Source organism: Schistocerca nitens, chromosome 9 (assembly GCF_023898315.1).
Source record: "Schistocerca nitens isolate TAMUIC-IGC-003100 chromosome 9, iqSchNite1.1, whole genome shotgun sequence".
In the NCBI taxonomy this organism is placed as follows: Eukaryota; Metazoa; Arthropoda; class Insecta; order Orthoptera; family Acrididae; genus Schistocerca; species Schistocerca nitens.
This window is the reverse complement of record NC_064622.1, coordinates 340,194,453-340,338,631: the sequence shown is the minus strand read 5'-3', so window position 1 is coordinate 340,338,631 and position 144,179 is coordinate 340,194,453. Positions and strand designations below refer to the sequence as shown.

The following is a 144,179-nucleotide window of genomic DNA, read 5'->3' as shown; positions in this document are numbered from 1 at the left end:
CTTAAATGTGATTTGCAGAGTATCCATGTAGATGTAGAGATCGGCTGCACTGTGACCGCGCACGTAGTGGCGTACTGATTTGTTAAGATCAGCCATCTTCGGCCGATGTCGGTCGTCACTGAAATCCACCCGTGTCGGCCCGAATATAACGACAGCCTATTTCAAGTTTTAATGGCAGCTACCTGAAATGTTCGCCGGCCCCACAACTGACTGCTTGCCGGGGTTGCCGACTGGACAGGCGTACGCGGCACGCGTAGGAGACCCGAGCCCTGCGGACTGGACTCTCAGGTGAAATGTTGAAGCCATGTTAATTAAAATGGACAATTAAGATTAATTTTTTATTATGAAAATGAATTACTAAACTGCGGAGATCCCCAGAAGTATTTCAAATAAACACAAATGTCCCTTTAAAACACCAGCAGAAAATATCAACCCACCTGACATCCATGAAGTCTAGAAAGCTTAGAAAGAGCTCAGAGACTACAAAGGAGATGGATAAGATCAAATACTTGCGAAATTTTGGAAATATGGAGTAGAACCATGAAGATATCAGTCACCAATGCATAGTCAAAATCTACGAGGGTTACTCCAAAAGAAATGCACACTATTTTTTTTAAATCCATTTTTATTCTACATGTTTGAAAGTTTTACAGTGTGTAGATACATCCTTTAGGAAGAATATTTTCATTTCACCACATAATTTCCATCCCTCTCAACTGCCTTACGCCATCTTGGAACCAGCGCCTGTATACCCTCACGGTAAAATTCTGGACCAACCTGTTGGAGTCACTGTTTGGCAGCGTGCACAAGGGAGTCATCATCTTCAAACCTTGTTCTACGAAGAGAGTCTTTCAGTTTCCCAAAGAGATGATAGTCACATGGAGCCAGGTCAGGGCTGTAAGGCGGGTGTTTCACTGTTGTCCATCCGAGTTTTGTGATCGCTTCCACGGTTTTTTGGCTGACATGTGGCCGTGCAATGTCGTGCAACAGCAAACCTTCCTGCTTTTGCTGATGTGGTCGAACACGACTGAGTCGAGCTTGAAGTTTCTTCAGTGTCGTCACATATGCATCTGAAATTATGGTAGTTCCACCTGGCATGATGTCCACAAGCAAGAGTCCTTCGGAATCGAAAAATACCGTAGCCATAACTTTTCAAGCAGAAGGTGTGGTTTTGAATTTTTTTTCTTGGGTGAATTTACATGATGCCACTACATTAATTGCCTCTTCATCTCTGGCGAAAAACGATGGAGCCACGTTTCATACCTGTCACAATTCTTCCAAGAAATTCATCTCCACCATCCTTGTACTCTTCCAAAAGTTCGCTGCATACCGTTTTTGTTGTTTCTTTGTGAGCCTCTGTCAACATCCTGGGAACCCACCTGGCACAAACCTTTTTTAACGCCATCACTTTCAGTATTCTGCAAACACTTCCTTCCCCTATCCCAACGTAGCGTGACAATTCGTTCACTGTCATGCGTCTGTCAGCAGTCACCAATTCGTTAACTCTCTGCACATTGTCTGGAGTGTGTGCAGTACGAGGCCTGCCGCTTCGAGGACAATCCTCAACATTGCCGTGCCCGCTTTCATCACGTAACCTGCTTGCCCACCGACTAACTGTACTGCGATCGACAACAGCACCGCCATACACCTTTTTCAACCTCTTGTGGATGTTTCACACTGTCTCGTTTCCACAGCACAGGAATTCTATGACAGAACGTTGCTTCTGACGAACGTCGAGTGTAGCAGCCATCTTGAAGACATGCTGTGACGGCGCCACTCACGGAAACAGGTTGAACTAAGTTTGAAAACAAGCGGGAAGAATGTATCTACACACTGTAAAACTTTCACACATGTAGAATGAAAACTGTATTTTTACAAAAAAAGTGTGCATTTATTTTGGAGTGACCCTCGTAGAAAAAAGAAGAATACGTAGGAGAAATCATAACATACAATCTGGACGAGAAAGCTGCATGGCAACAAAGAACTAATGAAATAATAAAAGTTCAAAAATTAACGTGGTCTAGATATAATAAACAATGACTATCCATCAACACTAAATTAAAACATTGCAAACCGTGGTTCAACCAGAGTGAAATAGGGAAATTAAACTCTTTTCAGTGATCACAGAAAAGCAGAATCGAGAAAATCCTAAGAGCAAATAGCAGAATAGCTAGAACTTGTAGAAGTAAAATACAGGGTGAACATTAGTAGAATCGACTAACTGCAGGGATAGATTCCTGACTAGAAATAGAGAAGAAAATGTTCTATGAACATGTACCCGGAAATACATCATTACCACGATAGACATCTGATTACGTGCCCTGTGTTTCTTGTGTGTCGCAGGCTGTGTGATTGACGCAGAGTACTGCAAGCTGCAGAATAGTATTCCTGTCGGGAACAAGCCAATATGGGGTTAGTGTATGGCCAAGCAAATGGAAACGGTCGAGAGGCAGCACAGCTATACCAAAACGTACCCTCACAGATACCAACATCACACAACATTTCAAGCTATTTTCGGGATTGTGTGATCGTGGTCCTTTCAGACAGACGAATGTGCAGGGAGGCGCCGGACTGCGCGTAGACCAGATATGGAGGACCGAGTTCTACAGGATCTACATCTACATTTATACTCCGCAAGCCATCCAACGGTGTGTGGCGGAGGGCACTTTACGTGCCACTGTCATTACCTCCCTCTCCTGTTCCAGCCGCGTATGATTCGCGGGAAGAACGACTGCCGGAAAGCCTCTATGCGCGCTCGAATCTAATTTTACATTCGTGATCTCCTCGGTAGGTATAAGTAGGGGGAAGCAATATATTCGATACCTCATCCAGAAACGCACCCTCTCGAAACCTGGACAGCAAGCTACACCGCGATGCAGAGCGCCTCTCTTGCAGAGTCTGCCACTTGAGTTTGCTAAACATCTCCGTAACTTCTCTATCTCCTCTGTCAACCCGACCTGGTACGTATCCCACACTGATGAGCAATACTCAAGTATAGTGATCATTTATTCCAGGGAAACGCTGCACGGTCAACAACAGTAATCTGTTCTTTCGAGAACAGTTACTGTCTTCATATATACTCAAGTATAGGTCGAACGAGTGTTTTGTAAGCCACCTCCTTTCTTGGTGGACTACATTTTCTAAGGACTCTCCCAATGAATCTCAACCTGGCACCCGCCTTACCAACAATTAATTTTATATGATCATTCCACCTCAAATCGTTCCGCACGCATACTCCCAGATATTTTACAGAAGTAACTGCTACCAGTGTTTGTTCCGCTATCATATAATCATACAATAAAGGATCCTTCTTTCTGTGTATTCGCAATACATTACATTTGTCTATGTTAAGGGTCAGTTGCCACTCCCTGCACCAAGTGCCTATCTTCCTGCATTTCGCTACAATTTTCTAATGCTGCAACTTCTTTGTATACTACAGCATCATCCGCGAAAAGCCGCATGGAACTTCCGATGTTGAGGCGAACCCTAGTATAAGCTCCAGGTAAGTGGTCCACCAACATGGTGGAAGCCAAAGTAGATTATGTGTTTGCTGCATGACATTGCATCCCATGAAGGTCACTTTGGTCATCTGTTGTGATGTGGATATGATGCAGCTCTGTACTATGTTGCAGGACGATTTGTTGTCGTTGCACGCACGTACATCGTTCATTTCCGGACACATGGTAACAGGAAATTTTTTCCTCCATTTCCAGTCAGGAATCCGTCCCTACAGTTCAGTTTGTTAGTTTTATTAATGTTCACTCTGTATGTCAAAAGATGGACAATGGCGTATAGTACCAAATGAAGCAGTATATTGCGCACTGGAGCCCATTGCAGATACTGTATGGAAGAAAAAGATATCTTGTATTAGTCACATTATGAGGACACCAGAAACCAGGTCAACAAGAAAAATTATAGCGAAACTTTGGAACAAAAAGAAACAATTAACATGAATAAAACAATTCAGAGAGGATATGAAAGAGTTAGAATTAATCCTGGAAATCATGGAGGATACGAAAGAGCTAGAATTAACCCTGGCTGGAATTAATCCAAAAATAGACAGACGACATACAATAAAAAGGGCATTTACAGATGTGGGACAACAAAAAAGAAAAGATACTGGGCAATTCGGAAAGAAAACTTATTGAAGATGACCAGAAAATTACTGACTGAAGTGGTCCATTGATACAGTAAAAGCAGCAGAAAAAGAAAATAAATAAGTCTAAAACAAAAGTAATTGCATGAAATAAAAAAAAGAAAGCCAACATTCGAGTTTATGTAGATAACGAACTACATGAGAAAGTGGACACAATGAGGAACTTGACTCACTTACTTATTTAGGACTAACATTAGTAGGTATGTACAGACCAAAGCAGAAGTCAGATGTAGACCCGCTGACGCAAATTCAATTTATACAAAAAGAAGATGATCTTAACTTGAAAAAGTACTAGCTTTAAAGTCAGAAAATTAGCCGGCCGGTGTGGCCGAGCGGTTCTAGGCGCTTCAGTATGGAACCGCGCAACCGCTACGGACACAGGTTCAAATCATGCCTCGGCGTGGATGTGTGTGATGTCCTTAGGTTAGTTAGGTTTAATTAGTTCTAAGTTCTAGGCGACTGATGATCTCAGATATTAAGTCTCATAGTGCTCAGAGCCATGTGAACCATTCAGAAAATTATTTCCCTGAGCCCATTTCGGAGTGTGGCATATTATAGCTGTGAAAGTTGAGCTGTTGGTATTGAGGGACAGAAGAAATTAAGTTCCTTGGAGATGTGGTGTTAAGCGTGCTCAAAATAAAGTGGACTGCCACGGTTACAAACAAAGAGGTTCTTATAAGAGTGGGTGAGAAGAGAAACCCTTTGGAAGCGGGTACTTACTGTAAATTTTCATCTACATAGATACTCCACACTCAACTGTACAGCGCGTGGCGGAGGGTAACCTGTAACACTACTACTTGTTTTCCTTCTGACTCCACTCGCAGATAGAGCGAGGGTAAAACAACTGTCTATATGCCTCCATATGAGCCCTAATTGCTCGTATCTTCGTGGTCCTTGCGCGAAATGGTTTCTGGCGGTAGTAGGATCGTTCTCGAAAAGAACGTCAACTTCCCTCCAGGTTTTCCCATTTGAGTTCGCGAAGCATCTCCCTTATACTTTCGTGTTGTTTGAACCTACCAGTAATAAATTTTGCAGGAGGCTTATCAATTGCTTCGATGTCTTCCTTATTTACGATCTGGTCTAATGAGCCATAAGGGACTCCTGAAAACGACAGCAAAGGGGCATGTTAATGGAAGAGTAAATTATGAAAGATTTGGGATGTAAGATCTGCAGAAAAATGAAGAACAAATGGAAAAGGCGTGAAGAGTGGAGACTAGTTGTCAACTTAACTGCTACCAACCAGTTCTCGAATTTATCGCTACTGAGAATGAAACTATCCACAAGCCTTGTAGACTTCTACAGGGCGGCGACACAACTTGGGGAAGATGAAAGCCGAATTCCGGGAATAGTTTTTTGCTGCCATATTTACAAGTTAGGTACGAATCGGTTTTTTTTTTTCCTTTTCCCAATGAAATTCGGTTTCCCGAGCGTCGGTTGTTTCATACAGATGGTGTCTCTACAGGTCATTCACACTTCTCGGAACGGAAAGGGACTGATCTGAACGTCAAAACATCTCACACTGCATATCAAATAGTGGGTTTCACACAGGTTATCAAAGTCAAAGTTTCTCGAGAAGAATTCGAAGTTGACGTCGGTTAAGGGACAGTCTCGTTGTCTACTAACATCGGAAGTTAACTTATTTTCGCCATGCTCAGTCACATTATAGTAGTGGAGTTTATGCTTCTGTGTCTTCTTAGTCGATTTTATTATCTTTTGCTTTATTTTCGTGACATAAAGCAAATGTTGCTTGACAACTTGGATATTTCGTCAAGTGGGTATTCTTCCACAAGAGAGGCCAGCTCCGAGGAAGTGAAATATGATTTAGGTTTTAGAATATCTCGACAGAGAAGAAGCGTATACTGTGCATAAATAAGAACATAATCTGATGATGCAATTTTCATTACATAACATTTCACAATAGTGAAAAGTCAGCTCTATTGAAGGACAAAATACAGTTGTTTTCGATTTTATTTGGAACTTCTAAAGCAGGGCGGCCAAGGCATACCGAACATCACAAGTGCGGCGTGTGCGTGCGGACCGCGGGTAGGCCAATCCCCGATAGCCACTCGGCTTCGCTCTGTCCTTCTCGAAAGTGCTTGGGAGAGCACCACATTTCATTTAGCATTGCGGCGCGGCATTTTGTGGTCGGCACAACTCTCTGATTTCGGCAGAATCGTGGCTTACCCTTCAGTGTTTGTTCACGATATGAAGAACGTTCACAGGTCCAGCGGCAGACTGTACAAAAAGAGGCAATCTAGCGATATGTTGTCACAATCCTCTAAACTAAATGGGAATGACAGAAGAGAGGAACGATAATTCTCAGTTCACGTAAGCGACGGGTCCAGCTTACTTGGTAGGGAACGATATTATGCCGGCCGAAGTGGCCGTGCGGTTCTAGGCGCAGCAGTCTGGAACCGCGAGACCGCTACGGTCGCAGGTTCGAATCCTGCCTCTGGCATGGATGTGTGTGATGTCCTTAGGTTAGTTAGGTTTAAGTAATTCTAAGTTCTAGGGGACTAATGACCTCAGAAGTTGAGTCCCATAGTGCTCAGAGCCATTTGAACCATTTGAACGATATTATAGTACCATGCAGAAATAATTGAAACTTTTAGATGACAATGAAAGAGCAAAAAATTACAACGGTCGACAGACAGGATTCATTGTTCCGTACTTCAAGAAGCATTTTCTGCTAAATTTGCAGACGGAGTACACAAAGAAATTGGTGGTTCGAATAGCAAAATTTCTGACGTCACATCCATCATTCCATTTTCGGTTGCCACAGTTTTCAGTGGAAAAGAACGAAGAGTATGGAGGCTTCGTACACTCCTGGAAATGGAAAAAAGAACACATTGACACCGGTGTGTCAGACCCACCATACTTGCTCCGGACACTGCGAGAGGGCTGTACAAGCAATGATCACACGCACGGCACAGCGGACACACCAGGAACCGCGGTGTTGGCTGTCGAATGGCGCTAGCTGCGCAGCATTTGTGCACCGCCGCCGTCAGTGTCAGCCAGTTTGCCGTGGCATACGGAGCTCCATCGCAGTCTTTAACACTGGTAGCATGCCGCGACAGCGTGGACGTGAACCGTATGTGCAGTTGACGGACTTTGAGCGAGGGCGTATAGTGGGCATGCGGGAGGCCGGGTGGACGTACCGCCGAATTGCTCAACACGTGGGGCGTGAGGTCTCCACAGTACATCGATGTTGTCGCCAGTGGTCGGCGGAAGGTGCACGTGCCCGTCGACCTGGGACCGGACCGCAGCGACGCACGGATGCACGCCAAGACCGTAGGATCCTACGCAGTGCCGTAGGGGACCGCACCGCCACTTCCCAGCAAATTAGAGACACTGTTGCTCCTGGGGTATCGGCGAGGACCATTCGCAACCGTCTCCATGAAGCTGGGCTACGGTCCCGCACACCGTTAGGCCGTCTTCCGCTCACGCCCCAACATCGTGCAGCCCGCCTCCAGTGGTGTCGCGACAGGCGTGAATGGAGGGACGAATGGAGACGTGTCGTCTTCAGCGATGAGAGTCGCTTCTGCCTTGGTGCCAATGATGGTCGTATGCGTGTTTGGCGCCGTGCAGGTGAGCGCCACAATCAGGACTGCATACGACCGAGGCACACAGGGCCAACACCCGGCATCATGGTGTGGGGAGCGATCTCCTACACTGGCCGTACACCACTGGTGATCGTCGAGGGGACACTGAATAGTGCACGGTACATCCAAACCGTCATCGAACCCATCGTTCTACCATTCCTAGACCGGCAAGGGAACTTGCTGTTCCAACAGGACAATGCACCTCCGCATGTATCCCGTGCCACCCAACGTGCTCTAGAAGGTGTAAGTCAACTACCCTGGCCAGCAAGATCTCCGGATCTGTCCCCCATTGAGCATGTTTGGGACTGGATGAAGCGTCGTCTCACGCGGTCTGCACGTCCAGCACGAACGCTGGTCCAACTGAGGCGCCAGGTGGAAATGGCATGGCAAGCCGTTCCACAGGACTACATCCAGCATCTCTACGATCGTCTCCATGGGAGAATAGCAGCCTGCATTGCTGCGAAAGGTGGATGTACACTGTACTAGTGCCGACATTGTGCATGCTCTGTTGCCTGTGTCTATGTGCCTGTGGTTCTGTCAGTGTGATCATGTGATGTATCTGACCCCAGGAATGTGTCAATAAAGTTTCCCCTTCCTGGGACAATGAATTCACGGTGTTCTTATTTCAATTTCCAGGAGTGTATATTACTGCAAAGTGCGTTGGTTAAATCAAGAGGTATGTATGCCTGGAACGTTTTCTCGATTTAAATCTCGCTATTGTTGAATTTGTGAAGGAATAAGAAGTGTAGGAACGAAAATTAGAACATCCGTAATGGATTGCAGATTTCGCATTTTAAGTGGAACTGACTGAACACTGCCCACAGTGAGACATTGCAACGAAACTTCTTTCTGATTTGATCGGGATGGATTTAAAAAGAAAATTGCGCTGTGAGAGGGAGACATTCCGACAAAGACAATCCCCTAAGCTCACTGGCGTTAAAGAAAGCGCGAGGTTTGAAGAATTCGTTTTGGCCTTGCAGGAATTACACCGATAGTTTTGTAAAGGTTTTGAGGACACTGCCGATCTTACACCAGTTTTCGAGCTGTTTTAGAGACCGTTTGCTCTTTCAGTTGAAAGCGCCCCTGTGCATGTGCAGACGTAACTGATTGACATGTAAATTAATTCCAGTTTCAATTACAAATTTGTTCACGTTAAAACTGTCCGGAACATCTACATTGCTTTTCTCAGGTACATTTTCCAAGTCTCCATAATGGCGTTGCAAAAGTGCTACAATATTTCGATCGACATATAAATGTGAAAGACCTTTTTTCGATTCTGAAACTAAATCACGATTACGTGGCAATTTGATTGCGAAACGTTGTGAAATTGTCTGCGTTTGGCCTTACGCCGACAGTTTGCACCAGATAAAAATTATATTATGTTTTCAGCACGCCTGAAACTTATTTTGTTTGTAATCTGTGCTGTGGAGAAATGTGAAATGTAAAACCGAGTCATACGCAACACGACTGTATTGCCATTTAAATGCGGTGCGGTCGCTGTTTCCCCGTCTTACCGCTCCTGTCGCTCATACTGTGCGACGTGGCAGTCAGGGAAATGAGAAGTGAGTCTAGTAAGTGCTTTTGAACTCGCGCCTGGGCATGGTCCGCAAGACAAAATCTTGACCACTCCTCTTCTAAAGAAATGTAGCGAATAAAGCAAACAGGCTCTTTGTATCTTCCATACATATCACAAAACTGGATGTACAGACGTATGTATGGTCCACATCTCCTTCTAAATCACTGAATTGATTTCAACCAAATTTGGTACACATATCACACACTGTCTGCAAAGAATCGTTGTGGGAGTAAAAGCCACTTGTCAGCAGAGTAGGAAAAAAAAAAAAAAGAGTAGTTCGTGACGCGCGAATACCCAGACTTTATCCATCCAGTATAAGAGAATTAGAGGACTAAGTATCTTGCAACAAACTCTAAACATAATTTCAAACTTTTACGAAACTTATTTTCACTGACAACTCCCACAAAATACAAAATGATGAAAGGACAAAAAGTTCATCACTTACTACATTTTCACTGTTCGTGCAGTGAAACTGTCCACGAGGCTTGACATTTTAACTGCTTACAACTTACCACACCTACAATCGCGGCATATTGTGCAGACAGTATTAACATGTACAACTGAATGTACCTGTAAAATTATATATTATTGTGCGACACATAGTTCAGAAAATATGAGATCATAAAACATGGCGATGCGTGAGAAACTTCCGCATCATGCGTAACGTTTAAATTTATTACTCTATTCGCAAAACATTTTGAAGAAAGTATCCACACATGCCACTCAATGTACGAGGGTCACTCCAAAAGAAATGCACACTATTTTTTTTAAATCCATCTTTTATTCTACTTGTTTGATAGTTTTACAGTGTGTAGGTACATCCTTTAGGAAGAATATTTTCGTTTCTCCACATAATTTCCATCCCTCTCAACCGCCTTACGCCATCTTGGAACCAGCGCCTGTATACCCTCACGGTAAAATTCTGGACCAACCTGTTGGAGCCACTGTTTGGCAGCGTGCACAAGGGAGTCATCATCTTCAAACCTTGTTCCACGAAGAGAGTCTTTCAGTTTCCCAAAGAGACGATAGTCACATGGAGCCAGGTCAGGACTGTAAGGCGGGTGTTTCAGTGTTGCCAATCCGAGTTTTGTGATCGCTTCCACGGTTTTTTGACTGACATGTGGCCGTGCATTGTCGTGCAACAGCATAACATACTGCTTTTGCTGATGTGGTCGAACACGACTCAGTCGAGTTTTAAGTTTCTTCAGTGTCGTCACATATGCGTCAGAATTTATGGTGGTTCCACTTGGCATGATGTCCACAAGCAAGACTCCTTCGGAATCGAAAAATACCGTAGCCATAACTTTTCAAGCAGAAGGTGTGGTTTTGAATTTTTTTTTCTTGGGTGAATTTGCATGATGCCACTCCACTGATTGCCTCTTTATCACTGGTGAAAAATGATGGAGCCATGTTTCATCACCTGTCACAATTCTTCCAAGAAATTCATCTCCACCATCCTCGTACTCTTCCAAAAGTTCGCTGCCTACCGTTTTTGTTGTTTCTTTGTGAGCCACTGTCAACATCCTGGGAACCCACCTGGCACAAACCTTTTTTAACGCCATCACTTTCAGTATTCTGCAAACACTTCCTTCCCCTATCCCAACGTAGCGTGACAATTCGTTCACTGTCATGCGTCTGTCAGCAGTCACCAATTCGTTAACTCTCTGCACATTGTCTGGAGTGTGTGCAGTACGAGGCCTGCCGCTTCGAGGACAATCCTCAACATTGCCGTGCCCGCTTTCATCTCGTAACCTGCTTGACCACCGACTAACTGTACTGCGATCGACAACAGCACCTCCATATACCTTTTTCAACCTCTTGTGGATGTTTCACACTGTCTCGTTTTCACAGCACCGAATTCTATGACAGAACGTTGCTTCTGACGAACGTCGAGTGTAGCAGCCATCTTGAAGACATGCTGTGACGGCGCCACTCACGGGAACAGGTTGAACTAAGTTTGAAAACAAGCGGGAAGAATGTATCTACACACTGTAAAACTTTCACACATGCAGAATGAAAACTGTATTTTTACATAAATAGTGTGCATTTCTTTTGGAGTGACCCTCGTACCTACAAAATTATACCATTGCGCGACATATAGTTCAGGAGATATGGCGTCATAAACATTGAGATAGGTGAAAACGAAAATGACGGGCGAAATTCGCTAGAGATACAGGTGAACTGTGTGTACAAATATATATGAAATATGTTAAATATACGTGAAGTGTACACTACGTGATCAGAAGTATCCGAACATCTGACTGAAAATGATTTACAAGTTCGTCGCGCCCTCCATCGGTAATGCTGGAATTCAGTATGGTGTTGGCCAACCCTTACTCTTGATGACAGCTTCTACTCTCGCAGGCATACGTTCAATCAGGTGCTGGAAGGTTTCTTGGCGAATGGCAGCCCATTCTTTATGGAGTGCTGCATTGGGGAGAGGTATCGATGTCGGTCGTTGAGGCCTGACACGAAGTCGGCATTCCAAAAGATTCCAAAGGTGTTCTATAAGATTCAGTCAGGACTCTGTGCAGGCCAGTCCACTACAGGGACGCTATTGTCGTGTAACCACTCCACCTCGGGCCGCGCATTATGGACAGGTGCTCGATCGTACTGAAAGATGCAATCTCCATCCCCGAATTGCTCTTCCACAGTGGGAAGCAAGAAGGTGCTTAAAACATCAGTGTAGGCCTGTGCTGTGTTAGTGCCACGCAAAGCAACAAGGAATGCAAGCCCCCTCCATGAAAAACACGACCACACCATAACACCACCGCCTCCGAATTTTACTGTTGGCACTAAACACGCTGGCCAATGACGTTCACCGGGCATTCGCCATATCCACACTCTGCAATCGGATCGCCACATTGTGTCCCGTGATTCGTCACTCCATACAACGTTTTCCCACTGTTCAATCGTCCAATGTTTACGCTCCTTACACCAAGCGCGCCGTCGTTTGGCATTTACTGGCGTGATGTGTGGCGTATGAACAGCCGCTCGATCATGAAATCAAGTTTTCTCACGTCCCGCCTAACTGTCATAGTACTTGCAGTGGTCATGATGCAGTTTGGAATTCCTGTGTGATGGTCTGGGTAGATGTCTGCCTATTACACATTACGACCCTCGTCAACTGTCGGCGATCTCTGTCAGTCAACAGGGTCAGTCTGTACGCTTTTGTACTGTACGTGTCCCTTCACGTTTCCACTTCACTATCACACCAGAAACAGCGGACCTAGGGATGTTTAGACTTCACTGTCACACCAGAAACAGCGGACCTAGGGATGTTTAGGAGTGTGGAAATCTCACGTACAGACGTATGATATAAGTGACACCCAATCACCTGACCACGTTCGAAGTCCGTGAGTTCCACAAAGTGTCCCATTGTACTGTCTCACGATGTCTAATGACTACTGAGGTCGCTGTGTCCGGATACTTTTGATCACATAGTGTATGCAACACATGCATACGTGGACAAAGGTATAAAGCTCCTCCTAAACTGTTGCATCTATTTCAACCAAACTTAGTACTCGTTACTATCTGGAAATAACTACTGTGGGAGTAAGAACCAGTAACCTGCCAATGGAGTAGGGGTGATAACATGAAGGGAGCAGGGGGAGATGAACACACACAGAGGTGACACAGGTAGGGAGGAGCAGGAGATGGACAGAGAAAGGAAAGAGAGAGAGAGAGAGAAAGTAGGAGGAGATTGGCACAAGGAGGGAAGGGGAAATGGACAGAGAGAGAGAGAGGGATGGAGGAGACAGGCAAAAAACGGAAAGAAGAGAAACTGGACAGAGAGAGGAGGAGAAGCAAATGGAGAGGGGGGAGAAGGAGATGGACAGAGAGTAAGGAGAAGAGGAACAAAAAGAGGGGGGAGGAAAAGTGATGGGAAGAAGGAGAAGCTGGACTAATAGAAGAGTGGAATAAATGCATACTCGGGGAACGCCAGCCGCTCACCTGGTTGTCCTGTGAGTGTTGTTTGATGTGCTTGTATGTACGAGAAAATTCTTAAGGCTTTTTAAATAAAATAAGCGTTATTACCATTCTACATTTTTATTCTTCATGCCTATATATTTGCAGACGTCTGCCGCTAGAGGACTGCAAATTGTAGAGTATAATATGGTGGTGTGTAACGCAACTATGTCTGTGCCTGAGAAATATGTGCTGTAATCGAGTTTCGAGTTCGGGGAGTTTATACACACATGGAACAACCTCTACTTCAGCATGACAATGCCAAACCACACATAGGCGCTGTGACATTTGCAATAATCCTCCATACAGTCCCGACTTGGCCTCAACTGATTTTCACTTTTTTCCAAAACTTAAAGAACCATTTCGAGGACTTCACTTTGATAGTGATGAAGCGGTGGAAGAAGAGGTGAGGTTGTGGCCCCGTCGACAAAGTCATTCTACAGTGACGGTATCAACAAACTGATATGTTTCTTGTTGGGAGAAATGTGTTCGTCGCCAGGGTGACTACGCTCAGTCATGTAGACATGAAGAGTAAAGAAGTAGAATGTTAATAAAGTTTGTTTCATTTAAAAAGCTTTAAGAATTCGAAGGCATTGCTTCTCAGCCCGCTCTCGTATATATCCTAGGAAATAAATGTCGTTGTTTTGAATTATTTGGACGACACTTTCTCTGTTCCTTTTCTCTCAGCAGTTTACCACACAAACTTTATCAAGAATAACCGTTAAGAATTTTACTTTGTCCATGAACCGACGTTTTCGTTGCTAGTTTCTTAATTCCAGCACAATATTCCGACTTTTAATACCACGGATGGTATCTCATAAGCTCACTTTCACCATGCGGTGCTGAGCTAAGCGAAGTGACGTCGAGTTGACATTCCATCTAATGAGAACACACCATTTGACAATGACATTGTCTGTCATTCCGTTCCATTGATCTTAAATCAACTGTCCGAATTCGTCTGTACAATGAACTGATGTTATCAGCAATTTCCCAAGATTTATAACTGCTATATCTCCACCAGTCGCGGAGCACAGTGTTCTCTTCAACAGTGTTTTCACATATAGTATGGTCAATCACCTCCTACATGGCGCTCGTACCACGAACTACTTTATGCTTCTGCACAAGACACTGAAGCGGGCTACTCATTCGCCAACAGTTATGTGTGACGCCACACAGGAAATGAAACTCGAAACTGTTTGATGTGTCTGCCATACATTTCACAGGATGACATTCATACATTACGCGCATGATTTAAGCAACCACCAGCCGACACTCGGCCAGTTCTCACCATTTCCACTTCAACAAAAAAATGGTTCAAATGGTTCTGAGCACTATGGGACTTAACTGCTGTGGTCATCAGTCCCCTAGAACTTACAACTACTTAAACCTAACTAACCTAAGGACATCACACACATTCATGCCCGACGCAGGATTCGAATCTGCGACCGTAGTGATCGCGCGGTTCCAGACTGTAGCGCCTAGAACCGCTCGGCCACTTCGGCCGGCCCGCTTCAAAAGTTTTAGTTCTTAAGTTCTACAGTTGCCTACAAATTGCCTACAGTGCTGTCCAGTTCTGGTCGTCGGGAAGTTTATACCAGGTGTTTAACATTAATCAAAGTGATAATCAAGGCGTCTACCTATTGAGAGGTTTAACTTTAGGCCTACACACTTCAGTCCGTACTGAACTTCAGTTAGATTACTCAGTAATCATCTAATGTGTGAGTTACATTACACGCCTTTTTTGCAAGTAAAGCTGGTATATTTTAAAGTACATCATTTCAGCAATGACTGTTACTGTTTCTCTTGTGTTCTCTAGAGATTTTGCTTAGAGATACTGCCCTGCGAAGAGTTTGTAGCTAGTTTGCAAGCAAGCCACTTCCATTTAGCTACGAATATCTGTAGCTGGAGGACCTTCTTGCTGCCTTTATGTTAGACACCTGCCTTTCGTGAACAAGACAATAATAGGGAGAGCATACTCCTTCCACAACGTCAGCGAACTTGGAAAACTTGCACACGAAGAATGTTTAAAACTCTTACCCACTCCCATCAATACGTTAGAAATTAGTTTATCAACCTACATAAGCTACGTGTGTTGTGGAAAAGAAGTGTGTACTGATCACTGATGGAACATTATTGCATTCCAACTTTTGGAGACTTGGGGTGGGTAAAAAATTTTCGAATGATTTAAGAGACATTCATATAACCGTGCACAGTCTTAGGGAATGATTTATCACTAGCCATTGACTGTGTATGAGACATTACCACCAAGAGAAGTTTTTTTTTAATCATCTGTGCTTCTGGCTGGTTTGATGAAGCCCTCTCCTGCACTATCCTCTTCATCTCAGAGTACCATTTTCACGCTATCTGCCTGCTTAGTTGAGTCGGGTTCGTTTCCCGGCCGGGTTGGACATTTTTCTCCACTCGTCAACTGGGTGTTGTGCTGTCCTCACCATCACAGACGAGCAAGTTGCCGAATGTGGAGTCACCTGAAATCAGACTTGCAACCCGGCAGCCGAACTTCCCCGCATGGGGCCTCCTGGCCAACAATGTCACATGATCATTTCATTTTACTCGTACTTGCACCCTACATTCCCAGTGATTTACTGGACATATTCCACTCTCTGTATTCTAGTGTAGTTTTTGCGCTATAGGAGCTCCATTTAGTACCATGGAGGTTATTCCCTGATGTCTTAACACATGTGTCCTCATAACATCCCTTCTTCTTGCCAGCGTTTTTCATATGTTCTTTTTTTCACCGATGTGCAAAGAACCTCCTCATTCTTTATCTTATCAGTCCAATTAATTTTCAACGTGTTTCTGTAACACTACACCTCAGATGCTTCCATTCTCTTCTGTTCTGGATTTCCCAAAGTCCATGATTCACTGCCATACAATATTGTTCTCCAGATGTACATTCTAAGAAATTTCTTCCTCAAATTAAGGCCTATATTTGATGCAAGCAGACTTATCTTGTCCGGGAATGCCCTCTTTGCCTGTCCTAGTTTGTCTTCTGTTCTTTTGCTTCCAAGGTAGCAGAATTCCTTTACTTTGTCTACATCATGATCAATTTTCATATTAAGTTTCTCGCAATTCTCATTTCTACTGCTTTTCATCACCTTTGTCTTTTTCTTCTGTACTCTCAACCCATATGCTGAACTCATTACATCTTCATTTTCATTCCATTCAACAAATCCTGTAATTCACCTTCACTTTTACTGAGGATAGCAATGTCATCAGCGAAACTTATCATAGATACTGTACCTTTCACTATCAATTATAATACCACACTCGAACATTCCTTTTATTTCTGACATTGCTTGTTGGATATAAAGATTGAACAGCAGGGACAAAAGACTGGATCCCTGTCTCACACCCTTTTTAATCCGAGCACGTCGTTCTTGGTCTTTCAGTCTCATAGTTCCCTCTTGGTTCTTGTACATACGGTGTATTATCTGTCTTTCTCTATAGCTTACACAGCTTTTTCTCGGAATTTCGAACACCTTGCACCATTTCTAGGTCGACAAGTCGCCATCTAACAGATCCTCAATTTTCTTTTCCTCTCTTCCGTAAATTATTTTTATCAGCAGTGTGGGTGCATGAGCTGTTAAGGCCGGTTCCCACTAGAGCGCGGCAGCGCGTCGTGCGGCAACGGCAGCGGCAAGCGTTTTCCGCTTTGACGAGGTGGCTCGCGGAATTGGCGTTCCCATCTGGAAGCGGCAGGCGCTTGCGGTAGCCAATGACGGACAGCCACTGAGGTATGGGGCCGGACCCACTGAAACGCCCGGTGCGTTTGATTAACTGTATCTTACACCTACATGAAGTTGGGTGAAGACATACCAATTTTTCATTTTCTGTACAAAGTACTCTTTCACATATTTCATTATTAATGTTTTCTCATTTCACCATAAACAGATTTCATGACTACCGTTCATGATTGTTCACTATCTCCTAACACATTGCAACAATGTACGACAAAATAGATTATTTAGCTAGTTAAGCGAGACAAAAATTTAAAATGTGATACGGTAGCAGGTACAGGAAAACAGAACACAAAGGCTTGGGGGAAGCGATGAAAGTGGAAGCCACCTGATAGAATTTCGCACAGAGCATAATGTAATCATCGCCAGCACCTTGCTTAAGAATCACGAAAGAATAATACGTATTTGGAACAAAGTTTTCGAAACCATATTTTAAATTATAAGACATTTTCCAGTGCCGACGCAAACCTACAATAATTTATTGGTTACGAGCTGCAATTTACAACTAAAGAGACAGTAAACGGTAGAAAATTAAGGAAATGGAACTTGAATAAGTCAAGACCCACAGTTTTTCGATAATCTTAAAGTTGCCGTAATGCAACGACTGACTGAAACAGAGGAAGGAATCCGCTAGAATACGAATGGATATCTTTGAGAGAAGAAGTGGTGAATGCAGCAGAGTATGTAAACGGGAAGAAGGTACAGTAGAAATCGTTAGATGAAACGTGATATACTAAATTTTACATAAAAATGCAGCAAATAAAGTAGGCCATGGAAAATAGAAATGTCTAAACATGACGTAGACAGAAAGTCCAAAATTGCAATGTGATTTTGCACTTGGAAAACATCATCATCATCATCAGCAGCAGCAGCCAATTCAATCATTAGATGATGTGGCCTCTTCGAGTCGCGGATTCAGGTAGGCTTTCAGAAGTCTTCTCCAAGTGAGACGGTCTTGGGCAGTTCTCTGCCAGGTGTTACCAGCGATCTTCTTGATGTCTTTGTCCCATCTGTCTGGTGGTCTTCCTCTAGGCCTCCGGTGCTCTCTCGGACTCCACTCCAGTACTAGCTGTCTTTTCTTCTTGCGACGTGGCCAGCCCACTGCTATTTCAAGGAACCTACTCTCTCTAAGATGTCATTAACCTTCGTCACAGACCGGATGTCATCTGCCCTTTTCCTGTCCTTTCTTGTATAGCCCAGCATTGATCTCTCCATGGCTCTCTGTGCTGTCCTAAGTTTCCCTTTTGTGAATGAGTTCAGTGTCCATGTCTCGCAGCCATACGTCATCACAGGAAGAATGCATTGATCAAATACTGCTTTCTTCAGATTTACTGGCATTTTTTATCTGAATACTTTTGAATTCTTCCCAAATGCTTGCCAGCCAAGCTTGATGTGTCGATAGATTTCTGGCCTTATGTCTCCCTTCATATTTATAATCTGGCCAAGGTAGACATATTCACTGACCTCTTCTAGTAGACTGTCCTTGACTTTCACATCTCCAGCTGGGACCCATTTGTTGGATATTACTTTTGTTTTGGAAAGGTTCATGAGACTGACATTCCGATGCAAGATCTGTAACTAAGTTTTGGAGCTCTGTGAAGTCTTTGGCCAGATATTACTTGGAAAACATAGGGGAATGAAAATGAGAAAGAACAAAGAAAACTTTGCTCAAAGGAGAAGCAACTGTCAAGAACTCATTTGGCAAGCCAAAACTAAGCAAATAAGAGAAGGCTAGAAAGTGGAAGGAATATGTAGAGAGGAGAGGGGGAGGGGTTGTACAAAGTAACCTAAGCACAATGTTAGATTTCTGTGAGATGTCTGAACACACAAGGCAATACTGATCCTACCACTTAGCTAAGTAGACACACTGAAGAACTGCGAAACTGTGTTTATAGCATTTGCTTATTTAGAGAAAGGTTTTGACAATCTTAATTAAAACATTCTTTGAAGCTCTGGAGATGTCATCGATAAAACACAGGGCCATAAGATTATCTACAACTTGTACAGAACCCAAACTGCATTTCTAAGACTTCAATGGCTTGAAAGGGAAGCAGCAATTGAGAAGGCAGAAGTAGAGAGGCTATAAAATGAAGACTGTGAATAGCAAGAAAAGCGTTCTGAAAAAGAAAATTTGTTCACATCGAATATAGATTATAATGATTGGGTACTATTTTACAAAGGTATTCGTGTGGAGTGCGGTATTTGTGTGGAGAGCAGCCTTGTATGTAAGTGAAACGTGGGCGATGAACAGTTCTGTCAAGAAGACAATGAACGCTATAAAAACGTGGTGATCAATAAGAATGCTGAAGATTAGATATGAGGATCGTGTAACTAAAGAAGAGGTACGGAATTAAATAGAGGAGGAAGGGGAAATTACGGCACAACTTTGACTACAAGAGGGGTAAGTTGACAGGACGTATGAGGCGTCAAAGAGTGAGGACAAAGGGGTTGGGTGATAGTATTCTGATAATAATCATCTGTTGAAATGCTATTCTACTATTTTATCTATTAATGTAAGCAGTGAATTTACTCTTCCATGCACTCCTCCACAAAAAATTTAAATCAAAACTGAAATAAGCTGAACACCAAATCTTTCAACCACTGTCTGACAACTATTGCATTCACTTTCAACTTTTTATAACTATCACTGGCTAGCCACACACACATACAGATATAAGGAGAACAGAAATAAACAAACATAAGTTTTCAGCATATAATTCTTTAGGTTGGCAACATGTACATAAACAAACCAAACAGGAAGGGACATGAGGTGAACACACTGTAGTTACGACTTCAAATTAGTGTTTTCGGTAAAATGTGTACAACTAGTGACAGAAGAAAAAAGAGCAAACAAGAAAATGTGGTTATGTTCAATAATCTAAGTTTTAGCTCAACCTCCAGCATGTGACCAGGGGAGGGGAAACGCAGATGTCTGCCAAAAAATCGATTCACTGTAAGTAATCAGCTACTCAAATAAAAAAAGATGTCAATTGTTTTATAATTTGCAAGTATCATATATCAAAACAAAACTGAATCATTCTAGATTCCACCGAAGAGGCCTTAAAGTAAAAGGCGAAACGTGTCTCGAACCAATAAAGTACACTGCATAAAGAAAAAAACGTTTGTTACTTACCAAAGGAAATAATCAACAGCTGTAGATACTTAGCAAATTATATCTTATGACATACCAGCAAATTAGTTTCGGTTTAACTTCTCAGTCCACATGCTATTAAACACCGTTTAAAAACATTCATCTATCCCTTCTGAAAAACTGTAGTTACTTTCATATCTCGGTAGATAAACAGATTTTGGATATTTATCATGCAACGAAATACATGCAAGTTATCGTTTGCAAAAAAACAGGTTTCGATTTCTTGAACCGTTTGTGAAATTTGCGGTTGATAAAACCACATGGTTTACGACGAGTAGGACAAAGTATCGGTCGCGTCGCGAGCGACCCGCGCGCGGTCACCGCACAGCCTGTGCGCCGACATATCATTCAATATCTTGAGAACAGTGATAGCTATCGTTCTGCTCTCAGCTTTAAAAACAATTTCGATATGTTGAATAAATTTCATACGCAATAATATATTACCTAAAATGAACTGTACGCAAAGTCCACGCAATGCGTTTTTACCTCTGCACACTCATTAAAATTTCGTGTCAAGTTTTACGTAAATGCGATACAGCAAGTAACCATGACGAATAACGAAAAGAAATTCGGTCCTTTATCGAGAGAAGATATCAGGCTGTAACATGCCCAAGAATCAAATTTTTCTACCGGATAGTTTCCTTGGAATCGGATGATAAGTACACTCCTGGAAATGGGAAAAAGAACACATTGACACCGGTGTGTCAGACCCACCGTACTTGCTCCGGACACTGCGAGAGGGCTGTACAAGCAATGATCACACGCACGGCACAGCGGACACACCAGGAACCGCGGTGTTGGCCGTCGAATGGCGCTAGCTGCGCAGCATTTGTGCACCGCCGCCGTCAGTGTCAGCCAGTTTGCCGTGGCATACGGAGCTCCATCGCAGTCTTTAACACTGGTAGCATGCCGCGACAGCGTGGACGTGAACCGTATGTGCAGTTGACGGACTTTGAGCGAGGGCGTATAGTGGGCATGCGGGAGGCCGGGTGGACGTACCGCCGAATTGCTCAACACGTGGGGCGTGAGGTCTCCACAGTACATCGATGTTGTCGCCAGTGGTCGGCGGAAGGTGCACGTGCCCGTCGACCTGGGACCGGACCGCAGCGACACACGGATGCACGCCAAGACCGTAGGATCCTACGCAGTGCCGTAGGGGACCGCACCGCCACTTCCCAGCAAATTAGGGACACTGTTGCTCCTGGGGTATCGGCGAGGACCATTCGCAACCGTCTCCATGAAGCTGGGCTACGGTCCTGCACACCGTTAGGCCGTCTTCAGCTCACGCCCCAACATCGTGCAGACCGCCTCCAGTGGTGTCGCGACAGGCGTGAATGGAGGGACGAATGGAGACGTGTCGTCTTCAGCGTTGAGAGTCGCTTCTGCCTTGGTGCCAATGATGGTCGTATGCGTGTTTGGCGCCGTGCAGGTGAGCGCCACAATCAGGACTGCATACGACCAAGGCACACAGGGCCAACACCCGGCATCATGGTGTGGGGAGCGATCTCCTACACTGGCCGTACACCACTGGTGATCGTCGAGGGGACACTGAATAGTGCACGGTACATCCAAACCGTCATCGAACCCATCGTTCTACCATTTCTAGACCGGCAAGGGAACTTGCTGTTCCAACAGGACAATGCACGTCCGCATGTATCCCGTGCCACCCAACGTGCTCTAGAAGGTGTAAGTCAACTACCCTGGCCAGCAAGATCTCCGGATCTGTCCCCCATTCAGCATGTTTGGGACTGGATGAAGCGTCGTCTCACGCGGTCTGCACGTCCAGCACGAACGCTGGTCCAACTGAGGCGCCAGGTGGAAATGGCATGGCAAGCCGTTCCACAGGACTACATCCAGCATCTCTACGATCGTCTCCATGGGAGAATAGCAGCCTGCATTGCTGCGAAAGGTGGATATACACTGTACTAGTGCCGACATTGTGCATGCTCTGTTGCCTGTGTCTATGTGCCTGTGGTTCTGTCAGTGTGATCATGTGATGTATCTGACCCCAGGAATGTGTCAATTAAGTTTCCCCTTCCTGGGACAATGAATTCACGGTGTTCTTATTTCAATTTCCAGGAGTGTATTTCATAGCTGCCGCCGCGTCCGCGCCAGTGGTTCGGCGAAAGTTCATGTGGCCCGGGGTTCCGTACCTGACGTCACGCTCAGCGCGTTCTGTGATTGGCGGCGCGGACCTGGAGCGCGGCACGCGGCAGCGGAAGCGGTTCGACATGGTCATACCGCGACGCAGAGCCCGCCGCGCCGCGCCTCGGACGGCGTTTCCATGGCAACCACGCCTGACGTCACGCTCAGCACGTTCTGTGATTGGCGGCGCGGACCTGGAGTGCGGCACGCGGAAGCGGTTCGACATGGTCAAACCGCGACGCGCGGCAGCCCTAGTGGGAACCGGCCTTTAAGCTCATCGTGCGCTGCCCTTGCCATCTTCCGAATTGTGTGAATGTTATTCTTCTGAAAGTCTAATGGTACATTGCCAGTCTCATAGATTCAACACACCAACTCAAATAGTCGTTTGTTTGACACTTCCCCCAATGATTTTAGAAATTCCAGTGGAATGTTATCTATCCCTTCTGCCTTATTTTATCTCAAGTCTTCCAAAGCTCTTTTAAATTCTAACCCTTATACTGGTCTTCTATATCGACTCCAATTTCTTCTTCTATCTCGTCATCAGACAAGTTCTCGCCAACATAGAGACGTTTAATGTAGTCTATCCATCTTTCTATTCTCTCCTCTGTGTTTAGTAGCGGATCACCGAAGATTGTTTCGACTTTTCTATATGCTGAGTCAGTTCTCACAATTATCATTTCTTTTCCTGTTTCTTCACATCTTTCCTGCCGCCATTTATCCTTAGCTGCCCTACACTCCCTTTATTTATTTATTTCATGTTCCGTAGATCTCGTATTGTGAGCACGTCACATGAGATGTGGAACGAGTCAAGCATACAAAACAACAAACATACAAAAAGATACAAAACAGTCTTCATTAAATATATAAAAAATGTTCTACAAAACTGCATATAGTTAATACAAAGTTTAGAGGAAAAACAGATATTGTACATATAACAGCAGATTTCTTTGAGTGTTAATACAAAATTTTGTCTTTTAATTTGGAGAAAAATTGCAAGCACATTTTTTTTGTTAACAATATGGATAATTCTATCTAAATGCTATTTCCCTTTTTGCATCATAAAACTCTTCTAATGTATAAACAGACCTATTTAACAAATATTCCTTTAGTTTTGCTTTAAAAAGAGATTCATTTTCTCTTATACATTTTATCTGGTCAGGGAGATGGTTAAAAAGTTTTGTTCCTGACCATTTGACACCTCTTTGAACAACTGTCAGGTTCTTAAGTTCACAATGAGGATTTTTTTCCCTCTTGTATTATATTTGTGATGGTTCTTATTTGATGGAAATTGTGCAGGGTTCTTAGTAACAAAACACATCAGTAAATATATGTACTGGGATACAGTGGTCATTATTTGCAGCTTTTTGAAAAGGTTACAGCATGATGTCCTAGGGGGTACTCTGCACATAATTCTAATAGCCCTTTTCTGGGCCACAAAAATTTTCTTCGCCAAAGTTAAATTTCCCCACACATAACGGAGTGAAAATACCCATAGTATGCGGACTTCATAGTGGTTAAATCTCCAATGGAAGACATCATTCTGATCTACTTGTTTCATTCCTAAAGAGATTTTCATCGCTGTATTCCTGTCTTTCCTTGAACATTTTTGTGTACTTCCTTCTTTTGTCGATCAGTTGAAATTTTCTTCTTTTACCCAAGGTCTCTTCTGTGGAGGTGCAGAAGCTCACAGTTTTGGAACAGGTTTCGCAGTACAGATAAAAGTGCTTCACGCAATCAGAGATACAAGGTTCATTTTTGACCGACTATCCGTTACAGTGTTTTCCGGCAAGTGGAATAGACTAGTAGTAATTAATGTACACGCACCAACTGAGGACACTGAAGAGGTTGTTAAAGACGACTTTTATGAAGAACTAGATCAACTGTGGGATGAGTTCTCCTCATACGATACAAAATTAATCACAGGTAATTTTAATGCGAAGATTGGGAAAGAGGTAGCGTTCCGTCCTACAATTGGGAAAGAAAGTTTGCATAACATTTCGAATGACAATGGCACAAGGGTGGTTAATTTTGCTGTTTCAAAAGACATGATTGTTGAGAGCACATATTTCAAAAGGAAGGAAATTCATAAAGCAACTTGGTCTCTCCAGATGGACACACCCAAAACCAAATAGATCATGTTCTTGTAGATCGAATATGGCATACTAGTATAGAAAATGTTAGGACTTTCAGGGGGAGCAGACTGTGATTCTGATCATTTTCTTGTAGATGCCGAAGTTCACAAACGGCTATCTACAGCAACATCAAGGTGACACAACGCAGAACTTGTTCGGTTCGACACTGACAAGCTAAATGATGAAAACTTTAGAAGAAGGTAAATGATAGAAATTTCAAATAGGTTTGATGCTCTCAGGACACATGAAGATCAAGACGAGGATGTAAATAAACAGTGGATCACTGTGACAAATAATATAAAAGAGGCAACGAAGGTCACAATAGGTGCAATTAAGAAGAACAGGAGGAAACCATGGTTTGATGAGGAATGCAAGAAATTGGTAGAGGAAAGGGGAAAAGCGCGATTAGATTGGGATAGAATGGGAGACTGAAAACGAGAGGAGTTCTTGAACATGAGAAGGGAAGTTGGTCGTAGGCTACGGGCAAAGAATAGGGATTATTTGAACAATCAAATTAAAAAAATGTAAACAAACAGTAAAACAAAAAACATTAGGGAACTTTACCTAGACATAAATGGGTATAGGAAGGGGTTCAAGGCCAGGACAAATGCACTTCGAGGGGATGCCGGGGGAATACTGACAGACCCCAGTGCTATATTAAGTAAATGGACGGCGTATTTTGAGCATCTATTAAATGTACACCAGGAAGCAGGAAATGAGCAGGCATACGAAAAACATACAGCAGAACCCCAGATACCTGAGCCAACGTTAAAGGAAGTAAGAGATGGAATCAACAAATGGAAAAACCATAAAGCACCAGGATCAGATTGCATAATTGCAGAATTAGTTAAAAATGGGGGACAGAAATCGGTGAAAGTATTTCACAAAGTGATAACTAAAGTATGGAACTCAGAGACGATACCTGAAGTGTGGCAGGAGTCAATTCTGATCCCAATTTTTAAGAAGGGCGACAAAATGAATTGTAGTAATTATAGAGGGATATTGCTATTACCAGTATGTTCCAAAAATTTCTCGAATATTCTGATAAGCAGGCTTACACCATATGCAGATGAAATTGTGGGGGATTACCAAGCTGGCTTTCAGAGGAACAGATCAACTATAGACCAAATATTCACCCTGCGTCAAATTTTGGAAAAGAAATGGGAATACAATAAACCAGTTCATAATCTTTTCATAGATTTTACAAAAAGCATATGATTCAGTATTGCAGTCAAAATTGTACAGAATTCTTTTGGAACTTGGAATACCAAAGTAGTATGTTAGACTTATAGAAGCGAGTTTGAAAAACACAAAAGGTGGAGTACGCGTGTGGAAATTGGAGTCAGAAGAATTTGTAATAAAGAACGGACTTAAGCAGGGAGATGCCCTGTCTCCGCTACTTTAGTCCTAGAATATATTGTTCGAATGGCAGCAGATAATTCAGAGGGTCTGGAGTTAAATGGAAATATTAAGATATTAGGGTATGCACATGATCTAAACATCATTAGCGATAGGAAATAATTTGTGACAGCAAATGCGAATGCGTTAATCAAGGGTAGTGAAGATTTAGGTCTAAGGATAAGTGAAGACAAAACTAAATACCTGGTTACTACTAGAATGCCAACAGCAGTAGATCAGGAGTGTTAAGAGTTGGAGACATGCAGTTTGAAAAAGTGAACACATTTAAGTATCTAGGCATGGACATCACTTCGAGAAATGAGATTGAATCCGAACTGAAGAAGAGATTACGGGCGGGAAACGCGTGCTACTTCTCACTGAATAGATTACTTTCATCATGGATATTGTCTAAGAATTTAAAGATTAGAATATACAAAACTATTATTCTACCAGTTATGCTGTACGGGTGTGAGACTTGGTCTCTCACTCTATTCAAGCCCTGACATAATCAATATTATTAAATCATGTAGGCTGCAAATGCGGGTCATGTAGCTCAAATGGATGAGGGCAGGGAAGTGCGCAGAGTACTGGTAGGGGACCTAGAGGGAAAATGTCCTGTGGGGAGACTGAGGCATAGATGAGAGGACAATGTGAAGGCTGATTTGAGGAGCCTAGGTATTGAAGGTGAATGGAAGGAAATAGCCCAAGACAGGGACAGATGGCGAAAATACGTTGCTGCGGTAATGGACTCTCGAGTCCGGTATGCGGTATGACCAGTGAGAGAGAGAGAGAGAGAGAGAGAGAGAGAGAGTGTAGTTAAGCCTTTCCGGTTTAGATCTTTTTTAATATGTGACTTGTAAGTACTGCATCTTTTTCCAGTCAGTACAAACTTAAATTTTATTAATATATTACATACTTAATATGTTTTAGAATAGTTAGTCTAATTCTGAAGACGACGCTCATAGTAGTGTCAAAACCTGGTCAATTTTGACTTAATATTTGTGACCGAGGGCTTATTTGTTCTAATATTACTCTCTTGAGCCTATGTTCGACTGTCCAATATCTATGATTGATGTTTCCTTAGTGAACTTCAAACGCCTCTCATCATTCCTCAGTACTTCAGTATATTATTTCCTTCCTCACTGATTCTTCCAGACGATTCTCTCATCATCACTTCACTGTCACTAAATTGCAATGTTAGTCTACATCTGCACCTGAGTATGTCTTACAAGCCAATATGTCGTTGCAGAATCTCTGTTTGACTATAATGTAATCCAGCTGGAATCATACTGTGTCTCTGGATCTTTTCCAAGTATACCTCATCCTCTTAAGAGTCTTGAACAGATTATTCACTAGTAACATCTGAAATTCATTGCAGGACTCAGCCTTTCTCCCCTCCCATTCCCACTGCCAAGCCCATATTCTCCCAGAACCTTTCCTTCTGTTCCTCCCCCCAATGATAATTAGATTTACATCTCCCTTCACACACTGAATTCCCATTCAGTGTACGCATATTCTTTCTCTGTCTCTTCATCTACACCTTGCAGTGTCAGCATGTATGCCTGAACTATCGTTTGGTTTGTTGTTGAATCTGGTGCGAAGAACCCTATCACTGAACTGCTCAGTCTCTACTTTCCCATTCATAACAAATCCCACACTCATTGTACCATTTACTGCTGCTGTTGATATTACCCTATATTTGTCTGATCTTCTTTTAATTTCATTTCACTGAACCCACTATATCTAGACCGAGCCTTTGAATTTCCCTTCTCAGACTTCCTAGCTTTCCTGCTACATTCAGACTCCTGACATTCCATGCTCTGACTCACAGTGTGTTATCCCTTTGTAGGTTACTTCAGCCGTTTCTCATGGTCACCTCCCCTCTGGCAGTCCTCCCCAGGAGATCCAAACGGTGTCATTAATTTGAAGTCTTTTCCCAGTGGAGATATCATCATGATCCTTTATCAGTAACAGGCCACATGTCCTGTGACTGCCTTCTTCATCCTCATGACATTGATCATTGCTGAATTGTTAGCCTTTTAGGCCAGTTTCCCACTCCAAAGGCAAGACAGTGTCTTGAATATCTGTCCGCTCCTCCAGGCCTTTTGTCAAGGCCGTTGGCAGTATGAGAGTGACTTCATATGCCAGAAGCCTTTGGCCGCCAGTGCTGATGATTTTTATCCAGAATTTAAACAGTGGTTGGGTTCGAACCTGGGAGTGATCCAGAACGTTTTGATTACTAATCAAAGATGGTACCACTAGACCACAGCTGTCACTCAACAGGATGATAAGGGAGATCCTCTTCTAGCATTACTTGTCCTCAACAGTAGTAGTTGATACAGTAATATTTTTCGAATTTTGGACAGGCCATTATTATCTCAGCTGTTTTTATGAAAAATTTCATATAATTTTATACACAACATCTTATATTTCAAGCTAAAATTTATGAAAAAGGATTATTTTATTTTCGTTGTTACAATCTGAATGTACAGTAATTATTTTTTGTGTGTATAAGGAACATCTAAAATTACGAAATACACTCCTGGAAATGGAAAAAAGAACACATTGACACCGGTGTGTCAGACCCACCATACTTGCTCCGGATACTGCGAGAGGGCTGTACAAGCAATGATCACACGCACGGCACAGCGGACACACCAGGACCCACGGTGTTGGCCGTCGAATGGCGCTAGCTGCGCAGCATTTGTGCACCGCCGCCGTCAGTGTCAGCCAGTTTGCCGTGGCATACGGAGCTCCATCGCAGTCTTTAAAACTGGTAGCATGCCGCGACAGCGTGGACGTGAACCGTATGTGCAGTTGACGGACTTTGAGCGAGGGCGTATAGTGGGCATGCGGGAGGCCGGGTGGACGTACCGCCGAATTGCTCAACACGTGGGGCGTGAGGTCTCCACAGTACATCGATGTTGTTGCCAGTGGTCGGCGGAAGGTGCACGTGCCCGTCGACCTGGGACCGGACCGCAGCGACGCACGGATGCACGCCAAGACCGTAGGATCCTACGTAGTGCCGTAGGGGACCGCACCGCCACTTCCCAGCAAATTAGGGACACTGTTGCTCCTGGGGTATCGGCGAGGACCATTCGCAACCGTCTCCATGAAGCTGGGCTACGGTCCCGCACACCGTTAGGCCGTCTTCCGCTCACGCCCCAACATCGTGCAGCCCGCCTCCAGTGGTGTCGCGACAGGTGTGAATAGAGGGACGAATGGAGACGTGTCGTCTTCAGCGATGAGAGTCGCTTCTGCCTTGGTGCCAATGATGGTCGTATGCGTGTTTGGCGCCGTGCAGGTGAGCGCCACAATCAGGACTGCATACGACCGAGGCACACAGGGCCAACACCCGGCATCATGGTGTGGGGAGCGATCTCCTACACTGGCCGTACACCACTGGTGATCGTCGAGGGGACACTGAATAGTGCACGGTACATCCAAACCGTCATCGAACCCATCGTTCTACCATTCCTAGACCGGCAAGGGAACTTACTGTTCCAACAGGACAATGCACGTCCGCATGTATCCTGTGCCACCCAACGTGCTCTAGAAGGTGTAAGTCAACTACCCTGGCCAGCAAGATCTCCGGATCTGTCCTCCATTCAGCATGTTTGGGACTGGATGAAGCGTCGTCTCACGTGGTCTGCACGTCCAGCACGAACGCTGGTCCAACTGAGGCGCCAGGTGGAAATGGCATGGCAAGCCGTTCCACAGGACTACATCCAGCATCTCTACGATCATCTCCATGGGAGAATAGCAGCCTGCATTGCTGCGAAAGGTGGATATACACTGTACTAGTGCCGACATTGTGCATGCTCTGTTGCCTGTGTCTATGTGCCTGTGGTTCTGTCAGTGTGATCATGTGATGTATCTGACCCCAGGAATGTGTCAATAAAGTTTCCCCTTCCTGGGACAATGAATTCACGGTGTTCTTATTTCAATTTCCAGGAGTGTATTTGGTACACTTAAAATTTCTACTATTAATTGCGCAATCTAGTACTGTTTACTATGTTTACTTCTGGATTCATTTATGAAATAATAATTGAACTTAACAGTAATTCATTTGTCAAAAAAAATTGTAAGCACTTTGGAATATTGTTATTACTACAGAGTGAAGTAGTATATCTAGTAAGCATGCCATTGGATGTATTTTTCTATTTTGGGCGAACAATGTCATTTCGGCTTTGTTAATGCGAAAATTCAAAAGACTGTGTGATAAAGTAAAATGTGACACACTAAATTAAGGTAAAATTCTGCAACGACATTCTTCAAAATTATTTGGATCAATTGAATCATGAGAACCTAAAATGTCAGAATTTCAAGTTCAAGAATCAGGGTCCTAGACAGGAAGAACTGGAGCCAACAGTCCAAGGAAAAATAAGTAAACTAAAAGGTTTATTGTAAATCTTATTCCTCTCAAATCTTCAAAAAAAACTCTACCATAGCGGTCAGCAGCAGCAACAAAGGAGGGGGTAGATTACAAGTGTGGGCATCACCTATGATTAATTGACTAATAATTAAGTTTTGTCTGTTGCAGAAAATAAAGTGCTTTATTCCGTTTAAGGATCCAGTCAGGACGTATCTGAGCTTAGTGAAATCGTAGTCAGTAAAGAAACAGTAAAAACTGATGTTTTGCTGTTAATTTTGGGAAAACTAGAGGAAATGATGACAGATGATAGTAGCAAATTTAATGCACTTAATGATCAGTTAACTTAAATAAGAACTGAAAACAACAGCAAAGCAGACAGAGTACAAGACCAGATAGGTCAAATTAGTAATCAAGCTTCAGAGTTAAAAAAGGGTTGTCAGAGGGGTTAAAAAGTGTGAATGAAAAAGATGATGTTTTAGAAAATACATTTATTGTTTTGGAAAATGAGTTTGTAGCTGAGTCAGTGAAACAGTCAAAGAATGTTAATGACATCAGAGTTGAAGAGAAGGCCATAGTGGAAAAAAAAAACATAAAAATATCCACAATTTAAACCAAAACATTTTAAATGTAGAAAACAATATGCAAACTAATGTAACTTTTTAGATCAAGAAGTTTCAGCAGTTCAGGAAATTTATCTGAACCAAAATCTGTGTACAAACAATGGTATTGCATGGTCCAGCACTGCTGTCAAAAGTTTTCCATCAGATAATTTACATCCAGTGGATTTTCTGCACCACTGCAGAGATAGTTTTGTGCCAGGCATAATATAGGTAGGCAACACTTGTGCTGTGTGATGTGAGAGAAGTATTGAACAACATACTTAGTACACAAAACAATGTTTAAGGATTCGATATGAAAGCTAGACAGGAAGTTACCTATCTGTCGGAGTGTGTGATGAAAAATCTAGGGAGGAAACCGGAAGATGTGAGTGGATCCATTCCCAGGCTCCTGTATGGCTGCACCCTTGCTGGTCCAGTTGGCTTACAAGAGATCATAGGTGCTGGGTAATGTACTCAACCATCTGTCAACTACATCAGTGTTGTGACTAAAATTTGTAAATTGCTAGCCAAATAATTATGTTATATGAAGAGTTTGTAGAACTATTTGTTTAGAAAAGAAGTCACTGCTATGGACAGCCTTATTCCACATAAATTTATGTTTCTTCAAGTAGGGGGATTAACTTCCCAATACATTACGTAACTTTAAATAACGTTGTGGAAGGTTGATGTTCTATTACTGATGATTTGTTATGTGAAAACTTTAAAAGTTCAAGAGCACATTTTATGAACCAAATTGTAAATAATTATCAGAATCTGATAAATTTAGGCACTATTAGGTTAGTAGTCATACATTTCAAAGATTTTTCTTATCTCAACACTCAGTGTGTATTTTTTTATCAATTGTAAATGAATCTTCTAGGCTGTATGTAAGTTAGTTTGTATGAACAATTAGCAAATAGTGTGGAAGACATTTACAAGTGTAGACTGTATAACAACATGTATACATTTCTGATTTCAAGAATTGATTTTGGTCCTCAAGCTACTAGATTATGTCATCCTTCGAAACTATTTATGACTCTGGTTACCTGTATTTATCCTGAATAGTGCATTATTGTATTTCATCGGAACTTGAGTTGTGTGGAAACTTATGCTTAACTCTGGTTTGGATACCCCTGGTCATTGCGACTGTATGTGTGTACTCAAGGAGAGTGTGCAGCTACTGAGACTATGCACTTTCTATGATTATTCTTTACACGCGATTAACTTATTGATATATAAGATTATGAACTTTATTCATTCTGTTGTGTCGAAACATTTCTGCTGGTGTGTACCCAGTGTGGTTTGGATTCATCGGTTGGTCCTCACATCGTAAGCTTATGCCTTAATACTTTTTCCATTACATTTTCCTCTCAGGGGTCCACATATCTTTACATACTCTGGCTTATGTGGCTGACTTTGTGATGTACTCCTACTTATTATTGAGTATATTCTTCTGGTCTGTGCTCGTTGTTGTGAGTTTTTCAAGTCAGCTCACTCGTCGTAGACTCAGGCTCTGAATTTTTTTCTTCTCTTTCAATGATTTTAAGGTGTGACTTTATGTATAAACTTGCAATTTATAATTCTAGTAATTTACATTCTCTATAGTTTAGTGAGCAATGTTGTAGTTCTGACTGTATCATTTTTCTTGTGGCAGAATGTTCCACAGATATGAAAATCTGAATGCCATGTCCTCATATATGTATAAATTATGACTTGTATAGTAGATATTTTTCTTACATTTTCAGTAATATGTTAGGTATCATATACTTCTATATTGTATCTTTTGGCATCATTTTGTACAACATTTAGCAAACCTTACAGTAGGTCACAAAATATTGTAAACACATTGTTTCCATATTTGTAAGGGGGATATTGTAAAGGAACATCCTCCTCTAGCATTAATTTTCCTCAACAGTAGTAGTTGATACCAGTAATATTTTTCGTTTTGGACAGGCCAGTATTCTGAACTGTTTTTCTGAAACATTTCAGGTAATTTTATACACAATGTTACATTTAAAGCTAAAATTTATGAAAAGGAATTACTTTATTTTCGTTGTTACAATCGATATGTACTACTTCTGAAGGTAAAATTCATTTTTTTTAAAAATAGGAATCTCTGAAATTATGAAATATTTGGTACACTTAAAATTTCTACTATTAATTATGTGATCTAGTACTGTTTATTATGTTTACTTCTCGATTCATTTATGAAATAATAATCGAACTTAACAGGAATTCATTTGCCAAGAAAAATTGCAAGCATTTTTGGAATATTATTACTGCAGAGTGAAGTAGTAGTAAGCATGTCTCTTATGTGATCAGACATATTTTTGTATTTTCGGCGAAAAATTTAATTTTGGCTTTGTTAATGTGAAAATTTGAAAGACTATGATATAGTCAAATGTGACACAATAAATTAATGTAAAAACAAAAATTCTGCAACAACATTCTTCAAAATTATTTAGATCAATTGAACCAAATGAACCTAAAATGTCAGAATTTCAGCTTCAAGAATCAGAGTCCTAGACATGAAGAACTGGAGCCAGCCATGCAAGAAAACATAAGTAAACTATAAAGTTTATTGTAAATCTTACTCCTCTCAAATCTTCAGAAGAAACTTTACCATAATGGTCAGTTGGAGCAACAAAGGAAGAGGAGGTAGAATACAAGGATTTATATCAGTTTACAAATTACCTGTATCCAGAATATAAGGGGTGTTGTTAATCGGTCCAATTTTTCTAATGCGGTAAATATATCTTCCATATTCATCTAGTAAACATAAAGTATGTTCCTCTTCAATTAAAGGAAAATAAGTAGGAGAATGCCACAAGCTTCCACAAGGAGGGAGGGGGGGAGGGGGGGGGGGCAGACAGGGCACTTGCCCCTGACTTCTGTTGATTTTCAAATTTCTAGCAATCACTGTTTGCCAATACGATGAAAAATACTTCATTCGTGTTTTCTTAGCTGTCAAACTGCTCATGAGAAATTATGCCAATTCATCAGTGCGGCTGCTTTTTTATGCTAATCTGCAGTCAATATAGGTACAAACCTTTACAGAACAGTGCCAGGATAATATCTTCAATCCTTCTCTACTGCTTCCTCATTCAGCCCTTAACAAGTTGCACAAATGAGCCGATCTAGCATTGTAGAAAGCAGATTCCATCATCAACACACAACGACAGCATACATGTCACTCTTTCATCCCCATTCCCCATCATTACAGCTGCCTAGCATTTGTCTGTGGAAAAGGAAAACCTATTGTGGCTTGCTGATCCTGCATTCAGTCACACACCACAGCATTATTTCAGTACATTTGGAGGAACAGTCATGCTATACTATAGGTATGTATATGTACACTTAATCCCAAACACATCAGTTGAAACTGGAAAATACCGTTTTTTGCACAAGAAGTGAAAAAGTGTGAAGTTTCACACTGGAAGAAATGTGGTCACCAGGACTGGCTCCCTGTCACAGTCAATGGGTGCAACTCAGTGCCACACGCACTCACAAAGATATCAGTTCTGCATTCCAGTTGGCATGCTACAGTAATGAGACAAAATGGAGAGATGAATATTATCTTAGTGCAGTCTTAGGCTGCTAAAAGTTGATTCTACCAGCCAAATTTAGGATGGTTTCAGCAGATTTGCCACGTTGAATTCATCGAGTATTGGTTCTACTTAATGAGAACAGCTGTGAATTCTTATAAGTAAAGTGTTATAGATGGAATTAAAGTTGAATAACTCTTTGTAAAAATCTCTTCTCTGTTTCTCCACATCAAGAGATATTAATGTGGTGTTTTTGTTGATATCTACCAGGATTTTCTCAGACATTCTGACTTCTTTTCCAATTTTAGGTTTTTAACTGTCCATGTGACATTATGAGAGTTGACCAAATTATTTTTGTGAATATTTTGTAGCTTGATTTCAAAACTCATTGGATACCCTGAATTTAATTATGAGGATGTAATTTCTGATCAATGAATCCAAAATGTGACGTCTGTATTCGTATTAATATGAGGAAAATAAAAAGACATACTTTACTTAAATTGTTGAAATATGTTTAGTGTTTAGGTACCAAAGTGAGCTACTTTAAAACACTTAAGTAGGTAAGTATGAATCTTTTGGGAAACAATAAGTTTTCTGTAACACTTATGAAATTTAGTTCTTGGCACCCAATATGTTTTCAAAATCAACATAGCAGTTATGTCAAAACTGGGAAGTACAAATTTTGCTCACTTCTGGAAAAATTTCTACAGACAGTTATGGACAACGTAGAGAAATCCAGGAATGGTGTTGTTCAAATCTACAACTGATAATGCAGGCTTCATTTTTTGGGGGGGTTTTCACAAATCTGGTTACTCCTTCGAACAGGTCAAAGTCCTCTTTCCTATTCATTATAGTCCAACTGAGCTAGAGTGCATGCCAATATCCTCAATGTCAAAAGATGGTTACATGATGATGATGATGATGATGATGATGATGATGACGACGACGACAATTGTGTGTTTAAGGGACTAAACTATTGGGTCATCAGTCCCTTCTTATCATGAGAGAAACATGCAAAAAGGTAAAATGTGACAAAAATGGTGACTTCGCTACTCAAACTATAACAAGTCAAAGAATTTAAAAGTAGATGGCAATAGTTGTACTACAATAGGTAAAAGAAAGTAAATAACCCAGGCGTCATCTTTCACATGGGGGTCTAAAGGCACAACAAGATGGCAGAAAGTAATCTGCGGTCACATGGCGGGTACCCGCCACAGAGGCAGGCTCTCGCCCCCACAACCACCCATAACGCTGGAAGTGGAAGAGTATTGTAGGTTAGAGTAAAATCTGCTCTCCCCCAGGAAATGCAGCACTTTGGTAGTGGCTGTCATGTCATCTACAAGCATCTGAGGTAGAGGTGGGCAAGCTGACTGTGTGCCGTAGACTGGTCAGCAGGGCACACTCAACAAGTACATGCACTATCGTCAGTACTCTACCACAGTTCCAGTGAGGAGGATCCTCCCAACACAAAAGGAACTCATGGGTAAGTCTCATGTGACCAAGCATAGATGGCACAACACAAAGGCCTGTTTCCGAGAGACCTGGAAAAACATATGCCATACCTTAGTGGACCCTTTAATCCCTCTCAACTAGTTTTGGGCAGTAGGAGCCTGCCATTCCAGTTACCAGAGCCTCAAAATATTGTGTTGAAGTTGTAATTTTAAATCTGGGTCCAGTATCCTGACATCACGTTGATTCTCCTGTAGTTGCATCTTTAGCTACATGAGCGGCAAGTTCATTTCCTGGAATGCCTATCTGGCTCATTGTCCAGAAGAGGTCGCCGTCATTCCAGAGGTCTAGAGGTCAGCCAGTAGGTCCTGGATGTTTCCAATGGAAAGATTTTTGGGATAGCACAGAGTTATGACTCTTACACAACTCATTGAATCACTACAGATAAGAAAGTTCAACGTGGCCAGAGATTTGATGTACCACACGTGTATACACTGTTGGCACTCAGCAGGGTGTCCCCCGTTGCATGTACAAAAACATAACCAACCCTATCATGACTTCTGATCCATCTGTGTAGATGCAAATCCGAATTAGAATATTCATGGAGGATTGAAAGAAACAGGCGTCAGAGAAAGGTAGGATCAGTATCTTTTTTAGGGCCACAAAAGAGTTCCATTCATATCACAAGAGAGTGTACAGCTCACGGCAGATGTCGAGAGGGAGCTCTAGTAACACACACTAATGGAGGCTGTTGGAGGTACCTCAGCAGAATATCGAGTCGGATTCCAGGTGGTCTTCCCAGTTCATGGCGATGCACAAACAGTCTCGAACTGCTGGTTATGGAACAGAGTAGAGTGACATGGGTGGGTATGCATATGACAGATTGTGAGTGTGTAACTTGCCAGAAGCTGCTGTCATCTAACATGTAGTAGTGGGACACTGGCTTCCGCCACATGGCTGTCAACAGGGCTCATATGTAAGGCCTCCGTTGACAACTGCGCACCAGTGAGGTGAACAGGGTCCAGCAGACTCAGTATGGACAGTGCTGCTGACCCATAGGCAACACAGCCATAGCACAAGTGGAGTAAAATCAGCACTTTGCAAAATCTCAGAGGAACTGGAGAGCATTCAGCTTTTTCATGCAAGTTGCTTTGAGCCGGAGGATATGCGGCAGTCAAGTTAGCTTTCGGTCAAGTAAAATACCTAAAAATTGGAAAGTTTAATGACTTCAAGTAACTGGTCACCAATATAAATATCTGGGTGTGGTTGCAGAGTCTGGAGTTGACAAAAATGCATAAGTCATGATTTTGCAGGGGAAAATTGATAGGCATGGTTCAGGGTCCAGTCATGGTCTCTCCATACAGCCCCCTGAAGTTAGCACTCAGCAGTGCACAGTGGTACAGAGGCATAGTACAGGCAAAGATCATCCACGTACAGTGATGGAGAGACTGTGGGGCACACTGCATTTACGATACCATTTATGGTGATAGCAAACAGCATTGCACTCAGAACCAATCCTAGGGAACTCCAGTTTCCTGACATAATGGTTGCTGAGAGTCAAACCTATCTGGACCTGAAAAAAATTGGGGAGATAGGAAATTCTGGATAAAAATGGGTAAATTTCAATGGAAACCACACTCATGCAATGTAGAGAGGATGTGATGTCGTCACATGGTATGTATGCCTTCTGTAGGTCAAAAAACACAGCAATCAGATGTTGTTGGTGCACAAAAACATTGTGCACTGCAGATTCCAAATGAACAAGGAGATCTGTGGTGCACTGCAAAACCTGAAAGCTGCTTTGGAATCATGATATATGCCCTCCAGCTTCAATGCACAAAAAAAGATGATGGATGATCATTCATTCACTCGAATAGCTGACACTGTCCATTCGTTGGAGAGATTGGCCAGTAGTTAGTTTAAATATGTGGGTATTTTCCCAGTTTAAGAACAGGAATAATAATACCTCCCTAGCTTGAGAGGGAACTACTCCCTCCCACCAAATGTGATTAAAAAGCCTGAGGATATGTTTGAGGATTTGATTGTGGCTTTTGTCGGGTCCAGGGGTCGTATCCCGACACTCTTACAAAGTGCTGCAAAGCTCCCATTCATTAAAAGGGACACTGTATGATAGATAGCTGTGTGCATGGAAAGATAGTGGGCAGTGCTCAAGAAATGGTATGGTAATTACTGCAAGTGGGCATTTCAGTGAAGCATGCTGCAAAACATTCACAACTACCATGGGATCAGGGCACAAGTTACCATTGTCATGGATAGGGAATTGCCATAGGTGGTGGACGGGTGCTATTGGAGTGCACTGCAGCATTCCCTGATAGCTGTGCCATATCTTTAGACCAACATGGAACCGGAAGTCGTCAGGATGAGCTGGAGGAGTAGGGTATCATTGCTGCTGCAGCATGAACAATAGTATCAATTATATCCTGTACCAATTTGTTGATATCTATCACAACACTAGCTGCAAAAGTGGCTGCAGAGGAGAAAGCCTGCCATTCAGCTTTCCAAAGGGCTGGTAGTTTACCAGAGCAGGAAGGTGCGTTCCTGTAAATGGTGTTTCCTGAAGCACTACGCCAATTATAGAGTAAGTAGTCATTAAATGATCGAGTTTGGTCAAATGGCAATAGTAGCCATTACAGTTCCATTGAAGAAGCATTAGTGTCAGGTCAGAGAAAGTGGCAAATGGAAAATACGGGTGATTGTTTTGCTAACAGGTTGGTCCACCTGATTGCACCATACATCGTCCATGTGCATAGGCTCAACTGCTCCAGGGCTGGGGAGCAGAATATCCAAAGCCTCAGATACCAGCTCACCTTTCTGCTTATCCTTCTGAGGCTTCAATTTCTGTAAAGATTTCCCCATTCTATCTTCTAAGAGCGAAAAGGACCATGCTTTTCTTCAGCCACAGACTGGTTCTTGGTCCTTGTCTTGAGAGGGTGGCCCTTGACGTGTGTCCTCAACCCTGATGCCAGAGGATGACTAAGCACCTCTGGCCGCACCAATGGTGTGAACCACCGGTGCTGTAGGTGTAGGGATGAAGGAGCTGACTTCCCCCCCCCCTCCCCTCCTACCTGCAGGGTGGGCCCTGGACAATGACCAGGGCCTGGACGTGTCATGTGAGACATTGTTATTGCATGAGGTGCAGACTGTGACACGACAGTCACAAAATTAGAGACATATTAGTCAGGAGAAGTCTTTCAAACTGTTCCCTTGGATCTTGGTAACACAGGTGGTCAACCATTTTATACTCTTGAATTTCCTTCTCCCTCTTGAACACTGAGCATAGCGGGAAACAAGGAGGATGTGATTCCGGACAGTCGACACATTGAGGAGTTGGTCACGAGGACTGCCCTCATGGGATGCCCATCCAAAGGCCCTTCAGGTAGCCTCATTAGAACAGCGGAAGGACATGTGTCCGAAACTTTGACACTTAAAACATCTCATCAGAGAAGGTAAGTAAGGCGTGACTTCACACCCATAAACCATGACCTTATCCTTCTCAAGCAAAATGTTGCCGTCGAAGGCTAGGATAAAAGCTCCAGTGTCCCCTCTATTATCCTCGTCCCTACTGGATGCAGCAAACAAAATGAAATCCACGCCACATTGGTACACAGCTCTTCATCAGTTTGTAGTGACAGGTCCCAATGCAATATAACACCTTGAATTCTATTGAGCTTGTTATCAGGAGAAATAGTGACTGCTATATCTCCTAACGTGACACATGTCTGAAGTGCCCGTGATTGGTCGGTGTGTGATGTTTTGATCAACAAAGATCCATTTCTCATCTTCTCCATTGCCACAACCTCCCCAAACCGATCTTCAATATTTTCAATGAAAAACATTGGCTTTGTTGTGAAATAGCCACCGTCAATGTGGGAAGAAACCAAGAACTCGGCAGACTGTCCACTTCTATTTCTCCTTGCCTAGCTCTTGTCTTGAGGTACGGTCAGTGACAGAAATACCACAGGATTTTAAACTTCTTCATTAAAATCACTGTTCCTGACCAATGAGACAGCCATGTTGGCATGATCACCATTAAGTTTGATCTGTTTCATTGCAGATCATCCGCCCCGATGCCACTCAATGCAATCAGAAGCTCTCCCTATGGGTGCCACCCCGCCAAACCAAAGGCTGCCTGGCACAGTAACCGTTCCCCAGAGTCCCAGTACCCCAAAGTGGACAGGCGACTACTCCTTGGCTGACACAGGGAGCTCACAGTGCGATTCCTGCATTGTCAGGGGGCTACCACCGAGACGGTACATGACACTACACACTGGCTACTGCCCTGGATTTTGGGTGCAGAGGTAGTCCACTTGATTGGTAGGTGCAAAAGGTAATAGCACACAGTGCAGAGGCAGTGCATCACAGTAAGGTGTCCTTCTCCAAACAGCTCGCACTTCAGTAATATCTGGAATGTGGAGGTCAAGCCCAAAAAGGGGACCAGAATTTAAAAAGCCAAAAATTGGGGGGGGGGGGGGGGGGAGGAGAAAAAAAAAGTGAAAAGAGCAAAAATCTACAGAAGTCCAAAGAACAGTCACCTATAAAACTTGACCCAATACAAAAGAATCCGATTTGTTGCTCTTACGACAGGCAAGGAGGGGCCATGGATCTATTCTATCCCCCCGACACTGCAGTGGGAAGATGGTTACACACCAACTCCTTTTGTACATTGTCTATAAGGTAACACTTCTCTCCCACAAGCTTATAGCCTTCCTGCTCAGTGTAATTCTGTCATCAAATGTCACATTATAACATAGCCCTTAACTGATGTTCAACTATATAATGGACTTTTATTGCTGTTTTAATTTTGTGCTACTGACCATTAATTACAGCTGTAAATCACTGTTGTCTTTTCATCACTTAGATTTATTTCTTTTTCATTGGTATGGCTTAATAGGAACATGGCTCGTAAAAGGTTCTGTTTGGTGGTGATGAAATACAGTGAACTTAAAAAGGAATGTTATTTATTATTCCAAGATGGATTATGCTATACTCTTCACACACAATAGTCTACAGTGTGCCACCATTACTGTCCAAACTTTCAGGCTGAAACTTTAATCATGGTAAGCAAATTCAGTTCTTTCCATTATGCCTGTGTCATTAAGCTTTTACACATTTCTGTTTCCTCAATGAGCCTCAGAAAATAGTTAACTACATTATTTACAAATACTATACATAATAGTGCCCACGCACTTCTATCACTGACCAACAACCTTCACACACAGAATATAAAAGTGTTCACAAGTTAAATCCTGTAGTAGTACATCTACAGTCATGCCCCAGATAGGTTAACCTCTGCTTCACTGTCTTGGAGGTCGATACTGACTACCCAACATGTGAAAGATTAAATAAACAAATATATATGAAGTCATGTCCCGTATGTGCATGTGGTCTCCTCAAAACTGGTTTGCACCAATTAAGGAAAACAACAAAAATAACAATCTTGAAAACTTGTGTGCTAAAGGTGATGAAACTTACCTGAAATGCAAGCACGAGATAGAAAAGTACAGCTGCAGAAGGTAGCTATTTATGAATAATAAAGGAAGCTCCCATCTTGAATGCCTAAAACTGAACAAATTAATTTTAAAATACGAAGCTGTATCTGTTGTACCGCCCAAGAAGATTGCTTATCTTTACTACTCTGCATTTGTGTACAGTCCATGTTATAAGTTAACAAATGTGATGACTGCAGACGAACAAGTATTAGAAGAAATAACACCACGTAACAGACAATATGAGCAGCAGATTTGCAAGAACCATAAACAGAGTACCAAGCATGGATTACAGAAGTGCAAAAAACCTTTTATGACCTGCATGTGTGATGTTTCACTAATGTAATACATTTGTTTTTACATAAGATCAAATATCAATTATTATTTGACTGTATTACAATTATCTTGGTACATAAAAAATTCAACAGGCATCTTTAGTTGTTTATACAGAAAAATTTGACAGCCACCTTCAGGTTTATTGTAATCTGCGCACATAAAGTCTTTGAAAATTTTGTATTTCATGCTTTTTAATAACACTTCAAAAAAATGGCTCTGAGCACTATGGGACTCAACTGCTGAGATCATTAGTTCCCTAGAACTTAGAACTAGTTAAACCTAACTAACCTAAGGACATCACAAACATCCATGCCCGAGGCAGGATTCGAACCTGCAACCATAGCGGTCTTGCGGTTCCAGACTGCAGCGCCTTTAACCGCACGGCCACTTCGGCCAGCAATAACACTTCCTTCTAACGTAAGTAATGGTTTGAGAATCAATGAAAATGTTTACAACTAGTCATTAATAAAAAACATTAAATGAAACTGTGATGGAAACAAATGGATTGAGTCACCTGAAACCAACACAATAGTTGAATTACATTCATGAAGTATTAGTGGGCATATGTTTGAAACAGACTGCAGTACTTACAGAGTTATTTACTGAAATACAAGTAGATGTGTTATACACTCTTCCCTTATTTGTCATCAGAGTGCAAATGCGGAGTTTCAATGAAGTGATCAAAACACAAACAAGTAGAACAGTATGCACCTATGGACCATGGTTGAAGGACAGTGAAACAATGAATAGCGACAAGGTGTTTGATTTCCACGGTTCGTCACAGAACTGGCCCGCTCAGTAATGCATGACAGTCAACGATCTGTGGCATTTCTGGTGACAAGGTACACTGCTGATGCAGGCCCAAGTTTTCAAAGCACACTACTGAACACGTTGTTGATGAATGTAGTGAGCACAGGATTGTCAAGAATGGATCACGGATTAAAGGAAACTCATTGCCTGATTAGATGCATTTTCTGTCCTCATGTCTCCAGGATGGCCAGTGGGGAAGTATTACGCTATTGGAGACATTCACCTGGTCATCCATGGGACTTTTTGTAGTAATCTGAGGTACCATGACAGCTATGGAAGATAACTGTTGACTGCCCATGTCTCTTCATGCTCATTGTTTTCCTCTAAATTGGTAGTATCTTCCAGCAGGAGAATTGTTGATGTCACAAGAACAGAATTATGCTATGGTGATTTGAAGAGGGTGACAGTTAAGTCGTGTTTTGTCTTGGCCATTAAATATGCCTGACCTTGTCTGATGGAACACATCTCTGACACCACTGGGAACCAGCTCTGCACCCAGAAACCACTGACCCGTAATTTACGAGAATTGCGTGACGTGTGCGTAGAGGTGTGGTGTAGAATACCTCTGGAAACCTCCCAAGGACTTGCTGAAACCATGCCGCAAAGAATATCTGCTGTGTTGCTTTCCAAAGGTGAACCAACACAATAGTAAATGGGCATTCAATTTTTTGGCCCATCAAGTCTTAACATAAATCATGATCAGGTAACTGACTTAACATTAAGTGTAGAAAGGAAAATCATTACTGGAAAGGTACTTAACATCTCCAAGAAAAGGCAACAAATTAAGAAGAAAGATAACCAAATCCCACGGCATTTGTGGAATTATTATTACACATCAGCGTTTAGTATGTTTTTTCCTACATTACAATTTAACGACAGAAAATTATTGTGGTGAACATACCTCAGACATGGTGTTTCATAAAGAATGGTCAAAATGATGAAGTATGAGGAAAGTAACAGTAGTTCTTTGTTTGGGAATTATTTCAGGTTGATTTATTACTAATCTGTAAGTTATTTAATTTTTCAGGTCAGTTCTGGGAGCAAGTGGTGTGAGCACTGCCAACCATTAGTAGCAGACGTGATGGCTGCTGCTGCTGCTGCTGCTTGCTGCCCAAATAATAGGAAAAACAGGAAGAAAGGTTGCAAAGGAAGTTGTGTGCTTGCAAAATGTCATGGGAGAAAAAGCATTTCTCAATATATTAATATTGGTCTTTATTTTGTTAGTTAATGGTGGAAGTCTTGCATTGTATGTCAAATAGTGAAAATAACTTACCAAGAGTTGGTTACTCAGTTTTCCCCTAGCATATTTCAAAATGAAATGAAATGTCGTCTGGCTAGGGCCTCCTGTTGGGTAGACGGGTCACCTGGTGCACGTCTTTTGAGTTGATGCCACTTTGGCCACTTGTGTCGATGGGGATGATATGATGATGAAGACAACACAACACCCAGTCCCTGAGCGAAGACAATCTCCGACGCAGCCGGTAATCGAACCTGGGCCCCTTTGCATAGCATTCAGCTATGCTGACCACTCAGCTATCGAGGCAGACTATTTCAAAATAATCAATGGATATTCTGCATACAGTACATCTATGGATTATTTTGTCACTGCCTACTGAGACTCATCTTCAGGCTATCGCAGAAAATCGAGTGAAGATGAATTGTCTGAGGGAGTAAAAGTGAATTTATATGCAGTGAAGAGTCAAAGACCCAAAGGAAATGGAGATTGCTTTCACTGAATAAACTGACACTTTTGGAAAAGGTTAATTTGTTACTTGCAAAGGGAGCATGAAGCTAAAGTTTAATTAATTAAAAATGGATCTAAAGCTGGGTGACATTATCCATCAGAGCAACACCAGAAACAAGAAGACTCTTAATATTTGAGAGGAAGATGGAAGAGAGAGAAGGGGAAGGGGGGGGGGGAGCGAGAGAAGACATCAACAAGCACATCACAAAAACTGCTGCTTTTCAGGATGTAGATCTCAATATATTTATTATTATTATTATTATTATTATTATTATTATTATTATGAGGAAAAAGTGCAGTCTGTTTTCAATACTGTTAAGGCTAACCTACAGGCAGATATTTTCATAACCAGAGGTTGACTGGTGAAAATTCTAGTGAATTTTTATAAGTGCTGTGAGGTATGCTGCAACTGAATCACATAATTTTCTGATAGAAATACCACAAGGGAATTTTGAAAATATTTCGTATCATATCCAATGAAGGAAAATACAGGTCATATTTTAAATAAAAGGACAGATGGCACAGTCATCCATGCAATATACTCTTCAGAAAAGGCAGCAGATCGGTTATGTCTGCAAGTGTGGTGGCAGGAACCACTGAAAATTGTGTGGTACTGTTTCAAAGAAAGTCAACTGCCAATTATTATAAAGAACTGGATGGGAACATGTTCCAGAAATGGTTTGATTTGGCATGTCAAAAAATGTAATTAGACTTTTTCAGATTCTGGCAATTGTTAAAGTGAATGCTTCATTGTTCGATTATTTTGAAATGGTCATGTTGTTGGAGACCATGACTCTTTTGGAGACTGTGGCTGCCAATAAAACTTATTTGCCTGTATGTAATGGAGTACAAACACAGGCAAGGAAATACAGCCACTGTGCTCTTCAACACTATTTCAAAAATCCACACAAACTCAACCAAAGAACAACGAACCAAGTAAAAAAATAATTTACACTGACAGAAGTTAATTAAGATGAAAGGTTACAAAACAAACCGTAACAATATTGTGGCACAATCTGTTGAGAGAGATCGGGGAGCTTGAGGAAAGCGAATACAAATGAAAATATTGAAGACAGCAAGATGATGTTGCTCTACAGTACAAATATCAAGAAAATATTTTTGAGCCCCTTACACTCTGACACTGGTTACAGTTACAGGGAGCATAACAATTTTGGTATCCGCAGATGCTCTTGTATGAGAAGGGACCTAATAGTGCTTAAATTTCATAAGCATTGTGTTAGTTGAAGAACGTTAATTTGTTACTCCAACAAATTTACAGTGTGCTAGTGATTGGTCATCCTAAAGCTGCTCTTAACCTTTGAACACACAAATACAATACTGGATATCAACATTTGCATGACATGTACAGTAATGACCACCATCAGCACACACACGATGGTGGTAACACGAAGAATTATTTATCTAGCAACATTTTCCAGCAATGAGCACCACACAACTTCTAATCAATCCCATAAATACATCTTACGGGTACATTATTCACTAACATTGTCCCTGTACCTCTATTGTGATAATGCTATTTTAATCACACTGTAACATCTCTTGATTAGGGCTTCAAACTAGTTTCTGTTATATTTGTATTTTTTCCCTTACATTTATATATAGTACTGTTCTTCAGAAACATGAACTACTTTACTGTCACAGCAAGAATCTTGTTTATTTTTAGGAAGACCAGAGACACAAGAACCATAACGTAAATTGCTACACAATTCTGTTGTGTGTTAACCTAAATGAGAAGTCTTCAGTTTTAGGAATAAAATTTATTGTTCGAACACATGAAGTGTTTAGACAACTTATTTTCAATGATTGTTTCTTGCATCAAGGGTAATATAATATTATTCTTGACCTAGTTATTGTGATTTCCCCAATAAATATATTTGTTTTTCTTTTTTTTAATTTCCTGGTCTTTAGTAGCTAAAATGACACTACAGTGTTTTTTCGCGTGCAGTATACATATCAGAAATGTTCACGTGGCTGACAACTGAACACTGTACTGTCTCTACCTCACTGTAGTACTAATGGACACCTATTTATTATGCAACCCACAAATATTAACCTGCCACATGTCAAAGTTTATGTGTGGAGAAGCTTGTCTATATTTCATATAAAAAGTTCATTACATATTATTGTACTAAATGTAAAGCGAATTTTTCAATATATACAACATCACACTAGGTACATCCCTGGAGTGTAGTTAATTCTGCAGACCACCATACAGTGTATGGTAGAACACATGTATAGTATAATAAAATCATTTTCCTATCTCGACAGTCCATCTGTGAATGGTCATTCTTGAAATGAAATACATAATAATAATAATAATAATAATAATAATAAACAATGTCTGAGCAGATTTTCTGTTTTTACCACTGTGGCCAATATATCAGACATATATCTGAGGAAATACAGGACATAAAGCTTAAATAATAATTTAACTACAACACATTTACAGTTAGGTGTATAAAAACTCCTTTATTAGTAAAGATACCTGTGGCTAAGAAGCCAACAAGGTTTCTACAACTGTTCATACAAATAAAATAATTCATTTATTTATAGTCATGTACTAGACAAATTTCCTAGCCGTATGACATGGAATAGACAATTTTGTTCACAAAGTTTCTCAAAGAAAAATTCATAGAACACAACCCACGAAACTAAATGTATGAAGAAAATAATGGAAACTCCATAAATGATATTCTTGTACACAGAATTCTACACTATATTACATGGTATCATGTAACAGTTCTGGGTGACACTTCCCACAAAAATCCGTTAAATTTCTCTCTTTCAAAAATTGACTACAATATTCCTGTTAAAATTCACATTATCAGACGAGAGAGAGAGAGAGAGAGAGAGGAGGAGGAGGAGAGAAGAGAAGCTGTCAGAAGTTTATCTGTAGATTTGTTACAGACAAAACTCCTGTTCACATGTGGGAGCCTGTTACCTATTATGGAAGCAGATACCAGGAGGTTGACAGAACAACAACCTATATGAATGTGTTTTTCCTTGAAATCTCATTAAAAGCCATTTACATTAGCACTCTGTCACATATTTTGTTTATGAAAAATGAACCACTAGGAACACAGTAACAATGTGTAGCGGTCTATCATCAGTTCCTCAGCATTGATATGGAAATGCATTATTTATTTACAAACAAATAACTTTTACATTCAAGGGTGACTATGATGTCATTTACAATATTTTAGAGAACTATGAACCCCAACCATGAGAAGTTAATTAAAAATACATTATGTTAACCCGTCATAAGGACTTGCATACTGGGTCATCATTCTTTGATTAAAGCAATTCATGAATGACAAAGTACAGAGGAGAATCTCTAATGCTTCTTACACAACCAAATTTAGCAGATATAAATCAAGAAACACTGGTGAAAGCATATAAATGCATGTTCTCACCAACAACAAAAGATTATTGTTGTGGGGTGGGGGAGGGGGGGGGAGGGAGAGAGGAACTGACTTCAACCAACTTGGAAGACATTCCTAAGGAACAGAGGAAAGTGATTTGTATATGCTTGGCTCTAACATCTTGGATACCTGCAGTAAACATGATTATACCATCAAGAGTTAAAGTTTTCTGCTGTCCAAAATACCATGTGTTGCAAGCAGTACACTTGTGTATATATTAATCTGACATGAATGTAAAGAGTGAAATAAGTGAGTCAAAGAAGATAGAAAAATTATTCTGAGAATAAATGGGAGTGATTAGATTTGCAAATCTTGAAGCATTCAGCCTACCTTAACTGAAACAAGCTTTGTTTTACGCATAACAAAATACTGAGAATACTATAGAGCACTGTCATACTCCCACTTTGTCACTATCATTAACTAATCTCACTGCTCTACAAATAGTTTTAAAGTTCATAATTATTGAAGCATTACACAGAAATAAACCACTCATACCTACATATTATTAGCAGCAAATGCCGAACAAAATACACACTCATGAATTAGTCTCTGTGAGTACAGAATACAGGTGCTTCACCCAGAAAAATTATCTTAGATTAATTTCTATTCTACTTCTAAGTCATTTCACTCCATTGTTTTGAACCCCAAACACACACGTCATAACAATTAATGTATAACAGGTATTAATTAGTAATGCAAGAAACCTTTCATCAGTGTCAGAAACTTTCCCTCCATATCAACAATACTCATCCTCCATCAATACACAGGTAGTACACACATAAACAGTCTCCAACAGCAAGAGAGAAAGCACACAAATAAATAAATTTAACACAAAAGATTCTTAGACCAAAAGAACAGTCAATTATTACATGAAAGACAACAGTACACAAAATATGTTCACAGAGCTGCAAAGAAAGATTTCCCAATGTGATTTGAAAATTTTTGTATAACTCTTCTTAGCAAATTAAAAATGACTGCCTGGCAAGGAACTAACCTTAACTATGAACAACATAACCAATCATAAGCTTGAAGTTTCTTGCTAAAGAGCAATACTTTAATATTCCCCATTTTTCCCCATTTGCATCAGTTTCTTCAAAAGCATTCATGACATTTTAATGGATGATAATGGTAACAATAAAATACACCAGTAAACAAATAGCTGACAGTCACAGTTACAGAATCAGATTCAACCCCCCTGTACATTCTTTTATCAACAAATAGCATCTTGGGTTCAGTACAAACAGCTATACCAAAACTAAATAATTATCTTAAGTTTTGGAGGGACACTTTGCATGCAGTAAAGTGAGTTAAGTCTGAATGTTGGAGAATTATAAATTTATACAATGAAAAACCATACAGGATGTATTACAATTCCTAAAGTGTGATACAAACAATACTAAATATTCTGTATGAGTTACAGACTGTTCTATTACCTATTATTTTCATCAGTTTAACACAAAATAAAAGGCTACATATATGATACAAATATAAGTACTTAAGTTTGCCTTTTATTCCAGAAAATGTCATTTATTAAGGTGTTAAAACAAAGGAAAGCAATAAACAAGAAAGAAATTAATTCCAAACTTCCAAATGAAAACACCAAAAAGTGCAATACATTTTTAATGCTGCAGTACGATGCCCTATACATATATGTGCTTTCATACAGATTCAATCATTTAATTTCATAATGATATTGTCACACAATCAAACTTCACTCTTATGACTTAAGTTATGGACATATATTTCACACGTCACATTATGATAAGTGGATTTTGATCACATTATTTCTAAAAATGTATATAAAAACATTTAATGTTGTGCTTATGTCTTGATGGACTAATGACACACTTTAAATAACATCCACAAACACCCTCATTTTGCCAGTATCCTGACATACTTCATATCACCCATCAAAGTTCCATTTCAGAGTTATCATCAGGAATCAGTTCCCTGAAATAAGAATGATAGAAAAGAAGAAATCAAAGATTACTTTCTTGTACAGTAAATTTCTCTCTTTCTCATATATTTAATTAAATTAGTTACCAAATTATCAATAATACCACTAAAAACCAAAATTCTTAAATGGCAGTGAGAGTCTAGTCTGATAACTGGAACTCCTTCAGTCAGGTGTGTGTGGGGCGAGGAAGGGGGGCATGGGGTCACGCACGCACGAGCGCGCGTGCTCTGTACCAACTGTGTTGGGTTACGACACACACTCATTTATTTGATTTGGAGCCAACTTACGAAAATGGCATTCACTGCATATTGATATACAGGGTATGCTTGCTTTTTAAGTATCATTCTGAAATAAAAATAAAACATGAAGACTTCTCTTAGCAATTTTAGTTTTACATGAAAGTCTGTCCTTTATTCTACTTTTCTACATAATTCCCAAAAATACTAAGGCACTGATCAGACCATACAACCGGCTTTTGAATACTATCTTCTAAGAAACCTGCAGCCTGGTTAGTCAACCACTGCAGCAAGTACCGTAATAATTTCAAAAACCACACATCTTGACATTTCTCATTTTTTTGGAAAAAGATGGGCAATGTTTTTTTCCACACATTTCACTGATCTGCTGATGAATTTCTTCTGCTATCATGCCTTTAACACTAAGAAAGCAAACCACAGCACCTATTTGACAGTCGGTGTGATTCGCAATTGGAGGAGGTATTTCAAATACTCACAAATGTAAACACACTGAATGACTCTGTACCAGCATCTGTGGCTAGCCAATAGTGTGTGGTACACATTGCGCACATGCCAAATGCCAATGTGGTGCTGCAGCAATGGAATTTCAAAACAGTACTTACTTTAAAACAATGCCTCCTAACATTTACTGCCTCTTGTTGTATGTTTCATGCTATGAATCTTGTAAAGTACACCTAAATGCATGCTTAACATTAATTAATTAATATCCACTCAGCACACTAATCTATTATTACTAGAATTTTTCTGTTTTTAAACTGTGTGGGGTTAAATGTGGCCCTTATCAGTTCAGGCTGGAGTGCTATCTTCATAGTCTCAGGTGTTATTGAATTTAACACTGTTAAAAATCAGGACAAGGAAAAAAATTTTTTTTGTTTTATCACAAAACAATCCATCATGAGATAAAGCCTGCCAAAGATGGCACCTCATTTGATGTTCTTCATCTGCAATTTTTAGGAAAATTTTAGAATGCTCTGTCTTTGGATATGTTCCAGATTTTTGTTCCTTTTTAATTTATGTGAAACAGTTTACTGATTAAAATTTGGTGAAATGTCTGAATTTCTTTTGCTATACTTGCCGCTTTTTTGCAAGAAAATGACAGTCCTAACTTGTTACTGTTTATCAGTACCAAACAGTATTACTACATCATCTTAAAAGAAGAACTTCTAATTTTCAATGTATTACGTTTGAATAACAATGTTTACCTTAACTTTTTTGTCTAATGTCTTGCTGCAGTTGTTTCATAATTTTGTCACACCAATTCCATAAATTTTGAAAATTTTTAAAGAAGCTGCACTGCCTGAAAAGTAGAACAAGTCACACTGGCTCTGGGATTAAACTTCTTTTTAACTGGCTCTGGACCAATGTGAATGTAGACTTTTAAGGCACATATGATAGCCTTGGGAGAGCCAGCTATGACAAAAATCTTCCATCTGGTGAGCAAGATGTATGAGACAGGCGAAATACCATCAGACTTCAAGAAGAATATAATAATTCCAATCCCAAAGAAAGCAGGTGTTGACAGATGTGAAAATTACCGAACTATCAGTTTAATAAGCCACAGCTGCAAAATACTAACGTGAATTATTTACAGACGAATGGAAAAACTGGTAGAAGCCGACCTCAGGGAAGATCAGTTTGGATTCCGTAGAAATGTTGGAACACGTGAGGCAATACTGACCTTACGACTTATCTTAGGAGAAAGGTTAAGGAAAGGCAAACCTACGTTTCTAGCATTTGTAGACTTTGAGAAAGCTTTTGACAATGTTGACTGTAATACTCTCTTTCAAATTCTAAAGGTGGCAGGGGTAAAATACAGGGAGCCAAAGGCTATTTACAATTTGTACAGAAACCAGATGGCAGTTATAGGAGTTGAGGGGCATGAAAGGGAAGCAGTGGTTGGGAAGGGAGTGAGACAGGGTTGTTGCCTCTCCCCGATGTTATTCAATCTGTATATTGAGCAAACAGTAATGGAAACAAAAGAAAAATTTGGAGTAGGAATTAAAATCCATGGAGAAGAAATAAAAACTGAGGTTCACCAATGACATTGTAATTCTGTCAGAGACAGCAAAGGACCTAGAAGAGCAAATGAATGGAATGGACAGTGTCTTGAAAGGAGGATATAAGATGAACATCAACAAAAGCAAAATGAGAATGATGGAATGTAGTCGAATTAAACTGGGTGATGCTGAGGGAATTAGATTAGGAAATGAGACACTTAAAGAAGTAGATGAGTTTTGCTATTTAGGGAGCAAAATAACTGATGGTGGTCGAAGTAGAGAGGATATAAAATGTAGACTGGCAATGGCAAGGAAAGCGTTTCTGAAGAAGAGAAATTTGTTAACATCAAGTATTGATTTAAGTGTCAGGAAGTTGTTTCTGAAAGTATTTGTATGGAGTGTAGCCACGTATGGAAGTGAAACGTGGACGATAAACAGTTTAGACAAGAAGAGAATAGAAGCTTTCAAAATGTGATGTTACAGGAGAATGCTGAAGATTAGATGGGTAGATCACATAACTAATGAGGAGGTATTGAATAGAATTGGGGAGAAGAGGAATCTGTGGCACAATTTGACTGGAGGAAGGGATCGCTTGTTAGGACATATTCTGAGGCATCAAGGGATCACCAATTTAGTATTGCAGGGCAGCGTGGAGGGTAAAAATCGTAGAGGGTGACCAAGAGATGAATACACTAAACAGATTCAGAAGATGTAAGTTGCAGTAGGTACTGGGAGATGAAGAAGCTTGCACAGGATACAGTAGCATGGAGAGCTCCATCAAGCCAGTTTCTGGACTGAAGACCACAACAAAAACAACAACATTGCTGAGTAAATCTTTTTGCACTTCCATCCACATGATTGCACTGAAATTATGCAATATTTCTATGAGCATAACTCTCATTCTCTTCTAAGTTTAAAGATTATGCAGGCATTTCATATATACATACCTGAGCAGCGATCACCTGTCTCCACCACTCTCCTCTGGTGCAACGATTGGTGACCTCGCAGACTGCCATTAGACTCTTGGCACATTTGACTTTGCCCAGATTTGTAAATCATCAACTGCTGGACGCAGTCTCGGCAGTTGCAGAACAGACTTAACAAAAAACACGCGTCCAGCAGCTGACGCTTCATGAATCTGGACAAGACTGAATGCACCAAGAGTCAAATGGCAGTCTGCTTACCACCATGAGTCACCGACCCTCACACCAGGCAGAAGGCATGCAGAGGCGGCCGCAATTCAGGTGCACCTATGAGACACCCACATCATCTCGACACTTTGCCAGAAGGCAATGAGACTGATACTTATCACGACATAACAGAATTTCTAAGCCGCCGCCCTGACGGAAGCCCACAAAGATTTTGTAAAAGCTGAATCTAGATAACATGAGTGTTGTTATGAACTATCTTTACATAAAATTTTAGAAATTATGAAATATCTTTGGAATAATGTGGAAGCTTTCACATAACAGCAGAATGTAACAATACTCTACAATAATATGAAAAATTAGAAGAGGAAGAAATATGTTTTTAAACAGTTTAAGTAACTGAAGATTATAATGAATTTATTATTATTTCTCTTTCCTGTCTCAGACGTTATGTCTGGTTAAAAATGGAAAGTGACGCGGACTTTGATCAAGCGTGACTTCCTTTTAACTGTATGGTATATGTTACATTGCATTTAGGAAGTTTCGGGTAATTGAACATGTATCAATAATTACAGATTTCTGTAGTTGTATATACACGTTTGGATGTAGCTGTATTGCGTTGATGTACTTGTGGATATTGTGTGGCATGACTCCTGTAGTTGATAGTATAATTGGTATGATGTCAATTTTATCCTGATGCCACATGTCTTTGACTTCCTCAGCCAGTTAGGTGTATTTTTCAATTTTTTCTCCTGTTTTCTTCTGTATATTTGTTGTATAGATTATGAATATTTCGATTAGTTGTGTTAATTTCTTCTTTTTATTGGTGAGTATGATGTCAGGTTTGTTATGTGGTGTTGTTTTATCTGTTATAATGGTTCTGTTCCAGTATAATTTGTATTCATCATTCTCAAGTACATTTTGTGGTGCATACTTGTACGTGGGAACGTGTTGTTTTATTAGTTTATGTTGTATGGCAAGTTGTTGATGTATTATTTTTGCTACATTGTCATGTCTTCTGGGGTATTCTGTATTTGCTAGTATTGAACATCCGCTTGTGATGTGATCTACTGTTTCTATTTGTTGTTTGCAAAGTCTGCATTTATCTGTTGTGGTATTGGGATCTTTAATAATATGCTTGCTGTAATATCTGGTGTTTATTGTTTGATCCTGTATTGCAATCATGAATCCTTCCGCCTTTTCTTAGCCATGTGTTGGATGCGTCTTGATCGATGTGTGGCTGTGTTAGATGATATTAACTGCATTAATTATCGACCCTCCGCATGTCTTTAATCATTCTGATATAGTCCTCTGCTATTGTAAATTCACTATAGACAACAGCATCATTTGTGAACTGCCACACAATGCTTCTGACAGTCCAGTCAGGCAGTATGTCAGTCTTTTACAGTTACTAAAAATTTACACTTTTTCTTGCCTTGTTTTATTTGCACAAATATTTTTAAAGTTTTATTGTCATTGTAAAGAAATGCAAATTCATAACTCACATAAACTGCCAGAAATCTATAAAATCAAAAATGTCTGTTATGCAGTATTGTTTCTTCAATCACGATATGCTACATGGGAAGAGAATAAACTCGTTAAGAAACCTTTTACCACAGATATTTCAACTGGCATTTTATAAAATGGTCTATGAAAGTAGTAAAACACCAACATCAGGAGAAACTATACCACTGTATTGTGGAAGTGAAGAAACATGTAGAGGCTGAACGAAAATGTTTAGTACTTTACTGTGATTTTTCTGAGAACTGGCCTGTGATTCTGCCACAGGAAGCACAAGAGTATCACTGGAGTAATAATCAAGTGTCCATTTTTACAGTAGTAACATATTTTCAAAATAAGACCTCAAGTGTTTCAGCTATAAATGATTACAGAAGATGCAATTAAGCACATCTACTGTTACAATACATGTAAGTTTTCCAACAGCTGTATTCACAGAAAGAAACAATATGACTTTTTTCTGATGATGCAACTAATCACTTCACTTCAGAAATTGCTACCAGCGCATTGAATTCACAGCACACTTCATCGGAAATACCAATGTGTTAAAAAAGCTTATACGCAATATTACAAATGACTTTGTTGGTAACATTTTGGTAAGTTGAAATCCAAGGTCCAGCATTTTCAGTCAGTTCACATCATCCTTGGTGGTAATGTGTTCATCTCCTTCTGGACCTTCCATACCACATGGTGGGTAGTGTGTGTCATACTGTCAAAGCCGCAAAAAAAGGTTTTCAGATTTTTCCCTTCTTGTGAAGTCAGAATTTCCATTTTCCAAGACATGTCCTAATTTTTTTTAATACACCCTTTCCTTTCTTAGTATATTGAAACTAGGTAGAGGTCTGCATGGACTGTTGATATTAAGTGGTCAATATTTGATTAGGTCCATTCTACATAACAGGTCTGATCAACATCCAAACATGATTTTTAATGAGTTTTTTTGCCAAGCTTCCATGATAGGTTCTTAGATTTAAATCTTTCTGGTTCCTAGGGATTGTAGTCCTGATGTAATGGCAGTTACTGTTCTGCCATTCTCTTGGCAGAGCTGTTTGTCTTCATATGTGAGGGTGAAGGATGTCGGATAACACTGATAAGTGTTTTAGAGGTGCTGATTTGATGATGCCTGATGTTTTCCTAACTGTATCATTTAGGTGGGTCTTAACTTTTGCAGTATGTGTGCTGTAAAGCCACATAGGACAGCATCAGTCTGCAAGTGGATAGACCAGTGCAACAGCTGATATTCATAGAACTGCTGTGTTCACTCCCCAACCTGTACAGAGCTTGTACAAGATGTTGATCCTCATTTTTATCTTTGCTGCAGTATTACACACAGGTTTGTATGATGGTCCATTGTGACATTCAGATGTTGTAGGAAAGAACTGTATTTTGGTTACTGGCCACTAAACTCTACTTGAGGCACATATTTTGCCTACGAGTGAGGACACATAGCGAGCACTCATTGGATTTCATTTAGTTTGTAAAATTATGGAAAAAAATTGAGCAGCAATAATGTATCAAATTTTGCCAAAAGTTGGTGATACTCCAGTGACAACCATTCACAAGGTTCAGTAGGCTTTTGAGGACAATGCCATGAGCAACTCACGATAAAGAAGTGGTACAATCATTTCAGATGTGGCCGCACATTAAAGGAGCGCTAACCATGTTCAGACAGACCTTCAATAAGCCGAAATGACAGCATCATTGAACAAGTGGAGACTTTGGTCAAAGAAAGATCAACATATAACAATACGAGAGTTTTCAAATGAGATGAAGGTAAGCATTGCATTGGCATATTCAATTTTGATATCTTGGTCAGGAGAGGTGACCAAACAGCGAAGTCATTGGTCCCATCGGATTAGGAAAGGAAGTTGGTCATACCCTTTCAAGGGCACCATCCCAGCATTTACCCGAAGCGATTTAGGGAAATCGTAGAAAACCTAAATCAGGGTGGCCGGAGGTGGGTTTGAACCATCCTCCTGAATGCGAGTCCAGTGTGCTAACCACTGCATCACCTCATTCAGTTTCAATTCTGACAAACAACTTCTGCAAGAGCAGGGTGGGCACGAAATTTGTACCAAAACTGTTGACAACGGAGCAAAAGAAATGCCACTGGGGAAACTGCACAGGTCCTGCTGGACAATGCAAACAGTAACCCCAACTTTCTAAACACACTGTGTAACTTTTTACGACTTCCCAAGCTGGAAAGTCTCCAAAAAGAACATAATTTGAGTCAACAGAAGACACCATGTGGATATGATGGCCTGGCTGATCACCATTCCAAAAGACTCATTCCAGAGCGTTTCCAACAATGGCAGGAGTGCTGGGAAATGTGTGCATTACCAAGGAGGATTAGGGTTCTGTACCTCAAATTCAATACGTGTATTTCTGCGAATGACAGGTCTGATACTTTAAAAAAAAAAACACCTCATACTATAGTAATTAGAAATGAAAGAAATGTATGGAGACATTGCACTCAGTGATGAATTGGTGAGGAATGACTGATGAGTGTCAATGGCGAACATCTTTACAGATGAAACTTCCTAACAGATTAAAACTGTGTGCCCGACCGAGACTCGAACTCGGGACCTTTGCCTTTCGCGGGCAAGTGCTCTACCAACTGAGCTACCGAAGCACGACTCACGCCCGGTACTCACAGCTTTACTTCTGCCAGTACCTCGTCTCCTACCTTCCAAACTTCACAGGAGAGCTTCTGTAAAGTTTGGAAGGTAGGAGACGAGGTACTGGCAGAAGTAAAGCTGTGAGTACTGGGCGTGAGTCGTGCTTCGGTAGCTCAGTTGGTAGAGCACTTGCCCGCGAAAGGCAAAGGTCCCGAGTTCGAGTCTCGGTCGGGCACACAGTTTTAATCTGCCAGGAAGTTTCATATCAGCGCACACTCCGCTGCAGAGTGAAAATCTCCTTCTGGATCTTTACAGATGTCCAATGTTATTATCCACAAAAGTGATAGATTTCATTTGACATCCAAAACATTTACTGTAAGTTTATTCTTTGCATGCTTACATTGCTGTTATTGTATCTGTCATTGTCATCTTCAGTCTGAAGACTGGTTTGATGCAGCTCTCCATGCTACTCAATTGTGCGCAAGTTTCTTCATCTCCCAGTACCTACTGCAACCTACATCCTTCTGAATCTGCTTAGCACTCATCTCTTGGTCTCCCTCTATGATTTTTACCCTCCAGACTGCCCTCTAATACTAAATTGGTGATCCCTTGATACCTCATAACATGTCCTACCAACCGATATCCCTAATTATATGTACTTTGAAATGCCATAAAAAAAATAAAAAAAAACCTCTTTCTCCCGGATTGAGTTCAGCACCTCTTCATAAGTTACTTGATGCACACTTCTAATATTGCATATTGCTATAATATCACATTTCAAAAGCCTCTATTCTTTTTTCCTCTGTACTATTTATCATTTGTTTCACTTCCCCTAAAAAAAATAAAAAAGTAGTAGTGTAGGTACATCTCTGAATCTTTTTTGGTCACAAACTAATGAAGAAGTCCCAATCCAGATACACAGAGTTAATGGAAATTATGCTAGGGTTTCTAATGTCCCTCTCAAGAGAAAATTTCTGCTAAAGAAATAGTATCAAACTTCTTTGTTTAGCTGATTTTAAATTATTTTCTTCTTATTCCCTGCCGAGCTAAGGCAAAAGTCTCTTCAGGAAACAATGTGGATTAAGTAGTTTACAGGCACTCTCTCTCCCCATCCTAAATGTTTTCCTTTCTCCACCAAAACTTTGGAGTTGTGGATGTGGTTCTCTAGGCAGGAGAGAAGCCAATACATGTCGAGGAGGCCAATGCTGAATATACAAGTTGATTAAGAGGATCAGGTGAGCTAATTAATTGAAGCAGGAAACAGTCTGGCTAAAATTACAGAAATAAGGGTGACCTAGATGGAATAGGAGTAGCAGCTGCACACATAAGTGTAAGTTTTGTGGACATCCTGCAACAACCATGACCAGCCCTGTGTTAACATTGTTGTCAGCTGTTTAAACACAGAGTTGAGCATGATGCTCCTGACTGAAATAAATCTCATGTCAGTGCAGTGCTTGTTGCTATAACTGGGAGATGTGGGTGTATTAGATAGAGCCTATACATGAGTAAGAGGGAGAAAGATAGGTTGGCTGAGCTTCTTGCAGATAATGTATGGGGAGCCCCCCATCACAGAAAGCATACTCACCATGCTTAATGGTGTCATAGGAGTACCCTTTTTTTGTTAGAGCCACGAACCAGCTCTCTGTTGTTAAAGAAATTAAAATGACAGAAGAGCCCCACAAAATGCTTAAGAATTCACAGAACAGCTTATTTCATTGTAATATTAGAGGTTTGAGTAATAACCTAGAAGAGGTTTTTGTCTGTTTGGAAAATTTCTCACACTCAATTTCAGAAAGACGCATCCTTAGTTCTGTACATCCAGAGGTATTACACCAATGATGCGTGTAACACATGAGGAAGAAGTAACAACTAGGTGGAAACTTCAAAAACATTGCGTGCTCATCTTGATAAGAATTTAAACTCGAAAAAGCACATTTAGTACCACCTAAAACAACTTACTTCAGCCACATTTGCACTTCAAAACATCATAAAACTTGGGAGAGACAGATCAGTAAGTTAACATTTTGCTTATTTTCCATTTGATACTATCATATGGAATTATGTTCTCAGGTAGCTCATCTTTAAGAAAAACTATGTTCATTCCTCTAAAACAGTGGTTCCCAACCTAGGGGGTAATTACTCCCTGAGGGATAAAATGGAATTAGTCGGGGGGTAAAAACTGAGTGATTTGATTCTGTTTCAGTCATGAACTAAATTATTTTCAAACAATCATCACTATTATCACAGTTTTGTAAGACTCTAATATTGATTATGTAAGTTATTTATAATTACTTTGAGGATTAATAGCATTAATGAGGTGGATGTTACGGGTTCCTCACATTGTTCACCCACTACACACATATGTTGTGCTTTGCCCTGTGTATCGCTGATGATATAAATGAGACATATACGTAACAAATGCTAAATATCTTAAAAAAAATATCTTCTCCAAGATGTAGATACTAATTGTAATAGTCCAGAAATTGCTTCATTACTCACTTTGAAAGAGAAAATTAATTAATTGACAACACGGCACAGAAGTAACTCCATGAGGGCTACTATAGTGCTGTATACAGTTTTTTATTATTATTAATAGAGTGGTTAGACACAAAGCAATAACAGTCTAAAGTCATCCAGTTTCCGCCAGTTCAGAAGTAAGGAGTGCAGCAATTAAGTGAACTGACAATCAGTAAGTACAATTCACACATCTAAACTTGTTTGATTTTAAATGAGGTTGCAGTGTGCACGTCAAGCAAGTGGCGCAATGGATAAGAGCATTGCAGTGCCTCTATGTTTTGTAACAAGTGTGTACCCTTGCTGTGGATAGCTAGCTTTCTTTTCTCAGAAAGTGTTGTGGGTAGCACTTACGATGCACCATGAATTCCTTTGTCATTCATTCTAACATGCGCGCACGTGCGCGCATGCGCGCGCGCACGCACACACACCCACGCACGCACACACACAAAATATATAATTCTTCTTTCATCATTTTAAAAATAAAAGTGTTCCAAGAAAAGTCTTTCCTACTGCAATTTATTTAGGTGCTCAAGTTGGTGGTGGAGGGGGAGGGGCAACAGATGGTTTGGGGAGGGGGGAGGGAGAGACTCAGGAGTAATGGTCTAAAAAGTTGGGAACCACTGCTTAAAATGTGCTGTTAAGAATAATATGTGTCACTCACCCATGATCATCTTGCAGTGACCTGTTTAAGGCTTTGGGTATTTTGGCTACAGCCTTAAAGTACAGTTATTCCTCATCTGGCGTTCATTACTCCACATTAACGTTGCCTTTAGCACAAAAAGAGATGCACAATGCTGCTGCCATTTTTTTTTTATTACTTACCAGTGATATAAAATGGCTGTTTAATGCACAAGTTAAATTTGAAAACAAACTGAAAATGTTTCTCCTTGCCAACTCCTCCTATTCCATAGAAGAATTTCGATTTTTGTAACGTGTAAAAGGTGATGGGCAGGAATTACTAAATCTTATCCATATTTCAAATTAATAATAATAATAATAATAATAATAATAATAATAAACAATTTTACATGTCACCTTGCAGCCATATTTACATACGAGTGTGAAAAGTGATTGCAAAAAGACTCATGTCATACCCTTACGATTGCTCATACAAATAAACCATATAACATGAAACTACCTAAATGTAAAAAGCCTGATGCTCCAGTCTCTGCCAGTACCTTGAGTCAAAATCTAACCTCGAGTCTGTTGAATGAACAGTGGCAGGATCTCTTTAGCTGAAGTCACTAGTACTTGTTACTATCCAATTATGCAACCTAACAGTAGCCACTTTCAGTCTGGAGGAAAAGAAATTTTCTTCCTCTATTTCTGGCCAGCAAGCAAAGGAAATGTGCTGGCATACAGTTCTTTATTGTTAGAAGCCAGCACTGGATCCTTCTGACCCCCCCCCCCCCCCTCCCTCTAAATTCTTGATGGGTGGAAGGACCACAGACCATACACAAAAGTGACGTTAGATACATAGCTGCAAAAATTACACTGATTCTTCCTAAAATCTTTGCTGGTTGCAATTTTACTGTAAAATAGACGTTACTTACTGGATGTCCCCCTGTTGTTATATTGAAGCAGGTAAACTGTTCTAAGCAACATCAGTCAGAGGCCATTAGTTTTAAGGATTACAAAAACATTATTTAGTTGATGCATAACATGTGATGACAAATGTATTCAAATTAATCCGGAGCACCATATCACTCCTATCATGGGGTTACTTTAAGTGGTCTGCAAAAGAGAGCACAAAGAGCTACATGTCTTGGAGGTCACAGGGAAACTACTGATTTATGAGCTGTTGATACATACCCTTGTTGTGACGTAAAAGTATTCAGATCAACAGCAGCAGGCGTGTTGTTATTGTCATTGGAGTCTAGCTGTTGCTGTTGCTGCTGCTGCTGCTGCTGTTGTTGTTGCTGTTGCTGTTGCTGTTGCTGCTGCTGCTGCTGCTGCCTTTCCTCAGCCGCATGAGAAGCGTTGAGGCGTGCAGCACTGCGCAGCTGCTCACCCAGGTTCCCAGCTGGCGGCTGCCACAGCACCAACGCCATCGAAGGTTTCTCCCTGCGTGCACCACGCAATATAACTCGGCACAGACGAGATACCCTGGTGCTAGGTGGTACATTACTCAGTTCAGAATGAGCTAGTATTACAGGATACTGTCACCATTAATGCTATATAGCTAGCAGTTCAGAGCTCCAAGAAATATCTCTTGTGTGACTGCATGCAGAAGCAACTAGGAAAGGGAACATCTTTAGAGAAAGGTCATTTCTGCAACCTGCAACTTATTGCAGCATTTATCAATCAGCAAATTCTTTTTTAAGGCAACAGTGCTTTACAAGAAGTGGTTCTTGTCAGAAGTGGTTACCTTTGTGTTTCATTGATCTGACAAGGAAAGATTCTCAAGGATGGAATCAACTTTTTGAAGCCTCCTATATGGTGGTGCAAGTTATGGTCTCAGGTATTACACCCTGCAGCCATTCATTCAGATGGGGCCTCATTTGTGAGTAATCAACATAAATGAAATTTCTTGTGCTTCACTAGAGCCTTGAAATAATACGGATTATTTTACCAAAACAGCACTGTAGTGTAGCATTTAATTTAGCTAGGTGGCATGCTGAAGGTAGAGTGTCCAAGCACTGTCAAGCATCACATAGCCTTTTGTCTTTACCAAATTGACTGATCCTTATTTTTATTCAACTAATTAGTTTTAGTATCTTTTGCAAAGTCATTTTAATGACTGTAATTTTTTATTTGGAATTTGCCTGTGTGATTTTAATTATTTTTATTTACCTATCATAATACTTAAATTTTCACAATACTGATCTTTTGCTTTAAAGACAAAAGCATCAATCTATTTGTGCTGGCTTTGCAATGGTCACAAAAATTTACTTTTTGTTACAACAGGATGTACTTTTTTTTACTGTCACACAAATTTTTAAAACATCAAAAATCATGAAAGGAGAGATTGCTACTCGCCATAAAGATGACACACATAAAGATGATACATTGAGTCATAGACAGGCACAACAGAAAGACCATTACACTAAGCTTTCGGCCAAAGCCTTCTTCAGAAAAGAAAGGAAAACACCCACATATTCACACAAGCAGGCCGACGTTGTGCACACATGACCGCTGTTTCCAGTCACTCTCGCTAGACTGCCAGTCATTTCAAAAACTATCAGACACAGTTCGTTGATTTTTATTCTGCCTTTCTTGACACCATCTCTCAATTTCTTCAAATATTCTCTTCTCCAGAAAAGGGAGAAACCATTTCCTTAGAGTCTTTTCCTAGAATAACAAAGACTGGCTTTGGTATGGGCAGTTGCTTTTGGTTTGCATGTTAACAGAATGTAATTCAATGGGGGTGCTTCAAAATTGGAATATATTTTCATCATTGAGAGTACACTGCAATGAACATATTTTTTTAAGGAATTTAAAAAATCTGCAAATCAATATGTAGCAGTATGGAAAGGCATATATCATCAGTTTTGCCATGTAAAATAAGGTTCTCATTGTGAACAGTAACATTCTCCAATAGTCAAATCATTTCTAGTGTGATCTGTTTGCCCATAATTACAGCATCTGCATTTATAAAACCAGGAGAGTTTTGAGAAATAAGAGAAATCTTCTTATAAATAGATAGCTCATAGTGTAAGGCACTTCTATCAGTTCTCAGTTCTTCACCAAATTTCTCCTTTCTTTTATCGTGTCCTTTGTTGGCTGATGGATTCGTGTTTTCACACATTTTAAATGCCGCACTTGCAAAGAATAAATGCAAGAGCAAAACACAGAGAAGGTAGTCAACAGAAAAACAAAAAGGAACTGATTTGTGATAGTTAATGGCAAATAACCAATAATATAGATCCCACTGGAGTGGTCAAGGTCGACCCAAATCCCATCATATCTACTTTGACAAAAAATTGTTGCCAACAGCAGTTTTATAATATTTATTATGGGTATAATAAAGCAGATGAAGATTTAAATAAAACATAGATTTATAAAGAGAGGAAAGGAATGCAAAAACAAATTGAAATCTTTCAAGCAATGTATAAAAAAAGCTTCAGCTGCATCCACACCAAAGTTGGTAGAACTGACTGGTTTAGGAATATTACAGGGTAGAAACAAGTAAGTGTGATGCCACAATTATTATATATAATGGGGATGGATGGAATTGTATGAGAGAAAAAAAGCTCACATAGGAAGGAAGGTGAAGGTATTGCTAGTTTGTTAATGATATCATGGTGTGGGGAACCAACAGTAAGAAGATACAAGAACTAACAACACACCTTAAATGGAAAAAAATGAGAGGTATGGAATGAAATGCAATGTGGGGGAAAAAAACTCTGGTTGTAACCAGAGGAGACAAGAAGGTACGGGACAGATTAACATTAAAGGTCAGACTAGAGAAATTGTGAATAACTTTTAATATCTAGAAACTATGATAATAGAAAATGAAGAAAAGGTGGCAGAAGTTAGCAAAGAGGTACAATAAAGCAATACATTTTATCCAGGTATGAGGTGCTTGGACTGGGGAAGGGAGGTGCCAATGAAGTGTGAGGAAGTGCGGTACAAGATGCACTTTTTACTCATCTGACATAAGCATCATACACTTGAAGAATGACAGTAAAAGAGGAGAGAACAATTCAAGCCAGTGGAATGAAATTCATAAAAAGTATTTTAGGGAAAATGAGGAGAGACAGAATGAGAATGAAGATGTTCATAATGAAATTGGAGAAGAAGAACTCAATGAGAGAATTGAGAAGAATGGATTAAAATGGTTTCGACATGAAAAGAGAATGGGAGATGGAAGAATATCAAAAGAAATGATGGAGGCCAAGTCTGAGGACATGAGGGAGACCTAGGTCAAGATGGACTGACTCAATAAAGACTAGTTTAAGATGAAAGAAGCTGGACTGGAACAAAACATTTACAGAAGATGAATGGTGGAACGGCAGAGGAAGGTGCCTGTCTAGTGCTGGATAAAAGGTAAACTAAAATAACAACAACAAAGCTTATAAATAAAACAGAATTCAAGTAAATTGTATAGAAATAATGATTGGGATAACACGTATGAAAATATAAAATGATAGAAAGAAGCTAAACTGAAATAAATACATAAAAATAATTAAAATTAGACAGAGACAGAAATTCAACACAAAAAAGAATAAATGGAAGAAAAAGTGAGAGCAAATAAAATACACTGATGGGAGGAAATAAAGAAATTGCAACACCAAAACAATTATTAATGTACAGGAATGAAATTTTAGGAATACATCCGTCTAGGTAATATATATAAGTGATTATCAGTTTGTCAGATGGAGTTCCATGCCTGTTGCATTCAGTCTGACAATAAAGGGACGGTTAATACTCTCTGTGGATGATGCTGGAGCTGTCATCCTATGATGCCCCATTTGTGCTTGATTGGTGATAAATCTGCTGATGAGCAGTCCAAGTCAACATGTCAATGATTTGTACACATGTTCAGTTACAACAGCAGTACGTGGACAAGAATTATCCTGCTGGAAAACATCCCCTGCAATACTGCTCATGAATGGCAGCACAACACATCGAATCACCAGACTAAAATACAAATTTGCAGTCAGGGTGCATGAGATGATCATGAGAGTGCTCCTGCTGTCATACAAAATCACACCCCAAACCATAACTCCAGATGTAGGTCCGATGTGTCTAACACCCAGCTTTGGTGCAAATCCTCAGCTGGCCTCCTCCTAACCAACACGTGACCATCACTGGTACCAAAGCAGGACCAGCATTCATCAGAAAAAAACAACTGGCCTCCACCCTGCTCTCCAATGAACTCTTGCTTGACACCAGTTGAAGTCAAAAATGGCAGTGGTTTGGGGTCAATGGAATGCACACTGCAAAGCGATGGTTTGAAGCTGCCCTTGAGGTAACAGATTTGTAACAGTTCACTGTGTTCCCACTGCTGTTCAAATTGCTGCTGCAGATGCAGTACATTGCAACAGAGCCATACGCCGAACATGACGGTCTTCCCTCTTGGTAGTGCCATGTGGCCGTACAAAGCCCGGCCTTGTTGCAAATGTACATTCTCGTGACAACCTCTTCAAGCAATCGTGTACATTGGCTACATTCCTTCCAAGTCTTTCTGCAGTATCACAGAAAGAACGTCCAGCTTCTCGTAGCCCTATTACGTGACCTTGTCCAAACTCAGTGGGGTGTTGGTGACAGCATTTTTGTCACCTTAGCAGCATTCCTGACTATCAATTCACCATGTCCAGTCTCAAGGTACCAACACACTTGACCATTAAGGACACACGATCTTCAGCATAACAGTTTTTTAGATTTTAAAGATTCTAGTGGATCACGAGACCTTTTTTCTTTTTCTTTTTTTGGCAATTACTTGCAAACGAGGGCCCATTAGGGTTAATGGCCGCAGGGTGTGACACCTGAAGCCCTAACCAACACCAAGGCTAAGGTGGCTTAAAAAAAAGTCAATTCTACCCTCAGCGACCTCCTGATTTGAGAACTGTCGCATCTAACTAAACGAAGACTAAGAGCAATGAAATATCACCCCATTAGCTTTACCACAACCTCATTCATTCTCATTACTCTGTCATTAGGCACCACGTAAAGCACAGATCAACACACATGTGGCATGGCTTGAAGTCACTGGCTCAAGAATTACAGCATATTTTCTCATTTGCACATACAGCCTGGAGATCAGTTTTGTAAGTTGAAACCCTTACGTGCAAATAAAGAAATTTGCAACAGAGAACCTGAAGGTAGACTTTCATTATTAGTCTCAGTTCCGTATGTGTAACCAGTTAGCCAATATGATCTTTACTGATTATCTCACTCATCTAAGCCATTAACATCGATAAAATGTGTGTCATTGTGAGCTAAGTACCGTATTTACTCGAATCTAAGCCGTACTTTTTTTCTGGTTTTTGTAATGCTTAGAATCGAGTGCAAAGCAAGCGGAAGTTCTGAAAAATGTTGGTAGGTGCCGCCACAACTAATTTCTGCCGTCGAATATATGTAGCGCTACACAGGCATGCTTTGTAGGCACAAAGATAAATATGGTGCCAAAACCTCTGCGTCAATTAAAAAAAAAAGGTGGAAAATGAGCTTTTTTCTCCGCCCCGAGTTTTGACCACTGCATTTTCATACATTATCCAACAAAGTAAATACAAATTCTGTATTGTTCATCTTCGAATGTAGCAGAATTTCAATGTACTACAAAAATCCGACTGGCATGACTGTTTGGGATGTTTGTCAATATGGCCAACTCTACGTTCTCAATTTTTTCCTACCTGTGAGAAGAGATGGTTGCTAATAGGAAACTGATGAAATGTGAATCACGTACAGTATTCTCTTCACCATAAGAATAATACGAATATAAACATTTTGCCATGTATTCTTTCGTGTTTGTTGCTATCTCATTTAAATCCTGTCTGCCTAATAAACTACGAAACTAGAGTGAGACAACAGCAAACACGGAAGAATATACATATCGTGTCATGTTTATATTCGTATTATTCTTATGCCTAATAGTGATACAGTCAAAAATGAAGCCCGGCAACTGACTAGATTTTTAAATCTAAGATGTGACTAATTTCTGTGCAGAATTTGATGTACTAAAGAATCAGCCGCAAAGATTTTCAACGGAGAAAAATTTTCGCCTAACTCTCGTTCAGAACATGTTCTATCATACGCAGTCTATTATTTGGTTCTTGTTGATCATTATCAAAGAAAGCAGCAGTGTAAGTAACAACAAATAGCAGTCTCTTGCCATTGTTTCACTAATGAGACGATTCCTCTTTTTTCTTTTTTAAATTGTAAGTGACGGTAGCGCGCACAGAAGCAAGCCATGCCGCAAGCAGCGACAGGCTGTAAACACGCACTACAGACTGCGACAAACAATGCATGACACAGTACAGTAATGCATTTTCAGCTTAGAGTGACGTAAACACGTACAACAAAGAAAACGGCACTTATCAGATCAAAGCAAAGTAAGCAATCGATTCAAACCAGACGAAGCACGTGAAAAAGGAAGGGTACCCATATAAATATGGACAGAGCGCCTGACGCTTAGCAATGGCTACCTGGTAAAGCTTAACTGCTAAGCTTACGACTCGAACCAAACTACTGTAGGTGTATCGTCATTCATTCGACCTAAATTGTGTCTCATATTACAATGGACCAACTCTGTTTCGATTTGGAAGTGCAGCCTAAAACTTTTCTCTCACCTTGAATTTTGAGTTTCAAATTTCAGGTGCGGCTTAGATTCGTGAAATCTTTTTTTTCCTTTATTTCGAGTCTCATTTTTCAGGTGCAGCTTAGATTCGAGTAAATACAGTAATAGTGTTGCGTACAAACTAAATTAATAAAAGAACTCACTCTAATTTGTGTGACAAAAATTACAAACTGTTCTGTGGTTCAGATTGCGCACTAAGCTGCATGTCTTCTAATTTTTGATGAGTGAGCTAGTTCTCTGGGAAGAGGAAAATGCCCATAAAGCACAGTGGTGTTGAAATCAAACATTATAACCATGGCTGCTCTACTAATAGCAAAACTGGAATAGAGTGGTGTGTTCAGAAAATCCATGTAGAATGCCTGAATTATTGTGTCGGCAGAAGAGCCAACACCGTGTTACGAGTGGAGGCCGAAATGCACGTGTTTTAGCTCACGCAGGCTGGTGTGAGGAGGGAAGAGCTATACTGACGTGAGGTCTGGAACATGACAAGGAATTAGAATTCAGAAAGTGGACGTAATTAGCTGGATACTTAACTTTAATCCATTAATGATGAACGTCGCTCTTGACGGTACATGATTCACAATATTATCTGTTCAGAATACATTCTTGAAGAATATGGCGCCTTGCTAGGTCATAGCAAATGACATAGCTGAAGGCTATGCTAAACTGTCGTCTCTGCAAATGAGAGCATATGTAGACAGTGAACCATCGCTAGCAAAGTTGGCTGTACAACTGGGGCGAGTACTAGAGAGTCTCTAGACTAGACCTGCCATGTGACGGCACTCGGTCTGCAATCACTGATAGTGGCGACATGCGGGTCCAACGTATACTAATGGACCACGGCCGATTTAAAGGCTACCACCTAGCAACTGTGGTGTCTGGCGGTGACACCACATGATCATTTCTGAGGAGAAGATGTGAATATAATCAAGATACAAAACAAAATAGAATTTATTTGAAGTAAACTGCAAATGTCCAGTACAATTACAGTTGTTCAAAACTGTCAACATAAAAACATGACAAATGTATTTCACACAATGCAAAAGTGTTGTAGCTTCTCCCTAGAAGGTTGTATGTCACAATTATAATCATTCCTGTCACACAAATATATGAGAGTAACAATGAAACCAAAAGAAAAATCACAAGCATTGAGCTGTTGCGAAAATAACAAAAGATTTGTTTCAGTACCAGAGTAATGGAAAAGTGCTGCTGAACTATAAATGTTTTTCTTCTGAATAATCACTTCCATAACATATATCAGAATATTGTCACAGTGCATGGGATCCTAAGACAGACAGACAGAGTAAACACTCAGCATACAATACAAAGAATGGTAGCACAGATGTTACACATTACTTTCAGTCAGTGAAGAAAGACAGATAAATGTCGACCAATATGTATTGCCAGGCAATAAATGGGGACAACTACCTCCAATTTTTAAGATTTCACCCTAAGCTTTGCAAAATTCACTTCACTATCATTGGGTACATTGAACTGATGCAGAGACACCATGAAGCTGCTTATGTGCATTATTTCATTGGAAAACTGTTGGCATTACCTTCAAGTGGAAAGAAAGGGTGTAAAATCACTAGGGGAGGTAAATCTTAACACTTAATCATGTAAATAAATGCAGTGTATAAACAAACAGCACTATATAAATAATTTTCATCAACTGGAGATTGGTTTATAAAATTTATGTGCTTCAATTTAGAGGCTGTGGTGTTGTAAGTATCATGTTACTAAGATTAGCAAACTAAAATGTGAAAAGCCAATTTTATGCTGGTAGCCGCTGATTTGCAGCACACAGAAACCCAACTGCAAACATATTGGTTGGTTAAAACTATAAGACCAGAGCACAAGCTTAAAAACTAGTACTGTCACTGTGTTGTATGTTCCTGTGCACCACAAATTCTATCAGCTATGAGTGATTGCTAGCTTTTCCTTAATTTTTGTTCTTTGTATTTATCCCAAAAATTCTGTTATTGTAATTAATTAAGGTTTTCTGCAATATTATTCACAAAAGTAAAGATCTTTTTGTAGTAAGAGTTGACTAAGTACCCCATCGCCTTGCATTCTTAATGGCTGGAGTAAAATATATGTAAATAATTTGCACTAAATATTTGTATGAGATTTGTTTATTACATAATAGATTGTTTCTGAATTTATCTTACAGTTTCAACTATTTATAAAGAAAAGTACTAAATATTGAGTGAATGTTGGCTACAACGTATTCATACAAAAATTCTAAATCACTGAGCCAATTACAAAGCAGGGTATGCATGTTATTATAATGACTTGTATTATTATGGAACAATGTTGCCAACAACTAACATAGACCTTGAACAAAGCTACAAATCAATCTATTACCACATCCTACATTTTGCATTCTCATTCATTGGCTTTGCCAACTCTTAATGAAATGTGTTATCTTCCAATCTAATCCAAACCTTAGGCTATAATACAGATAACTGTCAGCACAACCAAACTTGTGAGGGGCTGGGACAGGGAGGGACAGTATCACATTCTAACCCTTTCTGCTGTATTCCAACTCCACAATTTGTAGTTGGTTCTTTTAGATTAGGGCAACCAATTATTCTTCGTAACATATTCTGCAGCAACATAATTGGCTCTCTCTTCTCGCAACTGTATTTTACTGTATCACTGATAGCTTTCAGGACATGTGTTACAGACAATATGTTAACTATGTTTCTCTTAAAATCTGCAGAAAAGCCAATATGGTTAAAAAGTACAAGATTTAAATTTTTGGGAACTACTCTCAAACAAGAAGGATAATTCACATCTCTGGTTGGTTGGTTTGTGGGATTAAAGGGACCAGACTGCTACGGTCATCGGTCCCTTTTTCCAAATACTAAAAACACCCACAGAGAATAAAAACGATCAACAGAATAGATGACAGACGACACAGAACAAGAGAAACTTAGACAAGACCAGACAAGACGAACTAAAATCACACAGAGTGTGACAGTGGTTGGCCGACCATAGAAACAAAAAAGGAAAAGCCAACCACCGAGAAACACATTAAAAAATCAGTTTAAAAACATAGGCCATAGGCCAGAATCAACACAAAAAGACACACACTTACATTAAGCGATAAAAGCCCCCTGCCCGAATAAAACGCAAAACTAAGGCCGCTATGGCAGAGTCGTCAGTTAAAAGGGCAGGGAGCATATCAGGCAGCGCAAACGTCTGCCTGAGCACAGTTAAAAGGGCGCACTCCAACAGAATATGGACCACCGTCAAAGCCGCCCCACAACGACAAAGAGGTGGGTCCTCACGGCACAGTAAATAACTGGGTGCCAGTCGGGTGTACCCAATGCGGAGCCAACAAAGAACGACTGAGTCCCTGCGGTTCGCTCGCATGGATGACCGCCACACAGTCGTCGTCTCCTTTATGGCACGGAGTTTATTGGGCGTGGACCGATCACGCCATTCAGCGTCCCAAAGCGCAAAAACCTTTCGGCGGAGGACTGCTCGCAAATCAGTCTCTGGGAGGCCAATGTCCAGAGATGGTTTACTGATGGCCTCTTTCGCCAGGCGGTCAACATTTTCATTGCTGGGTATCTCAACATGGCCCGGGCTCCAAACAAAGACCACAGAGCGGCCGCAACGGGCAAGAGTATGCAGGGACTCCTGGATAGCCATCAACAGACGAGAACGAGGGAAACACTGGTCGAGAGCATGTAAACCACTCAGGGAATCGCTACAGATCACGAAGGACTCACCTGAGCAGGAGCGGATATACTCTAGGGTACGAAATACGGCGACCAGCTGACCAGCTCAGCAGTGTAAATGCTGCAGCCAGCCGGCAATGAACGTTGTTCGGAATGGTCCCCTAGAGTTAGCGCATAACCGACACGACCAGCAACCATCGAGCCGTCAGTGTAAACAATGCCAGAGCCCTGATACGTTGCGAGGATGGAAAGAAAGCAGCGGCGGAAGGCCTCCGGAGGGACTGAGTCCTTCGGGCCCTGTGCCAATTCCAGCTGAAGGCGAGGGCGAGGCACACACCATGAGGGTGTACACAGAAGGGCCCAGAAAGGAGGCAGAAGAGGTAAAGCCCCAAGCCCGGAGAAAAGCTCTAGGATGCGAACCGCGATCGTACATCCAGCCCTGGGCCGACGTTCTGGAAGATGGACGTGCGACTGTGGGAATAGTAGCCGATAGTTAGGATGCCCGGGCAAGCTGAAAACATGGGCAGCATAAGTGGCCAGCAAACGTTGGCACCGTAACCGCAGTGGAGGGACAGCTGCCTCCACAAGTAGGTTGTCCATAGGGCTGGTCCAGAAGGCACCAGTGGCAAGGCGTATCCCACTGTGGAGGATAGGGTCCAGCACCCGCAACACAGATGGGGATGCTGAGCCATAAGCCAGGCTCCCATAATCCAGGCGGGACTGGAGTAATGCCTGGTAGAGCTGTAACAGGGTAGATCGGTCGTCACCCCAGCGGGTGTGGCTCAAGCATTGCAGAGCATTTAGATGCCGCCAACACATCTGTTTAAGCTGCCGAATATGAGGCAGCCAAGTCAACTGGGCATCAAAAACCACACCCAAAAACCTATGTGACTCCACCACAGCAAGAAGTTCGCCATCAAGATAAAGCCCCGGCTCCGGCTGAACAGCGCGTCGCCGGCAGAAATGCTTAACGCAGGTCTTGGCCGCCGAAAACTGGAACCTATGAGCTACAGCCCAAGACTGCATCATACGGATAGCGCCCTGTAGCTGACGTTCAGCAGCTGCATTGCCAATAGAGCTGTAGTAAAGGCAGAAGTCGTCAGCATACAGGGAAGAGGGGACAGAATTTCCCACCACTGCAGCGAGCCCGTTTATTGCAATTAAAAACAGTCAGACACTGAGGACAGATCCCTGTGGTACCCCGTTCTCCTGGACTCGGGAGGAACTATGGGAGGCCGCGACTTGCATGCAGAAGGTACGATACGACAGAAAATTGCAGATGAAGATCGGCAGAGGGCCCCGAAGACCCCATCCATGAAGCGTAGAAAGGATGTGATGACGCCATGTCATATCGTACGCCTTCCGCATGTTGAAAAAGACAGCGACCAGGTGCTGACGACAGGCAAAGGCAGTACAGATGGCCGACTCCAGGCTCACCAGATTGTCGGCGGCGGAGCGGCCTTTACGGAACCCACCCTGAGACAGAGCCAGAAGGCCCCGAGACTCCAGTACCCAGTTCAACCGCGGGCTCACCAGCCATTCAAGCAACTTGCAAAGAAAGTTTGTGAGGCTAATGGGACGGTAGCTGTCCACCTCCAAAGGGTTCTTCCCAGGTTTCAGAATGGGGATAACAAATACTTTTCCGCCATTGCGACGGAAACTCACCTTCGACCCAAATACGGTTGTAAAGGTCGAGGAGCCGTCGCTGGCAGTCCACTGAAAGGTGTTTCAGCATCTGACAGTGGATGCTATCTGGCCCAGGAGCAGTATCAGGACAAGTGGCGAGGGCACTGTGAAATTCCCACTCAATGAATGGAACATCGTAAGATTCAGGATGGTGGGTGCGAAACGAAAGGCTCCGACATTCCATCCACTCTTTAATGGAGCAGAAGGCCAGGGGGTAATTCGCGGAAGCGGAAGTCAGAGCAAAATGCTCTGCCAAGCTGTTTGCAATGACGTCGGAGTCAGTACAAACTGCTCCATTCAGTGAGAGCACTGGGGCGCTGACAGGTGTTCGATAGCCGTAGAGGTGTCAAATCTTGGCCCAGACCTGCGATGGAGAGACATGGATGTCAATGGTGGAAACATACCGCTCCCAGCACTCCTGCTTGTGTTGGCGGATAAGACGGCGGGCCCGCGCACGCAGCCGTTTGAAGGCTATGAGGTGTTCTATGGAGGGATGTCGCTTGTGACTTGGAGCGCCCGCTGGCGATCTTTAATCGCTTCAGCGATCTCAGGCGACTACCAAGGCACAGTCCTCCGCCCAGGGCACCCAGAATAACGGGGAATGGCCGATTCTGCGGCAGTAACGATGCTGGTGGTGACTGACTGAACCACCGCATCAATGTCATCATTAGAGAGAGGCTCAATAGCGGCAATGGAGGAGAACAAGTCCCAGTCAACCTTATTCATAGCCCATCTGCTGGGGCGCCCAGAAGAGTGATGCCGTGGCAGTGACAGAAAGATCGGAAAGTGGTCACTACCACACAGGTCGTCATGCACACTCCATTGGACAGACGGTAAGAGGCTAGGGCTGCAGATTGAAAGGTCAATGGCGGAGTATGTGCCATGCGCCACACTGAAGTGTGTGAAGGCGGACATAGATGCAGACGCCACCAGACACCCTTTCATAAGCTGCCCGGTTCTTATAATAACCCCGATAGCCACGGAGGACGGGGGTTCACATTGCGAGAAACCAAGTTTCCTGACGAGCAATGCAGAAGAGAAGGTGAAGGCTGATAAGTTGTCGGAGCTCAGCTAGATGGTGGAAGAAACCGCTGCAGTTCCACTGGAGGATGGTATTGTCCATGTCTGAGAAAGACGTGACGGGACTGGGAAGGCAGATTAAGCCGTCGGGTCACCTGCTGCCTCCGATTGAGCACCTGTGCTAGTGCTATCCAGGGTGTCTGAGGAACCGGCGAGATCGAGGTCCTTGGCGGACGCCAGAATCTCCACCTCGTCCTCAGACGCAGAGCGGGAGGGTTGCGGTAGGGTGGGTGGCACCTCGAGTTCCTTGGGCTTGAGCTCTTCTTCTTAGATTTCTCACGCTGCTCCTTGGGTTTCACTGGCTGGGAGGGCTTCACGGATTCAGTCTCTGGGACTGATGAGGATCGTGAAGCCCTACGACCAGCTGATTATGGGCACTTACGCCACTGTCGGTCGTCAGCCTTCCCGCTGGTGGAAACGTGGGAAGGGAGGAACCCTATGGACCCCTTGCGAGCGTGAGAAGTCGAAGAAGTTGGACACTTCTCCGGCTTAGAAGCGAGGACAGATGTCCCCGATGGGTGGTATGGTGTTGCTTCTGAGGTAGGTGGCACAGGACAACCCGGTGGGTAGAGCCCCCCCCACTGGCAAGGGGGCAGGAGGAGTTGTACTACTCGTCGATCCGGCCGGAATTCGCGAAACTGATGGGGCTAGCAAAAGTGTTGTAGCAGCGGCGTAGGAAGATGTCAGTCTCACAGGATGTAATCGGTCATATTTCCTTTTGGCCTCAGTATAGGTCAGTCGGTCCAGGGTCTTATGTTCCATGATTTTGCGTTCTTTCTCGAAGATTCTGAAGTCTGGCGAGCAAGGTGAATGAGGTTCTCCACAGTTAACACAGATGGGAGGCAGGGCACATGGAGTATCGGGATGAGATGGGCGTCCGCAGTCTCGACATGTGAGGCTGGAAGTACAGCGGGAAGACATATGGCCGAACTTCCAGCACTTAAAGCACCGCATCGGGGGAGGGATATAGGGCTTGACGTCACAACGGTAGACCATCACTTTGACCTTCTCCGGTAATGTATCACCCTCGAAGGCCAAGATGAAGGCACCGGTAGCAACTTGATTGTTCCTTGGAACCCGATGAACCCGCCGGACGAAATGAACACCTCTACGATCGAAGTTGGCGTGCAGCTCGTCATCAACTGCAGAAGAAGGTCCCTATGGAAAATAATACCCTGGACCATATTTAAACTCTTATGTGGCGTGATGGTAACGTTAACATCCCCCAACTTGTCACAAGCAAGTAACCTGCATGACTGGGCAGAGGATGCCGTTTGTATCAGGACTGACCCAGAGCACATTTTGGACAAGCCCTCCACCTCCCCAAACTTGTTCTCTAAATGCTCTACGAAGAACTGAGACTTTGTAGAGAGAAAAGACTCCCCATCAGATCTCGTACATACTAGGAACCGGGGCGAATAACTGTCACTGCCATTCTGGGACTTACGCTCCTCCCACGGTGTGGCCAGAGAGGGGATCATTTTCGGATCGTACTTCTGAGCATTAAATTGTGCCCGAGAACACTTAGAGACTGCTGGCGGCTGGCTGCCAGCGAGAGATGACGTACCACGCTTCATAGCGGGTCATCCGCCCTGATGCCACCTACTCCGACCAAGGGCCCTCCCCATGGGCGCCACCCAGCCTCAGCAACGGCCACCTGGCAGGATGGCCATTGCCGGGAGTCCCGAAAACCCAGGAGGATAGGCATCTACTCCTTAGCATACATGGGGAGTTAATGGCGCAGGCATCAGTAGAGCGATCCCTGTGTTGTCAGGGGGCTACAACCAACAGGGTACATGGTGGCCTCACCACAACGGACTGGCTACCGTGCTGGATGTTAGGTGACATGTAGTCCACAGTCGTCGTCTCCGCAGAGCTCAACACTACACAGTGCATAGTGAAAATTGAACCCAGGAACACATCCTCACCCAAGAGATGGAGAACGAGCGGGACGGCAATGCGACGACCAGAAATCTGGCTAGAGGTCTTAATGCACGATGGACAAAATGCACCATGTAAGGCGGCCTTCCCCACTGGCTCGCTCTGCAGAAGAATTTGGAAAAATGGAGGTCAAACCCAACAGGGGACCATCACAGGAGGCCGAAATGTTTGAGACTCCTTTTAGTCGCCTCTTATGACAGGCAGGAATACCGCGGGCCTATTCTTACCCCCGAATCCGCAGGGGGGTAATTCACGTCTCTGTAGGAAAAAATACACTACTTCCAAAATGAAATAGCTGAAAATGTTCAAGATACTTCACTGTTACAACAAGAATAGGTTTTATACACCCCATGAACCATGGACCTTGCCGTTGGTGGGGAGGCTTGCGTGCCTCAACGATACAGATAGCCGTACCGTAGGTACAACCACAACGAAGGGGTATCTGTTGAGAGGCCAGACAAACGTGTGGTTCCTGAAGGGGGGCAGCAGCCCTTTCAGTAATTGCAGGGGCAACAGTCTGGATGATTGACTGATCTGGTCTTGTAACATTAACCAAAACGGCCTTGCTGTTGTGGTACTGCGAACGGCTGAAAGCAAGGGGAAACTACAGCCGTACTTTTTCCCGAGGGCATGCAGCTTTACTGTATGGTTAAATGATGATGGCGTCCTCTTGGGTAAAATATTCCGGAGGTAAAATAGTCCCCCATTTGGATCTCCGGGCGGGGACTACTCAAGAGGACGTCATTATCAGGAGAAAGAAAACTGGCATTCTATGGATCGGAGTGTGGAATGTCAGATCCCTTAATCGGGCAGGTAGGTTAGAAAATTTAAAAAGGGAAATGGATAGGTTAATGTTAGATATAGTGGGAATTAGTGAAGTTCGATGGCAGGAGGAACAAGACTTCTGGTCGGGTGAATACAGGGTTATAAATACAAAATCAAATAGGGGTAATGCAGGAGTAGGTTTAATAATGAATAAAAAAATAGGAGTGCGGGTAAGCTACTACAAACAGCATAGTGAACGCATTATTGTGGCCAAGATAGACACGAAGCCCATGCCTACTACAGTAGTACAAGGTTATATGCCAACTAGCTCTGCAGATGACGAAGAAATTGAAGAAATGTATGATGATATAAAAGAAATTATTCAGGTAGTGAAGGGAGATGACAATTTAATAGTCATGGGTGATTGCAATTCGACAGTAGGAAAAGGTAGAGAAGGAAACATTGTAGGTGAATATGGATTGGGGGGAAGAAATGAAAGAGGAAGCCGCCTTGTAGAATTTTGCACAGAGCATAACTTAATCGTAGCTAACACTTGGTTCAAGAATCATAAAAGAAGGTTGTATACCTGGAAGAATCCTGGAGATACTAATAGGTATCAGATAGATTATATAATGGTAAGACAGAGATTTAGGAACCAGGTTTTAAATTGTAAGACATTTCCAGGGGCAGATGTGGACTCTGATCACAATCTAGTGGTTATGAGCTGTAGATTAAAACTGAAGAAACTGCAAAAAGGTGGGAATTTAAGGAGATGGGACCTGGATAGTCTAAACCAGAGGTTGTACAGAGTTTCAGGGAGAGCATAAGGGAACAATTGACAGGAATGGGGGAAAGAAATACAGCAGAAGGAGAATGCGTAGCTTTGAGGGATGAAATAGTGAAGGCAGCAGAGGATCAAGTAGGTAAAAGGACAAGGGCTATTAGAAATCCATGGGTAACAGAAGAGATACTGAAATTAATTGATAAAAGGAGAAAATATAAAAATGTAGTAAATGAAGCAGGCAAAAAGGAATACAAACGTCTCAAAAATGAGATCGACAGGAAGTGCAAAATGGCTAAGCAGGCATGGCTAGAGGACAAATTTAAGGATGTAGAGGCTTATCTCACTAGGGGTAAGATAGATACAGCCTACAGGAAAATTAAAGAGACCTTTGGAGAAAAGAGAGCCACTTGTATGAATATCAAGAGCTCAGATGGAAACCCAGTTCTAAGCAAAGAGGGGAAAGCAGAAAGGTGGAAGGAGTATATACAGGGTCTATACAAGGGCGATGTACTTGAGGACAATATTATGGAAATCGAATAGGATGAAGATGAAATGGGAGATACGATACTGCGTGAAGAGTTTGACAGAGCACTGAAAGACCTGAGTCGAAACAAGGCCCCGGGAGTAGACCACATTCCATTAGAACTACTGACGGCCTTGGAAGAGCCAGTCCTGACAAAACTCTGCCATCTGGTGAGCAAGATGTACAAGACAGGCGAAATACCCTCAGACTTCAAGAAGAATATAATAATTCCAATCCCAAAGAAAGCAGGTGTTGACAGATGTGAAAATTACCGAACTATCAGTTTAATAAGTCACAGCTGCAACGTGAATTATTTACAAACAAATGGAAAAACTGGTAGAAGCCGACCTCAGGGAAGAACAGTTTGGATTCTGTAGAAATGTTGGAACACGTGAGGCAATACGGACCTTACGACTTATCTTAGGAGAAAGGTTAAGGAAAGGCAAACCTACGTTTCTAGCATTTGTAGACTTTGAGAAAGCTTTTGACAATGTTGACTGAAATACTCTCTTTCAAATTCTAAAGGTGGCAGGGGTAAAATACAGGGAGCCAAAGGCTATTTACAATTTGTACAGAAACCAGATGGCAGTTATAAGAGTCGAGGAGCATGAAAGGGAAGCAGTGGTTGGGAAGGGAGTGAGACAGGGTTGTTGCCTCTCCCCGATGTTATTCAATCTGTATATTGAGCAAGCAGTAAAGGAAACAAAAGAAAAATTCGGAGTAGGTATTAAAATCCAGGGAGAAGAAATAACAACTTTGAGGTTCGACGATGACATTGTAATTCTGTCAGAAACCGCAAAGGACTTGGAAGAGCAGTTGAACGGAATGGACAGTGTCTTGAAAGGAGGATATAAGATGAACATCAACAAAAGCAAAACGAGGATAATGGAATGTAGTCGACTTAAATTGGGTGATGCTGAGGGAATTAGATTAGGAAATGAGACACTTAAAGTAGTAAAGGAGTTTTGCTATTTGGGGAGCAAAATAACTGATGATGGTCGAAGTAGAGAGGATATAAAATGTAGACTGGCAATGGCAAGGAAAGCGTTTCTGAAGAAGAGAAATTTGTTAACATCGAGTATAGATTTAAGTGTCAGGAATTCGTTTCTGAAAGTATTTGTATGGAGTATAGCCATGTATGGAAGTGAAACATGGACAGTAAATAGTTTGGACAAGAAGAGAATAGAAGCTTTCGAAATGTGGTGCTACAGAAGAATGTTGAAGATTAGGTGGGTAGATCACGTAACTACTGACGAGGTATTGAATAGGATTGGGGAGAAGAGAAGTTTGTGGCACAACGTGACTAGATGAAGGGACCGGTTGGTAGGACATATTCTGAGGCATCAAGGGATCACCAATTTAGTATTGGAGGACAGCGTGGACTGTAAAAATCGTAGAGGGAGACCAAGAGATGAATACACTAAGCAGATTCAGAAGGATGTAGGTTGCAGTAGGTACTGGGAGATGAAAGAGCTTGCACAGGATAGATTAGCATGGAGAGCTGCATCAAACCAGTCTCAGGACTGAAGACCACAACAACAACAACAACAACAACAACAACAACAACACCCTATACCTGTAACATTATTTACATCTTCACCTGTATCTATATTCTGTGGGATTTTATTTTCAATATACTGAATGATTATTGACTGAATCTAAAAATTTTTAATGGTGTCATTATCTACTGACTGTCAGAGGTATAACACCGTGTTAAAAGTTTAATACAATAAGACAAGTATTACAGTCAGAATCTCTGCATTTTTCTTCAACTGACACTGTGCAAATACCCGACTGTATTCATCCAGTATTTGAGAAGGAGAGCACTCAGAAACTTGCAACCAGCTTTACATATAATTTCAAACCTTTAAAAAAAATTCTCACAGACACCCCACACAAATGATGAAAGGGAAAAAGTTTATCGTTTACAATATTTTCACTGTTCATGCAAACATCAGCATCAGGCATGATGGTCTAAGTCACTTCTTCATTACTAGTAACTCTAATTTGCAATGTAGTTTGCAGACAGTATCCACGTACACTGACATTGCAGGATGGTAGTGGAGCTAGAGGCACAGGACACAACATTTCGGAAATTGTTTGGGAATTCAATATCCAAAGATCCACAATGTCAAGAGTGTACCAATAATACAAAATTTCAGACATTCCCTCTCACCATGGGTAATACAGTGGCCAACAGCCTTCACTTAATGCCTAAACCAGCTGTGTTTGTGTCGAGCTGTCGGTGCTAACAGACAAGCAACACTGCGTGAAATAACTGCAGAAATTAATTAGGGTGCATGACAAATGTATCTGCTAGGATAGTGCAGTAAAATTTGTCATTAATGGGATATGGCAGCATACAACCGATGCACTTGCCTTTGCTAACAGAGCGACATTGCCTGCAGCGTCTCTTCTGGGCTTGTGACTGTATCTGTTGGACCTATATGACTGGATGACGATGGCCTGGTCAGACGAGTCCCGATTTCAGATAGTAAGAGCTGATGGTGGGGTTTGAGTGTGGCACAGACCCCATGAAGTCATACACTTCAGTTGTCAACAAGGCACTGTGCAAGCTGGCCATGGGTTCATAATGGTGTGGGCTGCATTTACATGGCATTCCTTTGGTCCAACTGAATCAATCATCAAATGGTTATGTTCAGCTATTTGGGGACCATTTGCAGGCATTCATAGACTCCACGTTTCCAGATAATGATGGATTTTTTTATGGATGACAAAGCGCCATGTCACTTGGCCATGATTGTTCACGATTGGTCTGAAGAACCTTCTGGACAGTTCGAGCGAATGGTTTGGCCACACAGTTCACCCGATCCCACCAAACATTCTTCGGACATGATTGAGGTCATTTGTGCACAAAATCCTGCACCGGCAACATTTTTGCAATTATGGACGGCTATAGAGGCAGTATGGCTCAATATTTTTGCAGGGGACTTCCAACGACTTGCTGAATCCATGTCATGTCAAGCTGCCGCACAAAGCTGGGCAAATGGTAAGACACCATATTAAGAGGTATCCCACGACTCTGCCACCTCAGTGTACACCACTGAACATACCTGCAAAATTATATCACTGTGTGAAACACAGTTTAGAAGATATTACGTCATAAACACTGAGCTGTGTGGAAAACTAGCTTTTGCTTAATGATGATGATGATGATGAGTCCCATACTTCTTTACAGAGCGTAGGGGAGCGACGCGGGAGACCAGCGCCGCCTTACTAGGCAAGGTCCTAGTGGAGGTGGTTTGCCATTGCCTTCCTCCGACCGTAATGGGGATGAATGATGATGATGATGATGATGATGACACAACAACACCCAGTCATCTCGAGGCAGGAAAAATCCCTGACCCCGCCGGGAATCGAACCCGGGACCCCGTGCTCGGGAAGCGAGAACGCTACCACGAGACCACGAGCCGCGGACAGCTTTTGCTTGAAATGAAGCACAAATTGCCCAGCCTACATTCATCCAGCATTTCATAATGAGAGCACTTAGTGAGTTGCAACACACTTTAACTGCTATCTCAAACCTTTTCTAAACTTTTTCTCACATGCTTGACATAAAATATTTTATCATATTACTCATTTGTTAAGTAATTAGATGTTTGAAGCTGTTTTATGCATGAGAGTTAGATTCATTAAGGAATTGGAGATGTATTGGTCTGACAGAATGTCATAGTAGAAAGTGTATGGAAATTAAAATTACATTTTAATAGCTTAAACCACTAAACTTACAATAATAGCATATCCATGTAAGAGAACATTAGTAAAGAAGTTTATAAAAATCTTCAAACTTTTAGATTCAGAGAGTCCCAACACTCTATCCACCATTTAGTTTCTTTTCATTTGCATCAAATGACACAAAAGAAGTTCAGAAAATGTATGAAAAGCTTCTCCATCATTTCATTTCCCCAATGTTTTGCACATTTTGTTACCAACCATCTGATTTATTCTTCCAATTATCTGTTTCCCCAAACCTTGAGAGCTTACTTGTCATTCTATTCCTCTCAAGTTTTAGAAGAAGAAACTCATTTCCAAATGTCCAGATAACATCAGCCTTTTATTGTGCAAGAAGAAATCTCTAATTATGAAAAATCAGCAATGAATTGTAATTTTTTTTTTTTTGGTATAATCAATGACTTTTCCACATATTATTTTGCAAGCATTACTTTTTAAGTCCATCTTAATATATCATTTGCAAGAATGGTTACATTTCTTTGCAAATAGTCAAATTTGTAACCTTCAAAGAGGAATGACTGCTCAAAAATTGTATTCTAATAACTACTCATCAGAAAGAAGGATCAATTAGTTGCTACAGAATAATTCCTTTGATTTCTTTTATTTGAAACGACAGGTAGGCTGCCCCCCGTCCTTCCCAACCCTCCCCCCACCCTAAAAAAAAACCTACCCCCCCCCCCATATCTCTCTCTCTCTCTCTCTCTCTCTCTCTCTCTCTCTCTCTCTCTCTCACACACACACACACACAGACACACACACACACACACACACACACACACACACACATCAGCCATGCACTCAATTCAGCTCTTACCAATTCAGTACCTGCTCCTTCCATACTCAAATAATGATGTAGTTTACACAGAGAGACAAAAACGCAGTATGAGGCATGCTACATATTAACACTTTATCTCATTGAAAAAACAATAAAATGTCTTGATGTAATACAAACAAGAATCATGTTGATACTCACAATTTAGACACAAGAGACTGGGGTAATATAGGCTCATTCTGCAATGCACGCAGCTCATCAGACAAGATTAACCGTCTGCCAAGGGTCATATCTTCAGCAGCAGTGCTGGTTGTTGGCTTTTCTTCAGATATTGGTGGTGGGCTGTAGTCCCCACTGATGCTCAGCTGACTCATATGTGCAGCCATCTTTTCTTCTGTAATGTGCTTCTTTGGTGGGCGGCTGCAAAATAAAGACTCCAGTAAACATACAGCATTTTGTGACACTATTTTTATATCATTTTCTTTCTCATCAAGTTAAGAAGGACTAGCAATTGTTTCTAACAACATCCTGCTGCTCACAGTTGCAGCTATTATAAATTACTTTTAAAACGCTCTGTAGCAATCATATTGTATGTAGTGGGATGTAGAAAGTGAAAAATTTCAGCAATACTCATATCAGTGCTATTCATTACTCATTTGTTAATATATTTTGATAAATTAACTACCATTTTGCCACTGCTTTTCTCTGGTATCGTATTATACTGAAATAATTATGTTTGAATAATGGGTTTGAGATTAATCACAAAATTCAGAACGATGTTTTCAAAAAATTCTTATCTACACACTTTTAACATACTTAATCAGCCCTTAAACACATGTCGTTTCTGAATGGTAATCTTGAAACACAGTTACATATACAAAACACCACCACACTCCTAACTACAGTATGGTCTCTGTTAGCAATATTTTCCAATTTTGTTCTTGCAACAGGAATACATACAAGGGGAGACTGAAAAGGTCTTGGCTTTGGCTCCTTACAATTAGGATTGACAAATGAAAGCTTGATATCTTAAAATGCATCACACACTTCCTATTCTAATAATTATTTTTAATTTCAGGTAGACTATGAGATGGCCGACACACAAGAAGGTTCATACCTATAGTTACAGGCCATCATGATGCTTTTGGTTTTGCAGGGAAAGTCTGCACAAAATTTTAACACTGGAGTGTGTCAACTGTTAATGGAGAAGTATCCATCACATAGCACTGCCAAAACATGAATGTCTCATTTCAAAACTGGACATTTCACTCCTGAAGATGAACGCTGCAATAGGTGGTCTACAACATCTGCAGACCTGGCTACAATTCACACTTTCCATACGCAGATTCTTGAAAAGCAACGAATAACTGCCAAAGAAATAACTAAGGTATTGGATGTACCTAGGGAGCAGAATGGTTTCATTACTATCAGTGTCCTCGACATGACAATGTTCTCAGTGAAGTGGTTGCCAAAAACATTTGAGCAGTGAACACGAAAATGCACGAGTTGAAACATCCTATTGTTTTGATTGATTTTTATGCTGTAAAGAAGTTTTTGATTCAGTTACACACTAAAGATAAAATCTGCTGCATATTTATGGTCAAAGGAACTGCACCAAGTAATCAATCACAGAAGTTATGGCACCTGTTTTCTTGTACAAACATAGCATTCTGTTGGTAGAATCCCTGTCTCAGGGTTGTAGTTATAAAGGAAGTGATTATGCCACATTCTTTGACTCACTGAAGGACATCACACCTTTGCACATGTTCTTAATTCTGATTGCTAATCTGAATGTCTGTGTTCCAAATTGTTTGACCATTCTTCCCACTCAGCTGACCTGGCCCCTTTGGACTACCATTTGTTTCCTACTCTGAAGAAACACTTCAAGGGTCATCATTTTTAACACAATGAATATGTCAGAATACGACATTAACAGACAGCATCAGCTTCAGATGGTCTTCGTTGCAAAAAACACTTCTTTCTTAACCTACCTACGACTTTCTTTTGAGTAGCTGTTACAGTAACTTGTCGCATATCACATTCAGCAAGTTCAGCAACAAAAGTGGTAAAGAAATCAATACTCTCTTCTGAGACACAGAAATGCACAACCAAAGTTTATCTGACACTCCCATTAGCAGCAGACTTCTTCCATCATTTCATTGTTGTGCTAGTATACCTTGAACTCCCAGCTTTGCTTTGCAAGATCAACACAAGCACTGTTCATATTGTAATCCAACATTTGAATTAGCTTTTCCATAAATCAGTCATTTATGATCTGTGCATTCCCAAATAATGCTATGTGCCACGTGGACACAATACTCATCCTCCTCAAACTTCCACTTCAAACTTCCTTTTCATTGCCAACACATCATCTTGTTTTATTTCACTTCACCATTCTTCAACTTAGTTGTAAACAAATCTTTAGGCAATGGCTTCCTATAGTCAAGATGGCATAAGACGTTCTCTGACACGTCACAGCATTGTTGCCAGCTTTCAACTGTGGAGCAGTAATGGATACGTGCAAACAGTAGCTGTATACAGAGCTGAGACAAGACTGAGGTGTTGTCATAGAGACGTTTACAAGATTTTGTTATGTTATTGGCTTAGGTAGGCATGCAGTGTCTGTCGTGGACTTATGTCAACTCAACTACAGATTTGTTTACATTACTTGAAGTACCAATTCCTTCTAGAGCTAACTGCTTGAAGAAAGTCCTCTCAGTATTTGTTTTATTCTTTATACACAACAAAAACAAACAAGACTAGGAGAAATGGACACACAAAAACAGGGATTGGGGGAGAGGGGCACTGGGTGGGAGGGAGTAGCTACAATGTTTGTTGGAGTTGTGTGAGAAGCAGAAAAATTAAGATAATGGAGGGAGAAGAGACGGTGTCAGAGTCACACATCTCTGGTGGGAAGCAGGTGTTACACTAATATGCTAATACCCTTTTCAGTGCCTGTACAAACTGACACTTTCCTAAACAGTTATCCAAGAAATCAATTTCCCATGACAATCATCAGACAAGTCCAGCAAAACCCATACTCACTGTGAACCAATCACTGGTTGGTAACCTCCTCATTGCCTAGGCTTCGAAAACACAATTAACTCATTCACGAGAGCTCAGTTTGACCTGTGAGATAGCTTGCTTAAACTCCCATCACCACCTAAAGTAGCAATTTCTGTGCAGCATTCTATGCTGAGATGATAACTAAATAGCTGTCTACATGCACAAATGGCCACTGCCAACTTGGCCACCCAATTGCTATATACACCAATACCAATGACTTAATAGCTGCTTCCATGCCTCCCTCCCACTAAAGGTCGGATTGTAGCCTATCGCAATTGCGGTTTATCGTATCGTGACATTGCTGCTCGCGTTGGTCGAGATCCAATGACTGTTAGCAGAATATGGAATCGGTGGGCTCAGGAGGGCAATACGGAATGCCGTGTTTGATCCCAACGGCCTCGTATCACTAGCAGTTGAGATGACTGGCATCTTATCCGCATGGCTGTAACGGATCGTACAGCCATGTCTCAATCCCCGAGTCAACAGATAGGGACATTTGCAAGACAACAAACATCTGCATGAACAGTTCGACGAAGTTTGCAGCTTGGAGACCATGGCTGCGGTTACCCTTGACGCTGCATCACAGACAGGAGCACCTGCGACGGTGTACTCAAAGACGAACCTGGGTGCATGAATGGCAAACCATCATTTTTTTCGGATGAATCCAGGTTCTGTTTACAGCATCATGATGGTCGCATGCGTGTTTGGCGACATTGCGGCGAACGCACATTGGAAGCGTGTATTCGTCATCGCCATACTGGCGTATCACCCGGCGTGATGGTATGGGGTGCCACTGGTTACACGTCTCAGTCACCTCTTGTTCGTATTGACTGCACTTTGAACAGTGGACATTAAATTTCAGATGTATAACGACCCATGGCTCTAGCCTTCATTTGATCTCTGTGATACCCTACATTTCAGCAGGATAATGCACGACCGCATATTGCAGGTCCTGTGCGGGCCTTTCTGGATACAGAAAATGTTCGACTGCTGCCCTGGCCGGCACATTCTCCAGATCTCTCACCAACTGAAAACATCTGGTCAATGGTGGCCGAGCAACTGGCTCTTCACAATACACCAGTCACTACTCATGATGAACTGTGGTATCATGTTGAAGCTGCATGGGCAGCTGTATCTGTACACACCATCCAAGCCTTGTTTGACTCAATGCCCAGGCGTATCAAAGCCGTTATTACGGCCAGAGGTGGTTTCTCAGAATCTATGCACCTAAATTGGGTGAAAATGTTATCACATGTCAGTTCTAGTATAATATATTTGTCCAATGAATACCTGTTTATCATCTGCATTTCTTCTTGGTGTAGCAATTTTAATGGCCAGTAGTGTAGCTTTGTGGGACTTCACATAGTTGTTGCTGGTATTCCCTTTGCAGAGGCTACACTTCTCCTGCTTTCTAGACGATTTTGGAACTGTATCCTCTCCTCCTGTCTGTTGTTCTTCCTGCTCTTTCACTCCCTTGAGTTCATTCCCCCACTGAAGTATGAAGTATTCTTTCCACTTTCCAGTTTATTACTATTTTGAATATGGTCCAGGCACTTATTGCCAACATCTCCAAGATGTCGTGGAAGACATGCATCGACCGTATCCTATGTGCAACCTTTGCAGTATACTTATGAGTCATTTGATCAACCACATCCACCCAACAGTCTGTTGCACTGCACAATGTCATGGTTTCAGATTCCTTCTTTAATTACAGTTACTTCAGAATGCAGTGTACACAGAGACATGGCATTTCCATTCTTCTTTCCTTGGTATAGAGTCATGGTACATTTAGGGTTGCCAGTCTGGTGCAGGATGGTGACACGATATTTCAACATTTTACTTCTTTATCTCATCAGGCATTTCAAAGTGGATCTTGTTCATTATACTAACTGATGAAATTTTCTTTTCTTTGAGCTACTTAGCAAGTTGAAGAGACATGAAGAAGTTGTCTGTTGTCACATTTCTTCCTTGATTTAGAAATGGTTCCACGAGATGTGGAGTCACGTACTCAGCGAGTGGTTGCTTCGCTCCAAACACATCTTTTTTTCTGAGGGATAGGAAAGCATTAAATACATGCTTCGTTGCTACACCAGCAATAATTCAGAATTTGAGACCATATTTGATGAGTCTGTTGGGCTTGAAATGTTTTGCTTGGTAGCATTTGCTCATCCACGGTTATATTTTCTCCACGGCAATAAGAAGAAATACTCTTTTCCATGAACTTCCCACAGATTTCAGATACAAGAGTGAGTGAATTTACTGGCAGGTAGGCATTCAGCTCAGGTTGATTTTTCATTGAAATGGGGAAACCTACAAGGGTCCTGAAATCTGTCCCTTCAACTAACATCCTTCACGGAATCAAGCCCCCAAGAATGTGAGAGAAGGTCATCTACAGGTGTACTTTGTACAAATGATATCCCAATTATGTGCAGTGTGAGTCAGGGGGAAAGGTACATGTTTTGAGGGGGGGGGGGGGGGTGATAGTGTTAGTAATTCTGAACAAAACAAACATCATATGGACACACATCATGTTCTTAATGGTTTCCGAGAAAACCGGTGGAGCAGGACATATGTAAGTGATAGTAAATGAAACATTGTGATCTAATGTTCTACTGAATTGTGTGTATTGTTTTGTTTTGTTTTAGGGCGCAAAAACAACTAAGGTCATATGCGCCCATGTCAGACCCTTAGAACACTAATATGAAAAAGGAGTTAAAAGCAACTACACATTAAGCCCAATCGATGAAAGGATAGACAGTGAGGAGAAAGGAGAAAGGTCCACAAAATACACCGCTGAGACAACAGAGGTCCCAAACTAAAGATTAAATGTCCTTTGTCATATTGCTATGATGAATAAAAAGTAATACACACTTGACAGCCCACGTGCTGTTCGCTAAAATGGCTGATAACTCAGATGGCAAACATATAGTAAAACTTAAGTGGTTAAAAAAGGGCATTTGGTCATGAAATGGCAAACCGTCAAGGTTGAAGACAATGAGTACAGAATGGTGGGGGGGATCACAACTTAACAAATAGTGATGGCTGAAACGACGGTGCCCAATACACAACCTAGCTAAAATGAATTCTTCACTGCGAGAGGACCGAGTAGGTTGGCCACGCCACTGGGAGAGGTTTCATTCCCCAGAACTAGTTCCCATGAAAGGAAGGCCAGCGGTGATGCCAAAGTGACACCACCTGCTTACAGACAGCAACATGGAGATCACTGGAAGGAATGGAAGAACTAGCGCGTCGAGGCAGGAGGACAGCAGCCTCATTTTCTGTCAGAGCGACGTGACCAAGAACGCACACAAACATCACATTGGCCCCCCTCCAGGGTGAGCACTAATGGATGGACTGTGTACAGCACACAGAGGCTCTGAAGGACACAGATAGAATTGGACTATATGACACAGTTAAAAAACCTGTCTCACTGGATGTACTGCGTGGCCTAATACACAGCGAAGAGCTCTCTGCTATAAATACTTAGCAGTGTTCCAGAAAGCAACACCAAAAATCTTCAGTGCCAATGACACAGCACATCTGACACCACAGTCAGTCAGAAAACCATGAGTGTACACAAAGGCACTATCACTAACAATAAAATTCTTCGGGGTATCAGACCGCATCGTCATAATTTAAAATGCGCCAACGTTTCGGCCAGCGTTGCAGCTAGCCTTCATCAGGGCCTTACGTTAACTGCTAAATGAACACACTTGGTTCCTTAAATAGCTGCACGAGAAAACCGTGTCGTTACTTGATTGGCTGTAAAAGGAGGAGGAGGAGGGGTGAAAGGTATGCTTTATTGGTGTTTCCTTTATTATCTGTCATTGGCTGAAATAGCTGTTTTCTATTGGTCTTTATATTAATCCACCCCATTGGAGGAGACGGACGAATAGTGAACAGGTGATGGCTGTGACGTCACACTGTTTCCATGCTGTCCAGAAGCCGGCTGCGGCGTGCCAATGCTTTGTGTGCTCGCGACCACTACTGCGGCTCTCCGCGTGTCTGCATGGACCGCCACGGCTCTGCCGCCGCTCCGTAGCCCTGCTATTGCAGGCAGCCAAGACCTCGGAAGCTTGTACCTGTCCTCTCTATTCATGTTGGCGGGTCTTTTGGCTATTTCTATCGCCTCTCTAATCTTTCTTTTGAAAGTGAGAGGCTGTTTCGCCAGGACGCGGGCTTCTTGAAAAAATATTGGTTTCCCGCACTCGTCTCGGTGTTCCGCCACTGCTGACTTAGTGTGTTGTTTCAGGCGGATAGCCAAAAGACCCGCCAACATGAATAGAGAGGACGGGTACAAGCTTCCGAGGTCTTGGCTGCCTGCAATAGCAGGGCTACGGAGCGGCGGCAGAGCCGTGGTGGCCCATGCAGACACGCGGAGAGCCGCAGTAGTGGTCGCGAGCACACAAAGCATTGGCACGCCGCAGCCGGCTTCTGGACAGCATGGAAACAGTGTGACGTCACAGCCATCACCTGTTCGCTATTCGTCCGTCTCCTCCAATGGGGTGGATTAATATAAAGACCAATAGAAAACAGCTATTTCAGCCAATGACAGATAATAAAGGAAACACCAATAAAGCATACCTTTCACCCCCTCCTCCTCCTCCTTTTACAGCCAATCAAGTAACGACACGGTTTTCTCGTGCAGCTATTTAAGGAACCAAGTGTGTTCATTTAGCAGTTAACGTAAGGCCCTGATGAAGGCTAGGTGCAACGCTGGCCGAAACGTTGGCGCATTTTAAATTATGACGATGCGGTCTGATACCCTGAAGAATTTTATTGAAGAAGACAACGGCCGCGGAAGCCTACGCTTACATTTAACCAACCTGTATGGGCAGGAAATCTACGGAAACATCAAGAAGTTAGAAGCACTGCGTTTAAAAAGATGTAAACTGCTGAATGACCTTGCTTTTTTGAAGAGATGCAGAGACACGAGTGTTGTGCCGTATTCTTTGTGGTTGACGTCTCACATAAAAACGAACAAGGCGAGGAATATCTGTGTTAAAGCCAGTAAAGCATTGCTACGGGAAAGGATCCGCCACATCCGCATAAGTCTCGATGCTCACAACAGGAATTTGTGTGATCAGCACCTATTTCTGGCCGGAAAACTTCAGATGGAAGACTGGGATAAAGTCGACAGGTTAACCTTTCAGCAAGCATCAAGGACCAGCAATAGTATTACTAACCGCCAGATGAGAAAGTACGACAAACTACAACAGAAAGCCATGGACGAAACATTGACGCTGGACAGGCGACGGACAGTGGTCAACCTCTCCAGCCACACCTTGAGCGAAGCAACCACAGCAATTCTGGCCAAGGGGATGAATTTCGCAGTCGCACCTAAGCGAGTTCCAAAAGAAGATATCATAGAATCCGTAGAGGCTTCGGTACGTCATCTGCCACAGGCCGAGGCGGAGAAGATCCGGCAGGAAACGGTCAGAGTTCTGAATAAAGCAAAGCCACCGAAGCAAAACATCAACGCTGAGGAATACCATGCCATCAAGGAACTCAGGGACAACCCCCACTTAGTAGTGGTACAGGCAGATAAGGGCAACGCCACTGTAGTCTTGGACACAACTGATTACAACAAACGAATGGAAGATATTCTCGCAGAACCTATCTACAAGAAACTTCAGGGAGATCCGACGGCCAAGGTAATCAAAACGACGCAGGCACTGCTCAAGCACTCTAGAATCAACTTCGACAAGGCCAGAAGATTCATCCCGCAAGTGACACAGGCACCAAGGATATATGGTGTACTGAAGGTACACAAAACCGACTTCCCCTTAAGGCCCATAGTAAACAGTATAAATTCGCCGACCTACTACCTAGCGAAAGAACTGGCACCTAGGCTCCGACACCTAGTGCATCAAACCGAGTCCTACGTTAAGGATTCCACTCACTTCGTGTCTCTCCTAAAGGAAATGCGTGTTACGGACCAAGATCTGATGGTTAGTTTCGACGTCAAATCCCTATTCACGAATGTCCCAGTGTCGGATACTGTGAACATCCTAGAAGAACGCGTGGCACCTGATATATGTGAGCTTGTGCGCCACTGTCTGACGACCACCTATTTCAAGTGGAGAGGTCAATTTTATGAACAAACTGACGGTGTAGCTATGGGCTCATCCCTATCGCCTATCGCAGCAGAAATTTTCATGGAGGCATTTGAGAAAACACCCCTCCAGTCCGCACCATTACGTCCAAATTGTTGGCTTCGCTATGTCGATGATACTTTCGTCATCTGGCCCCACGGAGAAGAGGAGTTACAGAACTTCCACAAGCACCTTAACCAACAGCACAGGAAAATTCAGTTTACAATGGAAACAGAGAAGAATGGGGTGCTGCCTTTTCTCGACGTGGAAGTTTATCGAAAACCTGATGGTAAACTTGGCCACAAAGTGTACAGGAAACCAACCAATACGGACAGGTACCTTCACGCCTCCTCCCACCATCACCCCACACAGAAGAAGTCCGCCCTGCACACGCTAATGAAGAGAGCGTACAGGATAAGCGACGAAGAACATCTGAAGACAGAACTTGAACGCCTCAGGTCCATCTTCGGAACTAATGGCTATGGGAAGCAGATGATAGACAGCACCATGTCGACAAGGGAGAAGACTAATAGGGAAGAGGAGAAGGAGGCACAGAGCATTGCTGTGTTACCATATGTACAAGGGGTCACCGAACGTATTGGCAAAATTCTACGAAAAGCCGACATCAAACCAATTTTCCGAAGCAGAAACAAAATATCAGACATGCTCGGTTCTACCAAGGATGCAGTTGACAAACTACACACAGCTGGCGTGTATGAAATTGGTTGTGCGTGTGGATTAGTCTACATAGGTGAGACGGGACATCCGATTAGCACAAGGCTCTCGGAACATGAAAGATATATCCGCCTGAAACAACACACTAAGTCAGCAGTGGCGGAACACCGAGACGAGTGCGGGAAACCAACATTTTTTCAAGAAGCCCGCGTCCTGGCGAAACAGCCTCTCACTTTCAAAAGAAAGATTAGAGAGGCGATAGAAATAGCCAAAAGACCCGCCAACATGAATAGAGAGGACGGGTACAAGCTTCCGAGGTCTTGGCTGCCTGCAATAGCAGGGCTACGGAGCGGCGGCAGAGCCGTGGCGGCCCATGCAGACACGCGGAGAGCCGCAGTAGTGGTCGCGAGCACACAAAGCATTGGCACGCCGCAGCCGGCTTCTGGACAGCATGGAAACAGTGTGACGTCACAGCCATCACCTGTTTGCTATTCGTCCGTCTCCTCCAATGGGGTGGATTAATATAAAGACCAATAGAAAACAGCTATTTCAGCCAATGACAGATAATAAAGGAAACACCAATAAAGCATACCTTTCACCCCTCCTCCTCCTCCTTTTACAGCCAATCAAGTAACGACACGGTTTTCTCGTGCAGCTATTTAAGGAACCAAGTGTGTTCATTTAGCAGTTAACGTAAGGCCCTGATGAAGGCTAGCTGCAACGCTGGCCGAAACGTTGGCGCATTTTAAATTATGACGATGCGGTCTGATACCCTGAAGAATTTTATTGAAGAAGACAACGGCCTCGGAAGCCTACGCTTACACGCACTATCACTAAGTTCTTTGCAAAGGTCAAGAAACTTACAGCAATAGACTGAATCTGGAGTAATTTCCTTAGGAAGCGAATGAAGTCCAAGGGGAGCACGGGCCACTGCATGAAGTCAAACTGGTGAAGGGTTCATACCCATTGGAAAAACTGCACGTGACATGAAGTTAAGTTGCTGGAGCAATAGCCAAAAGCGAACTCCAGGAAATAATGCAGAACAGAGATGCACCCCATACTGGCGGTCACAGGAGTCATCAAAGAAGGGTTCGTAGGATGGATGGCCAGGCATGTTAGACAAACAGCATGCGTATCTGCTGAGGAGAAAGTCACAGCAGCAGGACAGCAGTCGTTCAGCAGCTTCTGCATAGAGACCATCAACAGGGCTAGTGTAAAAGGCACCAGTGGCCAAATGGATTCCATGATTTAGAAGGCATAAGAGAGACAGACGGGCAGACGCATAAACGAAACACCTGTCCTTGAACGGACAAGGGATCGGTTCAAACAGAGGATGGTGGTCTGATCCGCTCGCCAGGAAGTACCACTTAGGAGACGTAGGATATTGAGGGACCAGGTACAGCGGGTGTCCATGAAAGACACAAGGTAGGGTCAAGAAAAAGTTTTCTATCACGTGTCAGCCGCAGGAATTTCAAGTTTTAGCAAACAGAAGAGCAACAGGCCCAAGATGTAAATGCGGTGGAAGAAACCCATTGCACCACTAGAAATTCATACAAATGGTTTTATCAGTGGAAAAGCAAAAGCCACTGTCAATGCTCCATGAGTAAAGACGATTGACACATTGCCAAAGACACTGCTCAAGGAGACAAGTCCGCAGAGAACTGCAATAGATAGTGAAATTGTGAAAGAAAAGGAAGTCTGAGATGCCGAGAGGGAGAAAACCATAATAGGGTTAATGGCTCTAGCAAAGAGGACAATGCTCAGAACAGAACCTTGAGGTGTCCCGTTTTCTGAATGAAGGTGTCCAATAAGGCATAATCCACATGTACCTTCAAAACTCGGTCCTTTACACATTTCTGAAGGAAATGGGACAGGCGGCCTCGGAAGTCTCATGTGTGTAGAGTAAAGAGAATACCAGTCCTACAGCAGGTGTCGTGGGCTTCCTCCAAATCAAAAAAACATGACCACAGTGTGGTATTTCCGCAGAAAACCATGTCATGAATGGACAATTGCAGAATAGTGTGCACAAAATCCCCATTGTGCAGTGGTTAGTAAATTGCAAGAATCGAGCCACTATATCAGCCGGGCATGAATCATAGGTTCCATCACCTTGCAAACACAGCTGGAGAGACATATGGAGCAGTAGCTAGAAAGAAAGTGTTTGGCATAACCACTTAGGTATAGGTATGGCAGTGGCTTCATGGCAGCATCTGGAAATTGCGCTATCTGCCCATATGTGATTGTACATATAAAGGAGAAAGAACTTGCTCACAAGAGAAAGGTGCTGCAACATCTAAATATTAACATGATCCGGACTTGGGGCGGAAGACCAGGATGAAGTGAGAGCATAATCCAGCTCCCTCAGAGTAAAAGTGGCATTGTAGTATTCATGATTCTGAGAGGAGAAGAATATCACTCGAGCCTCCTCCACTCATTTCCAATGGAGGACGGCAGGGTGATAGTGGGTTGAGCTTGAAATTTCTGCAAAATAGCGGCGTAAGGTGTTGTAGAGAGCGATGGCGTCCACAATGACATCATTTGCTGCAGTCAGGCCAGAAATTGAGGAATGGGACCTTGGTCCCAGAGAGTCGTAGGAGGCTGATCCACACGATGGAAGGGAGAGTGGAATTGCTAGAAGAATTAGTACATGACATCCAGCTAGCTGTTTTCGCTATCCCAAAGAATGTGATGACGCTGCACATGCAACTGCTTGTAACGAATAGAGTTCACCATCATAGGATGCTGGTTAAAAATGCAGAGAGCGTGTCTCAACATGCAAATTGCATTGTAGCATTCCACAATCCACCAACAGGCCACAATGTGGCATAGTAAAGATGAAGTGTGAGGAATGGAACATTCTGTGGCAGTAAAAATAACATTTGCAAGGTATTCTACCTGGTCATCACAACTGGGGAAATGGCGTTCGTCAGAAGTCACCAGGGAGGAGTAAAGCCTCCAGTTGGTCTTAGAAAGGTGCCAATTTGGTTTACACGTAGGTGGGGTAGGAGACAATGAATGGACAGCAGACAGGAAATGGTTGTTCGAGTACATGTCAGAGAGAATGTATCACTCAAGATGACGGCCAAGCTGGGCAGTGCTGAAGGATAGGTCCAAATGGGAACAGGTGTACATGAAGTCGAAAGGACCATGGGTGCACCAGTGTTAAGGCACATGAGGTTGAGTTGACTGAGCAGGTCAGCCAAGAGGGCACCTCTTGGACAGATTCTGGAAGAGCCCCAAAGGAGATGGTGTGCATAAAGGTCACCGAGCAGCAAAAAGCAATGAGGGAGTTGATGACCAAGCTGGACAAAGTCTACCCTGCTTAGACTGGAATGACAGAGGGATGTAAACATAGTAAAGAAAAAAGGTAATGCAAGGAAAGAAAATGCAGACTACAAAATCTTGCAACCAGGCCTTCAGTGGGACGGATTGAGTATGAATGCAATCCCGGATAAGCGACATGACTCCCTCGTGAGATGGAATGCTGTCCCCTGAAGCAGGGTGGGGGTGGGCAGGGTGGGGGACTGGGCAGAAGAGGAGCGAATTTGGGGGGGGGGGGCAGAAGGGGGAGTGGGGGAGGAAGGGGGAGTGGGGGAGGAAGGGGGAGTGGGGGAGTGGGGGGAGGAGTGGGGGAGTGGGGGGAGGAGTGGGGGAGTGGGGGAGGAGTGGGGGAGTGGGGGGAGGGGTGGGGGAGTGGGGGGAGGAAGGGGGAGTGGGGGGAGGAAGGGGGAGTGGGGGGAGGAAGGGGGAGTGGGGGGAGGAAGGGGGAGGAAGGGGGAGGAAGGGGGAGGAAGGGGGAGTGGGGGAGGAAGGGGGAGTGGGGGGAGGAAGGGGGAGTGGGGGAGGAAGGGGGAGTGGGGGGAGGAAGGAAGGGGGAGTGGGGGGAGGAAGGAAGGGGGAGTGGGGGGAGGAAGGAAGGGGGAGTGGGGGGAGGAAGGAAGGGAGAGTGGGGGGAGGAAGGAAGGGAGAGTGGGGGGAGGAAGGAAGGGAGAGTGGGGGGAGGAAGGAAGGGAGAGTGGGGGGAGGAAGGAAGGGAGAGTGGGGGGAGGAAGGAAGGGAGAGTGGGGGGAGGAAGGAAGGGAGAGTGGGGGGAGGAAGGAAGGGAGAGTGGGGGGAGGAAGGGAGAGTGGGGGGAGGAAGGGAGAGTGGGGGGAGGAAGGGAGAGTGGGGGGAGGAAGGGAGAGTGGGGGGAGGAAGGGAGAGTGGGGGGAGGAAGGGAGAGTGGGGGGAAGAAGGGAGAGTGGGGGGAAGAAGGGAGAGTGGGGGGAGGAAGGGAGAGTGGGGGAGGAACGGGGAGTGGGGGGAGGAACGGGGAGTGGGGGGAGGAACGGGGAGTGGGGGGAGGAACGGGGAGTAGGGGGAGGAAGGGGGAGTGGGGGGAGGAAGGGGGAGTGGGGGGAGGAAGGGGGAGTGGGGGGGAGGAAGGGGGAGTGGGGGGAGGAAGGGGGAGTGGGGGGAGGAAGGGGGAGTGGGGGAAGGAAGGGGGAGTGGGGGAAGGAAGGGGGAGTGGGGGGAGGAAGGGGGCAGGAAGAGAATGGGGGACGGGGAAGGGGCGTGGGCGGGGAGAGAGAACGATAGGGGAGATGACGACGAGAGGCGGGGGCGGAAAACGGCGGGGGGCGGAAAACGGCGGGGGGCGGAAAACGGCGGGGGGCGGAAAACGGCGGGGGGCGGAAAAAGGCGGGGGGGAACGGCGGGGGGGAACGGCGGGGGCGGAAACACGGCGGGGGCGGAAACACGGTGGGGGGGAACGGCGGGGGTAGGAAAACGGCGGGAGGAGGAAAACGGCGGGAGGAGGAAAACAGCGGGGGGGACGGGGGGGAACGGCGGAGGCGGGGGTAACGGCGGGGGGGGGGGCAAAACGGCGGAGGCGGGAGAATCGGGGGGAACGGCGGGGGGGAACGGCGTGGGGGGGGGAAACGGCGGGTGGGGGAAACGGGGGGGAACGGCATGGGGGGAAACGGCATGGGGGGAAACGGCGGGTGGGGGAAACGGGGGGGGAATGGCGTGGGGGGGAAACCGGCGGGGGGGAAACGGCGGGGGGGGGGGAACGGCAGGGGGGAACGGCAGGGCGGAAACGGCGGGGGGTGGGGGGACCGGCGGGGGGTGGGGGGAAGGGCGGGGGGTGGGGGGAAGGGCGGGAGGGACGGTGGGGGGGAAAACGGCGGGGGGGGGAACGGCGGGGGGAAAACGGCGGGGGGGAAACGGCGGGTGGGAAACGGCGGGTGGGGGGGAAACGGCGGGGGGGAAACGGCGGGGGGGAAACGGCGGGGGGGGGGGCGGGGAACGGCGGGGGGGGGGGAACGGCGGGGGGGAAACGGGGGGGAACGGCGGGGGGGGCGGGGAACGGCGGGGGGGGAACGGCGGGGGGGAAACGGGGGGGGAACGGCGGGGGGAAGGCGCGGGTGAACGGCGGGGGTGGGGTGAACGGCGGGGGTGGGGTGAACGGCGGGGGTGGGGTGAACGGCGGGGGTGGGGGGAACGGCGGGGGTGGGGGAACGGCGGGGGTGGGGGAACGGCGGGGGTGGGGGAACGGCGGGGGTGGGGGAACGGCGGGGGTGGGGGAACGGCGGGGGTGGGGGAACGGCGGGGGTGGGGGAACGGCGGGGGTGGGGGAACGGCGGGGGTGGGGGAACGGCGGGGGTGGGGGAACGGCGGGGGTGGGGGAACGGCGGATTGGGGAACGGCGTGGGGGGGGGGACGGCGTGGGGGGGGGGGAACGGCGGGGGTGGGGGAACGGCGGGGGTGGGGGAACGGCGGGGGTGGGGGAACGGCGGGGGGGAACGGCGGGGGGGGGACGGGGGGGAAACGGCGGGGGGGAAACGGCGGGGGGGAAACGGCGGGGGGGAAACGGCGGGGGGGCAACGGCGGGGGGGAAACGGCGGGGGGCAACGGCGGGGGGGCAACGGCGGGGGGCAACGGCGGGGGGGCAACGGCGGGGGGCAACGGCGGGGGGCAACGGCGGGGGGCAACGGCGGGGGGCAACGGCGGGGGGCAACGGCGGGGGGCAACGGCGGGGGGCAACGGCGGGGGGCAACGGCGGGGGGCAACGGCGGGGGTGAACGGCGGGGGGTGGGTGGAAAGCGCGGGGGAAACGGCGGGGGGGTGGGGGGAAAGCGCGGGGGAAACGGCGGGGGGGTGGGGGGAAAGCACGGGGGGAAAGCACGGGGGAAACGGCGGGGGAAACGGCGGGGGACAGCGGGCGGGGGAAAGCGGGGGGAAACGGCGGGGGACAGCGGGCGGGGGAAAGCGGGGGGAAACGGCGCGGGGGGGAGGGAACGGCGGGGGTGAATCGGCGGGGTGGGAAAGGGCGCGTGGGGGGGGAACGGCGGGGGTGAATCGGCGGGGGGGGGGAATCGGCGGGGGGGGAATCGGCGGGGGCGTACGGCGGGGGGTATTGGCAGGTGGGGGGCGAACGGCGGGGGGGAAACGGCTGGGGGGAAACGGCGGGGGGGAAACGGCGGGGGGGAAACGGCGGGGGGGAAACGGCGGGGGGGAAACGGCGGGGGGGAAACGGCTGGGGGTAAACGGCTGGGGGGAAACGGCTGGGGGGGAATGGCTGGGGGGGAACGCCGGGGGGAACGCCGAGGGGGTGAACGGCGGGGGGGACGGTGGGGGGGGGAGAAACGGAGAGGGGCTAACGGGGGTAGGGGGGAAACAACGGGGGGATAACGGGGCGGGTGGAGCTAATGGGGGTGAGGAGGGTAGACCGCGGGGGGGCGAGGGGTAACGGCGGGGGTGAGGGGGTAACGGCGTGGCGGTGTAACGGCGAGGGGGGCGAGGGGTAAGGGCGAGGGGGAGGTAAGTCGGGGGGAGGTAAGGGCGGGGGGGAGGTAAGTCGGGGGGAGGTAAGGGCGGGGGGGTGGTAAGGGCGGGGGGGAAGTAAGGGCGGGGGGGAAGTAAGGGCGGGGGGCGAAAGTAAGGGCGGGGGGCGAAAGTAAGGGCGGGGGGGGGAAGTAAGGGCGGGGGGAGGTAAGGGCGGGGGGGAAGTAAGGGCGGGGGGGAAGTAAGGGCGGGGGGAGGTAATTGCGGGGGGGAGGTAAGGGCGGGGGGGGGGAGGAAAGGGCGGGGGGAGGTAAGGGCGGTGGGGACGTTACGGTGGGGGGGAGGTAAGGTTGGTTCAACTGGCTCTGAGCACTATGGGACTCAACTGCTTTGGTCATCAGTCCCCTAGAACTCAGAACTACTTAAACCTAACTAACCTAAGGACATCACACACATCCATGCCCGAGGCAGGATTCGAACCTGCGACCGTAGCAGTCGCACGGTTCCGGACTGCGCACCTAGAACCGCGAGACCACCGCGGCCGGCGGGGGAGGTAACGGCGGGGGGGACGTTACGGTGGGGGGGAGGTAAGGGCGGGGGGGACGATACGGTGGGGGGGAGGTAAGCGAGGGGGGGACGTTACGGCGGGGGGGGAGGTAAGGGCGGGTGGGAGAGGTAAGGGCGGGTGGGAGAGGTAAGGGCGGGTGGGAGAGGTAAGGTCGGGTGGGAGAGGTAAGGGCGGGTGGGAGAGGTAAGGGCGGGTGGGAGAGGTAAGGGCGGGTGGGAGAGGTAAGGGCGGGTGGGAGAGGTAAGGGCGGGTGGGAGAGGTAAGGGCGGGTGGGAGAGGTAAGGGCGGGTGGGAGAGGTAAGGGCGGGGGGGAAGAGAACGGCATGTGGGTGAGAGGGGGGAGAAGAGAACGGCGGCGGGCTGGGGAGAAAAGAACGGCGGGGGGAGAAGAGAACGGCGGGGGAGAAGAGAACGGCGGGGGGAGAGAACTGCGGGGGGGGGGGGGGGGGGGTAGATGAAAACGGCGGGGGGGTTAGTAGGGGGAAGAGCACAGCGGGGGGGAAGAGAACGGCGGGGGGTGAGAGGGGTGAGAAGAGAACGGCGGGGGGTGAGAGGGGTTAGAAGAGAACGGCGGGGGGTGAGAGGGGTGAGAAGAGAACGGCGGGGGGGTGAGAGGGGTGAGAAGAGAACGGCGGGGGGGGTGAGAGGGGTGAGAAGAGAACGGCGGGGGGGTGAGAGGGGTGAGAAGAGAACGGCGGGGGTGTTGAGAGGGGGGGAGAAGAGAACGGCGGGGGTGTTGAGAGGGGGGAGAAGAGAACGGCGGGGGTGTTGAGAGGGGGGGAGAAGAGAACGGCGGGGGGGTGAGAGGGGGGAGAAGAGAACGGCAGGGGGGTGAGAGGGGGGAGAAGAGAACGGCGGGGGGTGAGAGGGGGGGAGAAGAGAACGGCGGGGGGTGAGAGGGGGGGAGAAGAGAACGGCGGGGGTGAGAGGGGGGGAGAAGAGAACGGCGGGGGTGAGAGGGGGGGAGAAGAGAACGGCGGGGGGGGTGAGAGGGGGGAGAAGAGAACGGCGGGGGTGTTGAGAGGGGGGAGAAGAGAACGGCGGGGGTGTTGAGAGGGGGGGAGAAGAGAACGACGGGGGTGTTGAGAGGGGGGGAGAAGAGAACGGCGGGGGTGTTGAGAGGGGGGGAGAAGAGAACGGCGGGGGTGTTGAGAGGGGGGGAGAAGAGTACGGCGGGGGGGTGAGAGGGGGAGATGAGAACGGCGGGGGGTGAGAGGGGGTGAGAAGAGAACGGCGGGGGGAAGAGAGAACGGGGGGAAGAGAACGGCGGGGGGAAGAGAGAACGGGGGGAAGAGAACGGCGTGGGGGAGAGAACGGCGGGGGGCAGGTGAGAACGGCGGCGGGTGGGAGGAGAGAACGGCGGCGGCGAGGGGGAGAGAACGGCGGCGGCGGGGGGGAGAGAACGGCGGGGGGGGAGAGAACGGCGGGGGGGGAGAGAACGGCGGGGGGGAGAGAACGGCGGGGGGGGAGAGAACGGCGGGGGGGAGATGAGAACGGCGGGGGGGAGATGAGAACGGCGGGGGGTGAGTAGGGGGGAAGAGCACGGCGGGGTTTGAGAGGGGGGAGAAGAGAACGGCGGGAGTGTTGAGAGGGGGGAGAAGAGAACGGCGGGGGGGTGAGAGAGGGGGAGAAGAGAACGGCGGGGGGTGAGAGGGGGGGAGAAGAGAACGGCGGGGGTGTTGAGAGGGGGGAGAAGAGAACGGCGGGGGTGTTGAGAGGGGGGGAGAAGAGAGCGGCGGGGGTGTTGAGAGGGGGGAGAAGAGAGCGGCGGGGGTGTTGAGAGGGGGGAGAAGAGAGCGGCGGGGGTGTTGAGAGGGGGAGAAGAGAGCGGCGGGGGTGTTGAGAGGGGGAGAAGAGAGCGGAGGGGGAGAAGAGAGCGGCGGGGGTGTTGAGAGGGGGGGAGAAGAGAGCGGCGGGGGTGTTGAGAGGGGGGGAGAAGAGTACGCCGGGGGGGTGAGAGGGGGAGAAGAGAACGGCGGGGGGGTGAGAGGGGGGGAGAAGACAACGGCGGGGGCGTGGGAGGGGGGGAGAAGGGAACGGCGGGGGGTGAGAGGGGGGAGAAGGGAAAGGCGGGGGGGTGTTGAGAGGGGGGGAGAAGAGAACGGCGGGGGTGTTGAGAGGGGGGGAGAAGAGTACAGCGGGGGGGTGAGAGGGGGAGATGAGAACGGCGGGGGGGTGAGAGGGGGAGATGAGAACGGCGGGGGGTGAGAGGGGGGGAGAAGAGAACGGCGGGGGGAGAGAGAACGGGGGGAAGAGAACGGCGGGGGGAGAGAGAACAGGGGGAAGAGAACGGCGGGGGGGAAGAGAACGGCGGGGGGGAGAGAGAACGGGGGGAACAGAACGGGGGGAAGAGAATAGGGGCGAAGAGAACGGAGGGGGCGAAGAGACGGAGGGGGCGAAGAGAACGGTGGAGGGGGCGAAGAGAACGGTGGAGGGGGCGAAGAGAACGGTGCAGGGGGCGAAGAGAACGGTGGACGGGGAAGAGAACGGTGGAGGGGGAAGAGAACGGTGGAGGGGGAAGAGAACGGTGGAGGGGGAAGAGAACGGTGGAGGGGGAAGAGAACGGTGGAGGGGGAAGAGAACGGTGGAGGGGGAAGAGATCGGGGGGGAAGAGATCGGGGGGGAAGAGATCGGGGGGGAAGAGATCGGGGGGGAAGAGATCGGGGGGGAAGAGATCGGGGGGGAAGAGATCGGGGGGGGAAGAGATCGGGGGGGAAGAGATCGGGGGGGAAGAGATCGGGGGGAAGAGATCGGGGGGGAAGAGATCGGGGGGAACGGCTGAGGGTGAACGGCGGGGGGCGTGAACGGCTGGGGGGGAACGCCGGGGGGGAACGCCGGGGGGGAACGCCGAGGGGGTGAACGGCGGGGGGGAACGGTGGGGGGGGAGAAACGGTGAGGGGCTAACGGGGGTAGTGGGAAACAACGGGGGGATAACGGGGCAGGTGGAGCTAATGGGGGTGAGGAGGGTAAACCGCGGGGGGGGGGGGGGAGGGGTAACGGCGGGGGGGTTGGTAACGGCGGGGGGGGTGGTAACGGCGTGGCGTTGTAACGGCGAGGGGGGGGAGTAAGGGCGGGGGGGATGTAAGGGGGAGGTAAGTCGGGGGGAGGTATGGGCGGGGAGGTAAGGGCGGGGGGGAGGTAAGGGCGGGGAGGTAAGGGCGGGGGGGGGAGGTAAGGGCGGGGAGGTAAGGGCGGGGGGGGGAAGTAGGGGCGGGGGGGAAGTAAGGGTGGGGGGGAAGTAAGGGCGGGGGGTGGTAAGGGCGGGTGGGAGAGGTAAGGGCAGGTGGGAGAGGTAAGGGCGGGTGGGAGAGGTAAGGGCGGGTGGGAGAGGTAAGGGCGGGTGGGAGAGGTAAGGGCGGGTGGGCGAGGTAAGGGCGGGTGGGAGAGGTAAGGGCGGGGGGTGGAGAGGAGGAGGGGAAGAGAACGGCGTGTGGGTGAGAGGGGGGATAAGAGAACGGCGGGGGGTGAGAGGGGTGAGAAGAAGGGGGGAACAGCGGGGGGAACGGCGGGGGGTGAGAAGAAGGGGGGAACAGCGGGGGGAACGGCGGGGGGGGAACGGCGGCGAGGAACGGCGGGAGGGGGGAACGGCGGGAAGGGGGGGAACGGCGGGGGCGGGGGGAACGGCGTGGGGGTGGTATCCGGGTGGGGGGAAACGGCGGTGGGGGTGGTATCCGGGTGGGGGGAAACGGCGGTGGGGGTGGTATCCGGGTGCGGGGAAACGGCAGGGGGGTGTACGGTGGGGGGAAACGGCGGGGGGAAACGATGGGAGGGGAAATGGCGGGGGGAACAGCGGGGGGAAAAGGCGGGGGGGAGGGTATACGGCGGGGGGGGGGTTAACGGCGGGTGGGAAACGGCGGGGGGGGAATATGGCGGGTGGGAATGGGCAGGTGGGGGAACTGCAGGGGGGAGAAACGGGGAGGGGCTAACGGGGGGTAGTGGGGAAACAACGGGGGGGGCTAACGGGGGTGAGAAGGGGAAACGGGGGTGAGAAGGGGAAACGGCGGGGGGGGGGGGGTGTAACGGCGGGCCGGGATAACGGCGAGGGGGGGAGGTAAGGGCGGGGGAGGTAAGGGCGGGGGAGGTAAGGGCGGGGGAGGTAAGGGCGGGGGAGGTAAGGGCGGGGGAGGTAAGGGCGGGGGAGGTAAGGGCGGGGGAGGTAAGGGCGGGGGAGGTAAGGGCGGGGGAGGTAAGGGCGGGGGAGGTAAGGGCGGGGGAGGTAAGGGCGGGGGGGAGGTATGGGCGGGGGGAGGTAAGGGCGGGGGGGAGGTATGGGCGGGGAGGAGGTAAGGGCGGGGGGGAGGTATGGGCAGGGAGGAGGTAAGGGCGGGGGGGAGGTAAAGCGGGGGGGAGGTAAGGGCGGGGGGGGAGGAAAGGGCGGGGGAGGTAAGGGCGGGGGGGAGGTAAGGGCGGGCGGGAGGTAAGGGCGGGGGGGAGGTAAGGGCGGGCGGGAGGTAAGGGCGGGGGGGAGGTAAGGGCGGGGGGGAGGTAAGGGCGGGGGGGACGTTACAGTGGGGGGGAGGTAAGGGCGGGGGGGACGTTACGGTGGGGGGGAGGTAAGGGCGAGGGGGCCGTTACGGCGGGGGGGAGAGGTAATGGCGGGGGGGAGAGGTAATGGCGGGTGGGAGAGGTAAGGGCGGGTGGGAGAGGTAAGGGCGGGTGGGAGAGGTAAGGGCGGGAGGGAGAGGTAAGGGCGGGAGGGGGGGAAGAGATCGGCGTGTGGGTGAGAGGGGGGAGAATAGAACGACGGGGGGTGAGAGGGGTGAGATGAGAACGGCGGCGGGCTGGGGAGAAAAGAACGGCGGGGGGAGAAGAGAACGGCGGGGGGAGAGAACTGCGGGGGGGTAGATGAGAACGGCAGGGGGTTAGTAGGGGGAAGAGCACGGGGGGGGGGGAGAGAACGGCGGGGGGTGAGAGGGGTGAGAAGAGAACGGCGGGGGTGTTGAGAGGGGGAAGAAGAGAACGGCGGGGGGGTCCAGAGGGGGGGAGAAGAGAACGGCGGGGGGGGGGTCAGAGGGGGGAAGAGAACGGCGGGGGCGTGAGAGGGGGGAGAAGAGTACGGCGGGGGGGTGAGAGGGGGAGAAGAGAACGGCGGGGGGAGAGCGAACGGGGGGAAGAGAACGGGGGGAAGAGAACGGCGGGGGGAGAGAACGGCGGGGGGCAGGTGAGAACGGCGGCGGTGGGGGGGAGAGAACGGCGGCGGGGGGGGGAAAGAAAGGCGGGGGTGTGAGTAGGGGGGGGTGAAGAGCACGGCGGGGGTTGAGAGGGGGGGTGAAGAGCACGGCGGGGGTTGAGAGGGGGGGGAAGAGCACGGCGGGGGTTGAGAGGGGGGAGAAGAGAACGGCGGGGTTGTTGAGAGGGGGGCAGAAGAGAACGGCGGGGGGTGAGAGGGGGGAGAAGCGAACGGCGGGGGTGTTGAGAGGGGGGAGAAGCGAACGGCGGGGGTGTTGAGAGGGGGGAGAAGCGAACGGCGGGGGTGTTGAGAGGGGGGAGAAGCGAACGGCGGGGGTGTTGAGAGGGGGGAGAAGAGTACGGTGGGGGGGTGAGAGGGGGGGAAGAGAACGGGGGGAAGGGAACGGAGGGGGCGGAGGGGCGGAGGGGCGGAGGGGGCGGAGGGGCGGGGAGACAACGGGGGGGCGGGGAGACAACGGGGGGCGGGGAGACAACGGAGGGGGGCGGGAGACAACGGAGGGGGGCGGGAGACAACGGAGGGGGGCGGGAGACAACGGGGGGGCGGGAGACAACGGGGGGGGCGGGAGACAACGGGGGGGGCGGGAGACAACGGGGGGGGGCGGGAGACAACGGGGGGGGCGGGAGACAACGGGGGGGGCGGGAGACAACGGGGGGGCGGGAGACAACGGGGGGGCGGGAGACAACGGGGGGCGGGAGACAACGGGGGGGCGGGAGACAACGGGGGGGCGGGAACAACGGGGGGGGCGGGAACAACGGGGGGGCGGGAGACAACGGGGGGGGCGGGAGACAACGGGGGGGCGGGAGACAACGGAGGGGGGGCGGGAGACAACGGAGGGGGGGCGGGAGACAACGGAGGGGGGCGGGAGACAACGGAGGGGGGGCGGGAGACAACGGAGGGGGGGCGGGAGACAACGGAGGGGGGGCGGGAGACAACGGAGGGGGCGGGAGACAACGGAGGGGGCGGGAGACAACGGAGGGGGCGGGAGACAACGGAGGGGGCGGGAGACAACGGAGGGGGCGGGAGACAACGGAGGGGGCGGGAGACAACGGAGGGGGCGGGAGACAACGGAGGGGGCGGGAGACAACGGAGGGGGCGGGAGACAACGGAGGGGGCGGGAGACAACGGAGGGGGCGGGAGACAACGGAGGGGGCGGGAGACAACGGAGGGGGCGGGAGACAACGGAGGGGGCGGGAGACAACGGAGGGGGCGGGAGACAACGGAGGGGGCGGGAGACAACGGAGGGGGCGGGAGACAACGGAGGGGGCGGGAGACAACGGAGGGGGCGGGAGACAACGGAGGGGGCGGGAGACAACGGAGGGGGCGGGAGACAACGGAGGGGGCGGGAGACAACGGAGGGGGCGGGAGACAACGGAGGGGGCGGGAGACAACGGAGGGGGCGGGAGACAACGGAGGGGGCGGGAGACAACGGAGGGGGCGGGAGACAACGGAGGGGGCGGGAGACAACGGAGGGGGCGGGAGACAACGGAGGGGGCGGGAGACAACGGAGGGGGCGGGAGACAACGGAGGGGGCGGGAGACAACGGAGGGGGCGGGAGACAACGGAGGGGGCGGGAGACAACGGAGGGGGCGGGAGACAACGGAGGGGGCGGGAGACAACGGAGGGGGGGGAACGGAACGGTGGAGGGGGGGAACGGAACGGTGGAGGGGGGGAACGGAACGGTGGAGGGGGGGAACGGAACGGTGGAGGGGGGGAACGGAACGGTGGAGGGGGGGAACTGAACGGTGGAGGGGGGGAACGGAACGGTGGAGGGGGGGAACGGAACGGTGGAGGGGGGGAACGGAACGGTGGAGGGGGGGAACGGAACGGTGGAGGGGGGGAACGGAACGGTGGAGGGGGGGAACGGAACGGTGGAGGGGGGGAACGGAACGGTGGAGGGGGGGAACGGAACGGTGGAGGGGGGGAACGGAACGGTGGAGGGGGGGAACGGAACGGTGGAGGGGGGGAACGGAACGGTGGAGGGGGGGAACGGAACGGTGGAGGGGGGGAACGGAACGGTGGAGGGGGGGAACGGAACGGTGGAGGGGGGGGAACGGAACGGTGGAGGGGGGGAACGGAACGGTGGAGGGGGGGAACGGAACGGTGGAGGGGGAACGGAACGGTGGAGGGGGAACGGAACGGTGGAGGGGGAACGGAACGGTGGAGGGGGAACGGAACGGTGGAGGGGGAACGGAACGGTGGAGGGGGAACGGAACGGTGGAGGGGGAAGGGAACGGTGGGGGGGGAAGGGAACGGTGGGGGGGGAAGAGAACGGTGGGGGGGGAAGAGAACGGTGGGGGGGGAAGAGAACGGTGGGGGGGGAAGAGAACGGTGGGGGGGAAGAGAACGGTGGGGGGGAAGAGAACGGTGGGGGGGAAGAGAACGGTGGGGGGGAAGAGATCGGGGGGGGGAAGAGATCGGGGGGGGGGAAGAGATCGGGGGGGGAAGAGATCGGGGGGGAAGAGATCGGGGGGGAAGAGATCGGGGGGGGAAGAGATCGGGGGGGAAGAGATCGGGGGGAAGAGAACGGGGGGAAGAGATCGGGGGTGGAAGAGAACGGGGGGAAGAGAACGGGGGGGGAGAGAACGGGGGGGCGATGAGAACGGGGGGGATGAGAACGGGGGGGATGAGAACGGGGGTGTGTGAACGGGGGGGTGAGAACGGGGGGTGAGAACGGGGGGGGGGGGGGAGAGAATGAGTGTGGGGAGGTGAGGTGGCGGAAGGATATGGGTTAAAGTGAACTGGAAAGAAATGCGAGAGGTCAAAGCAATTGCGAGGACACAATTTTGTTTCCTGGAGGTAGAAAAAAAATAAGTGGATGCTGCAATTCAAAGAGCAATCATACCACCTCCTTGTTGGACCTAATGCCGTGTATGTTCCACTAGACAAGAGTCACGATAGGGAAAGGGGAGGAGGGAAAAAATGAAGGGTTGTCACCCCGGCGGCTTCGAGTGCCAGCCTTCAAAGACTCACTGTTACAGGGCGCAGAGTCTGGAGGATCTTGTTCCATGAAATCTAGGGCTGTCGTCATTCTCACTGGGCCTGCCTGTGGATTCCAGGGCAGAAAAACGGTCGGTAGTGCACACTAGTGAGGGTATCACACACCACTGAAGAGGATCTCCGAGTTGGCGAGTGAGAAGATTGTTTGCCTTTGTTTGATTTCTTAGAGCCTTTGCAGTTGGCAGATGATGTTTGCTGGTTGGAGAGACAAAAGTCTTCGCGGGAGTATTCACTGCCAGAAGCGAAGATTTGGTGGCTTGTTGCACAGCTGGAAGAGGAGATGGGCATGCTACCATGATACTGGGCGATTCTACAGCCACAGGGCTGAATTTGAGATTGCAAGTCTGTGTGGCCATCTCCTTTGTGGAATGAGATGTAGAAAGAATGGTACTTTAAGTACCAGATGGCAAACTGCAGGTCTGTCCACAAGCCAACAACTCGCAAGTGACTTGGTAAGGTACTTTTTCCTTTACCAGGACCTCGTGGACGGTCCACTCATTGAGATACAAGGGACATTCTTGGGAAGAGGGTGCATGGTCCCCATTGCAATTGATACAGCAGGGAGAAGGAAGTGGGCCATCGCCCTCATGAGCATTCCTACCACAAGTAAAAAATTTGGCCGTGTTTTGACTGGACATTCAACTGTGGTTGCAATGGTGACTCTGGTAGCAGTGCATAGGGTTTAGAAGATATGTGTGGACTGTGATGACTTGACCTTTGATGGAAACACTACTCTGTCAAAAGTGAGAAAAAGAATGTGTGTAGGCACTAAGGTTGCATTAACCTTTTTAATTACCCGATGGGTGGCAGTGATACTCTGATCAGAGATGAAAGACTGAAGTTCTCCCTCAGACAGGCCATCAAGCAGCCTAGTGTAAACAACACCACATGAAGAATTCAGCATTGGATGGTATTTGATATGAACATGATAGCTGCGGAGGAGCGAAGCTGCAAGCAATTGTTGGGATTGAAAACCACAATTCATCTCCAAATGCAAAGTGACATTAGGTAAACAAGAACAGGGTTTCACAAGGCCTGCAACTGCATCAACACATTTCTGAATAATAAACAGATTGAACGTAGCAATGGACTGGCCTCCTTCAGTATGTGGCACCACAAGCAACTGAGGTGCAGCTGTGAGATTGTTTGAATCTTTTGCCTCACTTTGTTTACGTTTAGTAGATGTAGACTGAGATGGTGATTAGCTCACTGCAAGAAAATCCTCCATGATTGCCAGCATCTCCAATGAAGCTCACCTCCCAACTGCCCCCCCCCCCTCCCCGTGCCACCTGCCTTAGGTGCTTGTTCACACCTCAGGTCATGACTCCAGAACTCCTGACAGAGGGACCAACTGGCAATTTGGGAAGGTAACGACTCAGGTAATCACCTCTCCCAGGGGGTTCGTGTGAACCCTACTTGTAGACCCATGATTGGGAATTACCTGTCACCCAGTCAACTGTTTGTTGTGTGTCAGACGTGTGGGCTTCAGGAGCCCATAGGGAGGAAGAAAAAACAAAGAGGAACCTCAAACGCTGAAGCGGAGGAAGGATATGAGATGGAGAATGAAGAAATAAAGAAAGAAAAAATAGTGGAGGGACTGTTCTGATGTCAGGCTGCTAAAACTTCAGAACATATTCCCATACATGTTCCCCAAGGGAGAGGAAAAAGAATAACAGGTAGATAGACACGGAAAGAGAAGAGGTGCTCCAAAGGCTGGAGCTCCATGGTCGCCAAGCACGAACTCACCACAAAGTGTTTAGTCCTGTAGGAACTGTTTGATTGTGTACATTTCCTCACAAAATATGTTCGAACTGTCCATCATCAACTGCAAAGCATTCTGCAGCTCTTACAGACAGTTGCTGTGTTGCTGATCTGAGCTCATTCATACGGTCATTTACTTGAGCATGTGTGTGTAAAATATGAGTGAGAAATTCCTTCTTTGTGTCTACTATGCACTTGCAGACTTAAAAGTTAAGTCAACTTCACAAACGGTAATCTAATGGTGTTACACTGGGTGACCTAGGTGGCCAAGAAACGACTCCATGGTGACCAATCCAATACCCTGGATATGTTTCAGTGAGGTACTGTGTCGCTGGCTGTACAGAATGTGCAGTAGCCCCGTTATGCTGAAAGTACATACGACATTGTATTTCCAAAGTAATATACTCCTAGTACTCTGGGAGCACATTTTGAAGGAAATCAAGATACCATACTCCAATAAGACTGACACCCATGATTTTCAAACAGCTGTATGTCAGATACAGTTAAGAAAAGGACATATGTTCATTTGAAGTTTTTTGTTCAGAATCACCAATACTAACACCTCTCAAAGCACATACCTTTTCTCCTGACTCACCCTGTATGATATCTTTAATAAAATATTTCCAGTTCCTCAAGTGACACAGTCCAGTTATTGTTTTTAGACTTTTTAAGCATTTGATTCAGTGTGTTTCTTCATGAGACATAGCACTGCTTTATCAAAAATAGGATGGAAAACATGATGACAGTCAACAACACAGCAAGCATAAGTAGTGCAGTTGATCTTCCTCCAGAAGATGAAAAATTTGCAATCTACCACCCAGTTCCATCCCTAGTGACAATCTATGTAGAGGCATTCAATTGGAAGTGTTATGATGGGCAAGATGAGGATTTATGTTGGTCACCATCTGAACCCTCCCCAAATAACCCCTCCTCATTCACAATGGCTCCATCTATATTTTCACTTGTCTCTGGTCTATCCCCAATGACCTGCAGAAATGGACATTCTCTTCCCTCATTTTTGTTTACTGTTAAATCCTGCCATTTCCATTATTCTTAAACCTTATTTAATGTGTCAGCTGCACAACTGAAATGTTTTACTGCACTTAACCAGTTCTGACAAATAAATCTGTTGTCTTCAGAAGTTTAAGATTTGCCTCTAACATGATGACATCAAATAAGGGCTGTAAAATTCACTTATTTTCTAATATATGTAACAATGTGTCAGTTTTTCAAAAATTTACAATCCTGATATCTGTTGACAAAATACACTGATACTTGAAGAGGGTACAGGAGGAGGTTTGACTGTCAATGGCAAAATGAAATTAGTTGTATTATTATATTACATGATACAAGAAAGTGATCCTTCAAAGTATTGCAAAAAGATATGTTGGAACCAATAGAAAATTCTGATACAGAAAAATTTCACGTAAGTGATACAGTACCGACAACCAGAAGGGATGTTTGCAGTTGTTAATTCCCAATTTCTGTAAAATTAAAATTAAATGTCATAAAAACAAATATGTCCTCCATATAGCAAAAGAGCAAAATTCATAAGTGAAGAGAAGTGCCACTGTTATCTATGCAAAAACAAACTTCCACTTTTCACACAGTCATGCACCTAATAATGGTATTAACACTACACACAGAATAACACACAAAATGCTATTTAGTTATGAGTGGTGCCCCACAGAAAAGATGGGCTAGGAATTTCTAATGTAAGAAACTAGACAACATGCAAAAATAATCACACTAAAGAAAAACATTAATTTTGAGAAAGTACTCGTGTCAATATAACAAAAATTTTCTTTAAAATTTTTTTCTTTGTTTTACTTTTGGTGAAATGCAGTACTGGAAAGAATAGTCAGAAAATAGCAGTTCAAACTGTCCTTACCTGATATTACTCTTAACATATAATATCTGAAAATCTGTTTTTGGTGATTAACAATCTCAGAAACTTAGATTTTGCTCTTTGTAAACAATTTTTTGTGTGTGAACACTCCACTTATCTGAGTAGCAATAATAGCATGTCGTGTAAATTGCATAAGCTAAATGCACATAGCTTTTCAACAAAAATAAATCTAAGCAGGTAACACAATGGCAAATAGTAGTCTTTAACCAAAGCATGCAGAGATTTCAATGATTCCCCCCCCCCCCCCCCCCCACCCAAATAATACCAAAATTTTGTTTTACATAAAATCATACTAACATTTCAACCTCAGTCTCAATCTTCCTCTTACACTGGAAAGCATTTGAATTATATATTTCATTTTGAATCCCTGCTAACGTTGAAGATGCTACTGCTTCTGCTGCTGCCACTGCTGCTGATTCTGCAGTGAACCTGGAAATTAATAATTCAACTAATGTGAGCAAGAGATCAAGAACAAATAAACAACAAAAACAAACTACAAAGTAATAAAAATTTCACTGAAATTTTAAAAAAAAAGGACAGAATATTAAGATTGAATAACATGATGATGATGATGATGGGATGACGACAGCAATGACAGACTGAACAGAAGCTCCAGTAGGATACAAATAGAGGAGCAAATTGGCCATGTCCTTATTGAAGAAATCATCCTGGCATTCAGCTTAAATGATTTAGGGAAATTCTGCAAGACCTACATCTGGAGAGCTGGGCAAAGATTTGGACCATCTGAACGTCCAGTGTCTTGACCGCTATGCCACCCTGCCCACTGCAGTGATATGAACAATAGCGTAGTTGGAGTATTTAATGTGCTTATTAACAACTAAGAATTGTCAAGCAATTCAATTTTTTTCCTTTCTTTTTAGTGAAGCACTGACTGAAGAAAGAAAATCCTAGGCACGAGTTTACTATACCAGTTTACTATACTACTTAATAAGCTGGTGGAAGGCTATTAAAAGTCACTTTTTTTTATCATAGGCATGTGAGGAGCTGAATCTGTCAGCGTGTTTTTCTCACAGTAGTAATACCACTGAAAAAAAAATTAATCTGCAAATAACATCCCAATACTGAATAACAATTTAGCCTATAATACAGAATGACCAGCATGCTCTGGACTTAGTAATATTACTTAATTCATTGATGGTTTTAAGTTACATTAAATCCAAGAAACATGACAAATTCAGTCACCAAACAGGGTGATTTTCCAATAAATCAAAGACAACCAAATTCTGGAATCTTAGCACATCAATGCCCCACCAATAATAGTGCCATTACAGACATAGCACAAGCAGAGGTTGTTTTTTGTTTAAGGATGGGGAAGGAAATCGGCCATGTCCTTTCCAGCATTTACCTTAAGCGATTAAGGGGAATCACGCAAAACATAAATCTGAATGGCTGGACAACAGATTTAAAACATCATCCTCCCAAAAGCAAGTCCAGTGTACTAACCACTGCACTACCTCACTCAGTCACACTTTAAAAACACAATGGATATCATGTGACCAATTGCTGGGTGTTGCTCTAATATTTGAGATTCTTACAGGGTGTCCAGAAAAGGACTCCCTGATTTCAAAATTAAATATCTCGAAAATGAAGATCGATAGAGGAATGCAGTAAACGGTATGTTTATTGTGAAAGCTGTAAGAAGTTTAGACAGCAGTTTGAAATAATAGTTACAAAAGCTGCTAACAGATGGCGCTGTAATCGCCATATGTAATGCCTAGTATTAATAGTGATCTGAAGCCCAGAGCGATCAGTTCCATTATTGAAACATGAAAGAAGGTTAGCATACCGAAGGAAGAGACTAAAACCATGTACTCCATTGAACAACGCGTTTTTCTGGTGCTAGACTACCACAGGTTAGAGGAGAGTCCTATGGCAACAAGGCGAAGTTTTCAAGCATGATTTAATGTTCCAAAAGGACCCGATGCGAAAACCCATTCGTACGCTCTTCGCAAAATTTCAACGAACAGGCAGCGTAACTGATGATGTAGTGGGGCATGATGGCCGCAAGCAAGCCGCAGTTACGCCTGAAAATATCGCCACAGTTTCTGGAATTATTCAGCGAAATCCAATGTCATCCGTCCGTAGAATTGCATCTGAGACTGGTTTGAAGCGTTCCAGCACGCAGAACATACTGAGAAAGAGCCTACACATGTTTCCATTCAAAATTCAAACGCACCAGGCCATATCCATACGAGCTGTGCAACAAAGGGATGCCTTTGCTAATCAGATGCTCACAATGATTGATAGTGAAGGATTTGATGTTGGCTGCATCTGGTTTACAGATGAAGCATACTTCCACCTGAATGGATACGTGAATAAGCAGAATTGGCGATTTTGGGGTTCCGAAAAGCCATATTGGTGTGAAGCAAAACCCCTGTATTCTCCTAAAGTTACTGTGTGGGCTGCAGTATGCAGCAGAGGCATTATTGGCCCTTTTTTCATTCGAGAAACTGTCACTGGTGCACGTTACGTTGCAATTTTGGAACAATTTGTCGCCACACAGCAAGCGTTAGAGGATCGACCAGGTACTGAATGGTTTATGCAAGATGGAGCCCGACCACATCGAACCGAACAAGTGTTTCGCTTTCTTGAGGAATACTTCAGGAATCGAGTCATTGCTTTGGAATATCCCAAATTTACTGGTGCAGGCATGGATTGGCCTCCATATTCGCCGGATTTGACTCCCTGTGACTTTTTTTTGTGGGGCACAGTGAAAGACATGGTCTACCCGAAGCATCCCACCACGGTGGACGATCTTGAATCGGCGATCTCTGTGGTATGTGAATCCATTTCGGTTGAGACACTACGAAATGTGATGGCGAATTTCATTCTTTGTTTGCGCCACCTCTATAGTGCCAATGGTGAACATTTTGTAAACATTGTGATGTGACTGTTTGCAAAGATTGTTTTCATATGATTATTTCACTTATGTATGCTGATATAAGCTGTACAGCGTACAGCGCCATCTGTTGGCAGCTTTTGTAACTATTATTTCAAACTGCTGTATAAACTTCTTACAACTTTCACAATAAACATACCATTTACTGCATTCCTCTATCGATCTTTGTTTTCGAGATATTTAATTTTGAAATCAGGGAGTCCTTTTCTGGGCACCCTGTAAGAATCTCAAATATTAGAGCAACACCCAGCAATAGCTCAAACTGGGGAACTATCAAGAATGGGGTTCCACAAGGGTCGGTCTTGGGTCCTTTGTTGTTCTTAATATATATTAATGACTTGCCATTCTATATTCATGAAGAGGTAAAGTTAGTTCTCTTTGCTGATGATACAAGTATAGTAATCACACCTGACAAACAAGAATTAACTGATGAAATTGTCAATAATGTCTTTCAGAAAATTTCTCAGTGGTTCCTTGTAAACGGACTCTCACTGAATTTTGATAAGACACAGTAAATGGTATGACGCCATTAATAAATATAGATCTTAATCAGAAGCATATAGCTAAGGTAGAATATTCAAAACTTTTAGGTGTGTCCATTGATGAGAGATTAAATTGGAAGAAACACATTGATGATCTGCTGAAACGTTTGAGTTCAGCCTACTTATGCAATAAAGAGTCATTGCAAATTTTGGTGATAAACATCTTAGTAAATTAGCTTACTACACCTATTTTCACTCACTGCTTGCATATGGCATCATATTTTGGGGTAATTCATCACTGAGGAATAAAGTATTTATTGCACAAAAACGTATAATCAGAATAATAGCTGGAGTCCACCCAAGACCATCCTGCAGACATTTATTTAAGGATCTAGGGATATTCACAGTAGCTTCTCAGTATATATACTCTCTTATGAAATTTGTTATTAACAACCAAACCCAATTCAAAACTAATAGCACTGTGCATAACTACAATACTATTCAAGATTAAATCTAACTTTGGCACAGAAAGGGGTGAATTATACTGCCACTAAAGTCTTTTGTCACTTACCAAATAGTATCAAAAGTCTGACAGATAACCAACAAGAATTTAAGAAGAAATTAAAATAATTTCTGAATGACAACTCCTTCTACTCCATAGAGGAATTTTTAGATATAAATTAAGAAAAAAAAATTAAAAAAAACTTGTTATATTAACTTAATTATGTTGTTAAATTAACTTAATTATGTCACATACTGGAAAATTTGACTTGTTCCGCATCATTACGAAATATCGTATTCATGATCCATGGAACTAGTATTAATCTAATCTAGGCGTAATTTCAAACCTTTTCAAAACTTTTTTTCACTGACATCACCTACAAAATAATGAAAGTTTGTTGTTTACCACATTTTCACTGTTCATACACTGAAACTTCAGCTTCAGGCATGATGTTTTACGCCTAATTTATTGCTTGTTTTACTGCAAACTCCATTCACAATAAATTTTGCAGACAGTTTCCCTTATACCACTGACCATACCTGCAAAATTATGTCATTGTCCAACATACAGTTCAGGAGATGGCGTCATAAACACTGAGATGCATGAAAAACTAGCTTTTCTATTTTTTACATGATAGTTCTATTCTCTAATGGATTGAGGCAATAAAAGGAGGGGGGGAGGGCTGTTAACTGGTCAAAGACAAACTGAAAGAAATTCTATCCCACAGCATAGAAAAAGCTTTATTTAGTTTATTTAGATGAGGTCTTTGCCAGGCTGTGAAGGCACAATCTAGGCCTCAAATCTTTCCCCCCCCCCCCCCCCCCCTTCTGACTTGGCATCTAAATTTTACTAATAAGTTAGAGCGTTTACTCTTTGTAATTGACACAATCAAACTGGAGGATGGTTCATATACACCAAAACTGGACATGGAAAAAAAAAAAATGAAGCAGATAATTAACAATCTGTTTTACAATAGGATATCCCAGATCTTCTCCCAAGACACAATGTCCACTTTCGCAAAATTAACATTCAGCGCTATACATATTTACACTTTCATTCACTCTAAAAGACTTTTTACAATTGTTAATCCTACCACTGTCCACTTGTACCAGTCAATATGTCAAAATTCAAGTAATGATGCGCAACATTAATCTGACAATATATTTTTATTAAATTATTAAAGAGGCAATATCTTACACACTTCTATAGAACATGACATATGATAATGTCCGTTATTTACTGAAGGGGTTATTTTTCTCTTTTTCTGTCACTTTAAAATAACCTATATATTCCTACTGAAAAATCACCGTTTCACAAAGATCACAAACATTCGTGTATTTTTACATACTCGGTGATGTATATGTACCAAATGTATAACTTCCCATTGTAAAACTTTTAATACACAGACTGAAACTGTATATTTTCAAGTAGTACCTGACAATGCTGGGCTGATCAGATAGTGGTGTCCCCCATGGCATATGCATTGGGGGCACATGCAGCCATGTTGATGATGGAAGACTAGTATGGTGTGGAGGAGGAGATATTTCACCAAACATGCTGTTGTCAAGGTTTTGATAACCAGGCACAAACTGCATGTTTTATATAATGAACAACACCTGAAAATGAAATAGAAAAAACATATCACAAATGTCAAGAACAGAGAATGAAAAACAACATGATAAATGCTGAGTCATAATGAGAAATCAAACGAGATCACTAAAAATAAGAGTCCATCAATTGGCATAAACAATGTAGGACCACTGATCCACTGAAAAAACAGATATTACATAAGCATAGTTATTACGATGAAATAGAGAACTAAAAATTGAATTCAAATGTACTGCATTTCATTCAAATAGGGACAAGCAAGTCAGAATTTTCACTTGTCACATTTGGAAATTATGCCCACCTTCTGTACAACTTGGGGGAATGTATTACACTCAATTGGCTCTATGGATTTCCCCTGGCACTTTCAATAAGGTAATCTGGCACAACTTTGTATACAAAAAATCAAATTGTCACACATCAGATTTCACATTAAACTAAAGGGGATTGCTGTAGTTATCAGCACTGGGCCCTCCAAGTGGATGTTCCTGAGAATGAGTAAGAGGATTCAGAAAGGCTGGGTGTAGCTTGAAGAGGATGTATTGCAGACAGGTTGATATCAGGACACTAGACAGACCATTCATGAGAGTCTTCTGTGTCTATTTGGCAAGGGAATATGGTGGTCTGATAGGACTTTGTGGCTATGTACATAGACAGTGCAGTTAAGTAACAATTGGAGCCATCAAATCTGTAAGGGGATATCCGTGTTTTACAAAGGAACCATGCCTACTCACAATGCCATTACCAATTTTGTCCAAATTGGCGAATTAGGCAAGACTTAGCCAGAAATGAAAGTGACAGATGTGGGAGCTCCAGATGGCCAACCATTCACGAAAAATAGCATTTACGATGTAGGTTCGGTGAAGCATATGCCATTTATGATTGCTCTGTGTCCAGGCACAGGTTACCATGAGGGAATGAGTGCAGAACAGTACTCAGAGGTTTGTGGACTCTAGTCCCTGTGCAGAAACTTTTTTCCAATTTTTAGGTTACTTGCACTGCAAATAAACTGAAAAAATGTTCAGTACATTGCATTTATTAATATTTTTATAAAGGCATGAAAAGTAATTTTTTTACTGGTGCAATGAAGTTCTACACACAGGAGAACAAATTTCTTTTCTCTCATGGGGAGTCAAACAAATCTACAATTATATGATCAGATTTTTTAAAATGAAGGAGAATTACCTTCATGTCAGTATTAAAAAGTGTCCCCCCCCCCCCCCCCCCGCAATGCCCCCCACTAGTGCAACCCAGCAATGTATATTTTTATCATCAGTTAAAGTGTTTGATCAAATAGCTTCAACACTGCTCTTATCTAAAAGAAACACATCACGCAAAGAGTGCATCAAATTACATTCAATTGTTTATCACCAGGTACCCACTTCCTGGCAGATTAAAACTGTGTGCCAGACTTAGATTCGAACTCGGGACCTTTGCATTCGCGGCTCCACGACCATGCTCTGCATTTGGTGGGACCAGCTCAGCGTCATGTACTATGAGGTATTAAAACCATGTGAAACAATCACAGGTGCTCGTTATCGAACACAATTAATGTGTTTGAGCAGAGCATTAAAAGACAAATGGCCGCAAAACAGAGAGAGGCACTATAAAGTGATTTTGCAGCATGACAGCACTCGACCCCATGTTGTAAAAAAAGAGGTCAAAACGTACTTGGAAATGTTAAAATGGAAAGTCCTACCCCACTTTCCATATTCTCCAGACATTGCTCCCTCTGACTATCACCTGTTTAGATCAATGGCACATGAGCTGGCTGACCAACACCTCCAATCTCATGAAGAAGTTACAAACTGGGTCGATTCATGGATCGCTTCAATTTTTTCAATGTGGGATTCATACACTGCCCGAAAGATGGGAGAAAGTAATGGCCAGCGATGAAAAATACTTTGAATGATACATGTGTAACCAATTTGTTTCATTAAAGACTCAAATGATGGGAAAAAACGGCGGAAGCAAAGTTGTACACCTTGTATTTTGTTATTCATTATTAAACCTAATCCTGTATTACCCCTATTTGATTTTGTATTTATAACCCTGTATTCACCTGATCGGAGGTATTGTTCTCCTGCCACCAAACTTCACTAATTCCCACTACATCTAACTTTAACCTGTCCATTTCCCTTTTTAAACTTTCTAACCTACCTGCCCAATTAAGGAAACTGACATTCCACTCTCCGATCCATAGACACCAGTTTTCTTTCTCCTGATCACGACGTCCTCCCGAGTAGCCCTGCCCGGAGATCTGAATGGGGGGACTATTTTACCTCCGGAACATTTTACCCAAGAGGACGCAATTCATCATTTAACTATACAGTAAAGCTGCATGCTCTCGGAAAAAATTATGGCTGTAGTTTCACCTTGCTTTTATCCGTTCGCAGTACCAGCACAGCAAGGCTGTTTTGATTAATGTTACAAGGCCAGATCAGTCAATCATCCAGACTGTTGCCCCTGCAACTACTGAAAAGGCTGCTGCCCCCTTTGAGGAACCACACATTTGTCTGGCTGCTTAACAGATACCCCTCCATTGTGGTTGCAACTGCAGTACAGCTATCTGTTTTGCTGAGGCACGTATGCCTTCTGATCAACAGCAAGGTTCATGGGGGAGTAGAAATCTATCCTTTCATAATATTGTCATTATTCCATCCTGAATTTTCCATTGTTTAATTTTGCCAAAAACATGCTAGGAGCATTGGATGTCTTATCTTTATCTAATGGAGAAAATTAGGAAACTGACGGCTTATTTTACACATGTAATGTAAATCTATGAAATAACATTGTAATCTACCTGAACTGTATGTCTAGAACTGATGAGACTATTTGGAGCTATAATGGAGATGAGTAAGTTCAACTGGATGTAGTTACTTTTAATAATAATATAGAAAAATCAGTAACAGCAATCATGAAAACAATGTCTGGGATGATATAAAGAACTGTAGTCAGTTTGCTAGGGCACTGTTGGTCAGAGGTCTTTCGACTCACCACCTATGTTGCTGTGTGCAATAAATCTACAATGAGAGGTATAATGGCTTAGCTGCCTATTCTTTCACGTTACACACTGACTGAAACTAAAATGTGAATCCAGTTCTCAGCAAGAATTCCAGGACAATGAATAGATCTCGAGTTAAGTATTCTGAGTCACACCATCCAAACAGGCTGATTATCTTTCACTGAGTTTCTAAAATCAATAACTCTACGTAAATTCATTTCATTTAAACATGAAAACATTACGTCACAATATGGTTGAAATAGCAGGGAATTAAATAAAGTTAACTCAAAAGGCTGCTACGCATGCGTCACAGTTTGGTAAACTGAGAACAGCACTGCTTTGACACCAGCAGCAGCCATTTCCATCGTCATCTGTGATGTTCATTAACAGAAATCTATTCCATGGCAGTCTTATTATAAATATTTTCTGGGGCAGTTTTACTTTGCCCAACTTATTTTGCAAAGTATATACTCTACCAAGTAAAACGAGGCAGAACAGAAGTTAAATTACTGAGCACAATAGTAATTTGGAATATCAACAGATATTAACAAAATAATTAAACAAGTTACAAAGTCAGTGAAATCAGATGTTGTAAAATAAAAAGATAGTGGAGTAGGCCTAATGAAGAAATAAAGGGAGCTATAATCAAGATTAGTTTTTGAAAAACAAAATAAAAAAGCTTTATTTACTAATGAAAAATATACAAATAAGCCATTTATAGTTGTTTGTGGGTGATATGGCTCTGCTGATTAGGCGACCCATGGATTAACAGAATATCCCCAGAACAATTACTACAACAAAGAAAAATTAATTTGATGCAATAAACAAGTCATAACAATGTATTCCAAAAGTTGGAGAACATCAGCACACCTAGACGTTAACAATAACTGCTAGCCAAGTACAAAAATGAAACTAGGTTACAATACTGTAAGAAACTTTTATCCCTCACAGACACGGTTTCATCCTAAATGTTCTTAAGTTTTCAAGCATTTGTATATCTGCTAACAGTGTGAGCTTAAAATCAAGAAATGAAAAAATAAGCCTTTTGAAACTAAAATAATAAGTTTACTGTGACATCAAAAACCAAGCAAAGAAGGGAAAGCAGAAAGGTGGAGGAAGTCTATACAATGGCGATGTTCTTGAGGTCAATATTATGGAAATGGAAGAGGATGTAGATGAAGATGAAATGGGATATACGATACTGCGTGAAGAGCTTGACAGAGCACTGAATGACCTGAGTCGCAACAAAGCTCCGGGAGTAGACAACATTCCATTAGAACTACTGACAGCCTTGGGAGAGCCAGTCCTGACAAAACTCTACCATCTGGTGAGCAAGATGTATGAGACAGGCGAAATACCCTCAGACTTCAAGAAGAATATAATAATTCCAATCCCAAAGAAAGTAGGTGTTGACAGATGTGAAAATTACCGAACTATCAGTTTAATAAGTCACAGCTGCAAAATACTAACACGAATTCTTTACAGACGAATGGAAAAACTAGTAGAAGCCGACCTCGGGGAAGATCAGTTTGGATTCCGTAGAAATAGTGGAACACGTGAGGCAATACTGACCCTACGACTTATCTTAGAAGCTAGATTAAGGAAAGGCAAACCCACGTTTCTAGCATTTCTAGACTTGGAGAAAGCATTTGACAATGTTGACTGGAATACTCTCTTTCAGATTCTGAAGGTGGCAGGGGTAAAATACAGGGAGCCAAAGGCTATTTACAATTTGTACAGAAACCAGATGGCAATTATAAAAGTCGAAGGGCATGAAAGGGAAGCAGTGGTTGGGAAGGGAGTGAGACAGGGTTGTTGCCTCTCCCCGATGTTGTTCAATCTGTATATTGAGCAAGCAGTAAAGGAAACAAAAGAAAAATTCGGAGTAGGTATTAAAATCCATGGAGAAGAAATAAAAACTTTGAGGTTCGCCGATGACATTGTAATTCTGTCAGAGACAGCAAAGGACTTGGAAGAGCAGTTGAACGGAATGGACAGTGTCTTGAAAGGAGGATATAAGATGAACATCAACAAAAGCAAAACGAGGATAATGGAATGTAGTCGAATGAAGTCAGGTGATGCTGAGGGAATTAGATTAGAAAATAAGACACTTAAAGAAGTAGATGAGTTTTGCTATTTAGCGAGCAAAATAACTGATGGTTGTCGAAGTAGAGAGGATATAAAATGTAGACTGGCAATGGCAAGGAAAGCGTTTCCAAAGAAGAGAAGTTTGTTACCATCGAGTATTGATTTAAGTGTCAGGAAGTTGTTTCTGAAAGTATTTGTATGGAGTGTAGCCACGTATGGAAGTGAAACATGGACGATAAATAGTTTGGACAAGAAGAGAATAGAAGCTTTCGAAATGTGGTGCTACAGAAGAATGCTGAAGATTAAATGGGTAGATCACATAACTAATGAGAAGGTATTGAATAGAATTGGGAAGAAGAGGAGTTTGTGGGACAACTTGACTAGAAGAAGGGATCGGTTGGTAGGACATGTTTTGAGGCATCAAGGGATCACCAGTTTAGTATTGGAGGGCAGCGTGGAGGGTAAAAATCGTAGAGGGAAACCAAGAGATGAATACACTAAGCAGATTCAGAAGGATGTAGGTTGCAGTAGGTACTGGGAGATGAAGAAGCTTGCACAGGATAGAGTAGCATGGAGAGCTGCATCAAACCAGTCTCAGGACTGAAGACCACAACCACAACAACAACAACAAAACCCAACAAAAAACAGTCTGTTGGTACTGTACACTTTCACACATCTGTGATATCAAAGTCCACTGCTAGCTAACATTCTACACCACACTGTTCCACCCTGAGTGTTGCAACATGCTTGGCTTCTTCTAAAAATGCTGTCCACAGTGGTATGAAGAACTCACTGCTCGAGCCTGACCCACTCTTTGAGGGCTACCCTCCTGTGGTCATCCAGTGCGTGACAAGTATTCTACATCTACGAGCAATACATAGGGGGTTGTAGATTCCTAGAGCCTTCATTTAAAGCTGGTTTTTGATACTTTTTCCAATAGACTTTCTCAAGATAGACATAAACTATCGTCAAGAGTCTACCAGTTCAATTCCTTCAGTATCTCTCAGAAACTCTCTCATGGATCAAACAAACTGTGACCATTCGTGCTGCCCTTTTCTGCATATGTTCAATACCTCCTGTTGGTCCTACCTGGTATGGGACCCACACACTTGAGCAATATTCTAGAATAGAACACATGTCTGATTTGTAAGCAATCTTCTTTGTAGACTTATTGCACTTCCCCAGCATTCTACCAATATACCGAAGTCTATCACCTGCTTTACCCATGACTGAGCTTATATGATCATTCAGTTTCATATTCCCACAAATTGTTAGACCCAAGTATTTGTATGAGATGGTCAAGTATAATCAGAGGATACTACTATTTTCTTTTTTTTTAAAGTGCCCAGTTTTACATTTCTGAACATTTAAAGTAAGTTCCCAGTCTTTACACCACTTTGAAATCTTATCAAGATCTCACTGAATATTTATACAGCTTCTTTCAGATAGTACTTCATTGCAGATAACTACATCATCTACAAAATGTCTGAGGTTACTATTAATATTGTCTGCAAGATCATCAATTTTCAACATGACCAGCAAGGGCCCCAACACACCTCCCTGGGGCACATCCGAAGTTACTTCTACATCTGAAGATGAGTCTCCACCGAACATAATATGCTGCACCTTCCCTATCAGAAAGTCCTCAAGCCAGTCACAAATTTCACCTGATCTGGCAGGGGTTCCACAGGGCCTTCGAGCTTTGTTCAGTTTTGAGGATTTTAACTATTTCTCAACGCCACTGACACTAACATTTATTTCACTCATATTTTCAGTGGTATGAGTATTAATTGGGCCAATTCTCATGGGTTTTTCTTTGTAAAGGAACATCTGAAAACTGAGTTAGACATTTCAGATTTTGCTTTCATACCTTGAAGTTCAGCTCCTGTCTCATTTGCTAGGGACTGAACAGTAATTTTGGTGCCACCAATAGCCTTTACACAACCAGAATTTCTTTGGGTGTTGTGGAATAGCATCTGACAATATTCTGCTATGGTAGTCACAGTAGGCATCATGCATTGCTCTCTCGACAACCAAATGTGTTTCATTCCTGCAAGATGCACTGCAAATTTAAGCTGGTTCGGCCCATCACCGAAATGTTGACTATACGAATGGACAACAGCTACCAATACTGTGCAACCCTCAAATAACCCATGACAGCAATGATAGGAATCCTATATTCATCTATGAAACTGACACAAAACAAGGTCAAACCATGTCCCTACTGAACCTTGGGGATACAAGCCCAAGGCATGAATTGATATCTGGCTGCAGCCGCATTCTTCAATACTGTTCAGCAAGTGACAGATAAATATTTCTCATGTCACTGAAGAAAACCTGACATCACTTACCCACATTCCATTCTAGGTGTTCCCTTCCCCACCACAACAGTCCTGATGCTGAGAGTTTCTGGCTGCTCTTCGTTATGGTCACTTACATGTCACATTGATCATAGAGAGATGACTATATTGTCTGGGTTGACACATCCCTCCCAGTTACCTCCAAAAAAGACAGTGCACACAATTCTCAAGGCTGTCAATTCAACTAAGAACCTCGGCGTTAAAATTACAAACAACTTCAGTTGGAAAGACCACATACATAATATTGTGGGGAAGGCGAGCCAAAGGTTGCGTTTCATTAGCAGGACACTTAGAAGATGCAACAAGTCCACTAAAGAGACAGCTTACACTACACTCGTTCATCCTCTGTTAGAATATTGCTGCGCGGTGTGGGATCTTCACCAGGTGGGATTGACGGAGGACATCAAAAGGGTGCAAAAAAGGGCAGCTCGTTTTGTATTATCACGTAATAGGGGAGAGAGTGTGGCAGATATGATACGCGAGTTGGGATGGAAGTCATTAAAGCAAAGACGTTTTTCGTTGCGGCGAGATCTATTTACGAAATTTCAGTCACCAACTTTCTCTTCTGAATGCGAAAATATTTTGTTGAGCCCAACCTACGTAGGTAGGAATGGTCATCAAAATAAAATAAGAGAAATCAGAGCTTGAACAGAAAGGTTTAGGTGTTTGTTTTTCCCGCGCACTGTTCGGGAGTGGAATGGTAGAGAGATAGTATGATTGTGGTTCGATGAACCCTCTGCCAAGCACTTCAATGTGAATTGCAGAGTAATCATGTAGATTTAGATCCACTGCATTCTCTCTGGGGCAGGTACAAGGTCTAATTTGTAGGTAGTTGTCATTAGTTGGTGCCATTCATGGGGAGCAACCACTACAGAGCACACCTTCAATGTTTCATGTGTGACAACAGGGGTTGAATGTTTGAATGACATCACTGTGGTGCATGCCAATTTAAGAGGTAACTTCTCATGCTGACAACCCTTCTCATGGTAAAGTAAGTGTATATACAAGGCCTGGATCACATCTAACTCAACACTAAACACACAAATGAGCCAATTCACAAGGCACTCTACTGAATTATTCTGAGAATGTGGGTTTGCTTTAACCTCCATTACACACGTGGCTGTTTTTCTGCCAACAGCACACTGGGCCACAGCATGTACTGGAAGAAGATGCACATGACCTATACCTCCATACAGAAAGCGGCAAGCACATAGAGCAGAGCAAGGGTGTGTTCAAAACAATGGCACACGGGGCTCGCACCCTCTCTGATAGTGAAAATCACAATTAACTTAACATATGACGACTGTGTACCAAAATAAAAACTGCTAAAATGAGTGGCAAGTTCATAGAGTCCTCCACCCTGCACCTACTGTAAAACCATCAGAAACAGAAGAGGAACCTCAGGAGGAAGATGCCATTGTGTTTATTCCTTTAGGTGGTGTATTATCCAGAGATATGGGACAAATTCTCCATGAATACTAAGTGGAGACAGACTTCCACCCACCAGCTAAAAGATGGTCACTCCTCGGTAGTATCGACAATGACCTCAGATTACAGAATTACGGTATGTATCAGATACCCTTCCAATGTGGCGAGACAGGTATAAATAATATTATGAAAAAATTGCAACTCACCATATAACAGAACAACAAAAGGACTACTAAACACGTAAGCTTTCAGTCAGAAGGCCGCCATCTGAAATACACAAAACACACACACACTAATGCAAATGCAGCTCACAAAGATATGACCACTGTCTCTGGCTGCTGGGGCCAGAGACAGTGGTCACGTGTGTGTCTACTTCAGAAGAACGCCTTCTGACCAAAAGCTTGTGTGTTTAGTAGTCTTTTTATTGTGCCTGTCTGCAACTCAATGTCTATGCTATATAGTGAGTAGCAATGTATCCTTTTCATAAAATTGTCAAGACATACATAGGTCAGACAATGCGGAATGTCGAAGATTGTTGTCAAGAGCACCAAAGATACATCAGATTGCACAAGACTAAAAGGTCAGCAGTTGCGGAACATTCCCTATCAGAAATTACATTGAATGGATTCCAAAAACATCAAAGTTGTGACACAGGTGTCGAACTCCTGGGCTGGGTCATTAAACAATCCATCAAGAATTGAGTATGAGAATTGGTGATTAATGCTTTGGTGCAGTTGTTCGCTGCAGTGGATAGCTGTTAATGTCACTCATTTGTCATTTTTAATCAGTCCTGAAGCTGCAAACGCATTCAGTTCACTTTTGTGGATACACTCTACCAGTGCAATGCTCTGCATGTATTTGCGGTCTCAGGATTGATTTAAAACACCAAGTACACAACATTAAACAGCTGTCCGCTGCAGAAGAAAACTGCATTACAGGGTTAACAAGAGGAAGGTGATATCCCACTACAAACTGTGAGGCAGGCAGAGGAACAGCAGAGGTGCTGTCAGAATGTATTCGTGGTTGTGAACCAAAGGTGGAGCAATGTGTCAGCAGAAATAATGGGGGAGTAATATTGGGAGCAGATGATGGACAAAGCAGCATGTTGGAGGGAAGGGGAGACAAAAGCAGAATGCTGGCCTCAAATCAAGCATTTCATCAGCATATCAGATCGTAAAGTGGTCACTTGCCGAAATATTGTGGCCAATGAACACTAAAATCCTGCCATTCACCCATGGCCTATTTTGTCAACACCACCAGCATTTTCTAAATATTCTCCTCTTTCAGGTGCCATCAAATTCCTTTCAACTGATGACCAACATAGTAGTAAACTACCGAACTGGATACACAATACTCATTATAATCACAAACTTCACACATTATAAAATAAAATACACTTCCTGCAATCATAAAACTGATGTTAGATGAAATGAGAGAAAAAATCGTTCCCATGTAGCTTTATAAGAAAATGGGAAAATTCAATAAATTGATATCAAATTAAAAACAGATTGGCCATAAGGAGTGCACACACTTCTACTGAAGAAAAGCATGCAATGAATTGCACACTGAGAAATTTGCAGTACAAATGTTGTCTTAAAAGAAAATTAAAATAAAAAACAAATGACATGGTAGAAATACAAACACCGATTACCTCTCAGAGCCTTTTTTAAGAAACTTTAAATCACCCAATGTATGATTCTATGTACACTTGAACTGCATTAACATTAATTGCCCATTATCTCAATCATGGGTAAATAGTAGTGCACAAAATGTTAATTCTGCCTGTTAACTTAACAACTTCTCCTGCAGTTATAAAATTTATATCGTTATATTACATCGCATAATCATCAGAACTTATGTTTAATTACAACAAGTGTTGGGCACGGATGTAATTAAAATGCGTTAGTGCGAACATTTACACTATGGGCCATTCACCGAAACTTCTCTGAGGAATATTTTGTTATTGTTTTGCTTATTTTGCTCCATTGTCTCCAGTATAAATGAAATAGGAGTTTCGTAAAATAACTTTTAATTACAAAGAAAAAAAAACTGATAAAAGAACATTGTGCGTCGCCCACAATTCTGTCATGTTTCCTGGATCACAAAGTGTATAGGCCTACTTTTCCACATTGAAAGGGTGTCAACAAGCAGGAGAGAAGATGAAGCAAAAACTGCAGCATTACCTAATTACCAGAATTCCAGTGGTTGAGCAACTACTCCATCCAATACACTAAAAACGCGAAGTTACTGAAATTATTGAAATGAAATAGCCCGACTGGGTTCGCGCATGACAAATATGAAACTTTTACTTTCACAATACAAATACTTTTAGAATACTGCCGGTTAGTTGGAATTATCAATTACACTTCTGAAAAAACACAGCAGCCGGTTTACAAACCAACACTCATAAACAAACGATTGTGACGCTAAGTGTAACATTACGTTAAAGCTACAATAATGTTCGCACAGGAATTATTGTGGGTGTCTTACGTCTTCAAACTCCTGCAGCTGACGTTCAACAGATATAGTGAACTACAAGTAAACAAATTTAGTGGTTTAAATAGCACATTCACAATGCGTTTACTTTTCCAGCTGACACAACGTAAACATCAACGACTTATTATGACAAAGTCGCAAATATCTCTGGTTGCAGCTCCCCCACTTCTTTGCGGAGGCATAGAGCTCTACATTATTCTAGACGTCGAAGCTCGAAATTACTACCCATATCGTATCCCTGACTTTTTGCACAAATGTTTCCCGTACTAGTTACACTTATCTTATGCACAAGCAAAATAAAAATAGAATGAAAATGTTCGTAATTCCAATGTTTCATAAGGCAAAAACAAATCATGAGTAACGAACCAACAGTAATATTCTTGATGGATCCGAGAAGTAATAGAGTTAAAGTATGCGATCTAACTGACCGTCACTGAACAGGAAAAGTATTGCCTGAACATCAACTTATTAATTTTTGTTATACTGGAAAAGCTAAACAACTCTGTTCTGAAGATTTCTACATTTGTCAAATTTTGATATCGAAAAAACAGCAAACTTTATACAAAATTACTGAAAGCTAAAGACGTGAATTGTTATTAGTTACTCTCTCCGATTTACTTAGACGTTTCCCTACATGAAAAAGTCACAGATAACATTATAATAACTACACTGTGGAGATTAATGTGCGTATGTTTTTTTTTTTTTTTTTTTTTTTACAATACGATAAAATGTTGCATTTACATATAAATATGTAACCCCGTCTCTTGGATGGGTAATTTGTTTTACTCAAAAAGTCTTCAGGGCACCTTCATCAACTTAAGAAGTTATTCAAAACGGTTCTTGAACGATCACAGCGTCAGACTGACATCATTTACTGATGTCCTGCTGAATGGTATGAGGGGTTTAAGCGGCGTAAATACAGTAAATTGTTTCGCATCTTCATTGCAGTTATACTTCTGAAATAATTTTTATCAGATTTTCCATATGTGTACGTGGTTTCAGTACACTGCTATATCAGTAATTTATTAAAACTGGTACTGTGTATGCAAATACTGAAATGTGCTTTTTGTTTATATGATTTTATTCAGTAAAAACACCATCAGTTGTAGTATTTTCTCGTCTGTTTCTTGCTGTTAGTGTGGATGTGACGTCTACATTCAGTTTTCACTAGAATTTTCGTCTTTGGTATGGAACAGTAAATAAAAATGAAAAAAAACTATGAGAGGATAACCAGAGAACAATGACACATAGTCTGGCTGACATCAAGTCCATTCGTGAGGCAATATTTTTTGGAGAGCCAATAACACGAATCTAAGGCAGCTGTAGGGAAGAAAGGAGTGAGAGAAAAGATTGTTTCCTCACTCCCCATCAAGCTCCTTGCAGTCATTTTTCTCAGCTTTCTATTGTATATTAGTCATGACAATGCATTCAATGCTGTTCATGGTAGCTCACCTTGCTTCTGTAATTTTTATTCACTATTAGATCTACTGCTGTATTACCCCTTTTCGATTTTGCGTTGATAACCTTGAACTCACTTCACCAGAAACTCCATCCTTTCTGTTACAGCATAAAACTAAATTTTATTATATCTAATGTTAACCTACATAATTCTGTTTTTAAATTGTGTAACTCACCTTCTTGATTAAGGGATTCTGATTCTTAGAATGTCAGATTTGTTTATCCTGATGACAACACCCTTCCGAGTATTCTCCACTTGGAAATTGGCATGGCGTACTATTTTACCTCCGATATATTTTACCCAAGAGGATCTACATCAACACACAAACTTCATAAGCCATCATATGGTGCATGTGGGAGGGTACTTTGTACAATTACTAGTCATTTCCTTTCCTGCTCCACTTGCAAATAGAGACAGGGAAAAACAACAGTCTATATATCTCCTCATGAGCCTTAATTTCACTTATCTTATCTTTGTGGTCTTTATGCAAAATGTATGTTGGCAGCAGTAGAATCATTCTGAGGTCAGCTTCAAACGCCTGTTCTCTAAATTTTCTCGATAGTGTTTTATAAAAAGACAGCCGTTTTCTCTCCAGGGATTTCCATTTGAATTCATGAAGTCAGATAAACTGCAAAATCTCAACCTCTTTGTATACAGCAGAAGCCCAGTAATTTCTCTTTTCAAAAAATAGGAAACGTAATAACTGTAAAAACTATCATGGCATCAGTCTTCTAAACACTGGCTACGAACAGTACTCAAAACTAGTCAATAACTACATGAAAAATATCACAGAAGCTATTATTTCTGAAGAACAAAATGGATTTGAATGAGGTCATTCATGCACAGACAATGTGTTTGTAATTAAAAACACTGTAGAGAATGTATTGTAGAAACCCATATAACCTTTATCGACCTTGGGAAGCCTTTTGAACATGTGAACCATGATATCTTCAGGAAGGTTATGTCTGAATATGGATATCTTTATCACCTAATACAGGTAGTGAAAAGTCTTTACAAAAATGGTGTAATAAACACAGGTAGGACTCTATTAGAAGAAATAATTTATTACCAAGATGTTAGACAATTACCTAACCTTTGTCATAATTACATTGACCTCATTCTTTGCTAATGGAAATGTAAAGTAAACAAAGAAATTAAGATAATGAATGAGGAATAACTGAATGTATTTTTGTCTGCTGATGATATCGTTATTATTCAAAAGAATGAAGGTGACCCTCAAAGACCAATATACCAACTGAACGAAAGAGCAAGAAATACAACTTTAAAATTTTAAGCAATCAAACAAGAATAATGACATTCTGAGGAAAATATACAGTTAGATCAAAAATTGTTTTGGATAATTTAGTTGTAGAACAAGTCTCTCAAATCTCCTACTTAGGCTGTACTGTCAGTTTTGATTTTGACTCTGATACTGAAAAAAATACAGAAATTCCTAACTGCCTGTAGACCATTAGCGGAATATTGGACCATATAGTACAAAAAGAGCCCATATTGAAATTCTATAAAGTGATGGGAGATCTTGTGTTACCCTATCTAAACGAAAACAGCTGATATGAGGTTTCTAAGGAAGATGAAGAGCTGCACAGGAAGAGACATGCTTAGAAACAAAGAAAATAGAACAGAATTACATATTTTCAACACACATGAAAAATTCAAAATATCGCGAAGATTGGAGACAACACCTCGTAAGAATGCCAGGCCACAGAATTCCCCAGAAGATCCTAAAATACAAGCCAAATGGGAAAACAGGTATCAGAAGACGTCAGGAATGATTTTGTCTGTGAGTTCAGAACAGGCAACATCCTAACCCTTGAAAGAAAAATGATGATGATAATGTTCATGTATCATCCCTGTAACACTTGCATGTTGATTAAACCTATCAGTAACAAATCTAGCAAGCCATCTCTTAATTGCTTCTATGTATTGCTTTAATCTGACCTGATGGGGATGGCAAACATTCGAGCAGTACTCAAGAATGCGTCGCACTAATGTTCTATATGTGGACTCGTTTACATATGAACCATACCTTTCTCAAATTCCCTCAGTTAATTTAAGTCGACCATCTACCTTCCCTACAACCGTCCTAAGATGCTCATTCCACTTCATATCACTGCACAGAATTATGCCTAGATTCTTAATCATTCTGACTGTGTCAATCAGCATATTATTAATGCTGTATTGGAACATTACAGGATACCGCCATCATTCAATCATGCAGTAGAACTCTATGTCTTTGAGAAATATACTGGCAGTAGTTTCCTCTTGTGTACAGTAATTTGCAGTACTAACATAGCAAGCCCATTTCACCAAATATAACAAGGCCAGATAAGTCAGTGATCCAGTCTGCTGGCCCTCTTCAAGCACCATATGAGTATGTTAGTGTGACCTCTCTAAAAGATGTACACTATGTGATCAAATGTATCTGGACACCTGGCTGAAAATGACTTACAAGTTTCTGGCGCCCTCTATCAGTAATGCTGGAATTGATTATGGTGTTGGCCCACCCTTACCCTCGATGACGGCTTCTATTCTCGCAGGCATACGTTTGATCAGGTGCTGGAAGGTTTCTTGGGAAATGGCAGCCCATTCTTCACAGAGTGCTGCACTGAGGAGAGGTATCGATGTCGGTCGGTGAGACATGGCACGAAGTTGGCGTTCCAAAACATCCCAAAGTTGTTCTATAGGGTTCAGGTCAGGACTCTGTGCAGGCCAGTCCATTAGAGGGATGTTATTGTCTTGTAACCACTCCGGCGCAGACCGTGCATTATGAACAGCTGCTCGATTGTGTTTAAAGATGTAATCGCCATCCTCGAGTTGCTCTTCAACAGTGGGAAGCAAGAAGGTGCTTAAAACATCAATGTAGGCCTGTGGTGTGATAGTGCAATGCAAAACAACAAGAGGTACCAGACCCCTCCACGAAAAACACCACACGACCACACCATAAAACCCCCGCCTCCGAGTTTTACTGTTTGCATTACACACGCTGGCAGATGACGTTCACCATGCATTCGCCATACCTACATCCTGCCATCGGATCGCCACATTATGTACCGTGATTCGTCACTCCACACAACGCTTTTCCACTGTTCAGTCGTCCAATGTTTACCCTCCTTACACCAAGCGAGGCGCCGTTTGGCATTAACCAGCGTGATGTGTGGCTTATGAGCAACTTCTCGACCATGATATCCCAGTTTTTTCACCTCCTGCCTAACTGTCGTAGTACTTGCAGTGGATCCTGACGCAGTTTGGAATTCCTGTGTGATGGTCTGAATAGATATCTGCCTATTACACATTACGACCCTCTTCAACTGACAGTAGTCTCAGCCAGTCAACAGACGAGGTCAGTTTGTATGCCTTTCTTCTGGACGTGTCCCTTCACGTTTCCATTGCATTATTACATCGGGAACAGTGGGCCTAGCGATGTTTAGGAGTGTGGACAGACGTATGACATAAGTGACATCCAATCACCTGACCACAATCGAAGTCTGTGAGTTCCATAGAGCGCCCCATTCTCCTCTCTCACGATATCTAATGACTACTGAGGTCATTGATATGGAGTACCTGGCAGTAGGTGGCAGCACAATACACCTAATATGAAAACCGTATGTTTTTATGGGTGTCTGGATACCATTGATCACATAGTGTACTTCTGATGTGGTTGTACCTACAATACGTATATTTTTATTGGTGCGGCATACAAACCACTGCGCTGTGACGATGTTCATTTAAGTATAACTTCACAATTTTCTTTTGGAGATTCTATGGACATGATGAATAACTATTTCTGATTCATATGTATGTATACAGACTGAAGTGACGAGTATCAACGAATGAAAAGCAACTGGTGTTGATGACATCCCTGCAGAGTTGCTGAAAAATCAAGTAATAACATGAAAAATCGATATATATATATATATATATATATATATATATATATATATATATATATACACGGTTAAGAGCAGGATAGAAAGAAAGGGAATAGCCATACTGCAGAGGACCAACGTGAATTTAGAGATGTCAGAGGAACAAGAGAAGCGATTTTGGCCTTGCATATGCATTTGGGGAGATGGGTTGATATAAATAGATGGACTTATCTTACCTTCATTGTCTTAGATAAAGCTTGTGAGAATTTGAACTGGGAGCTACTCTGATGTCTATTAAGTATGTAGGACTGAACCAAAAGTTTAGACGAATGATTATTCAACTGTATCAAAACCAAAGAAGGAAAATCAACATTAATAAGGCAGATGAAGAGGCCAGAATTAGAAGAAGAGTTAGACAAGGACGTCCCCTACCTCAATGTTTATTTAATGTGTTCATTGAGGAATCTGTTCAGATCATGGATAAGAAGACAATGGCAATAGCAGCCAATGATGAATGGATACATTGTATCAGATTTACAGATGACATCAAAATAGTTGTAGACTCTGAAAAAGAGGTGACTAGAATGTTGCAAGTCCTATCAGACACTTTTACATTACGGAAATGTAAAGTAAACAGATAGAAAAGAAAGTAATTGTCGTATGTAAAATATGGAAGAAATTAAACCCAATATAAAAACTGATGCTGTCATAAGTATAAGGGGTGCCCAAATGAAAACGAGACTACAGGTTATATATATAGAAATTTTAATATCAATATTATAATTACAGTTCATGTGGAACAGTCACAGTCACTATCATTATTGTCACTGAGATTAATGCACTAATCCTGGAGTGTGGGAGGGGAATGGATGGCTTCAGTGTAGAAAGTCCTGGGCCACTGATGGACCAGTTTTCCATGGTGTACTACATGTTGTTGTTGTTGTTGTGGTCTTCAGTCCTGAGACTGGTTTGATGCAGCTCTCCATGCTACTCTATCCTGTGCAAGCTTCTTCATCTCCCAGTACCTACTGCAACCTACATCCTTCTGAATCTGCTTAGTGTATTCATCTCTTGGTTTCCCTCTACGATTTTTACCCTCCACGCTGCCCTCCAATACTAAACTGGTGATCCCTTGATGCCTCAAAACATGTCCTACCAACCGATCCCTTCTTCTAGTCAAGTTGTGCCACAAACTTCTCTTCTCCCCAATCCTATTCAACACCTCCTCATTAGTTACGTGATCTACCCACCTTATCTTCAGCATTCTTCTGTAGCACCACATTTCGAAAGCTTCTATTCTCTTCTTGTCCAAACTGGTTATCGTCCATGTTTCACTTCCATACATGGCTACACTCCATACAAATACTTTCAGAAACGACTTCCTGACACTTAAATCTATATTTGATGTTAACAAATTTCTCTTCTTCAGAAACAATTTCCTTGCCATTGCCAGTCTACATTTTATATCCTCTCTACTTCGACCATAATCAGTTATTTTGCTCCCCAATTAGCAAAACTCCTTTATTACTTTAAGTGTCTCATTTCCTAATCTAATTCCCTCAGCATCACCCGACTTCATTCGAACACATTCCATTATCCTTGTTCTGCTTTTGTTGATGTTCATCTTATATCCTCCTTTCAAGACACTATCCATTCCGTTCAACTGCTCTTCCAAGTCCTTTGCTGTCTCTGACAGAATTACAATGTCATCGGCAAATCTTAAAGTTTTTACTTCTTCTCCCTGGACTTCAATACCTACACCAAATTTTTCTTTTGTTTCCTTTACTGCTTGCTCAATATACAGATTGAATAACACCGGGAAGAGGCTACAACCCTATCTCACTCCCGTCCCAACCTCTGCTTCCATTTCATGCCCCTCGACTCTTATAACTGCCATCTGGCTTCTGTACAAATTGTAAATAGCCTTTGGCTCCCTGTATTTTACCCCTGCCATCTTTAGAATTTGAAAGAGAGTATTCCAGTCAACATTGTCAAAAGCTTTCTCTAAGTCTAGAAATGCTAGAAACGTAGGTTTGCCTTTCCTTAATCTTTCTTCTAAGATAAATCGTAAGTTCAGTATTGCCTCACATGTTCCAATATTTCTACGGAATCTAAACTGATCTTCCCCGAGGTCGGCTTCTATCAGTTTTTCCATTCGTCTGTAAAGAACTCGCGTTAGTATTTTGCAGCTGTGACTTATTAAACTGATAGTTCGGTAATTTTCACATCTGTCAACACCTACTTTCTTTGGGATTGGAATTATTATATTCTTCTTGAAGTCTGAGGGTATTTCGCCTGTCTCGTACATCTTGCCCACCAGATGGTAGAGTTTTGTCAGGACTGGCTCTCCCAAAGCTGTCAGTAGTTCCAATGGAATGTTGTCTACTCCCAGGGCCTTGTTTCGACTCAGGTATTTCAGTGCTCTGTCAAACTCTTCATGCAGTATCGTATCTCCCATTTCATCTTCATCTACATCCTCTTCCATTTCCATAATATTGTCCTCAAGTTCATCGCCCTTGTATAGACCCTCTATATACTCCTTCCACCTTTCTGCTTTCCCCTCTTAGCTTAGAACTGGGTTTCCATCTGAGCTTTTGATATTCATACAAGTGGCTCTCTTTTCTCCAAAGGTCTCTTTAATTTTCCTGTAGGCTGTATCTATCTTACCCCTAGTGAGATAGTGTACTGCATGTGAGACTAAAAATTTGATGCATTAAGCTGAAACTGGACAGCAGTCATGTGACATTCCACATGCATGTGGGCAAGACAACTTTATGTAAGTGTTCTTAAGGATTCAATCACACCTAAATATTTGTGAGAAGCAATACTATAAATATGATTGCTGCTCATTTCATTAGCAAATTTTGCTCTTAGGTTCCTACCTAAACCACATCCTCTCAAATTGCAGCATATAATTGTAATCTCTGAAAGTTCTTAACCAATTCCATTGGAATTTTGAGCAAAATGTAAGTCTATGATATTTATTCGTAACTGCAGAATCTTTCTGAAATTAGCTGCATTAGGTATAAAGATATTAAACATACATATTTGTGATGCACCACTCAAACTCGGATTTCCCACTTGTTCTGAGAATTCACCTTAATTATTTAGGCTATCCAAGCACACTTCCCAGACCAGTCCAGACTTAGGTATGTTTCTTCAGGTATGGTTAAAATAAAATATTAAAAATGTTCAAAATCTTAAATCTCTGAAAGTTTTTCACTGATTGCTTTCAAATTATCGTACAACATTGCTTTCAGATACACATGAATTTTTAATACCTACTTTAGTGCCCCATGGTATATACTCATAGTAAAAGGGTTCCAAGATTATCAAAAATTTCATGTTCGTTTCTTCAAAATCTTAAATCACAGAAAGGTCTTCACCAACTGCTTTGAACTTTTGCCACAATATTGCATGCAAAAATGCATGTGTTCTTATAAATCTGCTTTTCGTTATACATGATATGCAAATCAATATTTAGTGTATAAAAGGGAAAATGTTGTTAAGAAAAATTTCGAAACTTTCTCGATCGATTTACTTCAAATTTTAAATGATACTCTGCCAAAAATTCAGAGGGTCAGAGACCATATTTTTTTAAATAATAATATAGAGGTTTTCTGTTGAAACTGAAATAAAAAGAAGCTGCTTTGTCGTAGAAGTGTGTGGTTTTGCTTCCTCTGTCGCAGCCAGTTTTAACTACAGCAGAGGGTCATTTAAAACATTTGACACATTGTTTCTGCCTTATTCAGTATATTTTTTCTCGTTATATATATTTTTAAACATTAATTGTACAGAATGAGACTTTCGCTCTGCAGCAGAGTGTGCACTGATAAGAAACTTCCTGGCAGATTAAAAGTGTGTGCCGGACCGAGACTCGAACTCGGGACCTTTGCATTTTGCGGGAAGTTCTCTACCAACTGAGCTACCCAAGCACGACTCACGCCCCGTTCTCAAAGCTGTACTTCTGCAAGCACCTCGTCTCCTACCTTCCTACCTTCCAAGACTTTGAGTCTCGGTCCAGCACACAGTTTTAATCTTCCAGGAAGTTTCATAAATTGTATACACAACAACATGCTATCTTGTTTTCTTCCCCACAGGCGATTTTCACAGAAGACAGGAAAGCTGTATTTCTTGTTCTCATCTTATGATCAGAATACTCCTACAGAATCTGAATGTGCAATATCAACAAACAAGGCTCAGTATAAGAGAATTGGAAGGAAGAGGAGATGGGCAAAAAGAGGGAGTTGAGGAGGTAGAAACAGGGGGAGAGGGAGATTAGAATGTATATTTAGTTCCCATACATATTAGTAACGTGTGCTTTCTCTTTTCTTTCTTTTCCATTTTAATACAACAAAAAGCAGCTGGGTACAGCTAATATTCTGAATAAACAGCAAGGTATTGTCAACAAACAAGACTAGAAACCTGTTTGCCCCTCATTTTACTTGAAGCAATTTAAGCTGTACTCTTAGGTGTCTGCCTAACCCTACCACCAGAAATCACAACATATTCGAAAATAAACAGCCAAATATTTGTGAGAGGCGGAAGTATAGATCTGTCCTTGCCTGACTACACCATCGGAAATCACGACATATTCGCAAAAAAAAGGATAAATATTTGTGACTGGAAGGAATGTAAATGTCATTGCTGGTCGTTTCACTGGGAGAAATTTCATCTTTCGTTTTTTAATCAGATTTAAGTTTATAAATGAGTGGAGCTCTTTACCGAGAGAACATCCTCCTATATATAAATAATATGGAATATTGCACAACATACTTCTATAACATGAGTAAGAGACACCCAAAATGTGTTAGAAACGCGAACATGAGAAGAAAATGAAATATTAGTGTGTATCTAGTACTGTAACAAACCTTCTTCCTTCGACTCCATAATGGCACTTTTCTGACCATAGGACCACAGGGAACACACACACAATGTTTTGCTATCCAGCTGTTCACAGGACATTTTCTTTGGACTTTTACAGGCAGTGTGTCATTAGTGACATTTAATTACAACAAATCGCATCTAGATTGATAAACCTTCATTGTGCCTTTGCCTTGAAACAGCATGTCATAACACACTAGTTAGAATATGGAAACAACAGAAATATAATGAAACCAACATGGCGTCTCAAGAGTGGCAAGCAAGGGACGTCACTTGATTGCTTTCTGATTTCAGCTGAATGCCAGACGCACTTATGAATTTTAGTGATTCATATGTACTGCACCTCCTTCTCCAACTCCTTCTCGCAAGTGAACCTAGACTGTTTTAAAAGACCAAAGACTGGGAGTTACGAAGGGAGATATCGGTGCTGTAAGGAAGATGTTTGAGGAACTTGCATCAAAATTTCTGAAAGAGCTTGAAGATCTTCTTTGCCACATGTGGCCAAGTGTTGTTTTGAAAAAGCGCTATCCCATTTCAGAACTTGCTCCTGTACTTGTTCTTGATGGCCTGTTTGAAACTCAACAGTGTTTTGCAATACTGCTAAGGGTTAAGTGTTACACCCTTTGATAGCCTGTTGATGGGTAGAGGTTCCTCATCGTCGAAATACAAACTGATCATCATTTATCCATCCAGTGGGGAAGAATGGACTTTTTTTGGATGAGGGTCTCTGAGATGCCCTTCCATGCTCATATATTTGGAGGTAGGGTCGAAGTGGTGACACCACATTTCATCGCATGCCAAAAGATGAGCAACGAAAGTCGCTCATCATTAACAATCTTCAAGGGAAAGCCATCGAGAAGAGGGTAGAGAGCGACAATTACATGGAACTGGAAGGAACAGCAAGTGACAGAGTGCATGCAACAACAAGACATTTTTGAATATGTTGTTATATCAGGATGCTGTCGTTTCTGATCTTTGGATCACGTCAGTCTCTTGAGATGGGATTCTAAAAACCTCTTTCAAAATAAGTCTCTGTTTAGAGCCCTGTGGTCTTTGCACTTCATCTTAATCGGATCAATTCTGAAATCTTACGGTCATTAACACTAAAGAGCATTGTTCCAAGTGACATTCTCGAAAATTCTTCTACACTGTCTGTTTTCATTTATCTGTATCAGGTATCTGTAAAACAACAGTCTGCATTTATTCATGCAACAAACCTTATTATAATTGAATGGAATAGAATACTTAATACCATTTCAGAGTTTTCCAAGCATATGGTTTCGTCAGTGAAGTTTTACACACAAACATACTGGGAGTGGATAAAATAGGGAAACACTACAAACTCAACACAGTACAATACATAATATGTTGTAGGAAAACCATTGGCATTCAATACAGCTTCCAGTCAGAATGGATAAATTTAAGTCCTTTATGGCTTTTAAGGAACTCTTATTCCATTGCCCAGCAGAGTGGCCGCGCGATTTCAGGTTCCATGTCATGGATTGCGCGGCCAGTCCCGCTGGAGGTTCGAGTGCACCCTCGGGCATGGGTGTGTGTGTGTGTGTGTGTGTTGTTCTTACATAAATTAGATTAAGTAGTGCATTAGTCTAGGGCCCGATGACCTCAGCAGTTTGATGACTTAGCAATTCACACACATTTAAACATTTGTCTTATTCCATTCTTCCTGCAAAATAATGGCAAGTGCAGGTAATAAAAACGTAGGTGAATAGCGATGACATACCCATCTCTCCAAAGTAGACCACAAAGGCTCAATATCTTTGAGATCTGGTGAATGTGGTGGCCAGGGGATATGAGACAATTCGTCCTTGCGCTCACAGATCCACTCCTGGAGAATGTGAGCTGTGTGAACAGACATTGTATCATCTTGGAATACAAAATCACCACTGAGGAACAAACACCATACTGTGATGTGGATCTGATCTCCAAAATGATCGCATAATCCTTAGCAGTAATGCCATCTTGCAGAGTAACTACAATACCAAAGGCATCTTCGTTTACACACCCAGTGTGTCAAGCTCCGCTCACACCTATGTAAGAGATGAGACTTCTAATCTCTCACCAGCACATCACTGTGCAAGATCGCTCTCTGGGTGCTCGCTGTTCTCACTGCAGCGATTCTGATTGGCCAGCGCATCTTTCTAAGCAGCCGCATTCAGAGCTTTGCCCCAGAGTCAGTGGGTCTACAGACTTAACAAAATCAGTACGAAAGACTGCAGTGAGGATATTATACTGACGTAGCACGACACTAGTAAACATTACTAATGTTTAGGGTGCAAAAGAGTGTATCAGGATTCAAGCCTATTTGTTTCTATCAAGAACATTACCCTCACTGTATCTAACTCAGAATCACAGAACAACCTGCATCTGTACAAAATTATGTACATCTTAATTATTAAGAGTAAATATTGTAAACAAACTTCTTTATGTATTATATTTCAGCAGATATTTGGTTGTCTTTATTATTCGCCTCCACATTCGACACATTGGACATCAGATGGCGACAAATCTGAAACCGAGCGAGACAGTGCAATGGTTAGCATACTGTACTCACATTCGGGAGGACGATGGTTCAAACCCACAACTGGCCATCCTCATATAGATTTCCCATGATTTCCCTAAATTGATTCAGGAAAATGCCAGGAAGGTTCCCCTGAAAGGGCACAGCCGATTTCCTTCCCCATCCTTCCTTAACCTGAGCCTGTGCTCCATCCCTAATGACTTCATTATCAATGGGACGTTAAACATTAATCTCCTCCTCCTCCTCCTCCTCCTCCTCATCCTTCTCATGGAATCTGAATCATAGCTGCGATCGGCAACCGTAAAAATTTACGTACGTGTTGTGTGGAATTCTTATCTATGTCAAGTGTCTTTAATTTGTGTATGCAATGACAACTTATGGTGTAACCCTGGTCTCAAAATCAAAGATCAGAAAGTTCAATGATTCAGTGAACTTGACTTTAGTGGACATGTTGTTGCAACAATGATTGCAGATAGCTCGAAGCGGCCGCAGTTTCAATTGAGGACACAACAGCTGCTGCCACAAGTAACAGCATAAACAGCAGAGGTACGTAGCCACTTCTTTGCATAATTCAAACCTTCAGAAGCCTTGTGTAAAATGTTGTGTAATGTATGACTGCTTAACTGCTTTCTTCACCTCACATAATGCCAACAGTGTCGTAAATCAGAATGCACACAATAAGTGTGCATACCCAAGAAATGCAAGGTAAATTCTGTTTCACACTAAGATCGACTTGAGAAAGTAGAAATAAATACGATCTTTCATTCTGAATCTGTTCCCACTCCTCTTGGCAATCCACAAGAGAACCATGAATGAAAGTGACTGAATTACACAGCAAACACAAAGTGAAAAATTTATGTCATTCTAATCAGCTATCTTCTAACAGACTTACAACTAAACACTTTATCAATCACAACTCAAAGACAGTCTTCCACAACTCACAACAGACAACATTCAGACAACAAACTGGAAACTGTTCCTCTCTCTGTATACATGCAGTCAATCTGCACCATTTCACTTAATTCTAGTACCTCAATAACACCGATTAATAAAAAAAACCTACAATCAATTGGGACACTCTCCACTAAAAAAATCACACGTGTGTATGATAGTATTCAATGGTGAAAGTATCTCTGTTCCTGGAACATAACCTTTGCAAGCAAAATATAGAAATACGACTACATCAACATTTTACTCAGCAGTTCAGTAACGATCTAGCCCTAATAATTTGGCATTGGTGCTTCACGACAACGTGCACGTTATTGATATGTGATTGTGTGAAAAAATGGATATTTGTTCAGTGGTACAATGGAACACACAAAGAACTCTCGCGTGCATATTATGCCGAAGGACACTAAAACCCAAATTTTACCATGTTCGTTCTGTACCGCACGTCACTCTCGATGAAATTGCTTCTGAACTCAACAGAATAGAACAAGATGGAGTTATGAGACCTGCTGCTCCAAGACAGTGGGCATTTCTCCTTGTGTCGATTTTTGGGCCAAATTTAACGCTAGAACAGTAACTGAACACATCCCACTTCCATGTATCGACGATTTTACGTATCACTTAAAAGATAGATGATTCTTTTCATGAACTGATTTAGCCAATGCATATCTTAAACTTCTCCTGCACGAAGAAACAAAAAAAAAAAATTATGGTTAATACGCACGTTGCAGCGGGGCAGTTTGGTCTCTCACTATCCTTTAAAGGATCAGTGCACCTACCTGAATATGTTTCAGATTGTCTGCCCTTCACTCTACTATTATAGATACTATTATAGATCTGACAAAAGCTGCGTTGACGAAAATTCGACTAAATACCTATCGTGCAAACACTCCAGTCTATGGGCAGTAGGTGAAAGTTAGTTAAACTATCGAGTGTTTGGGATTCTTTCATGAGCCGTTTGAAAAAAATGTAAAAAAAAATCCTTTAATTTGGTTTATTGTCATTAAGACAAGGAAAATGGATATCAAATCCGCATTTAATATCCCGACATCAATTATGCAATGTTACTGACTGTCTCTGTTGCAAGTTCACACTGGAAAGCAGTCATAAGTCTTTTAGTCCAACCCAATATTTTGTACGTTATAAACAGTCACTGACCCATCAGTACTTGCAAGTTGACACATTCAATCGTTCAGTTGGCTTCTTGTAAAGAAGTACTCGCCATAATGTCACGTAATCTGCATGAAACACACCATGTGTAATTTATGTACGACATGAAATGTTCACACACAGATATAAAACAAACCACTCACAAGACTCAAACTTTCACAAAATACTCAGCACTGTAGGCGCTTTTCGTCAACGACAGGAGACCCAATCAAATGCGAGAATTTCTTTATTTTGGTTGAAATTAGATCAGTACAGTTTAACATTGGCGTTTAGCAAAGACGATCCCCAAGCGAATATATCAGCTGATAGATTTGGGGCACAAAGCCATACTCAATCCGTGCAGGAAATGCTGAGTTCCTACTGGCTAGAATATTAAGCTGCCAATCAGATCATCTCGAGCCCTTCTATATTCTCGCAGTATTTCTGATGTCAGCC

At 43.6% G+C, this 144,179-nt stretch overlaps 1 protein-coding gene across 1 annotated transcript; it reads right to left on the bottom strand.

The window, feature by feature from the left end:
* Nucleotides 1–46,722: 46,722 nt before the first annotated feature.
* Nucleotides 46,723–129,007, bottom strand: LOC126203516 (KIN17-like protein). Its single transcript, XM_049937841.1, has 6 exons — nt 128,852–129,007; nt 117,311–117,492; nt 112,270–112,401; nt 83,147–83,365; nt 61,520–61,771; nt 46,723–49,645 (listed from the first exon to the last, which is right to left on the bottom strand). The coding sequence occupies exons 2-6, from the start codon at nt 117,469–117,471 to the stop codon at nt 49,606–49,608; spliced, it is 804 nt and encodes a 267-aa protein (XP_049793798.1). The 5' UTR covers nt 117,472–117,492; nt 128,852–129,007; the 3' UTR covers nt 46,723–49,605.
* Nucleotides 129,008–144,179: the final 15,172 nt, after the last annotated feature.

Coding starts and splice junctions, on each gene's coding strand:
- LOC126203516 (XM_049937841.1), bottom strand. CDS start 117,471: ATGCAGTTTGTGCCTGGTTATCAAAACCTTGACAACAGCATGTTTGGT. Junction 83,366..112,269: donor ATTGAGACTGAGGTTGAAAT/GTTAGTATGATT, acceptor TTTATTTTGCAG/CCGCCCACCAAAGAAGCACA. Junction 61,772..83,146: donor CAGTCTCTTGTGTCTAAATT/GTGAGTATCAAC, acceptor TGGTGCACGCAG/GGAGAAACCTTCGATGGCGT.